A 144,179-nucleotide genomic window follows, 5' to 3' on the forward strand; every position below is an offset into this window, starting at 1 on the left:
ATTTCATAGGATGGTAGAACCCTGTCTCAGAAGGACTGATATCATGAGCCCTGCTACAGGTTTCCTTACCACTCAAACATCAAGGAAAACCAGGAAGGAAAGTAGTGGAAGAAGAACACTGGGGCTTGGAACCAAATGACATAAAGGCTTGGGTCTGAGGCTCTACTACTTACCGTGGGACTTTGGGAAAAATATTTCACTTCTTGTATTTTGTTGTTGTCATGATTTGTAAAGTTCTGATAGTATCTCAGCCTGTTTTTTTCCTTTGAAACTTCTGTTTTTGTAGAGTGGCAATATGGTTATAGAAAAAGAATCTCTTCTTATAAGAAAAGAATCTTGAAGGCTATCCAGGGTTTAAGATGTTGAGAGACAGTGATTCACTTCACCCTAGTTTGTTCCAAGGATACTGCCACACATAGGAAAATTTGCTTCCAAAGTCAACAACATTTTTTTTTAAAATAGATTTAATCTTATTCAAGTTAGAAATGGTCTCTTTCCATCCCAACCATTCTCTCAACATCCCTCCACTTCATAAACACATCCACATCCACTCCCACATACATCAATGCCCATTCTTACAAAATGCAAAATAGAGCTGCTGGAATAGATAGAAAAGTTCAGTGAGTGAGTGAGTGAATGTGTGTATGTACACGAGAGTGCCTGCATGTGTGATTAATTTGTAAAAAGCTTCAGAATCAAATCATTTCACAGTCAGAAGAGGCTAGATTCTAAATCTCTGATTTTGAAGACATTGAGGGTTGGGGGAGAGGGGAGAGAAGGATCAAAATATATTATTGGATTCTGAGGATAGAAATTTTTTCTTTTGTTTACAGTCAGTTAATAATACTGATAAAGCATACTGCAAAGGAAGATGCCACAGTTCCAGGTTGGAACAATAAAAGAAAACATATCAACAAGTAGAGGGACATGTGTGTGGGGGGTATTCATTTTAACAAAGAGAATGAGAATAAAATCAAACACCCAAAATAGTGGCTCCAAGGGAGCTCAATTTTGCTTCCTGACACTAAGAACACTCACTCACATTTATTCTATCCACCAGCTCTGAAAAAAGAAAAAAAAATTTAAGTGAATCAGATTTGTGCATTGAGAAATGCACAGAGAAAACATCAAAAACAACCCACCTCAATGCACACACACTAACAGTGTCACAAATACCAAAAAAGTATGTTCCACCAGGAGGCAATATTCATGTTAGGGTTTATATGCATCTAGGACCAATGATTATGGCATGTTTTTGTCTTGATCATAGGAGATGAGTCTTGATGGTAGCAGAGGACTACTTGACCATCTTACGGACCATGTAGTTGAGGATTCCCCCATTTTGGAAATAAGTGAGCTCCACATCTGTGTCAAGCCTCACAACGGCATGGAAGGCCTTTCCTGTATCCAGCTATGAGAAGTAAAGAAAAAAAGGGTCATTCAAAGAAGTCAAAATGAAAAAATGAAAATAATCAACATAGGGGCAGCTAGGTGGCGCAGTGGATAAAGCACCAGCCCTGGATTTAGGAGGACCCGAGTTCAAATCTGGCCTCAGACACATGACACTTACTAGCTGTGTGACCCTGGGCAAGTCACTTAACCCCCATTGCCCCGCAAAAAAAAAAAAAGAAAAAAGAAAAAAGAAAATAATCAACATGTATTTATCAAGCACCAAATGAAAAAGACAATCGACATGCATTTATTAAGCACGTATGCTATACCAGGCACTATGCTGAGGATATAGATAAAAAGTCCCTGACCTCAAGGAACTCACATTCTATGAAGGGAATATCAGATATACACAGATAAGTAAAAAAAAAACCACAAGTTAAATATAAAATAAACACATAGCTATTGATGGGACCAAGGAAAAGCCTAACAAATCAGGGAGTCAGAAGTTCCCAGGGGCAAAGGTGAAGAAGAACATGCCAGAGATGGCGAGGTAGAATGTTGTGCATAGGAAGCAGCAAGCAAGCTGATTTGGCTGAGGCAAAACATGAAGGGAATTAATATGTAATCTGCCTAGATAGGCTGGAGCCAACTGAATTGTGTAGAAGGGCTTAAATGTCAAAAGGTGACAATGAAGAGCCAGTGATGGTTCTTGAGCAGGGGAGACAGTTTGTCAACAAGTCTTTATTAAATGACTACTGAATACCAGGCTCTATGTGAGGCACTGGGGATACAAAGATGGGCAAAAGATAGTCCTGGCTATCAAGAAGCTCATAGTTTAGTCCTCAGACTTGTGCTTTAAGAATATTTATTTGGTAGCTATATGGAGAATAGGCTAAAGATAAAGTGTATCTCATTGTTATCATTGGTTTAAGTTCCACTTAACCATTCTATGGGACAGATGACCGAAATACATGGTATCCAGAGACTTAGGCAGAGTGGCTGCCTATACCTTCCCACACAGAGTCCTTTGGCTCTGTCTTAATGGGAATAGGCACCATTAATTTGATTAAATTTAAACTCTCTTTCTCTGAGTCTGAGAGAAAAGAACTAGTAGGAGAATCTCAAGGACTGCTTATTCAGAGCAATGGCTGTTGGAAAAATCATGGATAAGGACTCAGCCAATCCTCACTGGGGAGCTTCTTTGCATGACATAAATTAACCATTTTCAGAAGTTATCATAAAAATGCAACATGGAGAGTCCCCTGCATTTCTTCATGAATATTTCATAGTCCTCAATGGCTTTGCCTTAAATAAGGCAAACCAACAATGGGCACTATATGTCTTCAAAGTAAAAAAAAAATGTGTGTGTGTGTGTGTGTGTGTGTGTGTGTGTGTGACTAATGGAATCAAAGAAACTAGAGAATGTGTCTGCTATTCACAGGAAAGCTTTCCCATGCACAAAAACTGTCATCTGTTTAAAAATACACTTTAATGGAATGGAGTATGAAGGTTCTTTTTGTGAAAAGCTTAGTTTGCATTAAATTATCAGCAGCAGTAGGTATTCACCAAGCAGCCACTGTGTACCCTGCCAAAATTTTAAAATCAACTTCACTGGGAAATGATGTACAGCAGCTACAAAAAAGGGCATAAAAGCAGTCAAAGAAAAATAAGGCTTTTAATTAGGACTAATGATGGATCTCAAAAGATCTAAATATTCTTCTTTTTTCTTTCTTCCTGAAAACCCCTTCAATTGGGTTTTCATGGTAAGTGGTATTGAGGAGTGAATTTAGAATATAAGGGCTATGAAACATTCTCTTGGCCTGATGAGAAAGAAAGCCATAGTGGGAACAGTTAGGAGTGGGCATAGGTGAAATGAATTTTTGTGAAGGGAATCCAAAACAATTTCAGAGGGTTAGCACAAAATCCGAGGTATACTACAGGGAATGAATCACAAAATCAATAGGTGGTCTCATATCTCAAATATATAAAGAAGTTTACAAAATCTATAAGAATGAGTCATTCCCCCAATTGGTAAATGGTCAAAGGATGTGAGCAGACAGTTTAAATAAATAAATCAAAATAATTTATAGTAATATGAAAAAATGCTCTAAATCATTATTGATTAGAGAAATGCCAATTAAAACAACCTTGAGATATCATTTTACACCTGTCAGATTGGCTAAAATGATTGAAGGGGAAAGCAACAATGTTGGAGGGGATGTGGAAAAACTGGGACACTAATTCATTGCTGGCAGAATTGTGAATTGATCCGACCATTTTGGAGACCAATTAGGAATTAAGCTCAGTTATTTTTTTTTTGTGAGGCAGTTGGGGTTAAGTGACTTGCCCAGGGTCACACAGGCAGTAAGTGTTAGGTGTCTGAGGCTGGATTTGAACTCAGGTCCTCCTGACTCCAGGGCTGGTGCTCTATCCACTGCACCACCTAGCTGCCCCTAAGCTCAGAGTTATTAAACCATCTATACCTTTGACTCAGCAATACCACTACTAGGTTTATTCCCAAAGCTGATTAGGGAAAAAGGAAAAGAACCTGTATGTTCTAAAATATTTATCCCAGCTCTCTTTGTGGTAGCAAAGAACTAAAAATAGTAAGAATGTCTGTCATGGCTGAACAAGTTGTGGGATATGATTGTGATGGAATAATACTATGCTATAAGAAATAATGAGCTTGATGATTTTAGAAAAACATGGATAGACTTGCACAAAATAATGAAGAGAGAAATGAGCAGACCCAAGAGAATGGTGTATATAGTACAGCGATATTGTTTTAAGAACAACTTTGAATGAATATGTCATTTTGACTATTATAAATACTCAAATTAGCTAAAAAGGAAGATACTATCTGCATCCATAGAAAGAACTGATAAATAGAAGTATGTAAGAATGATTTTACACACACACACACACACACACACACACACACACACACACACACACACACACACACACACACACACTTTTGTGTCTAACTGTAGCCATGTTATAGAGTGGAGGGGAGGAGAGGGAAGATTAAAAAAATAAATTTACATAATAACTTTATTATATATTTCAAAGGAATGGCCATACATATAAGTTGTATATAATAGATCTGCAGTTTCTTGTGCAATAATCTTTCATTATTATTATGCTGTTGTTATGGTAATGCTTGTTTTATTCCACAAATTAAGAATAAAGTAAATAAAAATTTAAAAAACAATAAAAACAGGTATCAGCTCTGCCTCTGATATTATAAAGGCAGAAAAAGAAAAGCAGATTTCAGTGGTGTATCTATGCCTACTCCAAGTCCTTGCTGTAGTTTTAGTTTCTGAGCCCTAAGGATTGAGACTCTACAACTTCCTCCTGAAAGGAAGACTGAGTACCATCCGAAGAACACACAATAGGAAACAGGATAGTGTGGCTTACCTGAATCCGGATATTCATTCGTGGCCTGAGTTTTTCTGGAATGAGGATATTGTAACGTTCCCGCCCTGTGAGTCCAATTGTGCTGGCATTCTCCCCAGGGATATATTCCAGAGGGATGACTCCCATCCCTATGAGATTGCTACGGTGAATTCGTTCATAACTCTCAGCTAGGACAGCTTTGATTCCCTAAAGAGGAAGGAAAAAAGTCTCATATTTCATTTTTTACCTCTGTCAAATACACAAGGACACAGAAAGCTTCTTATAGGAATGAAATACTTAAAAATCATAACACAAAAAAATTTGATTCCTTGTTTTTAATGACTTCATTGTGGGGGTGGGCAATTAGGATTGTGACTTGCCCAGGGTCACACAGCTAGTTAAATGTCTGAGGCCTCATTTGAACTCAGGTCTTCCTAACTTTAGGGCCAGTGTTCTATCCACTGCTCCACCTAGCTGCCCCTCATGATAACTTTCCTACACCTTTATTCTTTTTTTTCCCCTTTTTCTCTTTCTTTTTTTTTTTTGGTGAGGCAACTGGGGTTAAGTGACTTGCCCAGGGTCACACAGCTAGTAAGTGTTAAGTGTCTGAGGTCCTCCTGACTCCAGGGCTGGTGCTCTCTCCACTGTGCCACCTAGCTGCCCCCCCTTTATTCTTTATAGGTTAAGTGTCTGAGACCATTTTTAAACTCAGGTTTTCCTGACTCTTGGCTTAACATTTTATCCACTGTGCCATGTATATGTCAGGACTTAAACCCAGGCTTCTTGCCTCTAATATCTGTTCTCTACTCATTACATCATTTACTTCTTAAAAGTTACAACTTGACTACTCAAAGCCCTGGGGAATCTTTGATTGTTTAAGCAGACATATTCCATCTTACTGAGGGTTTATACTTCCACCACTTTCTTAACTGTCTTATTAATGGAACATGTTTTATAACCTGTTATATACCCTTGTCTCCTCATGTTGGTGTGTGTTAACCAATACAGAGTAGCTGCTTTGTGGCTAGGCTTCAACATTCCATTAGAATCCTTTCAGAAACAGAATTTTACAAATAGTAGGTTTAAAGGTAATTTGAAAAATGCACCCTTAAAGTTAATTCACAAACCAGAAAACTCATCCTGTGCCAAGATAACAACCTAGCACATTATCTTTTTCCTCTTCCAGGCATCTGAACATGAAAGGAATGTAGCTTGTGCAATTCCTTATACTTTGGCCAGGGAAAATGCTGCCCACCAGATTTATTCAATTCAATATGCATTTATTTGTTATGTAATTTCCATGTGCTAGGCATGGTCCTGGTGATACAAAAACAAAAACAGAACTGTTTCTGCCCTCAGGGAGCTCATCTGTTACTAAGTCCTGGGGGTAGGAGGTCTCTGTCTGTCTGTCTATAATACACACACACACACACACACACACACACACACACACACACGCACACACACGCATTAGAATCTTTTCACAGGCAGAATTTTACAAACAGCACAGTAGGTAGGCTGGTCTGGCTGTAGTCCATGAGAAAGGGATTAAGACAAAATAAGTTTGGAAAGACAGGTAATAGTGACAGTGAACATTTTTATGGTACTTAAAGTTGGCAAAGCATTTCATTTATATTATCTCATTTGGTGTTCACAACATCTGTCTGAGGCAGGTGCTATATTGTTTTTGTTTTAGTTTTTGGTGGGGCAATGAGGGTTAAGTGACTTGCCCAAGGTCACACAGCTAGTACATGCCAAGTGTCTGAGGCTGGATTTGAACTCAGGTCCTCCTGAATCCAGGGCCAGTGTTTTATCCACTGCACCACCTAGCTGCCCCCTGTGTTATATTATTCTTATTTTACAGATATGGAAACAGACTTAAGTTCTTCACTTGCCCAGGGTCACAGGGTCAGAGCTGCCAGATTGTGAAGGGCTTTAAATGCCAAAGACAGGACTTTGTATTTTATCCTAGAATCAATGGATAAGCTTCTTCAATAGGGAAGTGATATGCTTACCCTTCTTTGATTAAAGTAAATGTCAGAGTTTTAGTTTTTAAACTTGCTTATGTTGGCCCATACTTAATCCAAACCTGCCATTTTGGGAAGTCTTAGTCTTTACAAGGTTTGTAGAAGAAAAGATCGCGCCTGCCATGATTGTTTAAAGAAGGCTGCTACCCACATAGTTGTCCCATTCTCCTCTGCATGACTTACCAGCAGAAAAGGGCCCTTGGCTGCCCAGTCTCGGGAACTCCCAGATCCATACTCTTTTCCAGCTAGTACTATCAGAGGGATACCTGTCCTCTGGTATCGTTCAGCAGCATCAAACACGTCAAGCTGAAAGAAGAGGGGAAAAAATTTCTGAAAAAAAATCACTCTGGGAAGAGTTACGTACAATCACTTTCAGGGAACCCCCATGAAAATGGTAGGTACAAGAGGCCTGCTACTGAAGCTTGTATGGATATGGACATGGGCATGGACATAGAAGAGGAAAACAGCAGAACCCAACCCAAAGAGGAGTTTAGCAGAAATTCTCAAGTATACCTTTTGTGGACACAAAGTAGTCAAAAACTGTTTTGAAATGATCAAAAGCACCTTTCCTTTTAGTTTTATATGTCGACTATATAATCTTTTTTTTTTAAATTTTTTAATTTTTGGTGAGGCAATTGGGGTTAAGTGACTTGCCCAGGGTCACACAGCTAGTAATTGTTAAGTGTCTGAGGCCGGATTTTGAACTCAGGTCCTCCTGAATCCAGGGCCAGTGCTCTATCCACTGCACTACCTAGCTGCCCCTCAACTATATAATCAAAGCCAAGGGCAGGAAAAAAATACTGACACTCAGGAGTGAGAAAGAGATTGACAGACAAAAGAAAGATTCAAATGTATTTCTCAAGAAGAACATGAAATATTCAGTTTTGAGATTACACAAATGAGCCAAATTTAATCTGGGGATGACTAGACAAGGAAGCAATTCTTACTGGCTTTGAAAATCAGAAAATAAAATCCCTTAAGAGACAGTACTTTTTTATAAAAAAAGAAATTAAATGAAGATGTTTGTCCAAGGTGTCACCTAAGCTTTGCCACATCAGCATTTTGGGAGACTGATAGTCTGTGGTTAACTCATGTAGCATTACAGTAATCCAGGTATGATGCTGTGTTTTCGGATGGAGAGAGAAAATGAGTGCAGGCATCATTATAGAACATTATTATTTCTTGACTGTCAAAATATGATCCTATGATCAAATAAAGCCTGAATCTTTCCAAAGGCTATTTGGAATAATAAAAACAACCTCCCCAACACTTTCAAAGAAGTCTTTATATCCTCTTTGAACATTTTTTTCAATCTTAATATTATTTTTGTCCAGTTACATGTCCAGTTTTCAACATTCATTTTTTTTTTTTTTTGGTGAGGCAACTGGGGTTAAGTGACTTGCCCAGGGTCACGCAGCTAGTAAGTGTCAAGTGGCTGAGGTCGAATTTGAACTCAGGTCCTCCTAACTCCAGGGCTGGTGCTCTATCCAGTGCGCCACCTAGCTGCCCCCCTTAACATTCATTTTTATAAGATTTTGGATTCCAAATTTTTCTCCCTCTTCCCTCCTTCAACATTAAGATTACATACACATTACACACAAATAGTAACATTTCACATATTAAATGCTTTAAAATTTTTTTTAAGTGCTTCTGTAACCTTTCTCCTCTGTTTAATTCTCAGAGACAATCCTCATGAAACAAGTAGTGTGATATATTAATTCAGTCACTCACAATCTAGTGTCACCACCCAGGCTCTTTCATGTACTATGAATTCTAACCACACTGAAGCCAACTCTTAGACCTCTAAGCACACAGGTATTCAATAGGTGGGTACTTAATAAATGTTTTAGTAAATAACTGATGCCTCTCTATCTGGGATACATTATCTGATTCTGATTGTCTGAAAGAAAATAATAGCGCTAAAAATCAAAGATGAGAAATTTGTTATTACAAAGACCTAGAAAAAGAGGTGCCTATCAACTGGGAAATGGCTGAACAAATTATAGTAAACAAATATAACAGAATTTTATCATACCGTAAGAAATAATGAAAGGGACAGTTTAGAGAAACCGTGGGATGACTTTTATGAGCTGATGGAGTGCTGATAATTTTGAGATGATGTAGATATATATTAACTTTCAAAGTTTTACTCACAACTTTGAAATAGTTTTCATGGGGGTAATGAACTAACCCCAATGTACACAGATAAGAGTTAGTTTCTTCCCCATCAAACTCAATAAACTGGGATCTCAAAATCTCCCCCCCCTCATTCTTCATCTCCACTGAGTCTATGCTGCTGAGTGTCCCCAGTTTTAACCCATGGTTATGTGAGTGATTCTTTCTCCACCTCCCATCCCCTTCCCCATGCTGCCTGCCTTCCTTCACCACCCCAAACCCATCCCCATGTCATCTGCCTCTGTATCCCTTTCTCTCCATTTTGTCTCTGTACTTGCTGTGCTGTTTGCCCCTATACCTTCTGTGCCTTATTCAAGTGTGATTGCAATCTCTCTTCCCACTGACATTGTATTCTTTACCAGCAAGTACCCAAAGAACCAGGTGTGCCTGTCCCATTTCACAATTCCATAAATTAATTAAAAATTCATGTGGTCATCTAGCCTGACATCTCAGAGGAAGGCTTTAAAAAGGTCATACAAATTTAATTCCGCAGACACTTATGAAGCACCAACTCTGTGTAAGGCATTGGGCTCACCTCTAGGAAGAAAGATAAAGAAACAATCTGCAGGACTCACAATGAGAAGAGAGCCAGGAAGACCTTGCAATTCCTTTGCCAATTCTATGTTGTTTTATTTTCTGCATTCTAAGAAACAGTCAATTGCTTTCACAGATGGTCAAAGGGATTCATAACATATAAAAAAGGATAAGGATCTGTGCTCTAAAGGCTTTTTGAAGTGCTTCAAGTAGTGGGCTTAGACCAAGTTCTCTACCTAGAAAACTTCAAAAGGCTTCCCATGTGGGTATTTACAATAGATTACACCCACCACTGGTCTGGGGTCAGCCCAAGTATCACTAGTGGGATGGCCACCAAGTAATTAATCTTGAGCCATAAATAATGAAAAAAATAGAAAATGGCCCTTGGTTCCATGTGGGCAGTTCTCTTCTGTTTACACATGAATAATGGCAATAATGTCCATGGGGTCTTCTTGGCAAAGATACTGGCACGATTTGCCATTTTCTTTTTTCCAGTGGATGGAAGGCAAACAGAGGTTAAGTGACATGCCCTGGATCACACAGCTAGTAAGTGTCTAAGACCAGATTTGAACTCAGGCCTTTCTGATTTCAGGTCCAGGGCTCTATCCACTCAATCACCCAGCTGCCACCTCTAAATGACACTAGATGAAATTTTAAAATTTTACAGTTCAATAGAAAAAAGGTTCATAAATTTCTCTGGAGGAATGATATAGCAGATATAGTACCACAGTGTGGTACAGTGGTAAGAGCAATGTCTCTGGAGGCAGGGTCCTGGGTTTCAGTCTCAGCTTTGATACTTACTACCTATTGATTTCATTGGGTGCTAAAAGGCATCCCAGAAAAGCTATTTCATGGAAGGCATTTGGCCACCTTGCCTTGGAGTGTTTACAATGAGGAAAAGCAGACAGATCAGAATTGTAGTTTAGGTGCCAACATCTGTTGCACAGAATGATGTAGAAATATTTTATAGAGAACTTGATCAGATTCTCCAAATAAAATCAAGTGCCATACATACAAAGAACTTTGTAAACGTATTATTCATGACATATAGTGGGGGACTTGTATTAGAAGCTCCTTGGTGAGGAAATGCCCTCTAATAATGACAGCTAACATTTATGGAATACTTTACATTTCACAGTTGTACATAATATCTCATTTGATCTTCACAAAACCCCAATGAAGTAGGTGCTACTATTATCTCAATTTTGGAGATGAGGAAACAGGCCAAGAAAAGTCAAGCAACTTGTCCAAGATCATACACCTGGAGAGTGAGTATCTAGGGCAAGATTCAAACTCAGGCCATCCTGACTCCAAGTCCAAAACTCTGTGCACTCTATTACCTAACTCATCAAAATTGAACTAAAAAAAAAAATAACCACATAAGACACCAAGTATCGTTGTATTATATAGAGAGAGCTGGAGGGGACTCTACAGGATATCTATAGAAGTTCAGGGATTCTTAACATTTTCTGAGTCATAGATCCCTGTGACAATCTGGTGAAACTCATCGACCTCTTCTCAGAATAATGATTTTAAGATGTATAAAATAAAATAGATAGTATTAAAAAAGAAAACAAATTATGCTGACAACTGACAAAGTATTTTTGAAAACAAATTAAAAAAATAAATTTACAAGAATTTTTTTTGTATATTTGAAAGGAATGAAAGGTTGTGCTTAGTAGATTTGCAGTTTCGTGTACAATCATCTTTTCATTGTATTTTGTGGAAATGCTTGTTTTATTCCACAAATATATACTAATATAAGAGAAAAAAAAACAAATTCATAAACTCCAGGTTAAGAACCTCAGGTCTAGTCCAAGCCCCAGGTTAATTGTCTTGACCAAAGAATTGTCAGAGGTAGGATCAGAATTCAGCTCCTTGACTGCCGGTTAGTGCCCTTTTCTCTATGCCACATTGACTACTGAGTATAGTCTGAAAAGCCCTATTTCAAGGCAAGAGGGAAGAGAAGACTTACAATTTCACCAGAAGGCAGATGTAGGGTTTGTGGTGCTTGTTTATTCAAAAATTTGTTTAGCAAGCGAATGTTGGCAAATGTCCCTCGAGCCATGACAGCATCATTGCCTCTTCGGGAACCATAGGAGTTGAACTCTCTGGGAGACAAACTAATATTAAAACAAACAAAAACAGAAAAATTGAGGGAGTTTATTTTACTGAAAGTGAGCAAAAATTTCATTTAATATAAATTGAGAAAAGAAGCAAATAATACCTAGTTATTCCTCTAAATCTATTTGGATTACTAGACCAGGGAAGGCAATTTCAATTGTCTATTTACTTTGTAGGTAGAGATGAGGTAAAGCTCAGAGAAGGAAAGAATGACAAGGCTAGACTACAATATTCTTCTAAGGCAAAGGGTGACCCTATGAACTTATATTGGCAGTTCTCTGAAGAGAATTGTTACACAGAAGACAGTGCTGTTGTGTGAACAATCTCAACTCTGGAACAGGATTGACTGAAGTACCTTAAAAGTGAATTCTCTCTGGCAAGGAGAATTTGCACCATAAAGAAGGGAAAAAAAAAAAAACAGACTAGCTTAAAAGTATAAACCATAAATGAAGGTTTGAGGCAGTGACGAAAATCAGCACATGTCCATAAGCCCACATAAGTAAGATTTAGGACTGTGGACAAGAAGTAAACTTAATGAAGAATGAAATCCAGAGTATTACTACTATATACCTTCAGCCTCTGGACTGACATTAGCTTATTTGGAAGCATTGGCAGGAAAAAGGACCTGGTGAAGATTTTATAGACTGACTTGGAAAGCTATCAAAAAAAAGGCTATTTTATAAGAAACCTAGCCTAACTTTTAGCTTCTTCAGAAGCATGGGAGGCATCATGTTGATTGATGTGTGATTTGCCAAAATGATATTAGATTCTGGAATTCTCATGCCAACTATTTTTTTACTATAAAATTCCCCCCCCCAAAACACGGTCCTCCCGGGTATATGCAACCAGCAATAAAACCGAGCATGGCATAGTAATCAAGCGGACTGTGAACACAAGTAACTATTTCTGAAGATACTGAGAGGGATGTCAATATTAAGCAGATTGTATCTTCTTATCTCTTCTTTTTTTTAAGTAAACATTTTTTATTAAAGTTTAAGTTCTAAACTCTATCTTTCCTTCCTTCCCCTCCCCCTTCCCTGAGGCAGTAACCCAATCAGATATAGGTTATACATATACAATTATGTAAAACATTACTATATTAGTCCTTTGTATTATCCATTCTTTTTTTTTGGGGGGGGGGGCAGGGCAATGAGGATTAAGTGACTTGCCAAGGTCACACAGCCAGTAAGTGTCAAATGTCTGAGGTGATGTTTGAACTCAGGTCCTCCTGAATCAGGGCCTGTGCTTTTTCTACTGCGCCACCTCGTGCCTGGATTATTCATTCTTTAAGGACTGTTCAAGTGCTACTTTCCCACTCAGAAACCTTCCTAAATTTACTAGGTTCTTCTACTCTGAATTCATAGCACTTATTATTCATTTAGCACTTAGACATGTACTGTCTAAAGTCGTCCATATTTTCCCCACAGATATCGTCTCTCTTACTTGGAGACCATGGCAAGTTTCATGCTCTTTGTGTACTTAACATTTTTATGTATCTGTATTCTTTTCCCATTTTTTGATTGTACACTCTGTGCGGACCAGAGAAACCCTAGTTCCTTTGTATTCCTTCAAACTTATAATGTACCATCGTAGGCCTCCACTCACTACTTTACAGTTTAAGCTCACCATTAGTTAGAGTAGAAAATAAGACATCGTGCAGTACAGTTGGATATCCATGAAATGCAATGTTACCACTGACCACTATATTAGGAAGTATGGACACTTACTGGCTCCATCCCCCAATATCTCTTTTGTTATACCATTTATACTGTAACACAGAATTTTAGCAGACAATCCCTGAATGTGCCAAGTTAACTTTGGAATAGCCAGTGATTCTAGTAGATAGATAAAAGCTGAATTTTTTTGTCTTCCATATAGGCTAGGACAGAGATACTATTCATGATCAATACCAAAACAAGATCAGTATTCCCTGGGTTGATCCAGATTTCTAGACCTTTAGTATGGAGAAGCAGCCCATTCAGAGTTCTATTTGACCATGTGGCCAAAAACAAATACTCTGAGAAGAGTCAGCTTCCATAATGGATATAAAATCCAAATATTTTCTACTTATTAAACATGGTTTTTGTGCTACCATAAACTGGACTGTATGCTTTAAATATTTAACATAATTAAGCATAATTGTTCTGATTTCTATCCATCAAAATTACTGGAAAAATTTCCAAAAGAAAAGAATAACATCAAATCTCAACATCTTTTTACTAGGTTACATTTGTTGGTATGAGTTTAGAGATGACTCAAGATGTAAGGCCAGAATTAACAAATGAAATCTACTGATGATAACCCCAAATCGAATTTTATATTTCTCCCTTATAAAAACTTTTTACTAGAGCTGGAGAGAACATCTTGATAATTACATATCTACCTTCTTTCCTTTGGTCATTTCTATGGCAGAAATATAAGCCAACTAAAAAAAAAACCTAAAAGATGGGCAAGAAGAGAAGAAAGGGAGCCAGTTTATTCGAAAAATTGAATTGAGTAAAAAACTCCTGAAAAATGAAGTACTGATAATTTCCAAAGGCTACCCCAGTCATTTATTTGCTCCAACAAGTAAATGCAGTATCTTTTTAATGGGGGCGGGGGTGATAGGGAGGGTAGGGAAGGGGATATACTTGGCAGTAGTAGTATAGTGGAACCCTAAGCTGGGTTTCTGTAAGATTTAAAAGGAAGTAAGTTCCTGATGGGTGGTTCTTCTAAGCAGTCTTTCCTTGACTTATTTCTGGGTAACATAAAGCTGGTTTGGGAGGAATCAGGTCTAGCGGTAGAGGAAAGGAAAAAAGAAATTGGTTCATTGGCTGAGAAGTTTCAGCATTATAGCTACTCCTTAGCTGATAAGATCACAGAATCACTGGATTTCAGAATTAAAAGAGACCAGGCAGTCAAAGAAAGAAGAGTGGATTTCCAAAGCACAAAGTTCCAACAAGTAGGAGATTATCAGTGCGTGGTTAAATTCAGTGAATGAGAAGTGGCATGGTATCAACAAGGGATATTCTCACTTTTATTTAACATCTTTTTCTCCTCATGGTCCCTCCTTCCTTAATTCAAACATACTTACCCTCTGTTGGTTAGGTATCGAGCAGCAGGACTATTTCTTGCAATATTTCCAGCTGGAGAAATATGGTCAGTTGTTACTGAATCTCCCAAATTTAATAAAACATAGGCATTTACTATAGGTTTAAGAGGTGGGGGTTTCAAAGTCTAGAAAAAAACAAAATCACCCAACATTGTGATAAAGTTTTTTTGGACAAGTCATCAGTTACCAATGATAACAGATGTTACAAAACCAACTACAACTACAACTTTGTTGCATCAAAGCACCAAGCCTAATGTTCTGTTCTTCTTTCTTCCCCCTAATGGTTCTCATTAGAGTATGTACTTAAAAGATATGTAAATGGTTAAATCAACTATCTGTATATGGGGCTAGTCACGGGCTCTGTGAAAATGTGTACCTCCAAAAGCATTAGTAGAAGAAAGCAGGTCACAATTTTAAAAAAAGTTACACCACAGCAGAGCTCATGTACAAGGGAAAATAAAGATACTTCTTTTGACTTCTACCAACAGCATTTTTGAAGCATGACTCTGTGCTAGGTAATATCCTAGGCACTGAAGATACAAAGACAAAAAGAAACAGTCTCTGAACTTACGTTCTATGGTAGTGAGGGCAACATGAACACACATTTGCATGTGTGTATATACACATGTGTATGTATGCACACACCTGTGTCTGTGCACATGTGTATATAGGTGATGTATATATACATACACATGTATATATGTGAGTATATGTATGCACACACATATATACCAATTAACTTTTATGGGTGCAGAGGAAGCTATAAGTAGCTGGCTTGGGGTGGGGGAGGGAGAGGAAAAGTCTCAAGTAGAAGGTGGTATTTGAAATGAGTTTTGAAGGAAACTAGGTATTGAGATAAAAATAAAGGCAAAAATACTGCCTAGTCTTAAGGAGTTTACATTCTAATGGGACAGACAACCAATTCCACTACAAAACAGACAGACCAAGTCTGAGACCCATGGACTCCTTTATCCTGTTTATATCTAAGTTGTATTTCACCCATGGTTAGTACTAGCTACTGGCAAGTAGACACAGATGTTAATGATATACAGACAGAGTAAATGTATTAGAACCTAAGAAGAGGAGGTAGCATAAGAAACTTTTGGAAGCAGTTGGGGGTTTTTTTTCGGGGGTGGGGGCAGGGCAAGAAGGGTTAAGTGACTTACCCAAGGTCACACAGCTAGGAAGTGTCAAGCATCAGTCCAAATTTGAACTCAGGTCTTCCTGAATCCAGAGCCAGTGTTTTATCTACTGCACCACCTAGCTGTCCCAGAAGCATTAAAAAAAAAAAAGACATACCAGGAAAAAAAAAAAAGACATACCAGGTTTTCAAAGAAGGGTGGAGATTTAATGTATGTTGACTTGGGGTTCCAGGAATATAGTTTATCTGATGGAGCATATAAGGCATTCCAGCTTTCATTCACTGTCTAAATGAAGAAATGAAATAGACAAAATCACATTCTACTGTTTACGGTTAAGTAACATACAAGTATTAAACATAATCAGACTGATCTGCATGTTCAAGGTAGAAAACAAAAAGAAATTCTATTTACATTAAGATCATTGATTTCTAACACAATATCATGATATTGTACCTTCTTAGTTATATGGGGAATAGGGACAGGGCATATGATTTCATGAGTGTAGGGAGGTCTCAGAGGAGGAAACTCATTCTACAAATGCCTATTGGCACTTTCTCTGTAACAGTCTTAGAGAGCTGCCTGGGACACTGGGAAATGAAGTGGCACTACATGACACTCAAGCGTCACAGCCAGGTTTTCCTGGCTTCAAGGCCAGCGCTCTATCCACTTGACCACACTGCTTCTCTAGTTATACACACATGCAAACAATGATCCAGAGTCTCCTAATGCATAAACCGATTACTCTCAGAAGAGGGTGGGGAATTCCAACATTTCCAGAAACATCACCCTGTGGCTTTTCAGATAACTAGGAAAGTCAAACTGGATTTTTTACACAAGCCATCCTGATTCCCAGACTACTGGAAAAGCTGGGATCACTAAAATTCTCCATCCTAAAATTTTAGAGTGCCAGTTACTTGGGAAGCATACACCTTAATGCAACACTGAGGAACTGGTGGGGACATATACATGGAACAATGTAAGACCTACCCCATTATAACATTACACAGAAAATGTGCAGAATAGCACTTATTACAAAGAGCTGGGCCAGCATCCCCCTTTTAACCCCTTCCCACTCCCAACCTTCGGCCTGATATTTTTGTTAGCCAATCTGCTTACTTCTAGAAGGCCCATCTTACTATTTTTACGTGTCCATTTCAAGTTAAGTAAGATAGCCTTTTCAAAATGCTAATTCAGCCAAATGAAAAAAACAAATCTTCCTATTAGCAAATGTCAGCCTCAGTATTTGTAGAAGATAGTGAAAGGTTAGTTACTTGGGGCAATTTCAGAAGGCTTTACCTCTATTTTCTCATAGACTTCCTTAAACATCCCAGGGATAACATACTGATGTTCCACAAACTGAATCTCATCTCTGGTTGGCCATATGTCCTTCAGAAAAACCTTCTGTCCCATTGCATTTATTCCTGAAAGAAAAAAACTTACTAATGAGAAAACTCAATCAAATACTATTCTAGAAATTGTGTCTACTTAAAATACTTAAAGGAACTTTATCACATGAATAGTGTACCTAGAAATCATACTTCATAATTCATGGTATCCTGAACTCCAAGAGGAAAATAAAAAGGTTGCTTTCTTATTATTTTCAAAAGGGAAATTATCCTCTTTTTACCAACTTAAGAAAATGTAAGCTTCAAGGTTTTACCATGTTTGCTTATATGAATGAGTCCATGTGTGTTTCACTGAGAAGCTAAACACTGATTTCACCCAGCCCCTACTTCAACCTTTTGATATTGCACCCACTTGTAAGTTAACGTTACTCCAAATGTCAAGAAACAATTTGCTTTTCCTTTCAAAACATTTTTCTGCTTATTAAAAAGGTTGGCAGTGCTGAGACAGTGAGTAAAATGTACATTCAGAGTGTGGAAATGTGCCATTGGATGCCTCAAAGCTGCCCTGAAACAGAGGAGGATGCAAAACAAATTGGTATATTGTCTTTGTCCTTCAAGAAACACCTCCCCCGCAGCTTTACATACATTAAACAACTACAAGATACTATAAAAGCAGCAAGAAATCAAACACACAATCGCCCCGCAATATATAGCAATTCAGAAAGAGGAGAGACAATCCCATAGGGAGTGGGGCTGGTATGGAAAGTTAACATTGGGAAAGTGAGTTTAAGAAAGGAGGAAAAAAAATTTTCAATAGGTCGCAAATACATGTTTTGATATCAAACTCTATGGCTAGAGCTTCTTACCCAATGGCTCTTTCTCAAAGTCAATCCTGATGGTCCCAGCAATTGCATATGCTATTACTAATGGAGGAGAAGCTAGATAATTAGCACGAGTATAGGGATGCACACGCCCCTCAAAATTCCTGTTTCCAGAAAGGACACCCACGGCAACAAGATCTCCCTGTGCAAGGATAAAGAAAGGAAGAAAACCCATTTGAAGAGAAAGGAAGTTGTATTTTTAAAATGCTTTCCTGGGTATGGAGAGACTTCTTGAATAATGAATGCCTCATCCATATGATTATTACACTCTACAGCAACAACACAAAACAAAGAATAAACTCTACAGAAAGGGCTGTAGAATCTTCAGTAGGAAGTCTTTCTTCATCTCCCCAGAGGCTAATGCAGTTACTTCTCCCCGCCACCCCTCCCCCAAGAAAACCCACCTACAACTTATTTTGCATTTATCTTTATATGGACATGTTTCTTGCTACCTCTGGAAGAATGTAAGTACTTCAAGGGCACGATTGTTTCACTTTTGTTTTTTTTTATCTCTAGTACTAGCCACAGAGCAGACATTTAAGAAACACCTGATTTCCCAGGAGCCAGTAAAATGGGGACATTTTCTTCCTCTAGCCCATTCATCTTTTTTCCATATCCCACCTTATCCAACACTTCTCAGACTGTGCCCTTTCCCCATGCAACCTCCAACAGGCATTTGTGATCTTCAAACTACAACTTGAACTTTATTTTAAGTATTTATAAGTTATGAAAAGATTGAGGCCAAATTGGTGGATTGTCAGAAGTAATTTCTTGGCCCCTGTTTCCAAAGCTGTAAGAATATGCAAGAGAATCAAGTTGAAGGTTGGATCTATCCAAAATGATTGATGTTCAATATTTCTGAGAGGCAGTGTTTTCATAATAGTGTGCTGATTTGGAATCAGGAAGGTCTGGGTTCGAATCCTGCTTACCATTTACTAGCTGTGTAACCCTGGGCAAGTCACATAACCTAGTTTCCTCCTTAAGACTCAGATTATTCATTGGTAAAACTGGGAAAACAACTGTTGTACTACCTATCTAGGATTATTGTGAGGCTCAAATGAAATAATGATTACAAAGGGCTTTGTAAACTTTAAAGCAAAGTTAGCTCTTCTGCAGAGAAATGGTTTATTATTAACATTTCAAAACAGGGAAAACTATTTCTTCAAAGTGGAAACCACAACCATACCTAAAACAAGTCCATATCTTATATAATTTCACATTCATAACAGTAAATTGCCACTGAGCTCATTTTTCACTAGTGACCTAATTACAAATTTAATCCTCAGTTTCCCTGGATAAGCCCTGGAACCTGATCATGATTCTCATTCATTATTAGGTAGATAAAGCATTTTTCCTTTAAGTTCAATCATAAATTGGTCGGTGAGAAGATCCACATCCAGTTACTAAGAATCTTGTTCTAAGAATGTCAAAGAAGCCTATTTTGGTCTTAAATAAACCTCTTTGTGAACCAGTAGAAAAATGTCATCAAAAATCCATTTAAACATACATTTGTAGTTTGTCAGAGTTGTATGGGACCTTAGGCATCATCTAGTTCATCACCTCCAGTTTACAGAGGAGGAAACTGAGAAGTTAAATAACTTTGCCCAAAGTCAATAGCTAGTTAGTCACATTGTAACCTAAGACTCAGGATTCTTGTCAAGTGCACTTTCTAGTGGAGTTCCTTAGGTAGGTTGCTTCCTGAAAGGAAGGGCACCTTTTACAATTCTTCCTCTCCACTCTGTAGTATCATGTACAGTAGTTGCATGCAGTGCCACACAGGCAGTCAATAAATTCAGAATTAAATGGTGAGAGCCAGATGGTTCTGTAAAGCTCCAAATGATCACATGAAAGAAAATAAGGAAGATCCAAGCAGTCTAAAACATTTGCTGAATGATGATCAAGACTGGCTGAGAGGGGAAAGTACCATATGTAAGGGAAATGAAAAGATTTTTCAGGAAATGAGTGAAGAAATTAGTTCTTCTTTTGGCAAAGAAGCCAAATGGGGCTTTACATTTAGAACCAAGTGCTTATTAGCAACAGAGGATCTTTTATCAATTACTTTTTTCAGATGAAAGGCAGTCTCTGTTAGGGAGAAGGGTTTATGTTGGGTCTTGTTTTATGTGTAACAGGACAGAAGAGGAAATACTTTTGCTGCTTAGACTTGTTATACTCTTCTAAGGGCTCCCATTCTGTACTTATTCCTTTAATTCCTGTTTCTAAGTGACTATTTCCTTTCAAATAGTAACAGCCTACTCTCTGGCCTGCTTCCTAAAACAGGCACAAAACCACCCATATTGCATATAAAGCAAGCAGTGCTATCTGTGAGGTGCTTGGACTAGATGCCCTCTGAGGTTCTTTGTATGACGGAGTACTACCTGTGTAATTGCATCCACCACTGGCTCAGGCAGGGGCCCACTGTTACCAATGCAGGTCATGCAGCCATACCCCACGACATCAAACCTAGGTTTCAGGAAAAATTAAGACTTAAGTAAAAATGCAATCTGCTGTTGATAATAGGATCTAGTCCTATAAACACCATACTTGATAAGTAAATGCATAGTTTATGTTCTGTCAGTAAATAGAGAGGTGTCAATGTATAGTCTGATCAAATACACAGAATACATATTTCTAAATTGTAAAAGAGGTCATGAGTAAATAAAAACATTTGAGCTATATTTTCTTTAAAAATGTAGAGCTAATAGTAAACAGGCAGCTAAGATATGAGTGCTGGACTTGGATTCACAAAGATCTGAATTCAAATCCTTTTTCAGACACTTACTAGTGTGTGACCCTCGATAAGCCACCTAACTTTTTAGTCTTGGTTTCTTCATCTGTAAAATGGTGATAATAATAATAATAAAACCTAACATTTATATAGTAGTTACATCGTGCAAGGCACTGTATTAAGTGCTTGATAATTATTATCTTACTTAATCCTCACAACAACCCTGGGAGGTAGGTGATATTATTACCCCCATTTTACATTTGAGGAAATGGAGGCAAACAGAAATTAAGTTATTTGCCCAGGGTCACACAGCTAGTAAGCATCTAAGGTCACATTTGAACTCAGATCTTCCTGACTCTAGGAACAGTGTCTAGGAACTCTATCCATTGTGCCACCTAGCAGCCAATATGAGGATGATAGAGCTTACCTCAACAGAATCGTGAGGACTTAATGATATTTATATATGTACAATGTTTTAGAAACCTTAAAACACAATGTAAATGTTGGTGATTAGGTATTAAAATGAAAATTTATTTGCTGCTAAGGTAGATGAAGCTGAGTTTGGTTTTTTATTGTTAAGATTCGTTGAATAAAACTATGAGGTATAAGGAAAATGTATGACTTCACATAAAAAACAGTGAGAATAACAACAAAATTTTCTCTTACCCAAGCCTGGACAGATAAGGCATAACTCCACTTTCCCTTAGATAATAGGTGACTACCCCACTTCCAGGGGATAAACTAGTTTTAATGTAAGGTTTCACATTGAGACCAGCTTCAACAGCTTTTTTTGCTAATAATCCTGTGAATAGAAAAACAAAAAGGTTCATGGCTTCTTCATTCATCTGATAAAGAAAGGCTAACAAAAACAGTTTTTTTCCTTTGGGTTCCCTAAGTTATCTGGAGAGAGAGGTTTCTTATCCTACTGCCAGGATAATTTTTCTAATATTTTTTCACTGATTCTTTTTTAAAAAAAAAATCTCACACTCATTTTTTTTTTGGGGGGGGCGAGGCAATTGGGGTTAAGTGACTTGCCCAGGGTCATACAGCTAGTAAGTATCAAGTGTCTGAGGCCGGATTTGAACTCAGGTCCTCCTGACTCCAGGGCTGGTGCTTTATCTATCGCATCACTTAGCTGCCCCTCATTTCTAACATATCCCTTTTTCCCACAGAACCATCTTTTGTCACAAAGATTTTAAAAGAGGAAGGAAACAGCTCAGGAAAACTAACATATCAGAAGTATCCAATAGCCTTTGATACTCCTAGACCCTCACCAATCTGATGAAGGAGTGGAAGTGCAAAAATGTTCTCAACTCTTCCTCACTTCCTAGCTAAGTTATTATCATTATTTATTAACTTTTTATTTCACACTGCCTAGTGCTTCATGCTATTATTTTTCCCATTTACACTGTTGTATTTGTTATGTATACTGTTTTTCTGGTTCTACTTATTTATTTCTACATCAATTCATATAAATCTTTCCTGTCAATTTGTAATAGTCCACTAATTTATATATCACTCTTTATCTATTCCTTAATTCAACAGGGACCTTCCTCCCCTCACCCCACCTCCTTCTTTGCTGCCACGAGAATCGCTACTATGAACACCCCCCCCCCTCTGACTTCCTTAGAGGTTTATGCTTAGCACTGTGGATCTTTGATTCAAAGGGTGTGGACATTTTGGTCACATTTTCAAATAAAATTCCAAATTGCTTTCCAAAATGGTTGGATCAATTTGCAGTACCATCAAGAGTGTATGATTGTGTCTACCTTCCTCCAGCTTCTACATTTCCATCTTTTGTCATCTTTTTCAATTTGCTGGCTATCAAGAGAAAATTTAGAGTAGTTTTGATTTGTAGCAATCTTTTCTATGCTTTCTAATAGTTCATAATTTCTTCGAGAACTATTTATAGTTTTCAACCATGTATCCACTTGGAAATAGCTTTGGGATTTATGTATTTGTGGTAATCATCTCATGTTGTATATGAGATCCTATCAGAAATATATGATGCAAAGACTTTTCCCAGACACTTTCCCCTTCTTATCCTAGCTGCACTGATTTTATTTGTGTAAGAGCTTTCAATTTCATGCAATTGAATTGTTTTTGGTTAACTTTCATTTAAGAATTCTCCCCTTAGCCATGGTTGAGAAAAATATTCCTATACATTTTTCTCTAACTTTTAAAATGTTCTGATATGTTATATTTAAGCGGAACAGAACCTTATCATCTGCTGACTGCCAAAATGTATTTATTAGCTTACTTAGCCACAAGAAAATTTGCACAGAATTAACTTTGAACTATTTATGTCGATAAGAGGGAGACATTACCTTCCCTTATTCCAAAGTGCTACCGGGCTTTAATAATGAATGGTTCTTGGGGCGGCTAGGTGGTGCAGTGGATAAAGCACTGGCCCTGGATTCAGTAGTACCTGAGTTCAAATCCGGCCTCAGACACTTGACACTTACTAGCTGTGTGACCCTGGGCAAGTCACTTAACCCCCATTGCCCCACAAAACAAAACAAAACAAAAAACCAAAAATAATGAATGGTTCTGAGGGGCAGTTAGATGGCACAGTGGATAGAGAACCAGCCCTGGAGTCAGGAGTACCTGAGTTCAAATCCGGCTTCAGACACTTAACACTTACTAGCTGTGTGACCCTGGGCAAGTCACTTAACCCTAATTGCCTCACTAAAACAAACAAACAAATAAATAATGAGTGGTTCTGTAACAGAATTTGTGATTAATGAAGACCCAGATCATCAAAAGACTGGAAGAATTTCTATTATATGGACATCTGATGAGGTCATATAGAGACTCATTTAATTGTCAGGTTTTATTTTATTTTAGGTATGAGTAAATATGTAGTAGGAAGAATTAAGTTTTTGAAAGTATGTAGCTATTTAGTTTCAATTTACTTTTTTTAGGGGGTGGGGGAGAAACAGCATGGTACCAAGGATAGAGAGCTAGCCTTCAAGCTAGACATCCCTGGATCAAGTCCCATACATAATAGCTTGTAACTCTGGGAAAGTCACATAACTTCTCAGTGATCTAGGTATTTCTCTAAGAATATAAATTGCAGAGAAGATGCCAACCTATACTGGTAGAGGTAGTTTCCTCATCTGGGCACTCTCCATGCCAATAAAATCAAAGGTCCTGTACCCATTCCTATATTTAATTTTACCTTTTGCTTTTAGTTAGAGATTAGATTGAAGAGAGAAAATACATGTTATAATATCTTTATTTTAAGAAAGTGACTTTTCATGTACACTAGAATTAGTACCGGATTGAAGATTTCCATCTGACAGATGCTCAACTAAAAACAAGGATTATTTTTATTATCACAATTACCTTTTGGGGGGAGGCATTAGGGGTTAAGTAACTTGCCCAGCGTCACACAGCTAGTAAATGTCTGAGGCTAGATTTGAATTCTGGTGCTCCTGACTTCAGGGCCGATGCTCTATCCACTGAGCTACGTAGCTGGTCATTACTAATTACTAACATAGATTTTACATAATGCTTGTGTGACATACAAGAATATGGATTAAGAAAAATGGAGTTTGAGAAGTTTATGCTTAAGAATGAAGTGAGGCTTGCAAAAAATACTAAAGATAGCAATTTTTTAAAAAGGCTTTTAAAGCTATGGTTAAACAAGAAGAAAAATGAGGAAAACGTGGGCCGTGTTCTTGGGGCGAATGACATTAATGGATGACTCAGAGAAATATCAAGCTACACAATGCTTTTTTTTTGTTCCCATCTTCACTGTCAAGGAAAATACTCTTTAGACTAGAAATGACTGATAAGAGAAATGAAACCAAAAAGAAATGAAGAGATAGAAGACATTAACCAGCTATTCAAAATGAATTCAAATCTCTTGACCTGGAAGAATTACAAACCAGAGTGGTAAAAGAGTCTGAAGATGTGATCGATGAATTATTTTGACTAATGGGAAGATTCATGGAAGAAAAGGTCCTGAAGGCTTGGGAAGGGCAAATTTCTTCCCATTTAAAAAAACAACACAGAACAAGATTGATTTCTCATTGGTAAAATGAAGGGGTCATATGAGATGGTCTCTGAAGTTCCTTCCAGCTTTAAATCTATAATGCCATAAACTCCATTTGGCAGATGAGAAAATTACTTTGAGTTTAGAGAAGTGGAGTAATTTGCTTAAAGTTATGCAACTAGTAAGTGGTGCAACCTAGGTTTGAATCTAGGTTTTCGCCAGGGTGAGGAGACTGAAACTATTACACTGTCTTCAAATCACTCTAGTGTTCTAGTCTTGATAAAAATAGGTTTTCTCCTGATAAAAAGGGCTTAACTGGCATTGGATCAATTCATAGTCCTACTGAAACATCTAAAGAAGGAAAAAAAAGTCCTTCTAGCTTCATCTCATTTATGTTATTTTCTAGAATTAGTTGATTTGAGACTAAATGAATCATTTGGCCTATTTTTTCTTTTTCTTTTTTTAGGGGCAATGAGGGTTAAGTGACTTGCCCAGGGTCACACAGCTAGTGTCAAGTGTCTGAGGCTGGATTTGAACTCAGGGCCTCCTGAATCCAAGGCCAGTGCTTTATCCACTGCGCCACCTAGCTGCCCCTCTCCTATTTTTTCTTAATAATTTTTTTTTTACTTTACTGCCCTTTGTCCTGAAGACTAAAGGGCTTGTTTTTTTCAGTGTAGAAAACAACTGGCAGCTGAATTAGCTTCATATCATCAAAACGGTGCATGTAAATATTAACTGCTTGAACAGTTGTTGCAAAATAGACCAACTTGTTCCCCTCCTGTGACCCTGAATCAGATTTCATGTATTCTTAGTGGCATTCTGTTGCAGCACTGACAAGAAGAGTGACGTCTGCAACACAAACAAAAGGAATAGTTTGTCTGTTTTGAAAAGACCTTTTAGTGCCATAATAAAAAACAAGTTTCATTTGTCGTCCTCCTCCATTGAACACTTCCCTACTTTTTCTTTTATAGTAGCTAAGACCTTGGGTAGAGGAAAGCATGGCATTCTTGAGAGTCAGAAGACCTAGGTTCAAGTCTCAGCTCTGATATTGCCTGGCTGGGAAGCCCTTTACCCCCATCTTAGTTCCCTTACTAGTGGAGTAGAATCAGCAGCAAACCACTTACCTCCTAAAACTGAATGATGTGCATTTTTATCTATCACACACTAAACTCTGGATCTCGAATGCTGTGCTAGCTGGGGAAAGACAGTATACTCTTTGCTTTGTCAACATGACTGTCAAAATATTTTGTATGTGTTAGTATGCACGATGCACAGACAGCACTGTCTTATGGAAATACTGAACTAAGCATCAAAAGACCTGACTTTGTTCTGAATTAAATGTGTTGCCCTGGGCAAGTCACTAAGCTTCTCAAAATTTCAGATATTTATCTGTACAATAGGGTTAGTACTTGCATTATCTATTTCATTGGATCATATTTGAGGAAGAATCAGGTTATATAAAACATTTTATAATACAGATAGAAGCATACTGTTTTACTTGATTTTTTCTGTTGTTTTTTTTTAACCCTTTTTCTGGTCTGTGTTTTCTTTTGCAACATGGCTCATTTGAAAATATAATCTACATGACTGCACATGTATAATCGATATCAAAATACCTGCCTTTCCAAAGAAGGAGGAGGATAGGGAGGGAAAGAGGGAATCTGGAAGTCAAAAATTATTTTTAAAATGTTAAAAATTGGGGGGCAGCTAGGTGGCACAGTGGATAAAGCACCGGCTCTAGATTCAGGAGGACCTGAGTTCAAATCTGGCCTCAGACACCTGACACTTACTAGCTGCGTGACCATGGGCAAGTCACATGCCCTCACTGCCCAGCAAAAAAAAAAAAAAAAGAAATGTTAAAAATTGTTTTTATATGTAAATTGAGGGAAATAAAAACATTTGCTAAAATTTTTTTAAAGTTAAGTATAAGACACAAAATCCAAGCTTTTATTATCACTATTATTATTGCTGTTACAAAATCTCGTATCAGCAATAACAGCTTTAGGCAAGGAGGATAGAGTTTATATTCTCATGTACTAGTAAACTGCTAATCCTTCAGATAAGCATAAAATAAGTTAGCACTAGGAATGGTACAGTGGAATGCTCATTGCACTGGCATATTGGAGATAAAGGGCCAGGGTCCAAGTCTTGCCTGGTGCTTATTACTTGTGCAATCACAGGCAAGTAACAACTGAGCCCCACTTCCCTCCATCTCTAAAATAACAGGGTTGAACTATATGACCTCTATGGTAACTTCCAGGCCAAATCTTTAATCCATGATTGTTTGACCCTAGATCCACTTGTTCTGAATTGGGGCCAGTGAGGGGAGGGAGCAAGAAAAAGAGGAAAACTCATTCTGTATAAATTGGAGATTTCCTGTGCAGAGACAAGTTCTTGCATTTCTACAAGTCAATTCACAGTCATTTACAAGTTTGATTATTCAGTTTGGGGCTTATCCAAGTAATACATTTCCCCTTTCAGCTTGCTGTCCCTTTTTGGAAGGGTAATAACCTTATATAATCCACTTATATAACACTCCATTTTGTAGGTGCAGAAATCACAGCTCCTGGAAGGGTTGGCTGAAAAAAATGGGCAAAAACTGAGGACTTGGGGCTTTCTAGACTCTTCATTTATTTGAGATATGCTCAGTCTCCCAATAGCAAAAATAATGAAGAAATGACCAAATCCATGATCATCATTACATAATAGGGATGTCGAGGTGAATAAAGTATTGAACTTGGAGTCAAGAAGACCTCAGTTGCAGCTGTGTGACCCTGGGCAGCTGTGTGACCCTAGGCAAGTCACTTAACCCCCATTGCCCCGCAAAAAAAAAAAAAAAGAAGACCTCAGTTTTCTCTCTGACAGTTACTACCTGTGTGACATTGGGCAAGTCATTTAACCACTCAGCCTAAGTTTCCTCATCAGTAAAATCAGGATAATGATAGCACTATTCTCATAAGGTTGTTATGAGGATTAAATGAGACAGTATGAGGGCAGCTAGGTGGCGCAGTGGATAAAGCACCGGCCCTGGAGTCAGGAGGACCTGAGTTCAAATCTGGCCTTAGACACTTAACACTTACTAGCTGTATGACCCTGGGCAAGTCATTTTACCCCAATTGCCTCACCAAAAAACCGCCCCAAAACCCAAAACCAAACCCAGTAACAAAAACAGCTGCTATGTGTATATATAGGATATGTATATATGTATGTATTTTCATATGTATCCATATATCACTTTAAAGTTTTCAAGGTGTTGTACATACTGTCTCATTTATTTTTTTGGTGGGGCAATGAGGGTTAAGCGACTTGCCCAGGGTCACACAGCTAGTAAGTGTTAAGTGTCTGAGGCTGGATTTGAACTTGGTTCCTCCTGACTCCAGGGCTGGTGCTCTATCCACTGCGCCACCTAGCTGCCTGTTGTTACTGTTATTTTGATAGAACCACTAATGCAGTTCCTATAGAAGGGTCTGAGCAAAGAGGTCATTTATTATGGTACTCTGAAAACAAGATACATTTCCATAGACATGTATCACTGTGTTCCTCTCTGAGATTTCATATCCTCAATGACTGTAGATATGCCAGCATGGAAAGTTAAATATACAGAGCCAAAGGATTCTGGATACTATAAGGTTTAATTTTCATGTAAATATATCAGAATTAAATATTTTTAAAACTATTTAATATTTTCCCCATTACATGAAGAAACAATTTTTAATATTCATTTTAAAAAAGTTGAGTTCCAAATTTTCTCTTTCCCTCTCTTTCCCCCTCACTGAAAAGGTAAACAATTTGATATTGGTTCTCCATATTCAGTCATGCAAAACAGTTCCATTATTACTCATGCTATGAAAGAAAAAAGACTCCCCCCCAAAAAAAAACCATGGAAAATTAACAGAATTTAATTTGAAATCAGTACAAAATGCAACTTGAGCACCTCCTTCAACTTGTTTTCCTCAGGAGGGCCTTGGAACATAATTGGGCAGCATTTTTCATGTCATTTCCTTCTCTTCACTCACATGGCCCCTGTTGTAGTTCAGACTGAATTTACCTCCCATCATAACTGTTATAACTTTCTAATGTGTTTTTTGGCTTTAAGTCCATCTCTAATCTGTCTTTCACATGGCTACAAAACTGATCTCAGTAAAGCTCAACTCTGACCATGCCATTGCCTCACTCTGTAGAATCTTCAGTGGCTCCCATTGCCGCTATGGTAAAATACAGATTCCTCTGCTTGGCATTTAAAGCCCTTCACAGAGGTATGAGTTGTGTTCAGTTCAGGGTTGCTTCAAGATTTGGGACTCTCTGAAGGAAAGTGTGGGAAGAGAAGGAGGTATTAGATTGATGACCAAACTCAAAGAACAGAGTTCTTGTGCTAACCTCATTGTTATATGCCTGTGAAATCTGACTAGCATACCAGTCCCACACCAGGAAACTGAATCACTTTCATTTGAATTGTCTTAGGAAGATTCTGAAGATCATTTGGCAGGATAAAGCACTGAACATTGAGGTCCTCTCTCAAACTAAATTGCCTGGCATTCAAACTCCACTGCAGAGAGTGCAGATCTGATGGGCTGGCCATGTTGTTCAAATGTCAGACATACATTTGCCTAAAAGATTGTATTCTGGAGAACTCACACAAGGCAAGAACTCTCATGGTGGTCAGAAGAAGTGATGATACAAGGACACTCTCAAGGTCTCTCCTAAGAACTTTGGAATTGATTGCATGACATGAGAAACACTGGCACAGGACTTTCCAGCATGGCCTGTCCTCATCAAAGAGGATGCTGTGCTCTACGAGCAAAGCAGAACTGAAGTAACTCAAATGAAACATGAGATGTGCAAATTTAGAGAATCCACCCCAAATGTTCATATGGACTATTCATGCCTGACCTGTGGCAGGACATTCCAAGCTCATAGTGGTCTGGTCAGTCACAGTCGGACACACAGTATCATAACTCTAACATAGTTATGTCACTTTGGTCCTCTTTGAGGATGAAGGACAATAACCAAGGCCCTTCACAATCTGCCTCCATATACCTTTCTAGACTTACTTCATATTATTTCCTTTCAGCTATTATATACTTCAGATCAACCTACTTACTGCTTTTCAACCTTGGCATTTCATCTCCTCCCATACTTGCTTCTGCCTCTTAGAAACCTTTGAGCTCAAGTACCACCTGACAGATGAGAGACAGGCCTTTCCTCGTCCCCTCAAATTGGTCCTGTTTTAAACCTGCTCAAATTGTCCCATATTTTGTAATCTGCATAAATATATGCAGATATGGATAAATATATCCCAAGGGGAAAAATGGTCTGTTTTGTTTTGTCTTTTTACATTTTTGTCTTTCTACCTCCAGCCTCCTACAGAATAGGTAGGTGCTTTGTAGACTTTGGTTGGACTATGTCAGTTTATTTGATAAAAAGTTTTAACTTTCTTGGTTCTAAAGCTTCACTTGTGGGCTCCTTATGGCAGAAATCCTTTCTGATTTAAATCTTCCAACAAGAACTTGAAGGTACAGCTGCTTTTGCAAGGAACAATTTTGTATTTGACCTTGTTTAAAATACCCTCTATTTCCATGTGCCTTTTAAAAAAAAACCTGTCAGAATTGCTTCTCTACCCTTTAGTTAGTTTAACCACAGAAAATACTCATCATGATCCATCTCAAACTCTCACAAAACTGTGGGTGTTCTATGGCTGAAAAGCCTGAGAATCTTCCACAACTGTGCCCCCCAGGTGACAAACAAATTACAGGTGATAAACAAATGACCCTTCGTTTTCAAGAAGACTCAGAATTGGGGGCAGCTAGGTGGCGCAGTGGATAAAGCATCAGCCTTGGATTCAGGAGTACCTGAGTTCAAATCCAGCCTCAGACACTTGACACTTACTAGCTGTGTGACCCTGGGCAAGTCACTTAACCCCCATTGCCCCGCAAAAAAAAAAAAAAAAAAAAAAGAAAGAAGAAGACTCAGAATGACAGCCAGCCTTCTACAAATCTGCACAGTACTGGGGCAGCTAGGTGGTGCAGTGGATAAAGCACCGGCCCTAGATTCAGAAGGACCTGAGTTCAAATTCGGCCTCAGACATTTGACAATTTACTAGCTATGTGACCCTGGGCAAGTCACTTAATCCTCATTGCCCCACCAAAAAAAAAGAAAAATTTGCACAGTATCCTTGAGCAAAAGAATTTAATAGACTTACCTGCCCCTAACATCACCGAAGGGTTACTAGTGTTGGTGCAGCTGGTGATAGCAGCGATAACGACAGAGCCATGGGTCAGTGTAAATTCAGTATTATCATATATAAAATTCCTGTAATTGGCGTGTTGTTCAGGAGGCACCTGGAATCCTTTAAATCCTTGCTAAAGAGAAGAACAGAAAAATCTACTCTAAATCTAGTAACATTAGAAGTGATACCTACTTTTCTAAGTGTAATGTGACATAAACAAGCATACTTCACTTATGACACAGTGATAATTTAGGCGTTGGTTTGTTTTTACACAGTGATAATTTAAAGAATAATTGAAAAGCAAAGCTTACTAGTTGTATGACCCAGGGCAAGTCACTTAACCCTCACTGCCCCCCAAAACAAAACAAAACAAAACAAAAAAAACCTACTTGTTAACTTATGACCTAGGCAAGTCCCTTAACCTTTTGGTGCTCTAAGCAACTCTCTAAGACTGTAATTAAGACAGAATTAAAAATGTGAAAGAAAGTGGATGTACCTCTTGTAGACAGCCTTCTCAAGGAGTTTAACCACGAAAGGGAGGAGAGAAATGGGATAGAGCATGTGAAGAATTTGAGGATGGGTAAGACAGTGGCATATTTGTAGGCAGCAGGGGAGCTGATGGTAGGACAGGGAAAGATGGTGAGAGAATGGGGCAGATACAGGGGACAATCTTCTGGAGAAAAAGGGATGGAATAGAATCCATTGTGTTCATGGAGAAGCGTTAGCCTTGACAAGGAGAAAAAATATCTTCTTATGTGAGACAGAGGTGAGAGGCAATAGTGGCAGAAGGCATCTGGAAGGTGTGAAATGTGGAGGAAGAGAGAAGGGAAAACTCTTGGTGAATGGCCAGATTTTTTCTCAGAAAATAGGTGGGGGTGGGGAGGTATGGAAGATCTGAAAAGGGTTTGGAAAAGTTCCTGCAGTGAATGGGAGTAAGTCAATTAGGAAGGTATATAAAAGCATTGCCTTGTTGCTGGGAAGGTTTATTGGGGATTGCATAACATTAAACATCCCTTTTGCAGAAAAGGCCAGTATAAAGTTTAAAACCTCCATAACACTAACGATTGCAAAAGTGTTTTAGTCTGAAATAAAGACTAAGAAAAATAATTCCTTTCAATACCCAGTGTCACAATTCCGAAAAAGTATAGGAATCATAATATGGATGCAGGTGTTCTAAATAATATGAATGATCCACTAAAAAGAGTTTGTATTTACATGTCTGTGATAACTGAGTTTGATATTTGATTTCATCATTAGCTATCTATGTTCTTTTCCCCCCTTGTTTTTTCTTGTTAGTTTTGTCTTTTTTGCCTTTTAAAAAAAATATCAAGCATTTTTTCTGCCCTCTGCCCTCCTTTCCTCTCTCCCAACTGGGGGAAATACAAAATCCTTATAATATGTAAGTATAGTCAATCAAAATAAATTCCCACATTGGCTATGTCCAAAAATGTGTGTCATATTCTGCATATTAGTCCATCTCCTTTCTGTTGTGAGGGCATTTTTCATCATCAGCTCTCTGAATATTTCTCCTTTCAAGAGAGATTTTAGTATATTGGACATCAGAAAACATGTGTTTAAGCATCAATTCTTTTTTTGGCTGGGGGGGGCAGGGCAATGAGTGTTAAGTGACTTGCCCAGGGTCACACAGCTAGTAAGTGTCATGTCTGAGGATGAATTTGAACTCAGGTCCTCCTGAATTCAGGGCCGGTGCTTTATCCACTGCGCCACCTAGCTACCCTCTTAAGCATCAATTCTAATACAAACTGGCCATGTGATTCTGGCCTTAATGTGCAGTGCTTTTGACAACTAAAAGTGGAAAAATAGGTACATAATTACACTAGTTGAAGGAGTTTCCTCACTGGAAGTTACCTACACCAATGAAATCAGACATTCTTTAAGAAAGAAACAAACTGGAAGTGAAGGTACATTCATTCACAAGATAAACAATGTCATGTTTTATCACGTATATTAATGCTCTATATGAATTAGATAATCAAAACATATTTACTCTATGTCAGGAACTATACGAGGTGCTAGGGATACAAAGACAAAAATGAAATAGTCCCTGCCCCCAGGGAGCTTATAATCTATGGTAGGGAGGAATTAACTTGAACCTAGGAAATGGAATACTGAGTGTAGGGAGCAGCAAATAGGTCAGCTTATTTGGACCACAGAGTGCTTAAAGGAGAGCAATGATCCGGAATCTTGGACAATTAAAGTGGAGCCAGACTGTGACGGGCTTTCAACACTGAACACAGAAGTTTGTATTTTATCCTAAAGGTAAGAGGAAGCTCGAGTGGTTGCCTATTATCACCAGGATCATAGAACATCTTGTCTTTTAAAGCCCTTCACAAGCTAGTCTTTTTACAATTCACTCCACACACTCCACGTGCTCTGATCCAGTGATACTGACTTTCTCCAGCCTGTAGCCATTTTCACTGGCTGTGCCCTTTGCCTCCCCTGTCTGTCTGTCTCTGGCTTTCTTGGCTTGCTTTAAGTCCCAGGTAAAATCCCACCTTCTATGAGAAGACTTTCCTGATCCTCCTCCAATTTATTTTATATATACCTTGTTTGTCCCCCCCCTCCCCCAATTAGACAGTGAGTTTGAGAGCAAGGACTGTTTTTGCCTTTCTTGTCATGGAGCCTGGCACATAGTAGGTGCTTAATAAATGCTTATTGACCTGACTTCAGCCTCCTAGAGCAAGCAACTGCCATGGTCTGACCTGCGCTTTCAAAATACCAGTTAGTGGTTGCGTGGAGGATGGAGTGGAAAAGAGAGAGACTGGGAATGGAAAACCTAAGCAGGAAGCTATTTCAATATTCAAGGCAAAAGCACGGAGCATGTGAATTAGGGTTGTGGTTGCATGAGAGGAAAGAAGGGCATGGATGTAAGATCTGCTCCAGAAGTAGACATAATAAGACTTGGAAGAGGATTTAGATATGAGGGGTTGAGGGAGTGGTGAAAAACAATGTTGGCTGATGCTGAAAATACGGGTGACTATGGATCATGATACTTTGGACAGAAATAGGGAAATCAGATGAGAGAGAGAATTATTTGTTTTGGACATGGTGATCCAATTTCTGAAATGTTTTCATTGTTGGGGAAAATATTACTGCATGCTTTTGCCAGTAATTGAGCTATTGCCCACTTAATCATCTCCAATTAGAAAAGCAGAACAGAAATTAAAGCATGGTTCAACTGGAAAAGTACTAGGTTTGGAACCAGAGAACTGAGGTGAGATTTCCATCTGTAGCTGTGGAACCTTGGACAAGTGGCCGTCTGTGGACTTGTTTCTTCCCCCTATAAAATGAGGATGATGGACTAGATGACCTCTAAGGTCCCTTTCTAGCTAAAAATCTTTGATCCTCTAATTTGTTGCATCCCAACTACACTGAAACACGCCACCAAGGGGCCCTCTTACCTTGGCTCCCAAGCAGTTCTCAAAGTCTCTTTTCATGTCAGATACTGCTACTTTATCTTGAGGTCTTTTGGGTCCACTGCAGCAGGGTACCACAGCTTTCAAATCTAACTCCACAATCTGCATAAAAGAACTTTAGGATTTAGTATTATACAAACAAAGAAAAAATATTAACTATACAATTGTTTTTTTAAAAAGCAACATCAATCTTGAAAATATTTAAATATGTGATTTCCCAAATTCAGTTCCTGAAGTGATATAGGATGAGGCAGGATACCACATCCTTTCTTGTCAGGGCCTCATACTGTGGCATAAATAGTTTTCTTCTTTTACTTTGGAGAATGGAATAAACCCACTGAAATGATACACAACAGGGGCAGTTAGGTGGTGCAGTGGATAAAGCACTGGCCCTGGATTCAGGAAGACCTGAGTTCAAATTCAACCTCAGACACCTGACACTTACTAGCTATATGACCCTAGGCAAGTCACTTAACCCCTGTTGCCCTGAAAAAAAAAAAAGGATTTGGAGGGTTTGGGGCAGCTAAGTGGTACAGTGGATAAGGACCTGAGTTCAAATCCAGTCTCAGACACTTGACACTTACTAGCTGTTTGACCCTGGGAAAGTCACTTAACCCTTATTGCCCTGCAAAAAAAGAAAGAAAGAAATGATACATAACAACTATCTATCCCTTTTTCTCTTTCTCCTATTCCATCAAGAGTAGCACAAGGGGCAGCTAGGTGGAGCAGTGGATAGAGCACTGGCCCTGGAGTTAGGAGTACCTGAGTTCAAATCTGGCCTCAGACACTTAACACTTACTAGCTGTGTGACCCTGGGCAAGTCACTTAACCCCAATTGCCTCACAAAAAAAAAAAAAAAAGAGTAGCACAAGGTGAAATGAAAGGGATGACTGAAGGCCCTACTGGACTGGACATTTTCCTTGGGTGTCAGGTGATGAAATTTTGGAATTCTGCTCATGGGCGGAGAGATACCATTATTCACCTCACTCTACTGCCAGGATTTCATAGGAAACCAAACAATGTATCCTACTATCAATCCTTGGCTACTGGAAAGGTTTGGTTTTAAACTGGCATACCAGGAGAAGGGCAGGGAACAAAAGAAAAACTGTTTTCTTTATGGATCAATTGAACAGTTATAAACTTTCATCTCTCTTCATCCCCTCTCCTTCTACCCCTTCTCTGTGGCATAATGATGACTTCTCCTTAAGTCTCATCTCTGTTCTAATCACTTTTCCTCAAGGCCTCTTGAAGTTGTTTGCCTTTCCAAGGTGCTCCTGGCAACCCCTTCTCTACCTTTATATTAAGAAAAATTTCTAGGGGCAGCTAGGTGGCGCAGTAGATAGAGCACCAGCCCTGGAGTCAGGAGGACCTGAGTTCAAATTTGACCTCAGACACTTGACACTTACTAGCTGTGTGACCCTGGGCAAGTCACTTAACCCCAATTCTGTCACAACAAACAAACAAAAAATTCCTTCTACTTCCTCCTTGTTTATATGAAATCATCTTTCTCCTTCTTACCACATCTACATGCTTTTTGGCCAGCTTGGTGGTGCAGTGGATAGAGTGTTGGTCCTGGAGTCAGACTCATCTTTGTGAGTTCAAATCTGGCCTTAGACACTCACTAGCTGTGTGACACTGGGCAAATCATTTAACCTTGTTTGACTCAGTTTTGTCATCTGTAAAATGAGCTGGAGAAAGAAATGGCAAACCGCTCCAGTTATCTTTGCCAAAAAAACTCCAAATGGGGTCAGACATGACTGAAACAATTGAACAATAACAAAAAGCAACTTTTTATGTCGTTCTAATTTTACTGAAGACTGTAATGTTTTCTTCTCTTGTCACTGCCCTCAAGAGCTTCAATATTTATCAATTTCTCAACATCTATGACTCCTTTCTCCAAGTTAAACATTACTCCAACATGGTCTTACCTTAAAATTTACAATTTCTGAAATATGCCTCTGAGTTCCAGAACTTTAAAAGTTCTACTCTCTCATTACCAAAGTTCTTATAATTCTATTTCTACTACACTTTTCAAATCTGTCCCAATTTTCTATTCCTACTGTCACTAAGCAAGAACAGGCCCTTATTCCTACCCACCTATGCTACTATAAGAACCTAACAGATCTTCTACATCCATTCCTTCTTTTTCTAATCTATCCTTTTACACTCCTGCCAGAATAATTTTTCTAACTCATAGCAAAAATCCTCAGTGGCTTAGTGCTGTTAACTTCAAAGTTTTCTGCCTGGCCTTCAAGACTAAGGTTTCTAAAAAAGCTCCCCACTACCCCCCACCTCCCCAGGAATAAAGGAAGTATATGAAAACTAATTTTATTATCTTATTAAAATATTCCATAAAGCACAACTTGATTTACAATAGATTAAATGACAAAAATTTTGGTATACCTTTTAAGAAGTGATTTACATCTTATATGCATATGCATAGTAAAACGCTAGAATTTATTTATTCATATTGAATAAGGGATTTGGTTAGGGTTACTGAGGGACTGAAAAAAGTTGAGAATGATAACTGTACAACCTTTCAAGCCTTATCTTATTTCAGGGCCTAGTGAAATGTTTTGACTGGAATGGGTACCTAATAAAAGCTCATAGGATTTGCTGTCACAGGACAGATATGGACATTTTCAAACTCTCCCTTAATTTTCAGTAGATATAGTTTACATGATGTAAAGTCAATTATTCTTTTTTGGTGGGGCAGGGCAATGAGGGTTAAGTGACTTGCCCAGGGTCACACAGCTAGTAAGTATCAAGTGTCTAAGGCCGGATTTGAACTCAGGTCCTCCTGAATCCAGGGCCAGTGCTCTATCTGCTGCACCACCTAGCTGCCCCAAAATCAATGATTTTTTTTTTGTGTGTGTGTGTGTGGAAATGGGGGTTAAGTGACTTGCCCAGGGTCACACAGCTAGTAAGTGTCAAGTGTCTGAGGCCGGATTTGAACTCAGGTACTCCTGAATCCAGGGCCGGTGCTTTATCCACTGTGCCACCTAGCCACCCCCCAAATCAATGATTTTTAAAGAAAGCAATGTTTACATTTTCAAAAGACATGCCACAACTTTCCATGTATATTTCCACTCTATTTCCATTTTATCCAGAGACATTTACAGCTTATTTATGCTTTTGTTTTTAAGCCTCGGCACCCTCTGTTCTCCTGAAGTTTTTCTGTAATCATTGTTTAATGTCTTACACGTTTACCAAGGAGAAAAAGAAATCCTACAAATCAAACTCCTTTAAACTGTAATCAATGGTAATTGTTTTCATACCTGGGTAAAATCTGGGTCTTGAGATGAATCATTGAAGTCTCGGAACATTCCTACGCTTTGAAGATACTTCTGAATATAATAAACTTTTTTTTCATCACGACCTAAAGGGAAATTTTAAGGAATTAAATAAAGGTAACAGACTTGATAAATCCTAGCGAAAGACCAGAAAAGTATGAATGCATCAATAAATATAAAGCTGTAGAAATATGCTAGTTGAATGAATGATTTAATTGCAAGTTCTCTTCAATAAGCCAGTCAATCAACAAGCATTTATTAAGGGTTTGCTGTGTACCGGGTACTGTGCTGAGCCAGAGGATACAAAGACAGGCAAAACATGATCCTTTGCCTTTAAGAAGCCCACACTCATTTGGAAGAGACAACATACATACAACTATGTATGTACATGAAAGAGATATGTGGTATAAATGAGAGGTGATATCATGGGGATAGGGTGGGAGCAATGGTGGCTTGTTGGTGGAGGGAGGAGATAAGGAAAGGCCTCTTTTTGAAGGTGGGATTTCAGCTGAGTCTTGAAAAAAGTTAAAAAGTCAGGAGGTGAGGTTAAGAGGGGGAGTATTCTAGGAATGGGGGAAGGAGGGAAGCCAATGGAAAGGCAGAAATTCCACAGTCTTTTGAAGTCCTGGCTGCACCAAAACAATGTAGGGTATGCCTTATAGAAATTATTATTTTTACTCTAATTTTTGAGGCCAAAGATGTTTTTTGGTAAACATCCTTTCATCACAATATTCACTGATTCCAAATAACTTTCCAAACTTCAGAAAATATTGCTTTTACCTCTTGCCTCCTCAACACTTCAATACTGTTATGCAGTGAACATAAAGAAAAAAAGGAAGGTTCAGTAGTCATGTATTTGTAACAGAAGCAGAGACACAACTAGAAGCACAAGTTTATGATCCAGGGTTCCATGCTTTATCAAGCCAGACATTCACTTTCTAGAAAAAGCTTTCACTTCCCACTTACCTGTTTGGATGAGGTACTTGATACTAACTTCATCCACCGGGAAAAATGCAGCAGTTGCACCATACTCTGGACACATGTTGGCAATAGTGGCTCGGTCAGCAATGGACAGCTGAGCTACCCCTGGTCCAAAGAACTCAACAAATTTGCCCACTACACCAACCTGGCGAAGGTGCTAATAGCAGGAAGGACAAAAACAAACAAAACAAACAAAAACCCTGAGATCACTTGAATCTTCAATTAAATATGTGAAAACACAACAATGCAGGGATGTATCCATGTGCCAGTGGGTAAGACAAGAATAAGATGTACCCTATAAACCAGCTCTGAAAGTAAACACTTGAAATAAAAATAAACTCATACAGTATTTTAAAAGAAATTAAACCAGTCTACACCCTTCCTTGTGAAAATTATTGTGATAGCAAAAATGAATTGAATTCTTTTCTGTTCATTCAGAATAAATTTCTACTTGTTCTGAATGAGTAGTTGACTGGCTTATTTCCAAGGCTTCAAAAAATTATCATGAATATAGTAACATGCTAAAATTAGATCTGAGGGAAAAAAAGAATCAATCCGATTCATTTTAGCATATCTATATAATTCCACAATAAGTGACCAAGACTTTGCCATTCAAAGTCTTTATCCTAACATGTCATAGCAAAATTGGCTGATTCTTTTCATTACATCAGTTTCCTCCTCAATTGTATTTACCTAAGAATAATTTCTACAAAATATTCTTTCTCCAGGATTACATTGTACAAAATGGAAGAGCAATCCACAGATAAGGAATTGCAGTGGCCAGCAGATCAGCCATGGAGTCATTAAGGCTAGGTTTTCCTTTTTTCCCCCACTTTCTATTTATTTTATTTTAAAATTATGGACTAAAACAAGCATTTTCATAACACAGTATAATAAAAAAGATGATTGCACATGGAACTGCAAATCTTCTATGTTTAACTTGCTATTCCTTTCAAATATACAACAAAAATTATCATGTAACCCTCCTCCCCTTTTTTCTCTAGACATTTATTCTATGTATACTCCTATGTATCAGTTTTTTCTCTGGATGCAGATAGTGAATTCTTAATATGTCCTTTCAAGTCCTGTATCTGACATATACTATATGGCCATAGGCCCTCACTCACTCACTATGGCTCTAAGTTACAGCTGAATTATTAGTTTGCTTGGGGCTGGGGGGAGAGAGGGGAGTCTCCACACCAGAAGCTGCTTACATATTTGAAATCACAGGTCCATACCAACCTATTTCCCACTAAAACATTTATAACAAACTCAGAAAATTATTGTTCTCTGTTTCTCTACAAAACTCAGAAATGCCAGTACCTGAAATGTAACTTCAAGCAAGTTTGCTACACTATAGAACTATTCAATATTACAAGACAGTTGGTAGAGAAAGTAGATTTTGAAGCCTTATCTTCCAATAAGCTTAAGTCAAAAATAAGAAAGAAGCATTTAAAAAAACCCCATCAACTTCCAAAACATCCTAAGTCTCCATAATGTATAAAATGAAAGGAATTTATATAATAAACAATCATTATTCCAGGGAAAGTCTTCCAAAGAGTATCTGACTTCTGTTCACGTAAGCAGCCCTGCTCTCCTAAAAAGAAGGACCTCTGAGATCCTTTATTAAAAGCCAAGTGTCTTTTCAATTTTTCAGAATTTGGAATGGAAAATTAAGATGGATACTGCAAAACAACCATGTCAGAACACAAGTAGTATTATAAAAATCATATATTTTTTCCATTTTAATAGTATTTCATTTTTTCCAATTACATGTAAATATAGTTTTGAACATTCAACTTTTGTAAGATTTTGAGTTCCAAATTTTTCTCATTCCCTTCTTTCCTTCCCCTGCAAGACAGTAATCAATCTGATATAGGTTATACTGTACAATTATGTTAAATATATTTCCACATTAGTCATGTTGTGACAGAAAAAATCAGGTATTTTCTTCAGAAATATACCCCAAACTTTTCTGGCAGCTATAATTTTAAAAGAATTATGAAGCAGTGATTATCATGAAATTAATACAGAAATTGATGTGAAATTTAACTGCCCACCCCCAGAATATTCTCCAATTCTATGTATGCATGTACATACATATGTATATGTATGTATATTCAGAGACAGAGAGAAAGAGCACTATTTCTCATTATTACATCCTGAAAATTATAAAATGAAATCACAAAGTTAGTTACCTTGGTGATTGTCAGCACTATATCTGTAGAAGTTACCAGAGGATCAGGATTTCCCTGAAGCTTGTAACCAAACACTTCAGGAAGGACCATGCTGATTGGCTGTCCCAGCATGACAGCTTCTGCTTCTATTCCACCCACACCTGAAATAAATGACTTAGTGTAATTAATACTTAAATAGAATAAGAAGAGAGACAGTCAATTGTTACCACAAAGAAAGTAGATTCTTTAGGGCAAAGCTTCTTAAACTGTGGGTCATGACCCCATATGGGGTGGCATAACTGAATGTGGGGGTTGCAAAAAATTTGGCAATAAATGTTTGATTTGTTTACTGAGTCTATATACCTATATACCTGGGATTGTGTAAAAAATTTCTCCAGTGATAATGGGTTGTGATTGGAAAAATTTTAAGAAGTGCTGCTTTAGGGTATTATTATTATTATTATTTTAGTGAGGCAATTGGGGTTAAGTGACTTGCCCAGGGTCACACAGCTGGTAAGTGTCAAGTGTCTGAGGCCGGATTTGAACTCAGGTACTCCTGACTCCAGGGCCGGTGCTCTATCTACTGTGTCACCTAGCTGCCCCAGGGTATTATTATTTACAGCATCTTCCTGCAGGGGTGCAAAAGCCATTAAGATAGGTATAGGGACTGAACTTATGATTTTATTCACATAGGGAGTTCCTGAATGACAACTCCCTCTACCAATTCAGGTTAACGCCTTATCATCTTAGAGAAATGCACAAAGTATTGACGAGTCTAATGCCTTGTTCAGTCTCCCAGCCAGTAGGTATCAGAAGACCTTGAACCTAGGTCTTGACTTTGGGGCTAGCTCTCATTTCTTTCTTTCTTTTTTTTTTGAGGGGCAATGAGGGTTAAGTGACTTGCCCAGGGTCACACAGCTAGGAAGTATCATGTGTCTGAGGTCACATTTGAACTCAGGTCCTCCTGAGTCCAGGGCCAGTGCTTTATTCACTGCGCCACCTAGCTGCCCCCAGGGCTAGCTCTCTATGGACTACACCATTGCTCCCTCACCATCAGTCAAAATATTGAGAGAAAAGCAAATCCTGGCTTTGGTAAGAACACTATGCTGAAGCCAAGATCCTATGTTCAGTTTGTTTGTGTTATAATTTCCTTGATAATACACAGAGACAGACTACATATCTAAGCTAGATATATTATTGATCAAAAAAGGGACCCAGAGAACCAATGTGAATGAATCAGGACAAGTCCACCCCCACATAATTGGAAAAACATGCCAAAGCTTTTTTTTTTTTTTTAACCTATCAATAAGGCCATTAATGCCTTCATTTTCATTACTGAAAGACAGCTAGCATTATTACCAAGCCCAGGCACTGAGAAGGTTAGTAATTTGCAAAGTATCACATCCATATGGTATGATAGAGTGAGAGTGTAATAAGTATTAGGCTCAGTGCGATCTGGAGATGATAAGCCTGGAATAGGAAGGATCAAGAACTCCTCCTGCTGTTATTATTTTCAAAGCAGTGAGTAGCAGGTAAGAACTTGAAAGTGTACTTACCCCAACCCAGAACACCCAAACCATCGATCATTGTGGTATGTGAATCAGTGCCCACCAGGCTGTCTGGATAGTAGTACCCATCCTCATCAAATACCACTCTCGCCAAGTACTCTAAATTCACCTGGTGGATAATCCCTGAGCCAGGGGGAATAATCCTCATGTTGTAAAAAGCCTGGGAGCCCCACTAAGATAAAAAAGGGAAACAAAACTGAGTATTTGATACACATGTAACACCGCACATGTTGAAAAAGGAAAAAAAACAACAAAATCCAACCAAATTCTGCTCCTACCTTTAAAAATTCAAATCTTTCTCTATTTCTTTCAAATTCCAGGTCTTGGTTCTTCTGAACACTATCTGGCCTGCCAGAGAGAATTAAATGTGTAAATATAAAGGTCTGAGACAATCTTTCACGTGTTCTGTTCACTCCACACATTAGTACATCTAAAGAAGTTTCAAGAGGACATTAGGTGAAACAGTCACTCCAGAGGGAAAAAGAAAAGGTGGTAAGATGTAGAAAAAATAATTATACTGTATGCAGTTCATGTGATTTTTATGATACCCTGAATGCAACAGAAAAGCAATACATATTAACAAAATTTACATGTTCAGACAAATCTAACAATTTTATTCCTGGTGACTCAGGCTTGACACCTGCAGTGGGAATAATGTCATCTGGAAATTATAAAGAACCTTCATTTCTAAATCCTTTTTGGCACCGATTATTCCTAATTAGATGTTGACAGACAGCCATTTTATTTACATTTATGGATGGGAAAACAAGACACAGTGATACTAAGTTATTTGTCCAGTCACAGTCAATTATGGGACTGAATCCCAGGGAAATATTTTTTTGCAGGGAACTGTTATTATTTATCTTTGGGATTTTCCTAGTGACTATCATATAGTGCTCCCTCCCCCAAATTATCAAAGCATTTTAAAATATATTTGTTTTATTTTTTTCTCCTTGTTGTATCTTTCTCCTCTTCTCCCAAGGAAAGAACAAAAGAAGAAAAGGAGGGAGAAGGAAAGGGAGGGAGAAGGAAAGGGAGGGAATGAACAGAGAAAGGGAAAGAAGGAAGGGAGGAAGAAAGGAAAGAAGAGAAGGAAGAAAAGAATGGTAAACTGAGGGTCAGAATGCTCATATTTCATTCCATTTCCAGCTCTTCCACTCACTATTTCTGTGACCATAGGAAAATAAATCACTTGAGGCAGCTAGGTGGCTCAGTGGATAAAGCATGGGGCCTGGATTCAGGAGGACCTGAGTTCAAATCCGGCCTCAGACACTTGACACTTACTAGCTGTGTGACCCTGGGCAAGTCACTTAACCCTCATTGCCCCACCAAAACAAAAGAAAAGGAAAATAAATCACATCACTTCATTTCTCCCTCAGTTAACTCATCTGTAAAATGAGTGGGTTGGATTAAATTATTGCTATGGACCCTTCCAGCTTTAAAGTTCTATAATCTGATGCTGCTTAGCAATACTTCTCTACTCTTTCTGACTCCCTATTTAAAGACCAATAAGGACTTCTCCAAACCTTTCTCTCTCCTCTCAAGTCCTTGAGGCCATCTGACAGAAGCTCCCTCAAATTTTTGGCATCATGCTTTATTTAATCTTTTCTGTCTCAAAAGGTACAGCTATCCCTAATTGCTCTAGCCATAGTATTCCATTTCAGCTCATGCTCTTGATTTGAATCCTTTCTGCCTCTACCAGGCCTTTGCTTGAACAATCATCTTCTCTTTTTATGCAACTTTAATCTTTCCATGGCCACTGGCTTCTTCCCACTTACCTAATCACTTGCTTAGATAAAGTTTCCTTTAGACTTCATCCTTTCTCCTTGGTCCTTTTCATGGCTGAACCAGTACACTTGTTACCAAAAGTTGTCTATGTATAATGGTGCCATTTCAATACCATCTCTTCAGTCTTCAACCACCTGCAATCTGATGTCCATCCCTGCCACACTACTGAAACTACTTTCTCATAGCTCTCTAGTAATTTTCCAGTTATCAAATATAATGGTCTTTTTTCAGTTCTCCTAATACTTGATCTCTTTGTATCATGCAAAACCATTGACCATCATGTCCAGGATCTTTACTTCCTCTTTAATCTTCTGTAAGCGGAGTACAAAGTGCTAAATGAGATCCAAGGAGGGAAAAACTACTTACCAAGCAGTAAGAAGAGAAAGGTGAGATCAAGGAAGGCTTCTTGGAGAATGTGATGTCTGAGCAGGACTTAGCTCATATTACTTTGTATTATAATTGGAAAGAGATCATGGGATAGTGGATAGAATGCTGGACTTAGAATAAGAAATAACTGTGTTAAAATCCCATTATCACATACCTATTAATTGTGTGATCCTGGGCAAGTCACTTAAACTTTCTCATCCTCAATTTCTTCATTGGTAAAATGGGGCTAATAATATCTGTAGCATATTTTACTCATAAGGATCAAATGAGAATCTATATAAAATGCTTCATGAACCTCAGAACACTATGCAAATGTCATTTAGACTATATATAATTATTATTTTAATAGGATCTTTTCTTTTCTTTTAAAAAAACGGGACAATGAGGGTTAAGTGACTTGCCCAAGGTCACACAGCCAGTAAGTGTCAGTGTCTGAGGCCGGATTTGAACTCAGGTCCTCCTGAATCCAGGGCCCGTGCTTTATCCACTGTACCACCTAGCTGCCCTCTATTTTAATATGGTATTAGTGGCTGTGGGCCAGCTAATCTAAATACAGGAAGGCTGAACATCAGAAGGCTGACCATTAGGTGATGAATTCTTTTGTCATGATGACCCAAGGAATAGGGAATGGATCTGTGATTTTCCTGATATAGAGGTCTCCTGTGTGAGGAAGCTCCTTCTACCAATATTAAAGCTCTCTGAATCCTTTCTTCAACTCGAGGTCTTAAAGAATTGCCTAGAGCCTAAGAGATTGAGTGACTTGTCAAGGTCAAATAACCAGTGTGTGTCAGGAGTGGGATCTGAAAACAGGTATTCCTGACTTTGAGGCCAACTCTCTAATCACTCCATAATTACCTCTCATACCAACTCAAGGCACAGAAAATTAAGTGATTCTCAAATCCCATGAAGACCCATTCTGCTTTCCTAATGGTGGAAAAGGTATGTGGTTGGGGTGGGGGTGGAGGAAAGGACAGGAAGAGGATGCTGAGAGTTGCAGTTTTGGGGCCATCCGCAAATATCAATTTAACAATTAGAACTCTGTGAGATCTTTGTCTGATTAACAATGAGTTAATATACTAATGGATCAATTAAACCACATCCATACTGATATTCTCATTATAAATGGAAACAATGCAGTGATGCATCATGGCTAGGGAGCTATCTTCAAAGGCAGAAGACCCAAATTTAAGTCCTACCCCTGACAAATAATGGTGTATGACTGGACAAATCATGACTTCTCAGTACTTCAAGAAAGCCTTTTACACTGTAAGTTGTAGAAAAGAGGCTAACTTGCATTGGTAGAGGAATTTTACTCACCTGGGAGTTCCCCATACTAATGAAATCACAGATCTAGTCCCTATCCTTTTCCATTATAGGTAAAATCAGAAGACATAGGGAAGTTGCCACTAAATAGAAGGATGGCTCACAGGTTCCTCCTAGGGAACTGAGCTGGTTTCATTGTACATGCTGACACAACAGGAAGCATTTCTTAGGATACTTGGTCATCTTGCCCTAAATTCTCATGAATAAAATAAGCAAAAAGATCACCATAAAGATCACTGTAGCTTATACAACCTTTATAAAGGATGAAGAACTTGAGATTTTCTATTAAGAATTTGACAAAAGCCTTCAAAGGAAGTTATGCTTTGATACTCTGTGACTTCAAAGACGACTACATCAGAGAATTCTGAAATATATTTTAGAAAATATGGGTCAGGAATAAGAAAGCCAAAGGCTTGTATACTGCCTGCAGACTTGCCAAGAAATCTCATGTATGAATTCCATGAACATTTTCTTCAGGAAGAAAGCTGGACATCACTAGACAGGATGACTTGAATCATCACAGAAAAGCAGAAGCGACCACATCTTTTCAGAAAATGACTGGTTACCAACATGGAGTTATTTCAGAATCAGATATACATGTGCTATCAGATCACACTACCTAGATAAGGAAAGCTCAACATCAGTACCCACTTAGAAGAAAAGGTCAAGTTGAGAAGACGGTTCATAGTTATAGCAGTGCTCATCTGACTTATTCATCTGTTGTCTCTGATAACTAGACATGAATAAAAATACACTGATTCTAATTATTGCTACTTCTTAAAAGATACTGAATTGGTGTGTAATAGTCACTACAATGGGAAAAAAAAGGTCCCAGAAACCATTTTAGGCAGTAAATAGTCTCTTGACACATGGTGAGATATGGCCACCAGAAATAAAAAAGAAGTCTAAAAATGCAAGCTGATTGAAGATGACTAAAAATTATGAAAAGTATTACCTCAAAAAACAACAAAAACTTTGGAAGGGAAAACGAACCTACAGAAAACTTGATGTGGGACCCACAACAGATCATCCAGAGAACATACATAAAAGAGATTCAAAAAATGAAAATAAATGGATGTTAAGCACAACTGAACCATTAACACTTCTACTGTGATTTATTCTCATTCTCTCTGTCTGTCTGTCTCTTTGTCTCTGTCCCTCTTAACAGTGTTTTAGTATCAGTATTACTGACAGTAGAATCACCAAAATTGAATCTCGCCATTTTGGGAGCATCATGATTTGCTACACGAGTAATCAGAAATAACAATTCAGGTAAATTAAGTAAGAACAATGAAGTTTTTCATGAACAAATACATAGAGAACAAATTCATTTCAGAGATGACAATTTTAAAGGCATGCAGAGATCAATTTTTCAAGATGTTTCAAAAATAAAGGGAGGGGTCTAAAGGAAAAGATGAACCATATTGTTACTGAATAAGGGAACAAGGTAAATATTAGCAACTATGAACCCACATGCTTAATTCTTTAGAAGAAAATCTTTAGGAAAATGCTGCAAGGGTGTTCAGTAAGAGAACAGGATTTTTGTAAGACACTTTTTTTTAATTAAAAAATTTGGGGGGGGGGGTGGGCGGGGCAATGAGGGTGCCCAGGGTCACGCAGCTAGTAAGTGTCAAGTGTCTGAGGCCGGATTTGAACTCAGGTCCTCCTGAATCCAGGGCCAGTGCTTTATCCACTGAGCTACCTAACTGCCCAACACTTTTGTTTTGTTTTGTTTTGTTTTTTAGTGAGGCAATTGGGGTTAAGTGACTTGTCCTCCTGAATCCAGGGCCGGTGCTATATCCACTGCGCCACCTAGCTGCCCCAACACTTTTAAATAATAAACCATATTTTAACAGTCACATGACTAAATATGTCTTTAACAACCCACAGCATTTTTCTTTCCCCATGTACTGGAAAGAAGATGGGTCTTAAGAGTCATATAGCCCAAGTCTCAATCTCACTAGCACTGACAGTTCACTTAATTTGTCTAAGTTTCCATTTCCTCCTTTGCAATCTAAAACAGGAATAATACTTGTGTCATGAACTTCATAGGACTGTGAGAATGGGACTCTGTGAACCTAAAAAATAAGTGCTATATAAATCTGAGATAGGTCCAATTCCTACTTTCTTATGACTTTCCAACCCTTAGTTTCACACAGCTCTTTCCCTTACCATCTTTGTCATAGCCCCATGGATTCTCAGAACCCTCATGAATGTGGTGATCCAGTCAAGTTGGTCTCTGTGCCTTTTGAGTGAAAGTTTCTCATCCCTTCTCTTCTTGGAATTGGAACTCCTACCTTCCATTAAGGCTCAGCTCAGGTAACACAACCTACAAGAATTCTGTCAGAAATCTCACAGCTGTTCTCCCTCACTACTCCCAAGAAGCTTGGCATTGATTCTGCATATAATTTAATTTACTTATTAGTTCTCTCCATGCCACTCCTCCCTACCCCAACACCAGCAGAATCTAAGTGCCTTGAGAGCAGAGGCTTTCAGTTTTGCCTCTATGCTCAGTGCCCAATACATAGTCGCCATTGAATTAAATTGAACCTTGCTCATCTTTTGGATGATATAAAGATTATATGGGGAACGTTTATGTACTTAAGAGAACAAATTGTATTAAACTTGTGCTTGCAACATGTTCACAAATTAAGCAGTGTAGGTTGTTGCTCTGATGTGCTAATTCTAGATAGTTTAAGCCCATATAATAAAATAGTACTACTAGTAAACAGAACCAAGAAAACAATATACTCAATGGCCATAGTGAAGTTAATGGAAAGAACAACAATGACAAGGAAACAATGCTATGGAACTTTAATGACCATGGACACTCAGAAAAGTTGAAAAAACACATCTTCCTCACTTCTTTGCAGACGTGGGGGGGACTGTGGATGTGGATTATTGTAAAGAATGTTAAATCATTGCTGAACTGCTTTTTCTTCCCTCTTTTAAAAAAGTTTCTTGTTACAAGGGAAGGTGGAATCTATTTGGAAATAAGGGGTATATAAAAAGGGAAGATATTAATATAAATTGTACTGATATTTAAAAAAATAGAACTCTGCTAGCCAGTAGTTGGCTATCTGGTACTCTAGACAAAAGCACAAAGGAAGAAATGCCTCCTAGCCTCTGGTATCCCTTGAGGCTTTTAACAATGCCCTCAAGACAAATTTCCTAAGGAATACACTAAAACATAAGATCAATGAGACAATGCATTCTCTTTCATAAGTGACTTATTTAGTTCTCCTAGTGCCAAACCCTAAAAAGGTTTTTTCTTAAGGTGGAGTGGCTTTGGAATATATAAACTAAGATAAAAATAAAATCAAATTTCCATCTTGCTTTAAGATTTGCAAAACACCCCAAAACAACTCTCAGTGAGGGAAATAGTTCACATATTATTATCCTCCTCATTTGACAAATGGGGAAAGCAAGGCTCAAAGATGTTAAGTGAATTGCGCATGTTTAGATAGCTATTTGTGTCCAAGTCAGAATTATAACCAAGGTCTCCCGATTCTAAGTTAATCAATTTTTCCACTATACCACAACTATCTCCTTATTGCAGGTTCTGCTATACATTCCTAAAGACAGGTGTTATTAGTGTTCATTTGTATCACTCAGAGTAGATAAAATCTTGGTGGAAAAATCTCACCACCCCCTCCAGTTTCTTTTTTTTGCCAGTTAAATTCAGGAGATGGAAAGTTGGCAAAAGCCCCATAGTACATAATTCCTTGAGACAGTTGGGACACATTCCATTGAATGACCTACAAAAATGAAGGATCAGATCTAGAGGTCAGATTTAAAGAAAAACAACAAAAAACTTGTACAATCAATCTGTTCTCTAATTTCACGAAGAAGCTCTATTTCCTAGATTTCAACATCAATCTGAAATCAAAGTTCATGCCTGGGCTTTGTTTTTGTTCTTAGCAATGTTTTACTACTTTAATGTAAATTAAAAAGGTCAACAAGGAAAAGAGAGCAATGAGGAAGGAAGGGAGTTCAAGGTCTGCTTGCAGGGAGAGAGGGGTGCGGAATCTTAGCTAAAAAAAAGGCTATGCTATCAACTTATTAACTGGGCAAAAAGCAAGAAGTAATCAAGCAAATTCATTTCTTCAGCACCTGTTATTTGCCAGACACAGAGGATATAGAGAAAAAAAAGTAAAAAATCTCTGTTTTCTCAGAGCTTACATTCCATTGAAGGACACAACTTGTGCCTATGTAATAACATACAGAATAAATACAAAATGAATGCAAGGTAGTTCAACATAATCTGCATTAGTGATAACTTTTAAATATATACACAGGAAAAACTGGGATGCTAATCCACTGTTGGTGGAATTTGTGAACTGATCCAACCATTCTGGAGAGCAGTGTGGAACTATGTCCAAAAGGCTATAGATAGAGCTGTGCATGCCCTTTGACCCAGTAATACCACTGCTAGCCTGATATGCCAAAGACATCCCCCAAAAAGGGGAAAGGACCGATTTGCACAAAACTATTTACAGCAGCTCTTTTTGTGGTGGCTAAGAATTGGAAATCAAAGGGATGCCCATCAACTGGGGAATGGCTAAACAAGCTGTGGTATATGATGGTGATTGAAAATTATTGTGCTATAAGAAATGACAAGCAGGGAGCAGCGAGGTGGCACAGTGGATAAAGCACCGGCCCTGGATTCAGGAGGACCTGAGTTCAAATCTGGCCTCAGATACTTGACACTTACTAGATGTGTGACCCTGGGTTAGTTACTTAACACTCATTGCCCTGAAAAAAAAGAAAAAGAAAAAAAGAAATGGCAAGCAGGATGGTTAAAAAAAAAATCTGGACTTACATGAACTGACATATGTGAGCAGAACCAGGAGAACATTGTACACAGTAATAGCAATATTGTCTGATGAAGATCCATGAATGACTTAGCTGTTCTCAGCAATACAATAATCCAAGACAATTCCAAAGGACTAATGATGACACATACTATCCACCTCCAGAGAAAGAACTGATATTGATTGAACACAGACTGAAGCATATTTTTCACTTTCTTTCATTTTTTCCCTTTCATTTAAGTCTTTTTATATGGAAATGTTTTACATAATTAATTGTACATGTATAACCTATATCTGATTGCTTACCACCTCAGGGGGTGGGGAGAGGAGGAAGGGAGGGATAGAATGTGGAACTGAAAACTTTAAATAAAAATGTTCAAAATTTAAAAATATACACACACAAACACATACATTCACACAACACAAGCACACACACACACTCTTGACTTAAGTTTTACTCTGATGTCACAGAATATTGTGTAGATGACTCAAGACCCTCTAAGGGCATGACAGTGGAGTCCAGCTTTTATTAGGTCCTATAGGCATCAAGCTTGTAGGACTAGCCAACTTGTTACCAGGATGGCTACAAGGGAATTTTTTTAATCCACTGTAATTTTCCAAAGCCAACTACTAAAGATGTAGCAGAGTTGTAATTAAGTATGGGGAAAACCCAGCATCAAATACTAACATCTTATATTATACACATGAACACATATATACACACAGCATGCAAAGATGAATATATACATATTTGCTCGGGTAGTCCATGTCAATGAAGGATGGTTTTTGTTTTCTAACGCACTGTTTTATATTTAGATCACGGGAGAGAAAACAGGTACCATAAGATTTTATTTCAAGATGAAAGTAGTTTGCACATTCCATGTTTACTACTTTTATTTTAGCATAGAGACTTTTAAAAATACTAACGATGAGGATGAAATAGAAAGCTTTTTCTCTGGCATTCTAAGGTTTGCCAAAGTTCTTTTACAAATATTGCCTCCTTTTATCCTCAAAACAACAGCCTGAGAAGGTAAGTGGTGTTATTATTCCCATTTTACAGTTGAGGAAAATGAAGCTAACAATTTAAGTGACTTGACTAGGATCACATAGATAGTAAGGCCTGAAAGTCTTCAGGTCCAGGTCCAGCACTCTAGCAACGTACCACCTCTTCCTCAATATTATAACAAGAAAGAGATTTTTCTATTTTTAAAGTTAAGTCACTTTTGAGGAAGTCAGCAAATTCAACCAAGTGGAACTAATTTCCAAAAAAAAGGAATAGTGGTCCATCTCAATCAAATGTGTCTGAATGACTAAGAGGGAAAGAAGAACTGGCAAGCCAAGTCATCAATTCAGTGAATTCACTATTCATAGGATATTTAGGGAGAGAGGTCCTGAATACTTCTGTCTCACTACAGAATAAATCTGAGGACTCAAAATCAGGATTCACAGGGTGTCATAAAGGAAAATAATAGGAAATTAAAGGAAGAAGCGACCTAGGACTTCATCTAGTCCACTCCCTGTTGTGTTACAGGTGAGGCAGCCAAGGTGAAGCCAAAAAGGAGAAATCTTTTACCCAAGATTCACCCAGTTAGGCAGAGGTAAAGATGAAACCTGGGTTTCATTACACCTGACCCAGTTGCCTCACTCTCTTTAGAAGTTATTGTGTAAAAAGCAGAAAATCAGATATTTCTCTTACCTTCTGTTGAAATCAACCTGGATGGAATGATCAATTACTAGATCAGCAGGACAGATGGGGTTTATTTTCTCTGGGTTTCCGCCTAACTTTTTCACAGCATCACGCATTGCAGCAAAATCAACCACAGCAGGCACACCCCTAGGAGGAAAAAGTTAAGTTAAGCAAAAACAATTTTTAAAGACATCCATTTTCAGGATTGGGGGTGGGGGAGTGGAGAAGGAAGAATTAAAACAACAATGCAAATTTTATTTGTTTCCTTTCACTGAAAATACTGGCAATTACCTGAAGTGGGGTGAGGGACTCACTGGATGCTTTTGAAAAATGAGGGCATTAAAATTCATTTCTCTGAGTAGAAATCACATGTCAGTAAGTAATCAAATAGTAAGGTTAATAAATGTGAAGAATTTCTTTATATGATTGTGAAAGGAAAGTGTAATTATGGTTATGTTATTAACACAGGCAGTATACTGAATCATTACAATATAAAGAGAATCTATCAAGAAGAACATCAACCAACATTTAGAAAGCACCTACTATGTGTCAGGAACTGTAGCTACAAAAGCCCCAAAATAAAACACTCTTTGCCCTGAAGGGAATTGGGGAAATGTGTGTGTGTTTGTATGTGTGTATATGATGTATATATACATACTCACACACACATATATATATACACACAGATACACATAGATACAAATTATTATTGTTGTTGTTATTTTTTTTTGGTGAGGCAATTGGGGTTAAGTGACTTGCCCAGGGTCACACAGCTAGTAAGTGTTAAGTGTCTGAGGCCGGATTTGAACTCAGGTCCTCCTGACTCCAGGGCCTGTTTTTTGTTATTATTGGTAATTTAAGTTGCTAGGAGCACAGTGGCTTGGAGACAGAAAGATTGCTCTTCCCAAGTTTAAATTTGGCTTCAGACACTTAACTAGCTATACAATGGGGAAGTCACGTAAACATCTTTGCCTCAGTTTCCTCATCTGTAAAATGAGATGAAGAAGAAATGGCAAACCACTCCAGTATCTATGCCCGAAAAAAACCCCAAACAGGGTCACAAAGAGTTGGAAGAAAAACAATTCAGCACCTTTTACCTTTCTTTAATTCTTTTATTACCTCGATTATTTCAGTAAATGATATAAAGGCTGATTGGTGATCCAGATCACACCTCAAATTTTATAAAGAAGGGGGCAGCTAGGTGGCACAGTGGATAAAGCACTGGCTTGGATTCAGCAGTACCTGAGTTCAAATCCGGCCTCAGACACATGACACTTACTATCTGTATGACCCTGGGCAAGTCACTTAACCCCCATTGCCCCACAAAAAAAAATTCATAAAGAACTTTAATAGAAGAGATGCAATTCAGAAAAATGGGTTGTAAAGTAATTTTTTAGGGAATTCTCTCCATTTCCATGATAAAAAATCTCAGAAGTCTACTTTTGTAAACAGTTATGGTCTTTGGAAGGAATGAAATCACATTTTTAAAGTGGTGGAGCCTTCCCCTCCTCTACAAAATGAGAGTTCTAGTCATACAGGAGAAAAAGACAGGCAGAAAAGAGGCTGTTGTTGGGAAATGACTGGCTCAATCACTAATGTGGAAATGTAGTCCTACGAGAAAGACTGGGAATAGGATTTGAGAAGGGACTAAATGACAGTTACTAGATTAGAAATGTGCATTCTATTTTATGAATCACTACATTACTTAACGAGAGAGAGAGAGAGAGAGAAAGAGAGAGAGAGAAGCTCACTTTGAAAGGGGAGAAGGAATAGTCTGAGCTAAGTCTCCTCAGTGTAATTTTTTCCTACCTGCCTCTAAAAGATTCATAACAGTAAATACCTTTTTCCCCCACAGAATATCAAATTGAAAGATCCTGAAAATCATCTAGTTTAATTCATAACTGACTAGAGATTCCCTCTTTAATAAACCAGAAGTTGCCATTTAAAGACTTCCAGTGATGGGAAAAAATCCACTACCTCCTGAGGCAGACCATAATGATTTTTGAAAGCTCCAATTGTCTGGAAATTTATTCTTATATCAAGCCTAAAACTAACTCCTTGCTACTTCTACCCACTGCTTCATGGCTGCGTCCACTGTGGCCCAAAAAAAAATGAAATCTAATCCTTCTTCCCCATGAGTTCCACATAGGGGCCCACCAAGTACTTGGAAGATACTTTTAATGTTACCACTAATAAGACTCCAGGCTAAATAACCTTCAATCTATCCATTTATAGCATGGGCTCCAATTCTGTCACCTTACTGGTTACTCTTCTCTGGAAGACTTCCAGTTTCTCAATGTTCTTCCTAAAATGTTCACCTTATCTGAACAAAATATTCCAAATGTAGTACAATAGCAATACTCTTGTTCTGGACATTATGCCTCTATCAACATAGCCAAAGACTGCATTAGCTTTTGGACCTCCCTTGTCACACTGTTGAGTCATATAGATGGCATTCTCTTAAAACTCCCTAGTAAGTGTGAAGAATGTCTTTATATGATTGTGAAATGACTGTAATTATGGTTATGCTATTAACACAGCATATATGCTCAATTATTACAACATAAAGAGAATCTATCAAAGGAACATCAACCAACAAAAATTTTAAAAGCACCTACTATGTGCTGGGGCTACACAAGCGCTGCCCCCGCCCCCCCAAAAAAAGCAAACTCTTGCTCTCAAGGAATTGGGGAAACAATGTGTATAAGATGCATGCACATGTAATGTATAAACACACACATGTATACATACATAAACATAGATATAAATTATTATTGTTTGTATTTTTTTCAAAACGGGAACTATTATCTAACCATATTTTTCTCTCTTGTGAAATTGATTTTCAATAATTTCTTAACATCATAACTTTCGACCTCTCCTTATCCATTGGTTTCTTTCTAGCTAGCTTCAAACATGCCCCGATATGTCCCATTCTTAGCTATACTTCCCATCTTTATACCACTTGCAACTTGATAAACATGCCTAATATACCTGTACTGATAAAAATATTAAAGAGTACAGGGGCAATGATAAGATTCCTCTCTGTTACTACTGCTACATAACTAAAGACTTCCCTCCAAGATGACATCAAATACATTACTGATGATTCATTCAGCTTATTTTGAATGTCTCACTATCCTATCATCTAGCCTATATTTCTTTACATTTTGTCCAGATAGCACAAAAGATTTAGTCAAACGCTTTTTTCTCACCTAATGAAGATGTTAATGTAAACTTCAAGGACTTTGTGGAAAGAGGTGCTAAGATTGAAGAAGCAGAGAAGCAAGGCAATTCAATTCAACAAACACTGGCAAAATAATATGAATATTTTAGACTTACGTAAAGTCCTGCAGAATAACTCGGGCAGGCTTAAATGGTACTTCGATATTCTTATGTTGTGTCAAATTCCAATTTAAAATGTTTTCAACATCCATTTTCTTCACTAAGAAGTCATCACAGTTCCGGATGGCTGCCTCTAGGAGAACTCTGATAGAAAATGGTAAACGTCCTAGGGAAAAAAGAAAAAAAAATCCCACCACATAATTATGACTTTCCTTTGAAAGGATGATGTGGACAGACTTGCTAAGAGTATCAGGTTATTGTGCACCAGAATAAGATATTTACATCAAATCTATCAACCACCAAGATTAAACTGAAGACATGCCTTGTCGTCATGAAAGGTTTCAGCAAGGGTTCAGCTCAGTCAACTTCCTTGGATTTCTGTTGGCGGAGAAAGTTTTACTAAGTCATCATTTAGAGACAGCCTGTTGTAGAGGACAGACTGCCTCCTAACTTGAAATTAGGAAAGACCAGAGTCCTTAGGAGTTGACTGAATAGTCACTTTACCTCTCTGAACTTGATCAACTGCTTGGGACTGATCCTAGAAGTCAGTCCTGGTTGATGGTTCATTGCAAGGGCACTCTTTGTCAATGGAAGACGTTTCCTATCAAAATCATTATCCTTCCCATACTCACAAAACGATAGAAAGTATTCTGAAGAGAAAACTGACAGCTCAATTCAAGAAACATTTTGGCCTAGACCTGTGATTTCACTGGTATAGGGAATTTCTCAGTGTGGGAATTTCCCTCTTCAATGCAGAGCTACAAATATTCTGCAACTTATTAAGTCTTAGAGAGTAGCCTGAGTCACTAAGAGGTCGAGTGATCTGCCCAGGATAACATATCCAGTGTAAGAGGCATAACTTGAACCCAGGTCATCCTGGATCCAGAGCTGGTTCTCTATCCAACAACTATAGGTTATCTCAGAAATGTTTATTTAAAAAAAAAACCCACAAAACTCTAATATTATTATAATTAAGGGCAAGGTATGAACCTATTTATGCTTTAAAAGGAAAATAAAATCCTCAATATTGTGCAGAATGATCACTTATACTAGATAGGAAGACCTAATGAAATTAATGATACTAATAAGAAATATTTTGTTTTTATTTATATATAAAATTTTAAACAGGAAAAAACTGTATAGTATTGTCTGGAGATATTATTATTATTATTATTATTATCCTCTTTTATAATGAATATATAAAGGGGACTTGCCTAGGTGGGGCAATTAAGTGGTTTATCCAAGTACAGTTATGTGTTTACTGGAAGTGCTTTAAAAAAAATATTCATTTTCTTGGCTTTCAATCCTGATCTCTGCTATCAAAGAGGATGTTTCATTTCTATCCCCTCCCTCCCATTTCTTGTGTTCTCCTCCCTTGAGACAGCATAACTTTAAAAATTAACTATGAAAACAAGATACCCCCCCTTTTTTTTTGACCAAAGGTACATTCAGTTTTGCTTACTTACCATATCTTGAATCCTCCAACTTATTCATATTGAAGAACTTTTTTTCTGGTTCCCTGGGATCCAAGGGCTCAGCAATGTGCATAAAAGGGTTGCTCATGATTACAGATAGTTAAGTGTCCCTGCAAGGGAGAAAGAAAGACGTTAGGGAGGATCAAAGTTCCATTTGTAAAACCTTTCATTTCATTCAACCTCTCAGTTATAACCCAATTATAATGATGTCACTTTTTACTTTAACTATGTAATATAAATTCACTCAAAAATTGCTTACTTGTTATTCTTTCAAAACTGAGAAATCTGGGATGCCAGTGCAAACCCAGAACTACTTTACCTTCTGGACAACTGCCTCATTTAAAATATATTACCAGTCCTAGAGGAAAACAGGCCTTTCTCATTTACTGTTTGCCCTATATATGCCAATAAAACCGGTGTGCCTACGTAACATAACAGCTTTATTTAGAGTAATAATACACAATAATAACATGATCTAGAATAGAACAGGCCATGAATATTGTGGCATTTAATAAACATTTGTTGAACTGAATAGAATAAAAATTACTGGGCTGGGAGTCAGAGCTAGGGATTTCGACACTACTTCTGACATTAGCTTGTCCTACCCATCAGATTGTAACTCACTGATAGCAGAGACTGTCTTCAGCCTCTTTTTGCATCTCAGTGCTTAAGGCTTGGTATGTAGTATGGTGCCTTAAAAATGTTTATTGATTGTGATCTCAGGCAAATCAATTTTATCTCTCTGTTTCCTAGTCGTCTTTAGGGTAAAATGAAGACATCCTAACTGCTCTACCTTTTTTTTCCCCTCAGGGTTGGGGGAGGATCAGACTTGTGATTTTACTGGTATGAGGAACTCCCTTTACCAGTGTAGATAAATATCTGCTCTGCAACATTTAGTGTAGGCAAAATGATTGGGTGAGAGATCTCCAAACTTTTTAAACTGCACATTCCAATCAGTGAACAATAACAACATAAACTATTTGAAGTATGCATCCCACCATTGGTAATATTTAAAAAATTATACAAAGTACTATTATATTAATAATTACAGCATTATGAAACATTTTGAAGTGTAATTTTAAAAGAAAAGTATTTCATCCTGAGTCCATAGAAAGCCACGACTGGAGTTTGTTGGGCAGGGGAGGAACAGAATCAAATCTGAATTTAAGGAAAACCACTTTGGCAGCTATGTGGAGAATAATAAATTGATGAAGGCAGGAATCTGAGGCAGAAAGCCCATTGAAGAGGCTATTATAAGTATCCAGGTCAGAAATGATGGCGATTTGAACTAGACTGGTGGCTGTGAGAGAAGAAAAAAAGGCGACAGATGTGAGAGATGGGATTAGAAATGAGCTTTGGTAACTCACTGGATGTGTGGAAGAGAGAGAATGAGTCAAAGATGACACACAGTTTATAAACCCGAGTCACTAGAAGGATGATGGAGCCTCTAACAAGAATAAGCAAGCTTGGAAAGGGAATAATCTAAAGGAAACATACTATATAAGATGATCTGCAATTCTCTTGAAACCCTTCCATCCAGTCCAGCTTGTGTGACACATTCTTTCCTGCCCAAAACAAAATGGGAGGAGACCAGCCTCTACTCACCAGTCTCTGTGTTGGAGCACAGAGCCTGTCCTTTGTGGGACATCAGGTGATCTGGGGGGAAAATCACAGTCCTGGGGTACATTTGGGGAGGCATGACATTTTCCATATGGTATCTATGTAGCTGTTGCTATAGGTGCCTGGGAGCAGTTACATCACAACAGCCTCTAGCAGATGCCTCTGAGGAAGGAAATTGGAGGTGAGGGAGATTGGCAGTTTGCACAGTAGGGCAGAGGGACTGATTTGGGAAGTGTTGGGTGAGGGGTGTAATGGCAAGTGTGGTTATTTTAGACACAAGCCTCCTTATATGTGGGCCTGCTAGTATAAGACTTGTATTTCCATCCTCTAGATTGGCTGACTGCAAAGTCCTTGGGGTCAGGTCATTTCCTTGTGGGTTAGGGCCAAAGACCTCACTCCATCAAAGGACCTGTTGGCCCTGATTTTGGGGACACAGGAGACTGAGTGATTAACTGACTTGCTTAGGGTCACACCAGTATGAGTCAAGGCGTGGGTTAAATCCAGGTCTTCCTGAGTCAGAGGCCAGCTCTCTTCTCTACTCTATCAAATAGTCTGTATTTAGTTACCTCAGTAATGTTCTATGATGGGGAATGGTAGCTGCTATAGATTGAAACACAAAAACCACTGTGTAAATGTATCATTTTAACTAAGAGCTTGAGAGACCCAGAAAAAAGAAAACACCCATGCCCATTTTCAGATCTACTTTTTTTTTTCCTCCTTTGGAAAGGTAATAGACAACTGTTAGCCAAAGAATGGTAGAAAACAGGTGTGCTTAACACATGCATATTCTGACCCAGCCAATGTGTTTATCTGTTTTGAATAATTGTATTTATTTATTTATAAGGAATAGTTCTTAGTGGAAAGAGTTCTTAGTAGAGGGAGAAGAGCATTAGGAAATGGCAATAATTTTTAAGAAAGAAAGAAAATAAAAGGAAATATCTTGGAAGACAGCTGGTGGTACTGTGAATAAAGCACTGGGCTTGGAGTCAGGAAGACCCAAGTTCAAATCCCACCTCAGATACTTATTAGCTCTGTGACCCTGGACAAGTCACTTAAGTTGTTTGCCTCAGTTGCTTCAATACAATGTGGGGTAATAATAGTATCTACCTTGCAGGATTGTTGTGAGGATCAAATGAGATCGTATTTAGTACAATGCTATATAAATGCTAGCTATTATTATCAAGATTATCTTAAAATGGTATGAGGAACCTACAACAGTTAAAAATCCATGTTTCTCAGACTGGCAGATAAGAATGCATAGGAAGCGGGGAAAAAATTAGGGGTCCCATGAAAAGTTTGACAGTACTGATATTTTCTCCTCTAAAATGTCAGATGTAAAATTATGTGTGCAAAAATTCATTATGTGGCAATTCTGGGGACATTAAGACAGGCTCAATTTCCTATTTTACAAGGATTTTCCAGAACCCCCATTTATCCTTTGAGTATCCCACATTCTCAGATTTCCTGGACTTTTATGAGTTCCAACATTTGTTTCAACCCCCAAATTGGTCAAAGACCAAATTAGATTGGGAAACATTGCTATAAACACATTGTTCAAATCTAATCAAAATGCTGAGATAAAGTGAGGAGCAGACCAACTCCAAGGTCAAAGTAACAGACTGTATTGTTCTCTAAACCAAGAGATTTACAGAAACAACAAATTTCTGTGAAGATATTTAGAGGAAAGAGTTAAATAAAAGACAACAAAGTTATATTTGATTTGTTTCTAGTACAACCACCAGACACAAGCTGGCTTTGTTGTGATACAGTGGCAGTGGTTGTTTGGTCTGTATTGAAAAAAAAAACCAGCCTTGGGAAGTATCAGCCTATGATTGGAACAATTTCAGTGACTATGCAGCTTGAAAGATCACGGGGAACATCTGAACAATTGGCAAGATCCTCTACAGGCAATATGAAGCCTATGAAGTCATCCAGTCCAGCCCATACTCAGAGAAATCCATTTACAAAACATCTGTCAAATGATAATCATCCTCCACCCAGGGGAATACCTGTGAGAGGATATCTACTTCCTCAGGCATCCCATTCAACTAGTGCAGGACTGCTTAAACTTTTTCCACTCAACCCCTTTTCACCCAAGACATTTTTACAGAGACCCAGATATATAAAATAAGTAAACATAATCTTTTACTGGTGCCAAGTTTTTTGTGACCCCCCACCATGGGGTCATGACCCACAATTTAAGAAGCTTTGAATTAGTGAACAGCTCTAATTAGTAAGTTCTTTACTTTCAGTGGAAATTTGTATTATTAACAGACCTGAAGTCAAACCCTAAAGGAGTCCCTCTCACCCCAAGTCTAACCTTATAAAATGACGATTAGTCAGTATGTTTTATAGCTAGCTTCTCTCCACAGAAATGGTTTACAGAGATAATCACATCCCCTCCCCCACCCCTCCCAAATACACAGATGCTAAGTAATTTTGACACCACATGGAATTTACCGAAGGGCCCTGTGATAGTCACTGAGTACCTACCATGCTTATCCAATTCTTGGAAGTCAACAAAGCAATTCTCAGGGATGGAAAATGGGATCCTTCTACAATTATCCCCCCTTTGGGTTAATCTCACAGTATTTATTTGTCCATTCATTGATGACTGTGCTTAGGCATTTGAAAAAAAGTATATCCGCCTGCATCACTTAGTTCCTTCATATAGACAAAGCCAATCAATGCTTGTAAATGCAACAGCAGTAGATAAATGCTATTATCACCACCCACTACTACCACCAAGAGCAAAAACTGAGCTTTTGTTTCTCATTTGATAATATAAAAAGAATGCTGGGTATGAAGTCAGAAGATCTGGGTTCAAATCTTGAATCTACCACAATTTGTGTAACCCTGAGCAAGTCAATTCACCTCCTTGAGATCCAGTTTTCTCATATAAAAATGAAGGGGTTAGACTGGATGATCTCTAAAGTTCCTTCCAGCTCTAACAAGGCTATTATCAACTGCCTATCCTCCAAGGGAAAAATAAAAATATAAATAAAAAAATTGAAAAGCAATAAACAAAAAATAAATAAATAAATGAAATGAAAATGAAAACAGTTGTGGCTAAAGAGATAAAGATACCTAAAAAAAAAATCGCCATGTGCTTAAAGGAGAGTGACTGCTATAATTTTATTTCAGTGATTAAAACACCGTAAACAAGTGACCCTTTATCACAAAGCAAATGATGTATACACATATGTATGCACAGGAGGTGTTGTTTAACCATTTTTCAGTTTTGTCTGACTCTTTGTGACACCCCCCCCCTTTTTTTTTTTGCAAAGATACTGAAGTAGTTTACCATTTTCTTCTCCAACTCATTTTACAGATGAGGAACAAGAGGCCCAGAGTCACAAAGGCTAATAGTGTCTGAGCCCAATTTGAACTCAGGAAGTCTTCCTGACTCCAGGCCCATCACTGTGCCACCTAGTTCCCCTATGTATACAAGTGCCCTGAGGCAAAGACAGGTAGTATATGCCAGGTGAGACAAGCCACTGTCACCACCTTGCCTCAGACCCCAATGGAGGCAGCCCAGGATCCTGAACTCAAAAGCCCCAGGAATAGAACTCCTCCCTACCCACAAATCCTTGGCCTTGCTTCTAGCCCAACCCCTTAGCAGCCTATGGAGAAGAAACTTAACAACCTGTTTCCTTAGCAGTCATAGTTGGTAGGACTGGCCTGAAAGAGAGTTCATACCACCAAATCCTGGCACTGTCAAATAGTCCAGTATTTGAAAGGGGATATGATTTTTATCTGTGGACATAATATTACAGAAGATGCATGACCGTTATTCTGCTGTTGTACCCTGAAGAAAATAGGGCCTTTTTATATGACTCACAAGTGAAACCTTCTATATGGTGTTCTCTCCTCTTATTGTATCCCCAGTGCTTAGCACTGTGCTTTGCACATGGCAAATAGTTTAATAAATACTCATTCAGTTATTCATTCATTCATCATTCCTCTGCTGCCCTATCCTGTCTGCACAATAGCAAGCTACTACATAGCTACCCATCCTGAAAGACCAGAGAAACAACTTCTAAAATGTTATGATCCATATCTTTACAGGCACATTTCCAGCACTGAAACAATATGATGGCTCCAGTTTTAGAAAGTGAGTTCCAAAAAGCATTATTATATAAAGGTTAAGTTCCCAATCTAACACCTGACTTACAAATTATCTTTAGCATGAATAGGTGGGTGGGAATTTTGAGTAGAAAGCCTTCTTTACTTCAAGGGACCAACTCAAAACAAGCAGGAAAGATTTTACTTTTGGGAGACACACTTTCTTCTATGCAGATGTAGATAATTAAGGTCAAAAGGCATTATCTCCAACAGGGTCCCCAAGGGTGAAGGCTGGTTTTGGCAGGGCCCAGACAAGGCCATCTCTAAGTCCTATTCAAGGTCTGAAAACTGTACCCTGTGTGCGTTCCCCAGTCTTTGAGCCTTCACTGTAAAAAAGGTGACTTGAGTGATAATGAAAGAAAAGTAAGAGGATTTGGGTTCAAAAGCTGACCCTGCCACTTATTCTCTTGTGTGCCCCTGGGCAAGTAATTTTGCATTTTTGGGACAGTTTCTCCATCCACAAAATGAATAGGTTGGGTTATGTTACCACTACGGTGTGTCCCCTTCCAGCTCTAAAGAACTATCATGAAATAAATACCTATGTAATAAGTGGTAGGGGCAGCTAGATGGCACAGTGGATAGAGCACCGGCCCTGGAGTCAGGAGTGCCTGAGTTCAAATCCGGCCTCAGACACTTAACACTTACTAGCTGTGTGACCCTGGGAAAGTCACTTAACCCCAATTGCCTCACTAAAAAAAAATGTAATAAGGGGTAAACAATTTTCTGACATCTGAAAAAGTCATTCATAAAAATAATTTAAAGTGCACCTTGTCCCTGGTTTCTACTATGCCCAAAGGGTACTAGGACTGCATTTTACCATAGAACGTTTTAAGTGATATTGGTTGAACCAATAGCAGTCATTTGTGAGATGGCTGGGTTGAGTGTTCAATCTGTAATCATGGTTAGCAGTGTTCTAACCAAAGGTGCTAGCCAGTGACTGAGAAACCTCCCCGCTGGGCACTTAGCACACCCACAGGCACAGCCACACTCACACTGTTGCAGTGAAGAGGTAAGATAAGAGAGCTTGAGGTATTTAGCTTTATCAGAAAAGCGCAAGACAAACACAAAAGCCTAAGGAATGAATTCTGGATGAGGTTGAGTTAACAGGACAGTCTTTTCAGCTTTCCCTTTCCCCAATTCCTAGAATCTTTAAGCACAAGGAAATTAAACCTAAAACAAAAATATCTGGTCTACATAGGCCATCTTAATCTCACACACAAGGTAGGGTCATATGATTATATTATCTATATGAATGGTGGAAAATTGTACTAATTCACCCACTTTAGGTAAAAGACATCGTCTTTCTCCAACTGAGATCTAATCTCTGACTACAAATTCTCTTTCAGGCAAATATTCTGGCATATTTACATTTATGATAACTACTAAAAAATTACACACTTTAAGAAAAAGACTTGGGACATAAGGAAGGAATATAGGCATTAGACTAGAACAGAATACAAAAATCAACAATCAACATCAAAAAAATAGTCAGAAGAAGTTGGGAATGGGTCTGACAACATGATAATAAAGTATGATCCTGCGTGTCAAAGAAAGCTTTTATCAAAAGATAATTGACTGGGCAGCTAGGTGGCACAGTGGATACGGCACTGGCCCTGGATTCAGGAGTACCTGGGTTCAGATCCCGCCTCAGACACTTGACACTTACTGGCTGTGTGACCCTGGGCAAGTCGCTTAACCCCCATTGCCCCGCAAAAAACCAAACCAAACCAAAACAAAAACAAAAGATAATTGACTGGGGGAACTTTAGAATTCCCCCACATTGCCTAGGAGAAACATGAGACAAGATTTATTCTCTCCTAAAAAGAACAAGCGTCTGTACTGAATAAAATTTAGAAATAGTATATGGGAATACCATGGCTAATCTTCACTCATGTAACAGAGAGATCTGGATAGGTTTCAGTGAGAGCAAACATTAAAAACTAGAAATCATTGACAGGGAATAAAAGTTTAAAGTTCCCCCCAAAACAGTACCATACAGCCTATATATAGAAAGTAGACTCTATTGGTTAGAAAAGCTAAGGGGGCTAAACAGGGAAAGATTGTAGGGCCCATTAATGGAGCTAGATGTGGGGCCCAGGCACCCAGGCTCTGGCTGCCATTGAGGAGATATGAGCATACAGTGGTGAATGCTGTCTCAGAGGGGCTGGGCCTCATTGGTTGTGGTCCTCATAGGAGAGGGGAGGGCCCTGATTTTGGTTCCACAACAGAGAGAAGAGTTCAAGTTCAAAACCTCAGGAGGTACCGTAGGTAGCAAGAACGTCTGAAATGGCAGGAGTGCTTAGGACCCTGGTTGTGAGCCACAGCTCAGGGATGGAGAGGAGTACCTGTGGTCATTTATAGATCAAGGAATGAGCTGGAGGGGCAGCCACCACACCTGGCCTTGGATTATAGAACATTGGAAGAATAAAAAAAGCAAAGACCCCCAAATACAGCTCAGAAAACAACAGCTCAAAAAACTTGAAGTCTGAGACATTATTCCCTCACACCTCAGGAGTACAGCCTGACCCTAACACAAAGCTAACAGCTAAAAAACAGGTTGGTTTTGTTTTTGTTTTCTGTTTTTTTGGTGAGGCAATTGGGGTTAAGTGACTTGCCCAGGGTCACACAGCTAGTAAGTTGTCAAGTGTCTGAGGCCGAATTTGAACTCAGGTCCTCCTTACTCCAGGGCTGGTGCTCTATCCACTGTGCCACCTAGCTGCCAGAAAACAGGTTGTTTTTAAAAAGTGTAAACAGCATAGAAAAAACCCAATCATAATTAGTTACTATGGGGATAGAGATCAGGGTTCAAACTCAGAAGACAACAATGAAGTCAAACATCTACTTGTAAATCTTCAAAGAAAAATGTAAAATGTCCAGAAGCCCAAAGAGAATCCTTGGAGGAGCTTAAAAAGAACTTTAAAAAAATCAACTGAGAAGTTGAGGAAAAGTTAGGAAAAAATAAGAGTAATGCAAGCAAAATCAAGACAATTATGAAAAGAAAGTCAACCAATTAGAAAAAGAGATCCAAAAACTTAAGGGAGAAAATAATTCCTTAAAAATTAGAACTGGGGAAGGATAAGCCAATGACTTAATGAGACATCAAGGAACAAAATCAAAAGAATGAAAAAAGAAGAGGAGAATGTGAAATATTTCATTGGAAAAACAACTGACCTGGAAAACAGATTGAGGGGAGATAATATAACAGTTGTTAGACTACCTGAAAGGTAAGATAAAAAAAAAAAGTCTAGATGCTATGCTTCAAGAAATTAAGGAAAACTGCCCCTAAGTTTTAGAACTAGAAGGTAAAACAGAAATAGAAAAAAATCCACCAATCACTGCCTGAAAGAGATCTTATAATGAAACACTCACAGTAACATTATAGATAAATTTCAAAGCTCCCATATCAAGGAGAAAATATTACAATAAGCTGGAAAGAAACGATTTAAATACTGTGGAGCTACAGTCAGCATAACACAAAATTTAGCATTCTGCATTAAAAGACCAAAGGGATGGAATACAATATTCTGAAGAGCAAAAGAGCTGGGTTTGCAACCAAGAATACCCAACAAAGCAGAGTGCAATCCTGTAAAGGGAAAAAATATTTAATGAATTAAAAGACATTTAGGTATTCCTGAGGAAAAGGCCAGAACTGAACAGAAAATTATAAGAATCAGGAGAAATATTACAAGGTAACTTGAAAAACTAATTATAAGGTATTTAATGTTAAGCTGTTTATTTCTTATATGGGAAAATGTTATTTTATAAGTCTTGAGAATGTTATTATTGGAGTAGTACAGTAGAGTATACATAGATAAAAAGGTTGAGATTGAGTTGATTATTATGGGATGATCCTAAAAAAATAAAATTGATAAGGTGAAATGGAGGAAATTCTCTCATACAAAAGAGGAGTGAATGGAAAAGCTGTTACAGTGGAGGAGATAAAGGGATGAAGTGCAGGTAGTGCATCAGAACTGGGATAAAGAAGGGATAACATACATCTAGAAGAATATAAAAATATTATTAACTTTCAGAGAAATAGGAGGGTAAGGGGATAGGATAAAGAAGGAACTCTTAGAAGGGTCTGGAGATTAGGAAGGCAGTGGTCAGAAGCAAATTAGGATTCTAAGGCGAGATGGGGGTAGGAGGGAGGGAGGGAGTAAGAGGGAGAGAGAAACAATAAACAAAATGGAGGGAAACATACAACTAGTAATTATAACTTTGAATGTGAATGGGATGAACTTACCCATAAAACAAAAGCAGATAGTAAAATCTATCAAAACTAGAACCTGATGATATGTTGTTTAAAAGAAACACATTTAAAAATGAGAAACACACATAGAGTAAAAATAAAGGGCTAGGGGCAGCTAGGTGGCACAGTGGATAGAGCACCGGCCCTGGATTCAGGAGGACCTGACTTCAAATCTGGCCTCAGACACTTAACACTTACTAGCTGTGTGACCCTGGGCAAGTCACTTAACCCCAATTGCCTCACCAAAAGCCAAAAGCCAAAAAAAAAAAGGGCTGGAGTATTATTCTTCAGCTAATGTAAAAAATATCATGATCTCAAAGTTAAAGCTAAAATCAATTTAATTAAAAGAGATAAACAGGGAAACTACATAACGTTAAAAGGTACCATAAATGAAGTAATATCAATAACTAAGCATGTGCACCAAATGCAAATGACTCATATTCTTAAAAATTTGACAAAGTTCTTTAAAAATTTGAGATATAAGGCCTTTATCCATGAAACTGTCTATAACAATTTCTCCCCCAAATTTTCTGCTTTCCTTCTAATCATGGCTACACTGGTGTTATTTGTACAAAACCTTTTTAATTAAATGTAATCAAAGTTATACATTTTACATCTCACAATGCTCTCTATCTCTTTTTATTTATCAATTCTTCTCCTACCATAACTCTGATAGGTAATATGTTCTTGATATAAATCCCACTTGGTCACAATATATATAATCTTTGTGATATACTGTTGTAGTCTTCTAGCTAATATTTTATTTAGAATTTTTGTATAAATATTCATTAGTGGAATTAGCCTATAATTTTCTGTTTTTACACTTTCTGGTTTGGGTATCAGTACCATATGTGTTTCATAAAAGGAGTTTGGTAGGACTCCTTCTTTGCCTACTATTCCAAATAATTTAATATTGGAATTATCTGATCTTTAAATGTTTGGAAGAATTCACTTATAAATTCATCTGGTCTTGATGTTCCATTTTCTTCTAATTTACTTATGACATCTCCCTTTTATGTCTAGGACATGAATCCATTTTCACCTTGCCTTGGCAAATAAGATAGGATATTGGTCTACACCTAGTTTCTGCCAGATTGCTTTACAGTTTTCCTAACAATTTTTATCAAACAGTGAACTCCTATCCAAAAGCTTAAAACACAAGGTTACTACAATCATTTACTACTGCATATTGTTTATGTACTTTATTTGATTTCTTAACTAGTACCAGATAGTTTTGATAATTACTACCTTATAATCATACAGTTTAAAATCTGGTACGGCTAGACCTCTTTCCTTTACATTTTGCCATTAATTACTTGGACATTTTTGACCTTTTGTTCTTCCAAATGAATTTCATTATTTTTTATAGCTCAATAAAAATATTTTTTGGATAATTTGATTGGCATGGCACTGAATAAGTAGATTGATTTAGGTAGAATTATTTTTCTTTTGTTGATATGGCCCACTCATGATCAATTATTATTTCTCCCAACTATTTAAATCTAACTTTATTTGAATGAAAAGTGTTTTATAATTACGTTCATATAGTACCTGAGTTTGTGTTGGCAGGTTTACTCCTGACCTTCTCCCTCTATTTGTTCGGGTTTTTTATCAACTTGTTCTCTAAAGTACAGAGTTCAGCGTACATTGTGTTGAAGATACACATTATGAAGGCCTGAATAAAGATCTCTTCCTTACAGGAAGCCAGTGATTTATAATTAACACCTGGCTTCCTGACAAATGAGTTATCTCACAAAGAAGATGAGGGTAATATTTGTCCATCCAAGTCCCTGGGTGTGGAAAAAAATTTATGTATTTCATTGTTTAGATAAAAACAATGAGACAAAATAACCTAGAAGTAGCAGTAGTCCTGCAGGACCAGTACAGAGCTAAACTGGTTCCTTTGCAAGGAGAAAGGGGAATGGAAGCCAAAGTCATCCTGGTGGGGAAACCAATGAGAGAACAGCAAAGCTTGTTTAAAATGTCTTACCAAGGGGGCAGCTAGGTGGCGCAGTGGATAGAGCACTGGCCCTGGATTCAGGAGGACCTGAGTTCAAATCCGGCCTTAGACACTTAACACTTACTAGCTGTATGACCCTGGGCAAGTCACTTAATCCCAATTGCCTCACCAAAAAACCAAAAACAAACAAAAAAAAGAATGTCTTGCCAAGAATATTTTGCAATGACACTGATCAGTGCAGCACTTCCAGGGATGTTGGGAAAGGGAATAGATCTGTAATGCTCAAATGCCACATAGGAGATTAGAAAGTATTTTTCTGCACTGTCAGTGTACTTAAATGCCAGGATAATAAAGGGCAGTTGGAGAGAGCTACAGAAAAAAAAATTACCTTTGCAGTGTACTTTATTCCTTTCAAGATCTAACATTCATCCATGCCAATATTTACTGAGTAGGCCCTTTGTGCAAGGGACTGTTAGGCACTATGGACATGGGATCTAATAGGAGAAGGGAAGGCATAGGACCAAATAATCTTATTCATAAGGCAGTAAGAGAAAACATCTATTAAGCATCAACTATGTACGGGACTGAGGTACAAAGAAAAAACTGAATAGTTTCTGTTCTCAAGGAACATGTGGTAAATCCTATGGAGGTTTGTTGATAATCAGTATCACACCTTCCTTGGGATTAGAGGAATTCAAAGAAGACTTCACAAAGAAGGTGGCCTTTGAACTGGACCTTTGCACAATAGGTTCATAGTTTGAAATAAAGGTGAGAGAAAGACATTCTAGTTTGGGCAAATTTATTAGCAAAGGAACACATAGGACATATTCAGCAAATAACCACTGGTCCTGCTGGATACAGCTTAGAATAGTCATAGCGGGGTCAGCTAGGTAGTACAGTAGATAAAGTGTCAGGCTTGCAGTCAGGAAGACTTATCTTCTGAGTTCAAATCTGGCCTCAGACACTTGCTAGCTGTGTGACCCTGGGCAAGTCACTTAACCCTGTTTGCCTCAGTTTCCTCATCTGTAAAATATAGTAGAGAAGGAAATGGCAAACCACTCTAGTATCTTTGCCAAGAAACCCCAAACAGGGTCACGAAGAGTCAGGCACAGCTGAAATGAGTGAACACCAAAATTCATAGCTAGAAATGTAATTTGGAGTAAGAACATTCAAAGAGGGTCTCACAACCATTATTGATTCTGTGCTTCAGAGGCACCAGAGAGAACCTGTGCCAAAGGGAACCCACATCCACTTAAGATCCTAAGCAAATCCATTAGAGATGCTGAGTCCCCATGTACCAAAGATGGTACAGAAAACCTATTTGGGGGACTCGGAAATTGACAGCTGTGCACTTGTGGCTACCTGTAAGCATTTCTTTTGGACATACCTCATTCTGGTACTTTAGGATGAAGCTCTAGGACTATATGTGAGTTCAGTCTGACCTAGGGGCCCTGAACATCAGTATTTTTTGACCAAGAAACCAGGATAAATTTCTATGTGTTCCCTACCTCCCCATCTCGTCAGTGTTTGGAATGACAAGCCATGGAACCTGATGAGAGCACCCTCTCTACTCAGTCATCATAGGACCACTGAAAGTGAGTACCTGATCATCTCACACTTCCCCCTTCCTGTGACTGGCACATTGCCCCACTTTCTATTCTTCTTATATTTGCTATTTGGAGCCTCATCTGCTGAAGTGAAAATCCTTCTCCTCCTTGATACCTCTTCACAAATATCTTAGTTCTCTCTCTCCACAATCCATATCCTCTGCCATCCCTTTCATTGTGCCGTCTGGAACTCTGCCTCTATTTACAATACTCTTGTTTATCTTTATCTCATCTCACACTGCATTTTTTTTCTCCAGAAGACACCCCCCCTCCAGTACTAGGTTCCTTCTCTCAGACATACTGTGCGACAAAGAGAAGTAAGCACACTCCTCATCCTTTTCTAGATTCTTCCTTTGTCACATCCCCCAACACCCCTTCCTGCTTTGAGAATAGGTTCACTTCATCCATTTAGATCATAAACAAGTTACCAGGTTGTTTGCCTGCTCTTCTTAATTTTCAACCTCTACCCTGATATGCAGAGACTAGCATACATTTTGATATATTCTAGGATACTCTGACCTCTCAGTTCTGTCTACCTCCCCAACTCCCCTAAGATGGATCTTTAATCCACCTCTACTACCCACAGGTTCTTAGATCTTACTTCCTTTTGCCTTTGGGAACTTAATTCCCTGATCATTCTCTCCTGCCCCACCTTCAAACTATCTTATTCATTATCTCCTTTGCTGCCCACAAACATTGCCAGGCCCCCATCATTCCTTTTCTGGGGGAGGGGCAGGGCAATGGGGGTTAAGTGACTTGCCCAGGGTCACACAGTTAATAAGTGCCAAGTGTCTGAGGCCAGATTTGAACTCAGGTACTCCTGAATCCAGGGCTGGTGCTTTATCCACTGCGCCACCTAGCTGCCCCCCCCACCCCATCATTCTTGAAAAGAAATCTCCACTTGACCGTACCATCTTCTTAAGCCATTTTCCCCCTCTTCCTTGAACTCTTTTTGTGTGTGGACATAGAGGTTTGCAGGATACACATGTCTCTTCCCTAGAAGCTCATTTCCCTAGAGAAGTCCTATTCCTATCACTCGGGGCCTCTTGGCTGACTTTTTGTGCAGTTCTGGGATGGAATACGTCATTTTAGTTTTTCACTGGATTTCTTTATTATTCATTTTTTATTATTATTCAGTCTGGTGAGAACCTCTGGGTTTTGCTGGAGTAGGTATTGAAGAGTTAGGAAGGCTTACTCTAGAGTTCAAGCAGTCACCTCAGCTGGAAGTCAAGGAAAAAAATCCTAATTAGTCCCCCAAATCTTAAAGTTTATTCTAAAATAGAATGGATTAAGGGGATATGAAATTCCTTGTTCCTAGACAAGCAGCTCCAAACAGTAACTGAACAGACCAAGTGTTGGGGATGCTGCAGACTGCATGCATGCTTTAGGTATAGGTTAGATGACCTCTAAGGTCTCAACAAACTCTGAGCTTTTATAATTCTAGGAATTCAACCTGAACATCTCTACTATCCACTTAAATAATGTCTCAGATCTGTGAATTTATTTAAATCCTTTCTTAAGGTCATGTCTACTTAAGTCCTAAAGTATCACAGAACATAAAAACTGGAAGGTGTCTTGGAGATCATTAATCTTTCTACTTATTTTGCAGTTGAGGAAACTGAGGGGCAGTGACTTAGGTGTCTTGGTCAAAGTGACAAAACTAGTTGACAGTAGAGCTGTAACTGGAGTTCAGGTCTTATGAGATCTGGTCTAGTGTTTTCACTGTTTGAAATGAGATTTAAGTTGTAAGAATGCTTGCAACAGTTTTTTGGTCCAAAATCCTTTTGTTTTATTTTGAATTTTTTTTTTTAAGTGAGGCAATTGGGGTTAAGTGACTTGCCCAGGGTCACACAGCTAGTAAGTGTTAAGTGTCTGAGGCCGGATTTGAACTCAGGTACTCCTGACTCCAGGGCTGGTGCTTTATCCACTGCTGGCGCCCCAAAATCCTTTTGATAAAATCATTTGCTTCAATCAATTACCAAGCATTTACTAAGCACATGCTATGTGCCAGGTACTTTTCAAGGTGCTAGAGAAATAAAAATGAAAGTCAAGATGCTTACATTCTATTGGAGAAGACAACATATGCATATACATACAGAATAAATATAAAGCAATTGTGTTGGAGGAAGTGCTGGCAGCTGTGGGGGCCAGGAAAGACTTCATGCAGAAGGTGGTATATAATTTGAGCCTTAAAAGAAACTAGTTGTCTCTACATGTAACTGGAAAATAATAAAATACTTTTATAATTTAAAAAAAAAGAAACTAGGTGGTAGACAATATAAAATATTTGGGAGTCTACTTGCCAAGACAAACCGAGGAACTCTATGAACATAATTACATAACACTTTTCACACAAATAAAATCAGATCTAAATAATAGGAAAAATATCAATTGCTCATGGATAGGGTGAACTAATATAATAAAAATGACAATTCTGCCTAAGTTAATTTACTTATTCAGTGACATACCAATCAGACTACCTAAAAATTATTTTACAGAGATAGAAAAAATAATAACAATTCATCTGGAAGAACAAAAGGTCAAGACTATCAAAGGAACTATTGAAAAAAAATGCACAGGAAGGTGGCCTAGTTGTACCAAATCTGAAGCTTTACTCTAAAATGGCAGTCATCAAAACTATTTGGTACTGGCTAAGAAAAAGACTGGTGGATCAATGGAATAGGTTAGTCACAGGAGACACAGTAGTAAATGACTTTAGTAATGTACTATTTGATAAACCCAAAGACTCCAGCTTCTGGGATAGGAACTCAGTATTCGACAAAAACTGCAGGGAAAACTGGAAGATAGTATGGCAGAAACTAGATGTAGACCAACATCTTACACCTTATACTAAAATAAGGTCAAAATGGGTACATAATTTAGACATAAAAGGTGATACCACAGGTAATTTAGGAGAGGAAGGAATAGTTTACCTCTCAGATTTATGGAAAGGAGAACAGTTTATGAGCAAACAAGACATAGAGAATATTATGAAATGCAAAAATGGATGATTTTGATTACATTAAATTAAAAAGGTTTTGTACAAACAGAAGCAATGTATGCAAAATTAGAAGGGAGGCAGAAAGCTGAGAAACAACTTTTATAGCCAGCATTTCTGATAAAGGCCTCATTTCTAAAATATATAGGGAACTAAATCAAATTTATAAGAACCCAAGTCATTCCCCAATTAAGAAATGGTCAAATGATATGGACAAGCAGTTTTCTGATGAAGAAATCAAAGCTATCTATTGCCATATGAAAAAATGCTCTAAATCACTATTGATTAGAGAAATGCAAATTAAAATAACTCTAAGGTACCACCTGACACCTATCAGATTGGCTAATGTGACAAGAAAGGAAAATAATAAATGTTGGAGAAACTGTGGAAAAATTGGAACACTAATGCGTTGTTGGTGGAGTTGTGAACTGATCCAACCATTCTGGAGAGCAGTTTGGAACTATGCCCAAAGGGCTATAAAGCTGTGTATACCCTCTGACCCAGCAATACCGCTATTAGGTTTTTTTCCCAAAGAGATCATAAAAAAGGGAAAAGGACCCACACGTACAAAAATATTTAAAGTTGCTCTTGTTGTGGTGGCAAGGAATTGGAAACTGAAGGAATGCCCATCAACTGGGGAATGACTGAACAAATTCTGGTATATGAATGTAATGGAATTCTACTGTGCTGCGAGAAACAATGAGCAGGAGAAGTTCAGAGAAACCTGGAAGGACTTGCATGAACTGATGATGAGTGAGATGAGCAGAACCAAGAGAACATTGTACACAATATCAACAACATTGAGTGTTGATCCACTGTGATAGACTTGACTCTTCTCAGCAATACAATGGTCCAAGATAGTTCCAAAGGACTCATGATGGAAAATACTCTCCAAATCCAGAAAAAAAGAACTGTGGCATCTATATGCAGATTGAACCATACTATTTCTATTTTTTGTTTTTCTTTTTTGAGGTTTTTCCCTATTGCTCTGATTCTTCTTTCACAGCATGACTAAAGTAGAAATATGATTAATGTGATTATACATATATAACATATATCAGATTGTCTTGGGGAGGGGGGAAGGAGAGGAGGGAGGGAGAAAAAATTGAAACTAGCAATCTTATAAAAACAAATGTGGAAAACTATCTCTACATGTAACTAGAAAATAATAAAATATTTTTATGAGGAAAAAGAAAGAAACTAGGTGTCCTAAGAAGCAGAGTTGAGAAGTACATTATGGACATGAGTCAAAGCCAGAAAAAAAGGCATGTAAATAAGGAGATGGAATGTCCTGTATGAGGAACAGTGAAACAATCACTTTAGTTGGCTGTACTGTAGAATATATGATGGGTAGTAATATATAATAAGGATGTAAAAGTTGGGTGGGCTAGCAGACTGTGCAGGGTTTTAAGAGCCAGAGTTTATATTTAGTCTTAAAAGAATTAGGGAGGGGCAGCTAGGTGGTACAGTAGATAGAGCACTGGCCCTGGATTCAGGAGGACCTGAGTTCAAATCCAGTCTCAGACACTTAACACTTACTAGCCATGTGACCCTAGGCAAGTCACTTAACTCTCATTGCCCTGCAAAAAAACAAACAAAAAAAAGTATTAGGGAATCACTGAAATTTATTGAGTAAGAAGTAGAACTGTAAGTTTTAAGTTGTATTTTAAGTTTTAATATGTTAGAACTTAGTGCAAAAGAACTATATTAATCTGAATCAATTTCTTCAGAGTTTAATAAGCCTTTCATTATATCTTATGTCACTTTTCATTCCAAACTAAAAAAAAAAAAAATCTATATATTCACTGGGAGAAGTTAGAGAAGGCAAGGAAGGGTAAAGACAGTAATTGCTTTGAAAGTGTTCATTCTTTCTGGGAGTTTTATAAATAATAAATCAATTTTCTAGATAACTGGTAAATTAGGGAAGCCAGATGATGAGGAAGGAGCGAATTCCTGGCATGTAGCACAGGCAGAGAAAATGCCCAGAGTTGGGAGATGGAGTATCTTATTCAAGGAACAGCAAAGAGACATGGGAATGAATAAGGTATAAGAAGAATGGAAAGGTAGGATGGGCTAGGTTATGAAAGGTTTTGAATGCCTACAAGGGGATTTTATATTTGATCCTGAAGTAAATAGATTGTCATTACAGTTTACTGAATGGGGGATATAACAGGGGTGACGTGGTCAGACCTGTGCCTTAGAAGATTAATTTGATAATGGCGTGGAGAATGAGTACTTGATGTTATTATCCAGTGAAGAATCACATCATTGAACAATTCAACAAATATTTATTTATTAAGTGCCTATTGCACATGGGATACTGTGTTAGGTGCTGGGGGATAGTCAACCCAGACTTAGCAGCATGATAACAAGAGTAATGATCTTTGCATAGTACTTTAAAATATGCAACATGCTTCGAACCTCACAAAAACCTGTGAAAAAGCTAAGACAGGTATTATTGCATTCATTTTAAAGATAAGAAAATGGAAGTTTAGAGACATTTAATGATTCTTGTGCTCCCTTGTTGTTGTTGTTCATTTGTATAAGACTCTATGTGACCCTACAGACTTTGTCCATGGGCTTTTCTTGGCAAACATAATGTAGTAGTTTGCCATTTCCTTCTCCAGTGTATCCCCATTTTATAGCTGAGGATCTGAGGCAAATAGGGGTTAAGGGACTTGCCCAGGGTCACCCGGCTAGTGTCTGAGAGCAGATTTAAAGTCAGATCTTCCTGACTCCAGGCCTGGCATGCGATCCACTGTACCGCCTCGCTGCCCTCCCTAGTTTCCTTCAGGTTCCAGCTAAAATTCCATTTTCTGCAAGAAGTGTTTTTCCCATTCTTAATAATACAAGGCACTTAATAAGTGCTTGCAGACTTAACTTAACCTGCCTATGACTTGTATAGTTAGTAAGTGCCAGAGGTAAAATCTGAATCCAAGCTTCCTGACTTCAAGTCCAACACCCATTACTATATCAAGGGTTCTTCAACTGTTCTTGAGTCACATAATCCTGTGGCAGTCTGGTGAAGCCTATGGACCCCATCTCAGAATAAGTCTGTTGCCTACATTTAAAACAGAAGAAAATGCCAAATTTCAGTTAGAAGTTAGTGAAACTAAAAATAGAATATTTCTCCTCATCTAACATTCATAGACTCCCTGAAATCTATCCATGTGCCCCAGGTTAAGAACTCCTAAATGAAGCTATGATATCTCTGAAGAGAGGAAGAGTATTTCCAGTCATTTTTACACAGTAAGTTCTGTCCTGGATGATACAGAAAGAAGTTCTTTTGTTTCTTTGTTCCAGTACATCAAACTTCTAGCTCAATTGCCTTTTGTCTCTGCTAATGCACCATTTTGGCCAACCACTTGACTTCACATAGCTATGAAAAGAATGTCTCCTGAATGACTATCATTTTCCTAGATCATCTCAAGTTACTTCTTCAAATTATAGGGCACCCTCCTAAACGTTGCTGTCACCTTAAATCTCCATACTTACTTCTATCCTAGCAATGATGTAGCTGTCAGAAATGAAACTCAAGTCTGACCAATAGTGTCAGTGTGACCAATAGTGTAATCGTGAGATTAGTCCGATATTTGTTTTTTTTTTAATTTTAATTTATTTTTATTTTTAAAAAATTTATGTTGAATTGAATTTTATTTTATTTTTTGTGGGGCAATGAGGGTTAAGTGACTTGCCCAGGGTCACACAGCCAGTAAGCGTCTGAGGCTGGATTTGAACTCAGATCCTCCTGAATCCAGGGCCAGTGCTTTATCCCCTGTGCCACCTAGCTGCCCCCAAAATTTTAATTTATTTTTGCTCAACTCTTTAATACCAAATTAATTTCAAGTAGATAACTTTGGATCTGAGTTCATTATCATGGTAGTGAATCTTTGAGTTATTTTCAGTTCTTATTCTAGTTTTATTTAACTGCTGGAAGCCAATTTAGCAATAAAGGCTGTTACTTCTATTTTCAAAGCTATGTTCAACAACAGGTAGGATTCCCTCCCCCCCTCCAAAACCCCCCTATTTTCTTGATTATCTGTCCACTTCAAAATTTAAAATCCTCTCTATAACAGCAATGGCACTATTCCTCTGGTACACAAAACAAAGATAAATTTGTTTTAAAATTTTCATCAGCATCTAATTATTTTCAGCTAAAAGTTTTATGTTATTAGCACAGTGCTATGGACATGGCAGAGCAATCATGAAAACAACCGAAGGTTATACAATAGCTGTATGGCTATACAGCAATGTGGAGTTAGGTCCTGTTTGTTCTTCACTACTGGTTCATTTTTCCGTATTAATGTCTCTGTATTATCTATAACAACCTATTTTTCCTGAATGCCCATAATGTGCAAAGCACTCAGCATTACAGCCACTGAAAGAATACACAGTACCTAAAATCTAAAAAGATGACCTCTGCCAAATGAAGATATTATTTTTTTTCCTTAGTCCCCAAAACCACTTCTTTTCTTGCGTTTGTTCCTTTTGACTTACTAAATGAGAAGAGGAAATAAGAGAAAGTTGCTAAGAATTAGAAACAGGACAGTAGGAATGACAGCTCACGTTTCTTTACGTGGTGCATTAAAAACCCAGGAATAAAAGAAAGATGGAGATGACAGACAAAATAGTAAATGGGAAGAAGTCACTTTCTGCTCTTTACTGAACTGGATTTCTGGGTATCTTCAATAATTTTATTTTTCTTTAAAGCAAAGGAGAGTGAGTCTGGAGATGTAGCAGTGGCTGTTTTATTCAGCAAGGACCCCTAGCACATGTCTGAGGTTCTCAGTATCAGTAAAACCAACAAAATTTAGTTAACAAAATGAAGCTTCTATTTGTAGACGTTTAGATGCATATCATAGTTGCCTTTAAATCGCTCAACAGAATTTACAAAGATATTATTGAAGTCTTGAATCCAACTCTTCCTCTTTATCTACACAGCCACCTCTCTGGTTCAAGCCCATATCACCTCTGGACTGAACTACTGCAACAGAGATCTAGTTGGGTGTACTGCCTCAAACATCTCTTCACTCCAACCAATGAAACAATCAATATTTATTAAGTACCTACTATGTGCCAGTCACAGTATACTTCGATTCATCCTCTACAAGTTGACAGAATGATCTTTCTGAGAGCACATATCTAAGCATGTCACTACCCTATTCAAATTCTGGATTCTCTCTATTGATTCTGGGATCAAATAATATTTCATATTTATCTTATCCCTTAAAATTTATATTTTAGTACAAGTTTTAATATAATTTATCAAATATTATTATTTCAGAAAGATACTTTTTTTTGTCAAGATTTATTTCATATCAGGATTGGTAGTTTCCTCCTAAAAGTTTTATATTTTCTGAATCAGGTTTTATTATTACAACTTCATAAGTCCTTATTATATTCAATGGATACATTATCTCATCAGCATATAATAATATATGAATGCTATTAAGCTAGCATTCATATAGAACTTTGTGATTTGCAAAGCACTGTACGTTTTCTCATTTTATTTTCACAATGACTCTGTGAAGTAGGTTCTATTATTAACCCCATTTTACAGATAGAGAAACTGAGGCAGAGAGTCGTTAAGTGATAGTGTCTGAGACTGAATTTAAATGTCGTAATTCCACTGGTACTGATCCATTTCAGAACTATTGTTTTCTTTCTAGCTTCATCTCTAAGTGCTTATCAGGGTGATATGACTTAATTGGTAATCACACCAAGCTATCTCATTTTTACCTCAACTTATTTTTGCTCTTTCTTCTGTCCTCCTAATAGAATGCTTTGCAAATAGGCTTTTATTCTAAACCAAGGTTGTCCTCAACAGCTACCTTTCTCTACCTGGCAAAGAGAAAAAAATGTCTGTTGGTTGACAGTTTCAAGATGGACCCGGTCTTCCCACTGTGATAACTTTTGTATTTGTTAAACTTATTTAACAAAGGATGAGAATCAGAATTAATGTCTTTACCTTTATCTACTTCCTATTTTCTAGCATCAATACTTTGTTTTAAAAGGTTGGGTAGGAGTTAATGAAATTTCAAGCAGTATCTTCTTTTCATCTTTATTCCTTTTTCTAATATGGCATTAACTTTGACTTTTGCTCTAAACAGGCCAATGATATTAATGTACTGTCTTTAAATAACCTATATGCCTCTGGTCTTTTATTTCTTAATGTCATATCACTTCTTGCAATATATTTTCCTTAAAATCTCTTAACTACATCAACCATAAGTATGTCAACCTTGAGACTGAAGTCTTCAGCTATTAATATGAAAAAAATAACTTGCATTTACAAGGAACTTTAAAAAACTTCGAAGCTTTTTACATAAATTACCCTAGTAGAGCTTTACAATAACCATGAGGAAAGTGCTTACATGTATTATTACCTCCATTTTACTGAAGAGAAAATTAAGGCAGAGACATTAAATGAGTTATCCATGGTCACAAAGCTAATAAATGTTTAATTTATAGAATTCTGTCAAGTTCTTGTATGTCCTCTCTGATCTTTTACAACTACCTTTCTGAATTTTTAAAATTAGGTTTATCATAAAGAATAAATATAAGGTCAAATGACAAAGTATTCTAGAAGATATTTCTTGTCCTTGGACACGATGAAACCAACTCTGCCAACTCATATATCTGGCATCTGTCACTTATTAACTGTGTGACCCTGGATAAGTCACATAACCTCTGTCTGCCTGAGTTTCTTTCCTCTTTTGTAAAATGGGGATAATAATAACTACCTCCCAAGGCTGTTGTTAGAATCAAATGAGATGATATTTGTACTTTACGAACCTCAAAATGCTATGTAAATGCTAGCTAGTATTCACGGAGTTGTACATGGTCTAAAATCTGGCATTCTTCATATCTTTGTTATGTTATAAGAAAACAGAAAAGTATCCATAGCTTATTTTCTATTTCAACATCAAAAATAAGTTTAAAGTGTTAAAATCCTATAATTAAAAAAACCAAAAAGTCTGCTTTCCACTTTAAAATCCATTATGATAATTGAAAGCCATTTTCAGTATGATACCAGTGTTTTGTTTTCTTCTTAAACACCACAAATTATGAGGAAAAGCTTTCATAATGCTGGTGTCTAGGAGCTCCAAAGGATATGGCTCCCTCAGTAAGTGCCTACACAATACTTTGGGACCTAAACATATGCATACTTTCACATACAAAAGTGACTATATTGTCTTGTCAAGCAACTATGTATACCTGTTGAGCAATCACCTACTCTTTAGTAATCGTGTTAAAAGCTAGATACAGTTCCCTCTTCTCTCAGGGTAATAAGCTAGTCTGGGTAAGGGTTATGTTGCAGTTGAGTCCTTTCAGTCAATCCAACTCTTCGTGACCCCATTTGGAGGTTCTGTTGGCAAAGACATTGGAGTGATTTGCTACTTCTTTCTCTATCTCAATTTATAGGTGAGAAAACTGAGGCAAAGAAAGTGACTTGCCCAGGATGACACAGCTAGTAAGTGTCTGAGGTGGGATTTGAACTCATGAACATGAATCTACTTGATTCCAAGCCCAGTGCTCTATCCACTGCACCACCTAGCTGCCCAGGGTTATAATCAGGGTCAATGACAATGATGGTGATGATAATAATAATTACAGGGATAAGGACTAGATTGAAGATTTCATTACATTGGAATTCCAATGTAAGGAAACTCCTACCCAATGCAGATCAAAGCTCCTCTTCAACTTTGTCTTCAAGAGTTGTCAAGGGCACTGAAAGATTAAGTGATCTGCCCAGAGTCACACAATCAGAGTATCAGAGGCAGAACATGAACCCTGGCCTTCTTGACTCTGAGAGGCCAGTCCTTTATCTACCAAAATATGCTGTCATTACTAACAACTCACATGTACATACTGTTTCAAGGTCTCTCTTTGGAAAAAGAAATCTAACTAGTTCCTTTGGAGATAGAAGCTACAGACCTTGGCTCTGTTTACATTACTCTGAGGTAGAGAAACCGTAGAATCTAGTGCCTAGAACAAAGGAAGACTCCACCTAGAATACCATAAATTGAAAAAGCTATGGTATTTTGGTGAGAATTTGCAAACATCTGACTGTTTAATGAATGTTGTTCCAGGTGGTTTCCTTTGGAAATCCCAGTGTCTTCTCTGCTTTCAATCTGAAGACTCAAATCACATTAGGAAAGGTTAAACCCTCATGTGCAGTGAGTCTCACCTACTACCTGTCCCAATTGGACAGCCAATTTGCATACAATTCATGAATCACCCTTGAAGGAACAAGCAAATTTTAACAAGATTATCACTGTCTTGGTTTAACTATGTTCCAGATACTGGGCTAAGCACTGGGGATCAAAAGAAAGGCAAAACATAGTCTTTGCTTTCAAGGAGCTCAGTCTAATGGGGAAGTTCCAAAAATTTAGATATACTTCTCTATCTTTTCCTATTTGAAATGGATGGAACTATACCAAACCAACCAACTGGACACTTTGTTAACCTCAGAGCTTGACCTCCCCTTTGAAAACTATGTACTATATTCCTAGATAAATGATAACCAGGATCCCAAATCAGAAAGACTTCCTTTTCTCCTCATGCGGAGGAAAGCTGTTTACTTTTATGCCAAATAAAACACTTTTACTATTCCCCCCTCCCAAATTGTGCAACTAAGCTTTATGAATAATGGCAAATGGAACGTTTATAGTTGTTGGAAAATATCCAAGGGAAAAGAGCCGGTGATGGTGGTAGGTGTATAATATCCTCAAATGGAAAGCAGTATTATAATAAACAATAGTCACAACATTCAACTCTTCTAGACCTCAGGAGGTAGACTATCTTGGACATCAGAAGGTCACACAAAAAGGGGCAGAAAGGAACTAAGCTGAGTAAAGTTTTACCCTGTAAATGAATGTATATAGATACTACCTCGAAATTATGCAGGAAGGCAAGGGTGCACAGATATTTCATTACATGCAGCAGTAGATACATAATTTTTTTTCTTTCTTCTTTTTTTAATGGGGCAATGAGGGTTAAGTGACGTGCCCAAGGTCACACAGCTAATGTCAAGTATCTGAGGCTGGATTTGGGCTCAGGTCCTCCTGAATCCAAGGCCAGTATTTTATCCACTGCGCCACCTAGCTGCCCCCAGCAGTAGATACATCATGAAAGGAATGGAGACTTGGAAAATATATTTCAACTCGACTTTCAAATATTCAAAATTTAGGATTAAAATGACAATGGAGTTGGAGAAAGGAAGACAAAGCACACAAGCCTCCATAGCCTTTTGGGGGAAAATATGAACTTTACTCTCAAAGGGGAAAGCCATCAATGAAGCAATTTCAAAATTTCAGACAATGGAGTTGAGAGGAAAGGAAGGCAAAGTGCACATGCTTTCTTAGCCCATTTGAAAAGTTTTTTGAATTGTTTGATCTCTGCTCTAATAAAATCCTAACTCATTCCCTATATTCCCTCAGATGTTTTCCTGTAAATCTAAATATTCCATGTGTTATCATTCATTGAGCTTAGCTTCACAATTGGGGAAAATGGGAGGGGGGAGAAAAAAAGATTTATTTGGCATAAAAGTAAACAACTTTCCTCAGCTTGAGGGAAAAAGGAAGTCTTTCTAAGTTGGGATCCTGGTTATCATTTATCTAGGAATATAGTACATAGTTTTCAAAGAAGAGGTCAAGCTTTGAGGTTAACAATGTCCGGCTGGTTTGGGGTAGTGCATTAAGTTCAAATAGGAAAAAATACAAAACCACCAGGCACCCTCAATGAAATAAAAATTCCAAGCATTTCCTAGGTTGAAGCAATTTTTGGATAATTTCCCCCATCTCTGAGATTTATTTTTCTGGCAGTGGGAGGGTATGAAATGACTTTTGGGTTACTATTATTCAATGAAGACACCTTTCCATTTTTTGAACCTGACCCCAATTTGCCATAATTTTGTTCCTGTCTAGGTTTTGTTATTATGTAGAAGTCTGTGGGAACAGGGCTCATGTGACCAATCCTCCCACCAAGAAGCCCCGCACTCCTCCTCCCTCCCTGTTTTAAGTGTCTGAACGAAAGGAAATTCACCAAACAGGAATGACATTATGGGAGGGGAGAGTTCAGGCAAAAAATATTAGGGAAGCGAGAAATGAAGAAGTTCAATTCACTAAATCTGCAAATTCCACTGGTGCTTTTGAATAACAGACAAAAACTAAAGTGATTTCGCCCTCTCCCGTTTAAAAAAAGGCAACAACACAAACCTAAGCATACTAAGGAAAAATTAAGTATCAACAAATCTTACAGTGAAAAAACGTAAAACGTATAAACATTATCGCCTGCGGGATTAGAAAATTCAGCAAGGGCAACAAATTAGTCCAGCAAAGGTGGGGCGCGATCAGAAAGCGGGGTTCTAGTCAGCACCCTCCAACAGCAGAGTCGCAAATAGATAAAGACCCCGTTAGGTGGGAAGGAGATGAGCTGGCAGGCCATTGTAGCACCGGAACAGCAGGTTCCCGGGCCCCTCCAATTCCCCTCCCCCTCTCTGCAAGGCCCTTCCAAAGCCCTAGACCCTCCCCAGCTGCAGACAGCCAGCCCAGCCCCCCTCGGTGACAGCCCAAATAGCTCTCTCTCCGAGAAAAAAAAAAAAAAAGGAGCCTTGGGGGAGCCCGCTCAGCGCCCGGTAGCGGAGGCCTGGGGAGAGCCACGCTGCCAGTCCCCGGCCCCGCGAAGAGCGCGCTCGGCTCTCCGTGGAGCAGGTACCTACGTACTGCCCGAGCCCGGGGCGGGCGAGAGGGAAGCGGGCAACTCACCAGGGGACAGCGCGGCTGGGGTTCGCCTAAGCGGAGCGGCGTGGCGCGAGGGGCGGCCGGCGAGGAGAAGTAGGGAGGAGACGCCGCGGGCAGCGAGAAGCTCGGGCAGTGAGCGGCGGCTCCCCTTGGGCTCCTCCTCCGTAGCCGCTGCTGCTGCTGCTGCTGCTGCTGTCTCTGCGACCGAGGCGGCAGCCGCGGCTTCGGGCCGAAGAGGAGAAAGGAAAAGAGGGGAGGGAGCTCAGCCGATCCCCACGGCAGTATGCTCACGCGGAAAGGAGGGGGCGGGGGAGTCAGCTGCTTCCACTTGGGCCCACCCGCTTCTCCCTCCTCCCTCCGACCCTCCTCTCTCCCTCCCCCTCTGCTCTCTCCTCTCTCCTCCCTCCTCCCTCCTCCCTCCTCCCTCCGCTCTCCTCCTCCCCCCCTCCCAGCCCCCAGCCTCAGCCCGCGCCCTGACCCTGCCCACTGGCTCCAGCTCTGGCGTGGGTCTCCAGACCCCACCCCGTGGCCAAAGTTTTCCAACCACCCACGGTGGGGGATTTTTTTTTTTTTAAAGGGCATCTCTAAACCGGAAGGCGAAGGGTAAATAACGTATTAGAGAATATAAAAGGCTTCTCGTCTCTCGTCCCATCTCTGGCCCTCGGGCGGACGTCCTGGTTGGGACCCGCTAAAAGAGTGGCCGCGGCAGGCTTGGAACCCCTTTACCCGGTTTGTTAGCAAGTGGGTCAAAGGGCACCATGGGCAAGTGGTCTCTGGGACGAAACACGACTAAACCACTTGACTCTGGCCCCCATAACGTAGTCGAACACTGGCTTTAGCCGAAGTGAGATCGGCTCCGGCATTTGGGATCACCCCCCCCCTCCAACCCCCCCAAATCCTGGTGTTGGGCAAACGCAGCTTGAGCCTTTGTAACTCTTGAATCCCTTCTAGCAAGCAATTAAGTTCAATTCCATAAAAATTTATTAAGCATCTACTACGTGCTAGACGTTGGCTATATAGATGGCCCCTGACCTGGAGGAGCTTACATTCTCTAGGGGGGTGGGGTGCACATATAAAATTAAATCTTAAGTGATTTCTGAGGGCAAGACACTCCAATAATTTGGACAGAAGGTAGAGAGGTGAGGAGGGCGTGCCTTCCAGGCATGAGGGAGAGCCCGTGCAAAGGCATGGAGGCTGGTGATGAAATGCTCTGTGTACTGAGCAGCAAGCTGGCCGGTTTGACTTTCTTAAGACAGTGTTTGAAGGAGAGTATTGTGCAATTAGCCTGGAAAAGTTAGACCATTGTGAAGGTCTTTAAAAGACTAATAGAAGATGGGGCTTTTTTTGTTTTACTTTATTTTTAAATTCTAGGACCTCATATTCTACCAGAAGGCAGAATTTTTTTTTTTGTTATGGTTTAGTGATCTTTTTTTTTAGTATAATTCCAAATTATTTTCCAGAAGGATTTTCCAGTAGTCTAGCTCTGATTCTGACAAGACAAAGAAAGGGGATGCTACTCTTTATAGCCTGTACAATGGAATTGATATACTACTTTAGATGAGACTTTGAAGCAAGCGATAGAAGCCAGGAGGCTAAGAAGAAGAGGGAGAATTCCAGGCGAGACAGATAGTGAGTGAAAAGCCCAGTCAGGAGGAGAGTGAGGAACTGCAAGGAAGTTAAGATCTATTTACATTATTATTCACTGAAGGCTGGAGCTATCTATCACAATCTGTAGTTAAGGCTCTCGTAACTTTGTTACTTAACCCTTTCATTTTTATTAGCTTCTGTTGGCTTCCTTGTAACTGACTAACAGTAAAGATCCCTAAGGAAGAGTTGTGTGTTCAAGAGACCACTGGGTATTAGGGGGAAACTGTTTTCATTCCTTAGGAAAGCTGGCTGAGAGGACTCCTGGAAGAAAAGTTGTTTGTAGTGATTTCTCAGAGAGACCTTTGAGACCCACAGGTAGAAGAAAGTGGGCCACAGAGACTTGATCCCAGGGCCAAGAAATTGGGAGGGGGGGTACTTAGCATTGGCAGCACCTCCCATTTTCTTCTCTCTTTGTTCTTTTCTGCCTTTAACCTACAAATGTTACAACATCTACCAAATTTTTGAATTATCTGCCCTTGGCAATGATATAGTAGGGCTTTAAAACTCTAGGAAGAAACTAGTTTGAAACTACTTTCTAAATCCTTAGAAACAGAAGTCCCCTTTTAAGTGGTTTCCTTTTGCCTTCCATTGTCCAAAAAAGTCTGGTTGCTGCGCTATACTTTAAAACAATGGATGAATGTAATATCTCCTCCTCTAGGGAAAAAAAAAATCACTGGACAAGGTCAGCTCCATTTCCTGAACCAATCAATTCAGCATGCATTTGTTGAGCACCAGCCACATCTACAACCCTTTGCTAGTGATAGGTTTTTTTTTTAATTAAAAATCCTTGTTCCTGAGGTGCTCAGATTCTATTGGATCAATGAATTGTTTTCTGCTCTGACCTGAAAACGGTACTGTGATACTGAAATACGTCATAGATTACAACCTGTCTGCAGCTTCTCATAATGTTTCATTCTTGCCTGTGTCCAAAGATCATCCACATAGGATGTCCCCAGCATAGTAGAGGCCTTCCACTATGGGGTTTGGGGTTTTTTTTTTTTTGCATTTTTGGGGCAACAGAGCAAACAGGATGTACATCTATTATCTTTTCCAATCTCCATAATTAATAGTAACAATAAGAGTTTACGTAGCACTTTTAAGTTTTGCAAAATGCTTTAGATGGGGTGCTGTATAATTTTACAGATGAGGAAACTGAAACTGAGAATTGGTAAGCAACTTGCCCAGGGTCCACAGCTAATAACTGTTAGGGTCAGGATTCAAATTCATGGCCTCCCGACTCCAAGTTTAGTCATCTATCCATTATCCATAGAGCCTCTATGACTAGCCCACTTCCTTTTCTAATCATGTATCTCTTGGATGTTCTTCCCTATGCCACTTCTTGTGTGGATGTCATCATTTGAAATATGCTACAGCCTCCATAGGTGTATCATATTTCTCTCCATTATGCTTTAGATCACTTGACTTTGGAGACTGGTACCACAAGAGTCACATCCTTGGGAGAACTGCTATTAATAAGATGGTTATAATGAATACATCCTATTTCTATCCATTTTTGGATTTGGACCAGGCTTGTGATGTCATTGAACATTCTTGGTGAGGAAATTCCTTCCATTGTACATTGCTGCCCTGTAACAGCTATTATTAGAGAGCTGACAAGAACACTAGGAAGATAAGTGACCTACTCAAGGTCACACAGCCAGTATATGTTAAGTGTTGGGCATGAACCTAATTCTCTCTGGCTTAAAGATAAACTCTTTATTTACTGAACCCTTGGATTACCAAATAATGTTTTGTTTGGTGGGGACTGTTTGGAGGTATTGTCATTCATTTTTGCCCTTCCTTTTTTTTAATTAGGAAAAAAAGTGAAATGCTAGTATGAAAAGAACTTGTTTTGGATTATAAGTGAGAAAAATAAGTGTATGTGAGAGAAATGCTGATATTTTTTAAAGTGATGCTTACATTTTTATTTCAATTCTTTAAAAGGAAATATTGCAGGTAAATACATTTTACACTATGAATGACATCACAAAACAAGTTTAATTGTTTTTTCTCAAATGAAAATGAACTAGGATATGAGGGATGTATTCTGTAAACTTTATAAAGCTGTATTAAGGGTTTGGCTTTCTCCCTACTCTATTTGTGATACGTTGCTGCCACCTCGTGGTTATATTATGTATTTCTTCAGTCCTTTTCCATTGTGTCTAACTTAATGACTTGACCCCTTTGTGGGGGTTTCTTCGCAAAGATAATGGAGTGATTTGCCATGTCCTTCTCCACCTCATTTTACAGATGAGGAAACTGAGGAAAATAAGATTAAGTGACTTGCCCAGGTTCACACAGCTAGTAAATCTTTGAGGTCAGATTTGAACTAAAGTCTTTCTGACTGCAGGCCTGGCACTCTCTAGCTTCCCCATTATACGTAGTAGTATGTACCAAAATAGTGATGGAATGAGAGAATTACAAAACCAAATATTTAGAGCTGGAAGGGACCTTTGAGGCTGTCTGTTCTGATACCCTCATTTTTACAGATGATGAAACTGAGACTCAGAGTTTAAATAATTTGTCAAAAAGTCACACAATGACATTAATTCTGGAGCTAGGACTAAAGCAAGGTCTCCTAGCTCTCAGACCTATTTTTGTTTGTTTGTTTACACTGCAGTTGGAATTTCAGGAAGAACCCGAAATTTGATTTATGAATCACTGTGAGTGTTATTTCAAAGTTCTTGGAGAAGTATCACAGGACTGGAAAAGGACAACTATTGTCCACATTTTCAAAAAGGGGAAGAGAATAAAGTCTGCAAACAACGCATCATTTAGCTTGACTTGGATGACAAGAATTCTAGAATAGATTATTAAACAGATGACTAGTACACATTTAGATGTAAAATGCACGGGACAGGGGCTGGGATGCCTCTTATGCTAAGGAAGTCCTAGCTCTGGCCTCATATGAACTGAGTCCTTTTTTTGGGAGAACCTGTTCTCCAAAGATAGGGAATCAGCTTTTTCTTCTACTCTCTGACTCATTTTATCCATACCCCAGAGTTCTAGGGAAAATCTCTTAATGCATAGTTTTGGCTCATGCATATGGTCTCCCCAAAAGGGATTAACAGACCTCATTCAAGAGAGGTAAAGTTGGTCAAAGATCAAACACAGTCAAAATAATAATATAGCTAGTATTCTGTATAGCACTTTTGAAATTTACAAAGTGCTTTACAAATATTATTTCATTTCATCCTCACAATAGCACAGTGAATTATTGCCCATATTTTTACAGAAAAAGAAATTGAGGCAAACAGAAGTGATGTATCTTGCCTAGGTGTTACATTATCTAATAAGTGTCAGAGTCAGCTTTTGAATTCAGGTCTTTCTCACTCCAAGTCCACCACTGTGCCACCTAGCCACCTCTAAATATAAGAAAATTATCATTATTGGTCATTTTAGCATCAGTTAAGCATCTCTGAGAACTCAAGTTAAAGGACAAAATAGGCATAAGTAACTTTTAGGTATAGACTATTTCCAGTATTACAGAAGTTAGATCCCATCATTATAATCTTATACAAAATTTCACCGTAAGTGGTTGGTTTCCTTCTGTTTTCATCTGACCCCTACCTCCAAGCACCTGTAGTTCACTATATTTCCACTTTCTCAATTTGCTTACCCATCCCACCCCCAATACCTTTATTAACTTGCCATTAATAAGTATTGCCAGGCCTTTCTACCAGGCCCCATATTTTCACAATTAATCTCATACCCTTGAGTTAGCAAAGGACAGAGTATCTGAGCAACACTATTTTTAGAGAGCAAAATTTTACCTGGCATGGGAGAACTTTCTTTTTCACAACCACAGGTATTGACGTGGTGCTTAGGATGACCAGATAAGAGGACAGACATATCAAAGAATCAAGGGACTATTAAAGTTTAGCTTGGCCAACTAGATATCAGGAAAGACACACCTAAGAAGTAAGAGATAAAATTCTATATAGCAGGATAGTCAATAAGGAGTGGATACTACCTGACTGGAGCCAAGAGACAGAGATAAGTCCAGAGGGCAGGACCTTCATTCATAAAAAGTAATCCCCCTCGAAGCATCCAGGCTTTCCCTACCCCACTCCCAAAAGAAACTTTCCATTTTCAAGTGGTCACCCCATCTATCCTCTATAAAAGCTTTTGCTTTCTTTCTGTCCTGGGAGGAAGATGTTTCTAAACCACCTTACCTTCTCCCTGGGGGTAAATTACCCTTCCTGTCACTTTCTCTAGCTCCAAATAAAAGACCATTTAAATTCTAATTGGACTGTGTGTGAGAATGTAATTCTTTATAAAGGAATACAAGGACCCCCACACCTTTCCCCATGACAGTATTAATAAAAATAATATGTGACTGCATAACACTTTAAAGTTTTCAGAATGATTTATATACATTATCCCATTTAAGTATCACAGCAACCCTATGAGGCTAGATATTATAGGCTTTTTTATCCCCATTTTACAGATGATAAAACTAAGGCTTAAGGAGATGAAATATCTTAAGCATGGCATGGTTATAGCTTGTAAGTGCTAGGGGCAGGACTAGAACTCATCTCTTCTGGGTCCCAAGTCCAGAATTCTATCCATTGGGCTTTGTTGCTGCTTTATTAATTCAACTGATGAATTCATTATCGCTTTTAAGAGGGAAAGCAGACTCCTAACCTCCCGAATTCCTGATCTGCTTTTTCTAGAACACACCACATGATGTATTGAGCCTGTACCCTGACCACTTTTAGGAGATTGTGATTCAAAATTGAAAGGACTTGTTATTATGGTATGATGCAACAAACCCTTATTGGTCCTTTGTCCCTTTTCCTTCCCCATGACAGCAAAGGGCGCTTAGATGTTATCAGTTAAAACAGAGATACAGTATCTGCCTTACTCTCTTCCTTTGATCTTTCCAGATAAGAACTAGCTCTTCCTCAATAGATTTTTTTATGTGAGAGTAGGGAAGGGGTGGCTTCTTTTCCCCCTCCCTGGTAGCTAAAGCAGGGGCTCCTTTAGGTGAGTTGGGCCTGGGCCTTCACCTGCTGGATACCTTTTCGGCTTTATCTTTATTTTCCTGAGCATAGGTGACTGAGCAGTGATCTTGAGATGGAGACTTCCAGTCTCAGAGGCAGTCTTTTGAGTTCTAGAGCTTTAGAGTTTTTTGCTTTCTCAGTCAATGTTGGCCAGTATTAGGAAAGAGCATGAGTTAGTTCATCCCCTGCCTGGCTTGCCTGAAGACTTAGACTTGGAGGGAATTGTTTGGATAGTGCAGAAGACAAAGTAAAATATGGAATAGCTATTCAGCAGTCCTCCCAACTGCTACAGATTCTGAAATTTAAGACTCATTCTTCTGGAAGAGTACAATAGTAGCTGTGTTACTTTTGCTACTTATTATTTTTTTTCTGTCAATGCTTGCTTGTGGTTATTGTGTGAATTAAGTATTTGTGTATATGCGTAGAATAATTAAATTGTTGCCCTGAGTTTGATCTACACCATATGTAGAGTACCTTTTAAAGTAGATATAAAAGTTCAAATCCGGACTCAGATACTTGATACTTACTAGCTGTGTCACCCTGGACAAGTCACTTAACCCTCATTGCCTTAAAAAAAATAGATATAAGTCAAACCTAAGCTTTAAGCAATTTCCCTTGGACCTCTAGAGCATCTGTGCCTTTCTCTCTCCTCACACAACCACAATCCTAGTTCAAACTCTAACCACTCCTTGCTGGACTGCTGAAGTGGTGCTCATGTCTCTCCGTCCTCTGATCCATCTTCCACATGGTTTCCCAAGAGATTTTCCTAAGTCACAGGTCTGACTATTTCATTCCCTTCCTCAGTAAACTTCTTTTTTTTTGGTGGGGCAATGAGGGTTAAGTGACTTGCCCAGGGTCACACAACTAGTAAGTGTCAAGTGCCTGAGTCTGGATTTGAACTCAGGTCCTCATGAATCCAGGGCTGGTGCTTTATCCACTGCGCCACCTAGCTGCCAGGAGGGTAAAAAGCCAGAGAGTTTGAGGAATAGCCTAACCCCTTTCTTTAGAGGGCCAGCTTCCCCCAGGAATGAATCTAGTGAGTGTGTGGGTATGGAGGGGTCTAGAGCAAGAGGGGCTCCTTAGTGGAAAGGGAGAAGGTGAACTTGTCTTAGTTCTGGGCCCAGCAGGCATTTTTTTTTTGTTTACTTACAATTTTATTTTCCCCCCAATTATATGTAAAAACAATTTTAACATCCATTTTTAAAACTTTGTGTTCCAAATTCTCTTTGTTCCTCCCTCCCCCTCAAGAATGCAAGCAATTCAATATAAGTTATACATGTGTAGTCATGTAAAACATTTCCATATTAGTCAGGTTGTAAAAGAAAACAGACAAAAAAATCTTAAGAAAAAGAAACTAAAAAACAATTCTTCAATCTGAGTTCAGATACCATTGGTTCTTTCTCTGGAGATGGATCACACCTTTCATAAGTACTTCAGAGTTGTCTTGGATCATTGTATTTGCTGAGAATAGCTGTCATTCACAGCTGATCATCTTATAATATTGCTGTTACTTTGTATATAGTACACCACTTCGCATCAGCTCACATAAGTCTTTCTAGGTTTTTCTGAGAATATCCCTAGCAGGCATTTGTATTGTTGAGTATCAAAATAGTTTTTTTCTTTTTTCTTTCTTTCTTTCTTTCTTTCTTTCTTTCTTTCTTTCTTTTTTTTTTTTGGTGAGGAAATTGGGGTTAAGTGACTTGCCCAGGGTCACACAGCTAGTAAGTGTTGAGTGTCTGAGGCCGGATTTGAACTCAGGTCCTCCTGAATCCAGGGCTGGTGCTCTATCCACTGCACCACCTAGCTGCCCCTCAAAATAGTTTTACTGGGCAGGCAGTCCAAGTTTTTTTTGGTTTTGTTTTGTTTTGAACCCTAATTTTACAGTTTAGGAACCTAAAGTTCAGAAAAATTCAATAACTTGCTCATGGTCACACAACTAGTTAGTGCTAGGAACCAGACATGAACCCAGGTTTTTTGGATTCTAAGGCTACCATTCTGTTAGGATGTGTTGATTCTTTTTTTTTTTTTTTTTTTGCAGGGCAATGGGGGTTAAGTGACTTGCCCAGGGTCACACAGCTAGTAAGAGCCAAGTGTCTGAGGCCGTATTTGAACTCAGGTACTCCTGAATCCAGGGCCAGTGCTTAATCCACTGCGCCACCTAGCCGCCCCCTGTGTTGATTCTTTATAAATGTATCAGTTTAGTTTATTATCACTGTTAAGAGAAGTGGGCAATTTAAACCCAAGGACCAGATAAGACTCACTTTTTTTGGGGGGGTAGGCAGAACTCATTGTAATAAACCCTTCATAAAGTTGAGAGGAATCAGGAAGATGTCAGGTCTGTGAAGATAATGGTATATCCTCAGTACACCAGTATTAAACATTGCCTGGATCATAATTTTGTCCAGGATTAGCTTTGCTCTTTCTATCTCCTGACACCCATTTAGAATAACGCTATAAACTTTCTTGAGAGCCAGGAAAATAAATTTTTTTAATGTGTTTGTACAATATTTATCATGTAGGCAGATTTTCCTAGAATGTGAGTTACTCCATGGGAATACGTTGGATTTTTTTTAGTTTGCTTTGTTTCTAACTCTCATGCAGTCTGTCAGGTCACTAAAGTACAATTTGGTCATTAAATACTTAAATATCAAATAGAATGCTATTCAGTAAATTAAAACTCAGTGGTACACTTGACCTAAAAAAAAAACAAACTTTATCTAGGGATGTGATCACATGCCTAAATTCTACTAATGATTTTGGCTGACTTGGTCAGATTTGTCCACTTAAATTCTGAAGTTCACTTGGGAAAATCTGACCTAATGATTATTTGCTATGAAGCCTTTCTCACTCTGACCCCAATCCCCTGCCAGTTCTAGCTGTCAGTGCTCACTTCCTATTGAAATTTCTTGTATTTACTGATCTGTATCCATGTTACATCATCTTCAAAAGAATATAAGATCCTGGAGGGCAGGGACTGTTTTTATTTAAGTTTTTATATTTCCATTTCCTAGCATAGTGCCTTGTCCATATTAGAAGCATAGTAAATGTGAAATGAATGCATGAATGACAAGGAATCAAGAGACTTTTGTTTCTAAGTCCTTCTCTTCTATCACTCATAGAGTCAGAGACAAATCATTTCAGTTCCCTCAACTGTGTAATGATTGTATTTGACAAATATTTATTGAGCACTTACTCTCTATGGCACCATACTAGAAAATGAAGATTGGAAAGAAGTTTAAAATTGTAAGCTAGCTCCCTGTCCTGAGGAAGTTTATAGTGTAGTTGAGAAATACTAGCACAAAGAGACAAGAGGTTGGCCAACATCATTCATTCATCTAGCATTCATCAAGTACCTACAATATTTAAAATAATACTAATCAATAATATGATTATGATAATAATAACAATAGCCAACATTTATATTGTTTACAATTCAGTTGTTTTCAGCCATATTTGACTTTTAGTGACTGACCCCTTTTGGGGGTTTTGTTGGCAAAGATGTTGGAGTTGTTTGCCATTTTCTTCTCCATCTCATTTTACAGACGAGGAAACTGAGGTAAAGAGGGCGAAGTGATTTCCCAGGGTCACACAGCTAGTAAGTGTCTGAGGGCAGATTTGAATTCATGAAGATGAATCTTCCTGATTTCAAGCCCAGTGCTCCATCCACTGTGCCACCTAACTGCCTAGTTTACTTTGCAAATATTATCTTATTTCATTCTCTCTACAACCCTGGGAAGTAGGTGCTATTATTATTCCCATTTTTAAGATGAGGAAGCTAAGGTTGTGAGAAGTTAAGTGACTTGTTAATGGTCAGACTGTAAGTGTCTGAGGCAGGATATCCACTGGTCCAACTTGCTGCCCCAAAACATAATACAAAGAACGCAAAGGAAGAAAACAAAACCCTTGACTTCTAATAATAATCTGGTTGAAGGTTATGACAACAGGGTGACACAGCTAGTGAGTGTGTGAGGTAGGATTTGAATTCAGGTATTCTTGATTTCAGACCAGGTGTTTATTTTTACCGTGTACCTTAGCACTGTGTTGGATGCTGTGGGAATAGCACATGTAAAATGTTTTCTTTTTCTTGTTCTTTTTTTGTTTTGTTTTGTTTTTGCATGGCAATGAGGGTTAAGTGACTTGCCCAGGGTCACACAGCTAGTAAGTGTCGAGTGTCTGAGGCCAGATTTGAACTCAGGTCCTCTGGAATCCAGGGCCAGTGCTTTATCCACTGTGCCCCCTAGCTGCCCCCATAATGTTTTATTTTCAAAGTGAGCATTTATATCTTGGAAATTGGCAAATTGCTACAGCATAGGGGCTTGATTTATTGGTTTTTTTTTTCTTTTGGTTGTCTAGATTTATGAAAGTGATGAAGAAAATGTTAACAGTATAGAGATTAAACTTAAAAGTGTATTGTGGTACATACATTTTCTCCCCTTCCCCATCCCCTGCCAAAGAACTTGTTGTTAAACATTATCTATCATACTGCTGTCTATAATCCGCATAAATAAAAGCTCTTTGTGGTCCTCAACAATGTTTAAGAGTGTAAAGGAGTCTCGAGACCAAAACTTTTGAGAACTTCTCTAAGACTATAAACTGCAAAATAGTTGCTGCTCTGCTTTTGTACATGGTGCTTCCTTAGAGGGAGCTACCTGGACCGAAAAAATCATAGGTCAAAAATAAAAGACATGTCTGAGGCACTGTGCATGGCACTAAGGATACAACCATAAAAATGATATTGCCTCTGCTATCATGCAGAAAACATTTTATTATGGAGCTACTACATAAACACATATAAATAAATGCAATCTAAGGTTGGAACAATGCAGTTTAAGGAATGCAGCTTAAGATAAGCTGGAGGAGGGTAAGCAGAATGCTCAAAGGTCATGAATCTCTTTTATATAAAGAGCTGCAGAATGAATTGGGTATGTTTAGCTTGCAAAAGAAAAGATGGGGGTAGGGGAAAGAAATAGGTTTCTTCAAGTATGGAGTGGATGTCATGTGGAAGAGAAATTGTTGTCATTCAGTTATTTCAGTTTCATCTGACTCTTTGTGACCCCATTTGGGGTTTTCTTGGCAAAGACACTTCAGTGGTTTGCCATTTCCTTCTCCATGTCATTTTACAAATGAGGAAATTGAGGCAAATAAGGTTAAGTGACTTGATCAGGGTCACACAGCTAATAAGTCTCTGAGGTCAGATTTGAACTCAGGAAGATGAGTCTTCCTGATTCCAGGCTTGGTGCTTTATCCACTGTGCCTCCTAGCTGTCCCAGAAGAGACATTAGGTTTATTCTGTTTCATGCTTGTGGAAAGAACCTGGAATGCTAATGGATAGATGTTATACAGATGTTAAGTTATGTTTGATGTATTTTACTTACGATACAGACATGTCTAGTTCTAAGCTCCTAAGGGTTACAATAGGTTTCTCCAGTGGAGTGTACGATATTTTAGCTATTTATATCAATCTAACATCGATAGGAAGCCTCTGGATTGATATGGTTTCAATGTTAGTTTATGACAGTTGGTATTATAGTTAAGTATTTTTGCCTGTAAATATTATTATTAAAAGCTAATAATAATAACTCGTTATTTAATTTAAAATAGATCCTTCTATTTAGAAATGTATAATTTGATAATTTCATCAATTTAAGTTATGGACATGGTTTCTAGTTAGATTTCTAATTAATACAGAGGGTTTCTCCAGTTAGGTTATAGTTAGCTACTGCCAACCTGAAATAAAGACTACTAGCATCTTTAATGGAGGCTCCAAAACACTAGAGTACTCAAGTGGGGCCTTGGTGGGCAAGGTTAAATGCACTTCAACAAGGCAGGGGTCCCTAGGGAAATACAGCCTCAGAAAACTGTTATTTAAGTTGTTTTGCATAAGAACCACAAGTCCTCAGAGAAGGCCAGGGGAGGCTGGGGAATAGTAACAACCGGTCAGAACAAGAGTTCCTTTCTATTTTTTAGCTTGTTGAGAGACTTCTGCTTTTAACTGGTTTCTATTACTCTAAGGCATTTTGCTGCTGTGGGCTCAGGCAAGGTAAATTCATAGTTAGCTGCATTCGATACTACCTAATAGTAACAGTGGGTCTCTAGCTATTTTCCCAGGACTCTAGCTATTTTTATCAATGTAATACCAATAAAAACCTTCCTCTAACTGAATTTAGTGCCTTGTCAATTTATAATTGTGCCAATGGGGGTTGCATAGAAGAATACAGAGCTTCCTTGCTTGTTTCTGGCTGGCTATGGTGACTCAGCACTTGGACACTTGGGGGATGACTAAGTCTGTGGCTCCTTCTAGCCATGTGGTGGCTTAGTACTAAACAAACTTAGTGCTTTGGTAGACTATAGAAAACTCTGGATGATCCTTTGTGCTTCTTTATACTGTTAACAGCAGCATGGGGATGGTTGCCATGTCAGTTGAAAAAGAGAGACACCTTTTGGTTCATTGTTCCTTTGGAATTTGGTCTCTTTTTCCCTTTGAGGTAAAAGGGAAAAGTAGTTTGCCCTGTCCTTCATCCTAGCTACTACTAGCTATGATCACATGGCAACTAAAGCCCATGTCCTGCCTAAGACAATGCAAGCCTGGATTTTGGGCTGTCTCTTCTGTGTTTATTCTTTCCTAATCTTAGATAAATGAATGTCAGTTCTAAAATAGATGAGTCCAGACTTGGAAGTCACCTTGTGAATGGGTCCTTGGGTTGGAGTTAGCTAGAAGCAAGGGGAGGAGTACCTGGCAATGTCTCCAGCTCTTTTGGAGCAGATGACCACCATCAAGAGGACGATCTCAAGCTCTGACCCAGCCTGCTTGGAGATATCTACTGTGAGAAGGACAGGGCAGAGTTGGGGCAAAATGTAAAACCTCTACTCAGTAGTCCAACAAAATACCCTATAGTTTAGATGAGGTATCAAACCACTAGAAAACTTAACTGAAGTTATTACTGCCATTTATTTAAGTTTGTTTTTGTCAAATACACTTAGGAGTATTTTGTTCTTAGTGTTTCTTTGTGAGTAGGAAATAAATATCTATCCCATACCTGATTCATATTGTTCAGAGAACCCTAGTCAAAACCTAAACCCTAGCCTTAAGGAATTTTCCCTTTGCAGTGGGATGGAGAATGTAATAAGGCACAGTATGTGAGAAAGGGAAGCCCAACACCGTTCACGAAGCTTGTTCCAGAGTGAAAAAATCAATAATTATCTGCTTTTTATATCCCTGAAACTTTTGCTCCTGAGTCAATATGTTGTTTTCTTGTGTTTATAGATTTTTTCTCATGATAGAAGCTGTGAATGCTTTTTATAAATTAAACAAACACATAATTAACAGATATTTGGAGGGATCACCTATATATCTCATATTTTGGTAGTAAATATGTGATTTCCCCCCAGAAAACATGAGATCAAAGTTGCATTTGAGAGGAAACTAAGAAATGTGTTTCTAGTGATTCATCTACTGTGGTGAAGCATTTGAACCAATTATTAGAATCTTATTTGGTCTTCTCATTTCCCAGTTTTCCAGAGAACCTCCAAGTTCCCTCCCAGCTCAAATCTCTGAAAAGTTGCAGATAAAGCTCCATGCTCATCATTTTGTTTGGAGCAATCATATATGGCCAACTCATTGAGTGACTTCCCCGAACTTTTACCTAGGGCAGAATAAAATAATTGAACAGAGATATTACCTTCATTTCTAGGCCAATGCTAATTTTTGGGCTTAATAAACCTGTGTTCATTGTTATTCTTTAATTTTCAAGTGTTAACAGCTTTTCTATTCATGTGATGATTTAACTTTTATATATTCCAATCAAAGATTTCAAAACTTAAATGAGATAAGGCTTGTAAGAGACTATACTATTCCTTTATTCTTTCCACCGCACATGTGGCGGTGTAATAAAAAGCAAAACATTTAGCTTGTGACCATATTAGCAAATATAATGCATATAATGATGCAGAGCCCTCTTATTATTTTTAAGTCTTTCTTGATGCCCCAGTGTACTCATTGGAAAATAGGAAAAGTAATATTTTTCTCAAAAAAAGGTGACACAAGGTCAGAAAAGTAGGGATATGTCAGGAATTGTGTATAGTGTCCTCCTCCTTGAGGGATTAGATACATCAAAGAAAAAATTATTTTCAGAAAAATTTTGCATGATCACAAAAAAATTTGAAACCATGGGTTTTTTTATATTTTATAGATTTTCTCTGTACCTTCAGCTTGCTTGGTCCCTGAAGTCTTGGTACCTTTAAAATTTCTCTTCACATTCTCTACTTAGGTCAGCTAGATGATATAGTGGATAAAGTACCTGGCCTGGCATCAAGAAGACCTGCATTCAAATCTGGCCTCATATACTTACTACTTGTGTGATCCTGGGCAAGTTTATATATATATAAAAAAAATCTCTATTTGCCTCAGTTTCTTCACTTGTAAATTAGGGATAATGCCAGCACTTACCTGGCAGAGTTACTGTGAGGATAAAATGAGCTAATAATAAAGTGTTAGCTATTCTTCTTCTTTTTCTGAGCATTTAATTTCCCAATTTCCCATAAATTTCTGCAGTACCTTTGCATGGGGCTGCTTGTCTTTACTAGGAAGACAGTGAAAAAGATGACTGTCTCTTTGGTCCATCCAGGACAAGAATGAAGACCATTCTCACCAATCAGTATATTGATATTCCCCAAAATATTGATATCATTTTGAATGGTGGCAGTTATTATGAAGTGCCTCAGAGGAATCTTGCACAGGGATTTCAACAATATAAATGTTAAGCTAAGTCTCGGTGGAAAGGAGAGAAAAATGATGTGTTGGCAAGTGAGGAGGAAGCCTAAAGGAACTTGCAATTGTTCACATAATCTGCTGTCACATGCTAAAACCATTAACTTGGGGTTTTGGTACTAAATGTGGTCTATGTATGTTCACTTCCCTATCAGCATTGTTAGTTAAGGAAATCTTTCACTTGTTGAAAACAAAAATTTCTTGAGTGAATATCTACCCCCCCCCTTGACAGTACATGAAACAAGGTGTTGCTTGTGTCATTTCTGAGGTCCCAAAAGATGAGTTTTTTCTTGAAGGAAATGATTTGAATTTATATCAAACTAAGCTGCTATGATGGAACAGGTCACAACAGTTTTGAAAAAAAAAAAAGGGATACCAGAATAATTTTGGACATCTTTCTGAGAAAGGAACTGTGCTATAGTCTGATGAATAAATTTTAAAGTGTGGCCAAAACCAAACAAACAAATAAACAAACAAACGAATAAATAATTTTTTTTTTTTGCAGGGCAATGGGGGTTAAGTGACTTGCCCAGGGTCACACAGCTAGTAAGTGTCAAGTGTCTGAGGCCGGATTTGAACTCAGGTACTCCTGAATCCAGGGCTGGTGCTTTATCCACTGCGCCACCTAGCCACCCCCTTGAATAAATAAATTAATACATGCATAAATAAACAAATGAATAAATAAATGAATAGATAAAAAGTTAAATAAATAAATAAAAAGTTAGATGAATGAATGAATAAATAAATAAAAGTGTATTCAGATGCTGAAGACAGTGTCTTAAAGACAATATTCAGCTATTATATATTAAAAATTTTATTTTTAATATTGATTTTTGAAAAATATTTTGAGTTCCAAATTCTTTCCCTCATTTCCACCATTCCCCCACCCATTGAGAAAGCAAGCAATATATCAATTATACATATGAACCTGTGTAAAACATTTCCATATTAGTCATGTTGCCAAAAAAAGCACAATAAAAGTCAAGAACATAAAAAAAGGGGAAAAGTATGTTTCAATCAGTTCCCTCTCAGAAAGTGGATACCATTTTTCATTATGGGTCCTTTGGAATTGTCCTGTATCATTGTCTTGATCAGAGGAGCTAAGTATTTCACAGTTCATCGTCACTACAACATTGCAGTTACTGTGTGCAATGATTGCCTGTATTCATCTGCTAAAAAAAAAAAAAATGTGTTCCAAAGGAAAAAAAGGAAAGAAAAGAAAATTAAAAAGTTAAAAAGATATGAACTTTTGGTTTTAATTTGTGCTTTATTTATAAAATTAAAGAGTTGTACTTGATCCATAAATATACCCATACATTGCAATCTTACTTTGGAAAGGGACTTTGGGGATCACTTTGGGGAGGTCCATTTTCTCATCTCTTTTCCAGGGTTACCAAGCTTGATCATTATGACATAACATAATGCTTTCAGTTTCATTATCATTATTCTTTCCATTACATTGTTGTAGTCATTGTGTATATTATTTTCCCGGTTCTGCTTACTTCAGTCTGCATATGTCTTGATCTGTCATCTCATGTTTCTCTGAATTCTTCATATTCATTACACCTTATGGCACATCAACATTCTATAATATTCATGTACTATGATTGCTTTAGACATCCCCAATCAATGTATACCTTTCTTCTAAGGAGCCTGAAGCTCAATGCGAATGTAAAATAATCTCCTCTTTCAGCCTTTTTCATCATTTAAAAACCAAATTTGTCATTTCATTGGTGTAGAGAACTATACCAATGAAACTTCCTGTGCCAATGCAGATCAGCACCTTCTCTGTCATTTGGTTTTAGAGGATTTTCTAGGGGCAGTGGGAAGATAAGTACCTTAGTCACACAGCCAGTAAGGAGCAGAAATGGACCGTGAAGTTAAGTCTTTCTGATGCTTCCTCTTTTCTTCACCACACTCCAGAAATGTAGGGATAATTCCTTTAGTGGGGATAAGGCTGCTGAGGTCCTGCTGTGCTGCAAAAATTGGCAACAAAATGGGATTCAAACCAATAGTTCGATAGAAGACAACAGGGAGATCATGGAAAAGGGAAAAGGACCCACATGTACAAAAATCTTTATAGCTGCTCTTTTTGTTGTGGCAAGGAATTGGAAATTGAGGGGTTGCCTGTCAATTGGGGAATGGTTGAACAAGTTGTGGTATATGAATGTAATGGAATACTATTGTACTGTAAGAAATGACAAGCAGGAGGATTTCAGAGAAACCTGGAAGGACTTGCATGAACTAATGATGAGTGAGATGAGCAGAACCAGGAGAACATTGTACACAGTATCAACAACATTATGTGTTGATCAACTGTGATAGACTTAATTCTTTTCAGCAATACCATGGTCCAAGATAGTTCCAAAGGACTCATGATGGAAAATGCTCTCCAAATCCAGAAGAAAAAACAAAAACCAAAAAACTGTGGAATCTAGATGCATATTGAACCATACTATTTCTACTGGGTTTTTTGGTTTGTTTTTCTTTTGGGGGGTTTTTCCTTTTTGCTCTGATTCTTCTCTCATAACTACTGCAGAAATATGTTTAATGTGATTATATATATATATATATATATATATATATATATAACCTATATCAGATTACTTGCTGTCTTGGGGAGGGGGGAGGAAGGAGAAGGAGGGAGAAAAATGTGAAACTAGAAATCTTATAAAAACAAATGTTGAAAACTATCTCTAAATGTAACTGGGAAATAATAAAATTTTTATATGGGGGAAAAAAGAAGACAACAGGGAAAGGGTATATGGGTGTCATCCTCTGTGACTGCATTCTACTTTTGCAGGTATTATAATAAGACCATGTATTTAATAACTGCAGACCCTGCTGAAGCTTGGGCTATAATGCAGGCAGGTTGTCATGGACCACAAGGCCTCAAGACTTCAGCAGCCTGTATACTTACTAGGCACATTGGGAATGGGGTATAAGCCTCATGGAACTTTTCTTCCAGTAACTTCATTGCTGGTCAAGCTTGTATATGGGTTGGAATATAGTTCAGAGGATGCTGCCAACTATACTAAGCCTAACTAGCTGCTGGAAGGAGAGGCGATACCTTTCTTTGAAGCTGATATTCAGGAAACACAAATACAGCCTTACTGTTTGGCATACTTGTAACTCTGTGTATATGTATTGAGAGAGGGTGTTGATATAGTTTTTATTATTGTTGTTGAGTTGTTTTTCTGTTGTGTCTGACTCTTCATATCCTCATTTGTTTTTTTCTTGGCAAAGATATGGTAGTGGTTTGCCTTTTCCTTCTTCAGGTCATTTTACACATGAGGAACTTGAGGCAACAGAATTAAGTGACTTGCCCAGGGTCACACAGTTAGTAACTATATGAGGCCAGATTTGAACTTGGCAAGGTGAATTTTCCTGACTCCAGGGTCTTTCCACTGCACCACCTAGTTGCCCATAGTTTTTGTACTAGGTATTATAATATAGCAATTGATGTATTATATAGAAACCATGCATCTAGGTGGCCAAATACTATGTACACTTTTGGTACAAAGTCCTCAATTAAGCCAACTGTACACTTTACACTTTGCTCTACATTTTCTCTGTGATATTCTTCATTTTGCCAGTGAGGCCTTTACTACAAGTGGATTTATTGGGGAAAGGTAGAGCCTGTACAGAGGTCTTTATCCACCAAGGCTAATGACATAGAGATAAAATTATGACTCAGAGAACACCCCATTGAAGGAATCACAGACTGATTACTGGATGGAAACTCAGAGATCTTTAGAGCTGGAAAGAGCCTTAAGAGTCTATCTAGTCCGACCCTTTCATTTTATACTTGAGGAAACTGAGATCCAGGGAAGTTAAATGACTTGTCCAACATTACACAAGTAATAAGCATTAACAGGAGGATTTGAACCTAGTTCCTCTGACTTCAGACCATTGCTCTTTTCATTGTATCATAAGGAAATCATCTAATCTAACCCCCTTCATTTTACAAATGAGGAAACTGAGGTCAATAGAAGTGAAATAACTTGTCCAATGTTTCAGAAGTAGTAGAGACAGGATAGAAAGTCAAGTCCCCCTACACTTCTGACACATATTATCCTGACTGTGAGCTTGTTGGGTAGTTGAAATGCAAGCCTTTTACTAATAAAAATGTTTTTACTTTGTTAAAAATTGTTTGATATTAAGACTTGTGAAAACAAGTGATTTTTTTTTTCTTTTTAAGTGAGGCAGTTGGGGTTAAGTGACTTGCCCAGGGTCACACAGCTAGTAAATGTTAAGTGTCTGCGGCCAGATTTGAACTCAGGTACTCCTGACTCCAGGGACGGTGCTCTATCCACTGCGCCACCTAGCCGCCCCAACAAAAGTGATTTTTAAATGACTTCCCACTCCATTAAGGAGTTTGGAATGTTTGAAATCAAATATATGACTAGTTTAATGGAAACAAAATTGGTTCATAAACCACTGTGATTTAAATATTGAAGAAACGACAACTTTGAAAATAGCAATAATTAAAACACATTGGAAATAGTAATTTGGGGATGCTGGAAAAATTAAACACAATTAGAAGTCTAGTAATTAAATAATTGATTGCTATTTGGATCAAAATGATGAAAGAGCATGCCATATACATAAAAAAATTAGAAAATCAGTTTTAATCCATATTCAAAACTATAAATGCCTATTCATAAAAATTTGGGTCTTAACCACTCCTAGCTAACTGTATTAAAACTTGTTTAACTAAAAAAAACAACCCCAAAACAAAAACAAACAAACAAAAAAAGGAACTTGTTTAATGACTAGGTCCTGGGACTGCCATTTGTAAGATCTTGCTAGAATCTTTTTTTTTTTTTTTTGAGGCAGTTGGATTAAGTGACTTGCCCAGGGTCACACAGCTAGTAAGTGTCTGAAGATGGATTTGAACTCATGTCCTGATTCCAGGGCTAGTGCTCTAATGGAATCTTTAGCCTGAGAATAATTAAGAATTCTTAACTGATGATACCAATAGTCTTATTTAACCTGGAGAGGGCTGGGGCTGGGGGAGAATAAACAAAACACATTTTTTTAAAAAAGCTAAGTGTATGAAGTGACTCCTTAGTCAAAACTTTATTGCAGATACTAAAATGTTTATAGGTTGAATGAAGGGTTTTGTCTTGCTTGACTACTCATGTGATACAAGGGTTTTATTCAGTTTGGGGGGGAGGGGGGCAAAATGGGGTTGCCAAAATGAAAAATAAAAGTAAGAAAAGATGGTCATTGAAGCATTTTTTTTTTGCTTTTTTTTTTTTTTTTTTTTTAGTGAGGCAGTTGGGGTTAAGTGACTTGCCCAGGGTCACACAGCTAGTTAAGTGTTAAGTGTCTGAGGCCAGATTTGAACTCAGGTACTCCTGACTCCAGGGCCAGTGCTCTATCCACTGCACCACCTAGCTGCCCCATTGAAGCATTTTTAAAAGGATAGAAGAGAACAGTATAAGGGTCATTATGAAGCACAGACAAGCAGGACAGCTTTGGAAATATGGTGAATTTATTATATACTTAAAGAGAAAAGCAAGCTGTTGATAATACAGCTTCTTAACTTCATCTATAATTCTACCTTTTCCTGTTCTGCTTTGTATCGGGAAATATTCATTTCTTTGGCATTGCTTAAGTTTAACAAAAAGAAGTTTGTAGGCTGCACAGCAACCTTAATTTTGAACTTTATTAGGGTGTGAACATCACCTGCCTTGAGTGATTATTCAAAGAACATTTTTCTAATGGAGATTAATTTAATATCAGGACTAAACCTGGTTGTACCAGAACTATTGGAGATGAAATTATGTGGGACCAGGGGTCAGAGTTTTAGCTGTAAAACATTAATTCTAGACTTCTGTAATAGTAAGTTGAGAACCAAGTTGCTAACCCTGATTAATTTTGGTGTGTGTGTATGTGGTTGGTGGGTGGGTGAGAAGTAGAGGTGGGGGGAGGAAAAATTAACCTGAAGAAAGAGGGGAAAAATAAAGATTTATTTTGGTTCATTACTGTCTCATTTTTTAATGGTTCATTTTTATGTTGTGTTAAGACATTTCATCTTTTACACCACTATCACCTCTCAGTAATGCCCTCATTCAATTCCAAAAAACACCCCTCCATACCCTGCAACAAAGAAAATTAAATAAGCATAACAAATCATCATAGTCACCTCTTATGAGGGTATATGAAATGCTCCACATATGTGGTCCACTCTCTGGAGATAGATTAATCTTTTCATTTAATCTGAATTCTGATATCTTTAAATAGTGATTTAATGGACATTTTTATAGTCATTGGGCATTGTGTCCTCACAATATGAATAATAACTCCTCTTTACACAAATGCTAATATTCCCTGGGAGGGTTAAAACTATCAGTTTTCTCTATCTTGGAGTGAATATTTTTAATGAGATATTTTCTAGAATCAATCTGATATCATCCCTTTGAAGGTTTTGATGGGACATGGAAAGGAGAAGTGGGAGCTGGTGGGGGGGGGAGCGGTTCAGCTCTAAGTGTTCTGCTAAAGGGTGATTTTTGGAAAAAGTGGGGGATAGGCAAAGGATTGCCTGCAACCAGACACTATAACAGAACATCTAGGAGGTATGATGAGGATGAAAAAAGGATGGGGGAAGCCATCAAAGCAAATTTTGCCTGTTTTTACATTTCATTTAGGTCCATGGTGGCAGCTGTTTCCTAGGGACGCTGTTGGAGGTCACATTTTGTTTTCTGTAGTAGGTTTCTGATGCTTGTGTTAAATTCCTTGTAGACAGGGAGATACTCACTGGGAAAATTACCTTACTCAGTATAATCAGTACCCTTTAAACCAATTCCCTCATGATTAGGCTTACATTACCCTTCAGGGTTCCAGAAGGACATCTCGAGAGGGTTTATGTATCTTTTTTTTTTATGTATAAGGTTATATATCTTTTTTATTTTGAACACCATTGGCTCAAGCTTCTACCAGCTGCGTTCTCCACCCCACCCCCACCCCGGTCAGTGTTAGGGGCCAATAACTAGCACCCTAGTTCCATTTAACCAACACTTTTTGGCTTTTTACAAAGGGATATTTGCTTCCAAGATAATGGCAAGAACACGTACAATTTCCCCAACACCTCAGGGGCAAAATCTCCCCTACCTTATTTTAGTCTTTGGGGGACATTCCTTCCTAACATTGGTCCTAACAAGTTCATGTCCAGATGTGGCATTATTTCATAGTTATTTGTGCTGGGCTGGGGCCTTGAAGGTCACTACCTGAAGATTATTCCTTGTTACTTGAGGCATCAATGCTAAATTAGCTGTAAAACCCAGCCTGACTTCTGACTCTGAGTCCTCTGGCTGCCTCTCCTATAGTCAGTGACTACAGTATTTTTACCAAAATCAGAAATGTTACAGGGGAAATAGGTTGGGTGTTGGGGGAGGGGGTTGGGGTTCTTAGGTATTCCTTTTTAAATAATTACAACCTCTTGCACACAAATCCAATCAGAATAAAATAATCTTTTATTTGGGTGCTAGAGAAAGGAAACCATGAGACAAGTCTCAAGGGGAAGTAGATCCAGAGATATGGTTCCCCGAGATAACTATCTCCTTGAGCAGGAGAAAGGCAAATACGTTTATAGAGGACCGCTGGTGGAGGGACTGGATGGGGTGATCATCTGACTGTGGAAAGTTCCCTTATTGGGGGTGATCACCCGAGGGAGGGCCGTCCCCCACTGGTGGTGGCTAGAGGTAATTGGATTAGAGGCAGCTCCAGTCGATTTCTCCAGCTATCTTTGTCCCCCTGATGCTGCCACACCAATGGGTTTATCTCCCCAAGGGGTGGAGGAGACTGGAATGAAGTGTGGTGGTCCTAGAGTTGACTCAGTCCCTATGGGTGCTGCTTATCTCTTTAGGTATGTCTGTCCTTTGTTTTAGCTTCTCAAGAAGGTTCCCTGAGTTCCCACAGAAAACTTCTGAGGTACCCCAGGCCCATAACACTATTATGTATGTTGTTTTCCGGTTTCTATTTATTTCACTTTATGACTATTCATCTATGTTTTCCTATGTTTCTGTATATTCACCATATCTTATAGCACAGTACATTTCCTTTATTTTTAGTTTTCAACTATAAGATTTATAAGATTTCTAGTTCCAAAATTTTCTCCCTCCTTTCCTTCCCTTCCCCCTTCTCAAGACAGCAAGCAATCTATATATGTACAATCACATTAAACATTTCTGTATTAGTCATGTTGTGAAAGAAGAATCAGAACAAAAGGGGCAAAAACCTTAAAAAAAAAAACTGGGGCAGCTAGGTGGTGCAGTGGATAGAGCACTGGCCCTGGAGTCAGGAGGACTTGAGTTCAAATCTGGCCTCAGACACTTAACACTTACTAGCTGTGTGACCCTAGGCAAGTCACTTAACCCCAATTACCTCACCCCCCCCCCAAAAAAAAGTAGAAACAGTATGGTTCAATCTGCATCCAGTTTCCACAATTCTTTTTTCTGGATGTGGAGAGTATTTTCTATCATGAGTCCTTTTGAATTATCTTGAATCATTGTATTGCTGAGAAGAGTTAAGTCTATCACAGTTGATCATCACACAATGTTGTTGATACCATGTACAATGTTCTCCTGGTCTTGCTCATTTCACTCCATCAATTCATGTAAGTCTTTCCAGGTTTTTCTGAAATTCGCCTGCTTATCATTTCTTATAGCACAATAGCATTCCATTACATTCATATGCCACAACTTGTTTAGCATTTCCCCAATTGATGGGCATCCCCTCAATTTCCAATTCTTTGCCACCACAAAAAGAGCAGTTATAAATATTTTTGTACATATAGGTCCTTTTCCCTTTTTTATGATCTTTTTGGGATAAAGACCTAATAGTGGTATTGCTGGGTCAAGGGGTATGCACAGCTTTATAGCCCTTTTGGCATAGTTCCAAATTGCTCTCCAGAATGGTTGGATCAGTTCACAACTCCACCAACAATACATTAGTGTTTCAATTTTTCCACAGCTCTCCCACATTTATTATTTTCCTTTTTTGTCATATCAGCCAGCCTGATAGGTGTGAGGTGGTACCTCAAAGTTGTTTTAATTTGCATTTCTCTAATCAATACTGATTTAGAGCATTTTTTCATATGACAATAGATAGCTTTGATTTTTCTTCTGAAAACTGCCAGCACAGTACATTTCTGTACATAATTTGTCTAGACATTCCTCAATTGATGGATGTACTTTATTTCCAGTTTTTTTCTTCTCCCTTCCCTCTCCTCCCCTTACCCCTTTCCTTCCTTCTTTTCTCTCTTTCATTCTCTGTTTCTCTCTTTCCTTCTTCCTTCTCTTTTTTCCTTTAAATGTCTTACTGTCATGAAACAAAGCTTGTATCATTTTAGTATTTAAAAGATGAGGTTTTGCTTTCATGGGAAACTTTGGATCATTAAAGGAGGTTTGAAACTTCCCAAAGATAATCTTGCCCATTATCCTGTTAAACTCTGGGTCCAACTTGTAGTTCATCTATACTGCTTGTTTCGGAGATAAACACTGAGGGACAATCTCTTCAGGTTCTCCATCCAAACACATGCTGTAATATTGGTAATAAAAATTCTTCATATGGATGGTCAGGCCAAATTCCATTGAGTGCTTACAGATTCTTGACCAGGAGGCATTGTACAGTTCTGGACACTGAGGGATTCAGGACCAATATTATCCACAAATAATCCCTCTTCATTTTGAATTCTGAACTGAATCTTTTTCAGTGATGGAAAATGCCTTTGGTGAGCATGCGTTGCTAATTTTATGATACTTATGATTAGAGTGCCATTGAACATGGGTATTTCAGTTGTTATATATTATGGGGCAACATTTTTCCCTACTGAATTAAGTTCATTTAAATAATCAACAAACAATAAACATAGAGAGATTTTATAGTTTTTACAACTTTGTCATTTGTGAAATGGTAAAGATGTGGTTCTTTGTTAGTAAGTCAGTCAGTCAACAAACATTAATCAATTATTACATGTCAGACACTGCAATTAGTGCTGGGGATAAAAGGAAAAGCAAAACAAAATAAAACCCAGTCCCTGTTCTCAAAGAGCTTACACTTGAATGGTGGGAAAACCCTAGTTTCATAAAAAATATGTAGACAGTAAATGGTAAGTAATCTGAAAGAGGAAATCACCAGCAGCTAGGGGGAATCAAGAAGATAGGATTTGACCTGAGACTTTAAGGAAGCTCAGAAACTAAGAGGCAGAGGTAAAGAGTCAGGGTGCTCCAGGCATGAGGAACTGTTGATGCAAAAGCAAGGATATGGGAAATAGAGTATCATGTTTAAGAAACAGCATAGAGGGGCAGCTAGATGGCGCAGTGGATAGAGCACTGGCTCTGGAGTCAGGAGTACCTGAGTTCAAATCCGACCTCAGACACATAACACTTACTAGCTGTGTGACCCTGGGCAAGTCACTTAACCCCAATTGCCTCACTAAAAAAAAAGAAAGAAAGAAAGAAACAGCATAGGCCCGTGTAGCTGGAATGTAGAATTCATTGGGGACAAGAGGAAGGAGGGAGTAAAGTGTAATAATACTATAAAAATAGGAAAGGCCCAGCTACCAAGAGCTTTACATACCAAACTCAGAACTTTATAGTTGATCTTGGAAGTAAGATGGAGTGATGACAGACAGTTCATCGAATAGAGGGAGTGATGTGGTCAAATCTGTGCTTTAAAAAAATCACTTTGGCAGATGAATTGAATATGGAATGGAAATGGGAAAGAGACTTAAGGCAGGGATACTAATTAGGGGACTATTGAAAAAATAGTCTATGAGAGAGTTAATCAGGGCTTTAACTGTAGTGGCAGCTCTGTGAATATAGAAAAGGGGACGTATGAGAGAGATGCCATGAAGGTAGAAATGACAAGATTTGTTGATAGACTTGGATATGTGAGGTGAGTCAAGGATGACACAAAGAAAGGTTGCAGGGGCAGCTAGGTGGCACAGTGGATAAAGCACCAGCCCTGGATTCAGGAGGACCTGAATTCAAATCCGGCCTCAGACACTTGACACTTACTAACTGTGTGACCCTGGGCAAGTCACTTAAGCCTCATTGCCCCCCCCAAAAAAAGGGGAAAAAAAAGAAAGGTTGCAAACCTAGGTGACTGGGAGGATGGTGGTGACTTCAGTAATAAGAAAGGCAGAGAGAGGGGAGGGTTTGAAGGAAAAGTAATGATTTCTTTTTGGACATGTTGAGTTTGAGGTACCCTAAGGAGAGAGGATATACCTGGATGGCTCAGTGAATGACTCAGTGGGTCTGGAGTCAGGAAAGTTTGAGTTCAAATTCATACTTATTTAGCTATGTGACCCTTGGCAAGACACTTAACCTCTGTTTGCTTCAATTCACTGGAGAAGGAAATGGCAAATCACTCCAGTATCTTTGTCAAGAAAACTCCATGGACAAATATGGTCCATGGGGTCATGGAGAGTTGGACATGACTCAACAACAGTAACAGGAGACATAGTTTGAGATCTCCAAAAAGCAGTGGGTGATGCATGACTATAGTTGGGTTACTCGTTAACACTCTAGTAAAAAATGTTTGAAATGATCTTACCTCTAGAACTGCACTGACTAAGGGAAGACAGGAGTATTGAAGTGAAGACTGAGGTTGGCATGGGGGATGAGAGTAGGGCAAAGGTTTGCCAGGAGTGGGGTATGGAGAAATATCCTCTCAGCTGTTTACTTTGGACAAGTTATTAACCTCTCCATGCCTCAGGTGCTCAGTTTTCCATTTGTTTCCTTGTTACTAATGTGTAAAGTTTAAATTCTCTTTAAGCCCAGGCTTAATTAGTTAGAATATTATTCCAATTTATGACAGTAAAACAAATAATCATGCAACACAGAAAAAAGGGCAATCATACCATTTTATGTGGAAAGTGATTTATTGGGAGGAGTTGAGAGTGATTTTCAGATATAATGGACATGAGTATGGACTCTGCAAGGAAACAATGTCCCCACACCACTCTGGAAAAACTCCCTTGGGAAATTAGAACTTAACTCTTTTGCAAGGGCATGTTAATGGAAGTCAGAGGCAGATGGATGTGTTATATGTTAACCAGACTTCCCTGGTTAATTTTGCAATCAATCAATAAGCATTTATTAAACACCTGCCATGTGCCAGGCATTGTGAGAGGTGTTTTGGATGCAAAGACAAAAGTTTGATCAGTTCTTGCCCTTTAAGGAATTTAGAGACAAGCAAGGGGAGATGACATGCACATATAGAAGTATATACAAAAATGGATACAGGGTGATTTGGGGAGGAACAGCTGGAGGGATTGGGAAAGACGTTATGTAGGTGGTGGTGCTCATTATCCCAGACAGCATCTAAAAAAGTTATTTCCTAAAGGAGCTAAGGCCTTTGCTAATTGCTACTAGAGAGTAGCAAAACAGGAACAAAACCTTTTATTTTTCATCTTATTTTTATTGATATCTTTTTTATATTGCTTTTATTTCTAAATGTCTCCTCTTTCCTCCTCTCCCCTTGAGCTATCCCTTTTAATAAAGATAAAAAAATAGACAAGCAGTTAAGTGAAACTTACCAAAAAACTATCCTAATGTAACATTATATGCAATATTTCACACCTATAACTCTGAAAAGAGGGGAGAGAAAGCTACATTTTCCTAACTCTTTTCCAGGAAAACCTTTCTCATTTTAATTTCACAGCATTCCACTTTATGGTTGTGGTTCCTGTGGGTGGTGTTCTTTCTACTTACATTGTTGCAGTGATTGTGAATACATTTTCTATTTTTTAAAAAAATGGTATGTCTAATCAGCTTTATGATAGAAAAAATACTAAGGTATCAAGTATAACAAACATAAACTGTAATTTTTCCTATCCTTCATGGATATAATTGTTATAAGTGAGCACATATCATTTCTATTTTTTTATTTGTACTGTTTTCATCTTGCCATATTTATGGATCATCCCCATGTTTGTTATTCTTAATGGAAATAAAAATAATCCATTCAATTACTATAACTTTGGCTGATTATTGTTTTGTTGTTTAGTAATTTCAATTGTGTCTGACACTTTGGGACCACATTTGGAGTTTTCTTTTTCGTTCTTTTTTTTTTTTTTTTGGTGAGGCAACTGGGGTTAAGTGACTTGTCCAGGGTCACACAGCTAGTAAGTGTCAAGTGTCTGAGGCCAGATTTGAACTCATTTCCTCCTGAATCCAGGGTTGGTACTTTATCTACTGCACCACCTAGCTGCCCCATAGAGTTTTCTTGGCAAAGATACTAGAGAAGTTTTCCATTTCCTTCTCTGGCTCATTTTCCAGGTGAGGAAACTGAGACAAACAGGGTCAAGTGACTTTCCCAAGGTCACACAGCAAATAAGTATTTGAGCCCAGTGTCCCTGACTGCAGGCCTGGCACTCTATCCACTCTGCCACCTAGCTGCTGTATTGTGTGATTAGCCATCCATCAAACACTGGCATTTAAGTTGGTTCTTTCTTTTTGCTATCATATTTATGTTTGAATCTGTAAACACTTACTCATTATGATAGAACATCAGAAATGATGATCCCACACTTGATGTTACTAACTTAGTCTGTATAGTCAATTTATTGGCTTGTCCCATAGAATTTTGACCTCTCATCTGATAAATCAGGTCCCATGGAAACCAGTCTGTTATTTGGGCCATCCATCTATTTATTGTCTGTCTCCCCTGCTGCATGACTGTGCCAAGCATCTTTTTGCATGATAGACTATCTATAGATACGTCTGTCATCCCTGACCTTCTTCAGAGTTCCTTATTTGTCAGACAGTCTAGAGAGGTTTTGTACAACTTTTACTCTTAATGTGCTCTTCTAGAGCATTATGATGGGTAAACATTTTGTAGGAGCACCGTAAATTTTTTGCCCCAATATTTATTGGTCCTTCCTTAGTGAGCTGGCATGTGGCTGTAGCTGAAACGAGTCCAGACGGTTTTGCCTTTTTTTGATCTGTTGTCTATTCACATTGTAACATTGTGTGATAGTGTGCATATATTCTACTACTCTCCATGCCATGTACGTGTATGTATGTCTATATATATACGAGTATATATATAGACATGTATGCATATGTATACACAATACTGTATGCATATATTTCATGATATGTTTGTACATATAAGCATATACGGGTGTATATATAATAAATTCTCAATATATGCAGTGGTTATATTCTATAAAGTTACCTTGTTAGGGTTAGGTTTCTGTGGGAATCTGGTCACAACATTAGCACTTTAGCACTTTCTGGACTGGGCCTTAAAGTACAGAATGGGGAATTTCCTTTTTCTTTTTCTGAATGTACCATATTGTTGATTCGTTGACATTGATCTTGTGACCAACAGAACTATAATTCATGCCTGAACAATGTTTATCTAACATGTGTATTTTCTCCATAAGGCACATGAAAGCCTTTTTGAGTTTAGGAATACTACACAGCACTTCAGCACTATGCTTGGGGGTCATTTTAAACAGTGAAATCTCCAACAAAAGGTGCAAAAATGCAAAAAAAACCCAACTTGGTGCTAAACAGACCTCAGAAAAGATACTTTTTTACTAAGAGCTGAAACAGGGCGGCAGAGCATTCCCTTGTTTGACCTCAGCTGGGAATGTGTGTGGGTTACTCAAAATTTTCCACAGCTCATTCATGCATGTCTGTAAATGATAGTGAAAGAGATAGAGCATTGATTTTGGGGTTACAGATCAATTTTAGTGAGTAGGCAAATTCACAAATGTGGAATCTGTGACTAATGAGGATCGACGGCATATATTCACAGGCATATGAATATAGTAGTAGTAGTAGGCTTCTGCCAGTAGTGGACGACCATGGATCAGCGACTTGAAGAGCCACAGACCACAGATACAGGAGCCGCAGCTCCTGCTGCAACGAGGACATTGGAAAACTGCGCTCTCTGTTGCTGGTTGGTTCCTGTGTCTATTCATTTTTCTTCCTCCCGAGTCTGGAGGCCCACCTCCATTTATACATTTATTCATACACATGCATATATATGTACATGTATATCATACACATATAAATATATATATATATACACACTTTGCTTTGCAAAAAGTGCTTTTTAAAAACTAGTTTTGTTTTTATCAAGGTTGACCTCTAAGCTGATTAATTTAGGTACCTTATAATTGCTGTGAGTATTCATGGAATCATTGTTATGATAAACTTACCTTCAACAAAAAATAAAGAATGAAATATACAAAATAAGGGACAAGAGATTACATCTTATCCCTAGGCCTTAACTAATGAATCTCTAAGCTTATACTAATACCAATGAAATAATAACTAATACAGGCAAAGAACCTACAACTCATCAGACACCACTGGAGTGTCTCACATGAAAATCAAAACCCAGACTCAATCAACTATTAATAAAGATATTTACTCAAGTCTTAGAGCAAGAATAGTAGAGTTAACACTCCCTTATACCTTAGACCTGAATCATACATTCTTCAATATTTTTTTTTTTTGGCGGGGCAGCGAAGGTCACACAGCGTGGCAAGTGTTTGAGGCTGGATTTGAACTCAGGTCTTCTGAATCCAGGGCCAGTGCTTTATCTACTGTGCCACCTAGCTGCTCTGTGAATCATACAAGGATACACTGTCTGCATGTTAGAAGAGTGAGCAAACTTTAAGTACCCTGATAATGAGGTACATGCATTTGGAGCATATATGGCCAAGGTAACTAACAACTCAGTACAATAGGGCCTTTATGTCCTGTCTCTCTTTGAAGAATACTCTCGAAGTTCATTCATAGCTGAGACTGGAGTCTGAGCTGGGTTGTTTGGCTGAGCCATAGTGTCTCTGCAAAGCAAGTTGCTCTAAGTTTGCTCATCTCAGCTGAAAGGGTTGTTGCCTGATAACAGGGAGACTCAGTTTATATATAAAACATACATGCATACACACACACACACACGAGAGTTCTCAGCTTTGAATTGATTCTCACTGAGAAATGTGGAGACTGTGGAGCTAATTTTAAAGTGTGGGTGGACAACAATATACTGACTAATATTATGACTAGTGTCAAATTGGATGCTGCCTTCCTGAGATGTATAGCAGCACCAGCTAAATATTAGTTCAATATCCATTAAAGAAAAGAGCTACCAACTTTAGCTACATACTTGAAAAATTTAAGTACCAGCAAATTGTTAGAACTTGTTTTCATTGTCCTTTTATTTCTGGAAGGAGACATTTAAATCATGATGCTTATCCTAACGATGACTGACTATTTGGCCTGATATCTACAGGCCAGGAACCAGGAAGCTATTATAGTTGCAAAGGAGTTATGGGATATTTCTCTGTGTATATGGCTTCCCAGACAGAATTCACTTTGACCAAGGTAGAGAAAGCAAACTTCTTTTTTTTTTTAATAATAAACATTTTTATTTAAAGTTCTATCCCTCATTCCCTCCTTCCTATCCTCTTTCCCTGAGGAAGTAAATAATCAGATATAGGTTATACATGTGTAATTATGTAAAACATTACTACATTAGTCATTTTGTACAAGAAAACTCAAATAAAATTTTAAAATGAAAGAAATAAAGTGAAAAATAGCATGCTTCAGTTTGTGATAAATCAATATCAGTTTTTTCTTTGGAGGTGAGTGGTAGTTTCATCATTATTCTTTTGGGATTGTCTTGGATCATTGCATTGATGACAATAGTTAAGTTTATTCACAATTATTCATCGAACAATATTACTGTCACTCTGCACAAGGTTCTCCTGGTTCTGCTCACTTCACAATACCATCAGTTCATAAAAGTCTTTCCAGGCCTTTCTGAAATCATTCTACTTGTCATTTTTTATGGCACAATAATATTCCATTACAATCATAAACCACAGCTTGTTTAGCCATTCCCTAGTTGATAGGCATTCCTTTGATTTCCAATTATTAGATGCCCACAAAAACAGCTGCTATAAATATTTTTTGTACAAATAGGACTTTTTCTCTTTTTTGGGATGTCTTTGGGATATAAATCTAACAGTGGAATTGCTGGATCAAAGAGTATATGCAGTTTTATAGCCCTTTGGGAATAGTTCCAAATTGCTCTCTAGAATGGTTGGATAAATTCAAAATTCCACCAACAGTTGATTAGTGCCCCAGTTTTCCCACTCCAACAGCCAACGTTTTCCTTTTTTTGTTATATTAGCCACTCTGATAGATGGGAGGTGGTACCTCAGAGTCGTTTTAGTTTGCATTTCTCTGATGAATAGTAATTTAGAGAATTTTTTCATATTACTATAGTTTTGAATTCTTTGATGACTTGTATTTTTATAAATTTGACTCAGTTCTCTATGTATTTGAGAAATGAGGCCTTTAAAAGTGATACATGTTATAAGAATTCTTTCCCAGTTTTCTGCTTTCCTTATAAATTTTGTTACATTGGTTTTGTTTATGCAAAAGCTTTTAAATTTTATGTAATCAAAATGATCTATTTTACATTTTGTAATGCCCTCCATATCTTCTTTGGTACTAAATTCTTTTCCTGTCCATAAATCTGACAGATAAACTATTCCATGCTCTCTTAATTTGCTTATGTTATCACTCTTTATGTGTAAATTATGTGTCCATTTTTTACCTTATTTTAGTATATGGTGTGAGATGTTGGTCTATATCTAGTTTCTACCATACAGTTTTCCAGTTTCCCCAGCAGTTTTTGTCAAATCATTAGTTTTTTTTTTGTTTGTTTGTTTTTTTTTTTAGTGAGGCAATGGGGGTTAAGTGACTTGCCCAGGGTCACACAGCTAGTAAGTGTTAAGGGTCTGAGGCCGGATTTGAACTCAGGTACTCCTGAATCCAGGGCCGGTTCTCTATCCACTGCGCCATCTAGCTGCCCCCAAAATCATTAGTTTTTGTTCTAAAATCTTGGACCTTTGGGTTTATCATATACTAGATGACTATAGTCATTTACTATAGTGTAATTCATACCCATTCTAATTCATTGATCCATCACTCTATTTCTCAACCAGTACCAGATTGTTTTGGTAATTACCACTTTATAATATAGAGATCTGATACTGCTAGACCACCTTATTTCACACTTTTCATTGATTCTCATGATATTCTTGAGCTTTTGTTTTTCCAGATGAATTTTGTTATTATTTTTTTAGCTCTATAAAATATTTTTAGATAGTTTGGTATGGGACTACACAAATAGATTAGTTTAGGTAGGATTATCATTTTTATTATACTGGCTTAGTCTATCTATGAGCAATTGATATTTTTCCAATTGTTTAGATCTGACTTTATTTGTGTGAAAAGTGTTTTATAGTTGTGTTCATATAGTTCCTTGGCTTGTCTTGGCAAGTAGATTCTCAAATATTTTATATAGTCTACAGTTATTTTAAATGAAATTTCTCTTTCTATTTGTTGTTGCTGGACTTTGTTGGTAATATATAGAAATGCTGATGATTTATGTGAGTTTATTTTATATCCTACAACTTTGCTAAAATTGTTAAAAATTTCAAGTAGTTTTAAAGTTGATTCTCTAGGATTTTCTAAGTATAACATTATATCATCTGCAAAGAGTGATAGTTTTGTCTCTTCATTACCTATTCTAATTCCTTTGATTTTTTTGTTTCTTATTGCTATAGCTAACATTTCAAGTACAATATTAAATAATGGAGGTGATAATGGGCATACTTGCTTGACCTCTGATTGTACTGGGAAGGCTTCTAGCTTATCCCCATTACTGATAATGCTCACTAATGGTTTTAGGTAGATATTCCTCATAATTTTAAGGTAAGCTCCATTTATTCCTATGCTTTCTACTGTGTTTTTTGTTTTGTTTTGTTTTGTTTTGTTTTTTGCGGGGCAGTGAGGGTTAAGTGACTTGCCCAGGTCACACAGCTAGTAAGTGTCAAGTGTCTGAGACCAGATTTGAACTCAGGTCCTCCTGAATCCAAGGTCAGTGCTTTATCCACTGCTCCACCTAGCTGCCCCTTCTACTGTTTTTAATAGGAATGGGTGCTGTATTTTGTCAAAGGCTTTTTCTACATCTATTGAGATAATCATATGATTTCTGTTTTTTTTATTGATATAATCAATTATGCTGATAGTTTTTCTAATATTGAACCAACCCTGTATTCCTGGTATAAATCCCACCTGGGATTTATGATCCTTGTGATGTATTCTTGTGATATCTTTGCTAGCATTTTATTTAAAATTTTTGTATCAATATTCATTAGGGAAATCTGTCTATAATTTTCTTTCTCTGTTTTGGCTCTTTCTGGTTTAGGTATCAGGGCCATATTTGTCTCATAAAAGGAATTTGGTAGGACTCCTTGACTTATTTTCCCAAATAGTTTATATGGTATTGAAATAAATTGTTCTTTAAATGTTTGGTAGAATTCACTTGTGAATCCATGTGGTCCTGGGAATTTTTTATTAGGAAATTCATTGATGGCTTGTTCAATTTCTTTTCCCAAAATTGGGTTATTTAAGTATTTTATTTCTTCTTCTGTCAAATCTGGGTAATTTACATTTTTCTAGATATTCATCCATGTCATTTAGACTGTCAAATTTATTGGCATATAATTGGACAAAATAGTTCCTGACAATTGTCTTAACTCCCTCTTCATTGGTAGTGAGTTCACCCCTTTCATTTTTGATACTAGTAATATGGGTTTCTTCTTTCCTTTTTTCGGATCAGATTAATAGTTTATCTATTTTATTTATTTTTTTCATAAAATGAACTTCTGGTTTATTAGTTCAATGGTTCTTTCTTTCAATTTTATTAATCTTTCCTTTTATTTTCAGGATTTCCAATTTTGTGTTTAATTGGGGATTTTTAATTTGTTCACTTTCTAGATTGTTTTAGTTGCATGCCCCATTCATTGATCTGATTTTTATTTTTTTTTTTTTGTATAAGCAGGTAGGGATATAAATTTTTTCCCTATGGCTGATCCCATAAATTTTGATATGTTGTTTCATTGTCATTTTTTTAATGAAAATATCAATTGTTTCCATGATTTAGAGAAAACAAACATTTTAAGGAGATATTTGGCTTTAGCAGGAATCAAGAAATATAGAATCATACTTTATCACTTTCAGGAAGAATCATAGCCCAAGTATTTTGATCAAACCTGGCTAAATATTCTAGAGACCTTGAAATTCAAGCAGAAATCTCAGAAGCATCAACATGTGGCAGTTCTGGTACATGCAGACAATGCCACTAGGAATGATAACCTAGCCTTTATCTCACACCTGCTAATGTTTGTTAAAGAGCCATGTTTGCCTAATTGACTTGTTCTTTAGAGTTGAAGAAGATGGAGAGACTCCTAACCAGCATGTATCTCAGTTAAGCGATAGATGAAGGAAGCTTATCATCAGGCCATGCCTTTACTTCAGGAAAGTTCTGATAAAAGCAAATGATTGTACAATGTATACAGGTGGCAGAGTTTTGCTAAGAAACTTTGGTGTAGAGAAGATATAAAAGCAGACCAAATGGAAAGACTTTCTACCGAGTCATGTAGAAAGTTGGGTGACTTGTCACTTTCCAAAATAATACCAGAGAATGGTCAGTACTCAAAATAAACAATGCATGAGAACCATCTATTGCTTATTAGGGAGTTAATTAAATGTCCTTATGAGCTGATAGAAGGTAATAATGTAAAGTTAGTTAAATGGATTTTGAAAAGAGCTCATTCACTTGTTGCAAAGAAACTTACAGAACCAGGTCATGGCTTAGAATGATTTTTTTTCTTAATAGTATTTTTTTTTCCAGTTACATGTAATGATAGTTTTCAACATTTTTTTTAAGTGAGGCAATTGGGGTTAAGTGACTTGCCCAGGGTCACACAACTAGTAAGTGTTAGGTGTCTGAGCCCGGGTTTGAACTCAGGTCCTCCTGACTCCAGGGCCAGTGCTCTATCCACTGAGCCACCTAGCTGCCCCTCAACATTTTTTATAACATTTTTGCATTCTAATTTTTTCTCCTTCCTTCCTTCCCTCCCCAGGCCCCAGGACGGAAAGAAATCTGATATAGGTTATATATGTATAATCACATTAAACATAGAAGATGATTTTGATGAGGGTTGAATTGCGTATTGCTACTCCCCAGAAAGTAAACGAACTCAACCAAATGTATCATAGCCATGTGTGGAGCTTATGTTCAGAAAATGAGGAAGGGCCAAACACAGATTCAGAGTTGCAAGAGACCTTAGTTTTCCTTGAGTCTAATGCTCTCATTTTGCAGATGAGGAAACTGAGGCTGAGGCTATATATAACTTGTCTAGGATCACACAGTTAGTGAAGTAGGAACCCAACTCTTTCTGACTCCAAGTCTAACATTCTATCCACCTCATCATGTTACCTTTTCAACTCAATATACCAGTTGTAGAGGCTTCTATGGAAATAAGGGAAGGCTATTCCCTCACTGACCTTCCTGAGCTTAGAGAATCATCCTTACACCTTAAGGTCAGCAGGAAGAAGAGTCCTCAAGGGTGGAGACTGCCCACAGTCCAGTATGTCCACAGAATTCAATCTGAGTAATCAATTTAAAATGTCATTGTGGCTGATCAGAAACATTCAGAGGACACCTATGCCTGCTCTGAAGTGGGAGAAGGAGAGGACCCTTCCATAAAATATCCCTAAGGGGAGTGCTAAGACTTGTTCTACATGACTTCAGAGGACAGATATAAATGGGTGAAACTTATAGGAAGGTTGATTATAATGTTTTTTTGTGGGGCAATGGGGGTTAAGTGACTTGACCAGGGTCACACAGCTAGTAAGTGTCAAGTGTCTGAGGCCGGATTTGAACTCAGGTACTCCTGAATCCAGGGCTGGTGCTTTATCCACTGCACCACCTAGCTGCCCCCATAATTAAAAAAAAAATTATTTCTACCCAGTTACATGGGTAGACAATTTTAACAATTTTAACATGTAAAACAATTTAAAAAAATTGAGTTCCAAATTTTCTCTTGTTCTTCCTCACAGCCCCCCTGAGATAGTAAGCAATTTGATATAGGTTATGCATATTCAATCAAACAAAATATATTACCATGTTACTCATGTTGTGAAAGAACACATAGACCCAAAAGGAAAAAAACAGGAAAAAATGCAGAAAGTAAAAAATAGTATGATTTGATGTGCATTCCGATCTTTCTCTTAATGTGGATATATTTTTTTCATTATGAGTCCTTTGGAATTGTCTTGGATCATTATATTGCTGAGAAGAGCTAAGCCATTCACAGTTCATTATCATACAGTATTATTCTTACTGTGTACAATGTTCTGGTTCTGCTCATTCCACTTTGCATCAGTTCATACTTTCCAGATTTTTCTGAAATCTGCCTGTTCATCATTTTTTATAGCATTATATTATAGCATTCCATTATAATCACACACCACAATTTGATCCCAAATGGATCGTAGCTTTTTTTTTTTTTTTTGGTGGGGCAATGAGGATTAAGTGACTTGCCTAGTGTCAAGTGTCTGAGGTGGGATTTGAGCTCAGGTCCTCCTGAATCCAGGGCCAGTGCTTTATCCTGTGCACCACCTAGCTGCCCCCATGGATCATAGCTTTTTTTCTGATAAAAGTATTTTATTTTTTTCCAGTTACATGTAAAGATAGTTCTCAACATTTGTTTATACAAGCTTTCCAATTTCAGATTTTTCTCCCTCCCTCCCCTCCCTCCCCTCCCTCCCCCCTTCCCTAGACAGCAGGTAATCTGATATAGGTTTTATATATGTATATGTATATGTATATGTATATGTATATGTATATGTATATGTATATGTATATGTATATGTATATGTGTGTATATATATATAATACCATTAAATTTATTTTCACATTAGTCCTGTTATAAGAGAAGAATCAGAGCAATGAGGAAAAACCTCAAAATAGAAAAACAACAGCACCAAAAACAAAAGAAATAGTATGGTTCAATCAGCATCTATACTCTACAGTTCTTGTTTTTCCCTGGATTTGGAGATCCCCTTCCATCATGAGTCCCCCTGGAATTCTCCTGTACCATTGCATTAGTGAGAAGAATCTAGTCCATCACAGTAGATCAACACACAATGTTGATGATACTGTGTACAATGTTCTTCTGATTCTGCTCATCTCACTCATCATCAGTTCATGCAAGTCCTTCCAAGTTTCTCTGAATTCCTCCTGCTCATTGTTTCTTACAGCACAATAGAATTCCATTACATTCATATACCACAACTTGTTCAGCCATTCCCCAATTGATGGGCAACCCTTCAATTTCCAATTCCTTGCCACCACAAAAAGAACAGCTATAAATATTTTTGTACATGTGGGTCTTTTTCCCTTTTTTATGATCTCTTTGGGAAAAAGACCCCAAAGTGGTATTTCTGGGTCAAAGGGTATGCACAGCTGTATAGCCCTTTGGTCATAATTCCAGATCGCTCTCCAGAATGGTTGGATCAGTTCACAGTTCCACCAACAATGCATTAGTGTCCCAATTTTCCCACAGCTTCTCCAACATTTATTATTTTCCTCTTTGTCATATTAGCCGATCTGATAGGTGTCAGGTGGTACCTCAGAGTTGTTTTAATTTCCATCTCTCTAATCAATAGTGATTTAGAGCATTTTTTCATATGGGAATAGATAGCTTTGATTTCTTCATCAGAAAACTGCCTGTTCATGTCCTTTGACCATTTCTCAATTGGGGAATGACTTAGATTCATATAAATTTGATTTAATTCCCTATATATTTTAGAAATGAGACCTTTATCAGAAGTACTGGCCATAAAAATTGTTTCCCAGCTTTCTGCATCCCTTCTAATTTTGGATGCATTGCTTCTGTTTGTACAAAACCTTTTTAATTTAATGTAATCAAAATCATCCATTTTGTATCTCATAGTATTCTCTATCTCTTGTTTGGTCATAAACTGTTCTCCTTTCCAAAGATCTGAAAGGTAGACTATTCCTTCCTCTCCTAATTTACCTATGGTATCACCTCTTATGTCTAAATCATGTATCCATTTTGACCTTATTTTAGTATAAGGTGTAAGATGTTGGTCTATGCCTAATTTCTGCCATACTATCTTCCACTTTTCCCAGCAGTTTTTGTCAAATACTGAATTCCTATCCCAGAAGCTGGAGTCTTTTTAAAGAAAAATTTCCTAACAATCTAAGTTGTCCATCATTAAAATGAACTGCCTTGGATTTTAGTAACAAAAGTTGCCATTTGAATAATTTGTACAGTTGGCCACCATCAAGGAACTGTCTATAGTGTAATTATTCCACAGAGAACCTAAATTGTCACTGAAAGTCTTTAAACAGAGACCAGATGACTCTTCTTCAGGAATGTAGCCTAGAAGATTCATGTTTCAGACAGAGGTTAGCCTAAAAGCCCTATTATTTAAAAGCCTGTATTCTGACAAGTGGAAATATTAGCACATAACATAATTAAGAGGGGGCAATGTGGCATAGTGGAAAGACTGATGGATTTGGTGTTAGGAGTGACACACACCTGATTTCTGCCTTTGAGACTTAAAAGCTATGTGACCATGACTAAGTAACTTAATTTACCTCATATGTAAAATGGGGGCAGTAGCATTAAGGTTCCTGTGAGGATCAAATGAGATAATGTGCATCAGGTAGCTTATAATCATTAAATCATGACATAAATATCAACTGCTTTTCATTTGGAAAGTGACAGATGTCAAGGAAGATTGCTTGCCTAAGTGTACATTCAATACTGCTGATGTCCTATCTCTGATGTTACCAGTGCGCACCTGCCTTGACAAGTCCCTACATGGCTTAGCAACCACATTTAGCTGCTGCCTATGGAGTCTGCCAGTTTCACACTGAGAATCTGGCTTGTGTGTAGTAATGATGGGACACCTTTATCTTCTTTTCATCCTTTCAGGGGGTATTTTTGCACTCAAGGGAGTTTGGAAGGAAAGAGTTTACTAGTATGATTTATGGCTTATTGGTTTTCAGTGAAAAGATTATGAGTCTGACATCTTTGGAAAGAATGATTCAAATGTGCTGAGATAATGTAATCATTCCGTTCCCCCCCCCCCCAAGGCTGATTGATGGATGGAAAGTCACAGCTCTCAGAACTGGCTGTCATAATACAAACTCCAGTATTACATTTGTAGACATTTTAAGGTAGCCTTGCAAATAAGTTTCTTAAGTCATCAGACTTATACAATGCTATTTGGCCCACAAAATTTGTATTTCTTCTACCTACATTTACTGTCCTAGTTACATAAAACTAGAGATGACCTCTTATAATAACCCTCCTCACACCACCACTGAAGGGAGGAAGGGAAAGGGGCAGTTCCCACAAACTTTACCTTGAAAACCCATCACAGGTTTAGCAGTGTGCATGCGTATGTGACTTAATGAAATTTTACACACACACACACATATATATATGTACATATACAGATGTATATATGTATAGACATATACATATTATATTGGAAGCCAATTTGGGTTATCTAATAATTCTACCATAAGCAGTCCCTTGATAGTGGGCAGGTATACATGTTATTTAATGTCTGCTCTTATCCCATTTAGGCAAGACATTCTTTGTGCCCTTATTCCCTCCCTCCCCCAATTCTTCCAGGACACACTTTAATTTCTTTTTTCTTTTTTGTTATTTCTAGGCTTATTCCATAAGTATCTTTTTGCAACACACACACCTGAGTCTCTGAAAACAAAGATGTTTCAGTATGCTCTAACTGGCATCAGAGGACCTGAGTTCTGTGAGAATTGGAGTGCCACCACCCTGCTGAGAAAGACCTTGCAGGGAAGCTCTGCACTGAGGAGAAAGCATGAGGTGACCTTTCTGGGGTTTCGAAGGTCAGATAGGCATCCAGAAGTTGTGCCTGCCACCTGTGAGTCATGTCAATCAAAATTACAGCTTGGAGCTGTGTGTGTGTGGACAGCCCTGCTTCTTGTTTCAGAGGGGGCTTCTGGGAAAAAACAGCTAAGGATCTGGGTCTTTTCGTTTAGGAACCGGCTGTTGGCAGCAGGAACACACACTCTCTCTCTTAGATAGCTAGATGAAGGTTGTTTTTCCTCTCTCTCTCTCTCTCTCTCTCTCTCTCTCTCTCTCTCTCTCTCTCTTTGCTAACCCCTAACATCCTTTAATAAATGCTAAATGCCCAAAGACTGGTGCTAAAGCTTTTCTAATTTAAGGCGAACACTCATTAGATTTCAAACATCATAGCTAGAATTGTAGGCTTTACAGTTCAAATCTCAGATGCCAGGATACAATCCCAGAGAAGCTTTGGACTTGGAACTTAGTGGGATTTTGCTATGTAGGAAATGAGTTAAGCTATGAATCTGATTCCCTTACCTCCCTAAAGACTGAGAGGGACATACGGAGGATCATAGTTCCCCTTCTTCTGGGTGTTAGGATGGGTAAATGTTTGTTCTTGTTATACATTTGAAGTAAAATTTCTTTCTAAAATCTAGTCTGATTGTTAAGTGATTAAATGAAGTTAGGGTGTTGGGGAGTCCTCAAATTAGGGGAAATTCATAGAAGCTAGATTTAGTGCAGACTAGATACTATGTACTATGGAATATTAGGCTAATATGAGGTACTAGCCTAGTACTAGATACCAGGTAGGTGATGACAAATGTTTAACAACTGGCTTTCCAGAAACAAACAAACAAATAAACAAATAAATATATATACAACATACTTTAAAATTTAATCTGAATTATTCACATTTTTCCCTCACTTTTTTCATTCTAGACCATCAACAAAGCAATAAATCAGGCCTGCTTTTGTAGTATTTACCAATTTCCAATGTATAAATGCTCACACTGAAAATTAAACAATTGTCTCTCATCATCTTGCACAAGCTGGCTCTTGTATACCCCTTAGGTAAAATGTAACATACATGACCTTCAGGCAGTGGGGGCCAATAATTAATTATTGACAACATCTCATGAAGACCTATAGTTGAGATGTAAACATCTCTCTTACTATTGTTAAATTGAGTTCAACATAATTAGATTCCTTGATAAACTGGATCAGACTTTCAAGTGTTCTGCTCCTGTTCTTTTATAGCTTGGTTGGTCTTTCTTGAGAAAGTGGGGGAAAGTAATCCAGGAAGTGGGAATAAGAAATTCAAAGCTTGTTAGTCTAGTGGTAATGCCATTAATTTCACTTAAGTTATGTTGGCCACTGAAATCAGAAAGGAGGATGTGCTTAATTATTCCTAGGGAAAACTATTCCAAGACCTATTGGAAAAATCTCAACAGAGTTCACAGAGGCACTAGTGCTCTGGAGAAATTGTTTGCAAGACTTTTTTTGTAGTATTAACTCTTGCCATTAGATGGAGCAATTGATCCACTGAATGTGACTATCACAGCTGGATACTGACAATATTGGGAAATTCAGCTTTGTTATAAGGCTGAAAACAGATTTCCCTAATAATAAAAAGATAAAGCATGAAAACTAGGTTACTTAGAAGTTTTAACAGCCAATCACATGAACAGTAGACATAAATGTTCGCAATTTCATTTTCCCCTCTTTCTGTTTTTAGAGTTGTTACCTTTCAAAACCAAACAAATATAAACCAAGATATATTTGTAAATAAAAACAAAACTAGTTGGTTTGTAGGCTGGGAGGTAGACCTGGAGAATGATGTTTCCCCCTGGTTTTCGGTGGTAAAAGACAATCTCATCTAGCTATGTGGCACAGAGGATAGAATGTTGGGATGAGTCAAGAAGACCTGAATTCAAATATGGCCACAGACATTTACTATGTGACCCTGGGCAAGTCACTTAAACCTAATCTGCCTCAGTTTTCTCAGCTATAAAATGAGAATTATAACACTACCTTCTTGTTAGGGTTGTTGTGAGGTTCAAATGAGATAATATTTATGGAGCATTTAGCACAGTGCCTGACATGTAGTAGGTGCTATACAAATGCTTATTCCCTTCCCCCACTTTACTCAGTTTTCACAACTGTAGGAATTCTATTTCCTCTCTCCCCACCCCTGTATTTGGGATTTTTCTAGAGAGGGATTAGTTCTAGCTTCCTGTTAGGTCTTGGAGACATACATAGAAATATCAGAGCTGGCAGTATATTTCTGGTCATAAGCTGTGTCATGGGGAAAACTGGGTAAGGGGTAAGGGTAAGGGATAGGGATAGGGATAGGACGGTAGGGATTTGGGGTCCTTAGGAATTTCTCTTTAAAGAACTGCACCCTCTTGCACACAAAAGCCATTAGAATAAGATGGTAGTTTATTTAGAGGAAGGGGAAGGGAAGGGAAACCATGAAAGAAGTCCTTGGATTTCTCATGGGGAGAAAGGCATGGCACAGAGAGAGTGGCTCTGAGATACCAATTACCTCAAGCAGGAGACTGTCAGGTACTTTTATAGAGGACTGATGGGGGTGATCTGACTGTGGAAAGTTCCTTTAGTGAGGGAGGACCATCCCCCACTGGTGGTGGCTGGAGGTGGAGGGTAAGGGGTGGCTGAAGATCTCTTACAAGCCATCTCCTCAGGACACAAAGGAAGCAGCCCCAGCTAATCTTATTGCCCCAGAGTTGAGGGAGAGTAGAATGAAGGGTAGAGGCCCATAACAGCTGCCTGTTAGCGATATATATTCTCTTCTCCAATCCCATATGCTTAGTTCTATCAGAGAATTTGGTGGGGACTGTCTGCAGTTATGCAAGACATTGTGGTTTATGGGATAGAAATGTTATGGGCCCAGAGCACCCCAGAAGTTCTCTGGGGTACATCAAAGAACCTTCTCCTTGAGAAACTAATCCAAAGAACAGACACACCTAAAGAGATAAGTGGAATGGGATTGAATGCTATCTATCTAAACCCAGATTTTCTTTTATGGGTCTTGGTTTGTACACATGTAATTTTAGTGCCATCATTTCAGTAGTGACTTTCTAAAGAATTGTTTCCTAAATATTAAAATCAGTGACTTTTGAATGTTTGGAAATGCCTTAAGTTGGGGGCAACCTACCTCACCCCACTCCTCAATCCAATCATAACTTATTTTAGCTATTCATCTTTTTGGACATTACACTTCCAATTATATCACACATTATCAGTTATCCTACATCTAATACTCCATTATAGCTAAGCAACCTCTACCAAAGAGAAGTAGTGAAATCCAGGACATTTCTAGTATGACATTGTGTCAAGGCATAGTGTGGTAACACAGTTATTGATAGTGTCCTAATCAAATATATGAATGGGATCAATGACTTTGGCATTTACTCTGAAAGTCTATGCCCTGGAAGGGAGTTATGTTTCCTTTTATTATCTTCTATAAATAATTCTTGGAGAAATTACTGACCATAATGCAGCTAGAAATGGGTCCTTTTACCAAGTATTCTGTCAGAAAGCAACTTCTATGTACTCTCTGGCTTTCAGTCAGCAAATGTATTCTCTTAATGCATCACTTCCCTTAAGAAGTATTTATTTGAGTGTCTCTTGCTGTGTTAAGAGGTCTGGAATATTGCCACCCCCTCAGCTATAGGAAGTTTACATTTAGAAGATTTTTACAATCTACTTCCTTTTACAGCCAGCAAGAACAATTTAAAATCTAGTCTTAAACCGTTTACTTGTTTGTCCCTTTCTCAAATCATCAATTCTTCTTTTGATTTTTCTGTAATTTTTTCTGAAATCCTACATATTCAACTTAAAGGACAATATAAATTTTTTTGGGGGGGTGGCTAAGGATTTAACAGCTGGGAGGAAGGAAAAGCTTTGTGTAGAAGGTGGACTTTGAACAGAGCTTTGAAGAAAAAAAGGAATTCTCAAGTTTGTAGTCTGTGGATCAATCCTTCATTAAACTAATGGATAATCTTTAGAACTGGTAGTTTGGAGACGTGGAAATCAGAACAAGACTGATGAAAGAAAGTTGGAGTTCTAATCCTGTCTCTTGCCTCTCACTAGCTGTGTGACCTCCAGCAAGTCATGTCACTTTTCTGCATTTCTGCTCATCTGTAAAATGATTGGATTGGACTAAATAAGTGCTGAGGCCCTTTTGAGCTCTAAATTCTATTTCAGTTTCCTAGTAATTCCTCCCATCACTTTTGTACACAGACATGATGCCAAGGAAATGCCTGTTCCAACCAATCAGACTCATCTGGTACTGTCCTTGAAATGGATGTTGATTGCTGGATTCCAGCAGAAATTCTCTGGGGTTTTCCCTCTTTACTAAGTCTGTCTTTCATTTGAAAATTGATAAGGGATTTTAAAAAATTGCTAGTGGCAGAGAGCTCTTTAAAAGCAACCTCTTATTCCTATCAATAGTTACTCTCTGTGGGTCTTCTGAGTCATAGCTGCATAGGTGCATGTTCATTCATTAGACCCTCATTCTGTGTAGGGGTGGGGGAGAGGGGCAAGAAACAGGTTGTGTATAAGGTTATAGGGAATCTAACCAATCTGGACAACAACATTCAATGTCAGTGCAGTTAAAGTTAACTGGATGACTGGATTCTGGGTCCATGCCTTGCATCATCTAGAAAATTGCTCATGAAATCCTGACTCCTGAATCTGTGTTGCTGGTGAAAAAGTGAAATAATCTAGCTCATTTTTAAAAGATAGTGAGTTAGGCTTGCACGTAAGCACTCTGGGAGTACCTTATCTTTTGTCAGGAAATGAAGTAGATCTGACTCCAGATGGTGCCTGTAGGATACACGGTAATCTTTCTGCACACATTTATATTTGCATTCGTAAGGTATAATGTACCGTGAAGCAAAATGCTGACTGAGAGCCTTGAGGAAAGACCCTTTTAGTATAATACCACTGAATTGCTTTTAGTTGTATCCTGAACAAGTGAGAACTGGTAGTCATTGAGGAAATTTGTAGACAGATTTAAAGGGAGAGGAAGGGCTTTAAAACTCAGTCAGGGGAAGGTATTTGGCTAGAGAAGGAAGTAGAGTCAGTCAAGTGGAAGTCAATCTCCCCTTTCCCTGCCCCTTCCTTAAACTTCACTCTGTAATGTGATTTGTCAGTTCCATGTCATCAGCTTCTTCTGTGTAAACCTCTAGAACCTGCAGAAGCAGAATAAAAGAGGGGAAGGGCACACTGTGTGTGGCACTCTAAGATCTGAGGAAGATGGAGTCAAGAATCAATTTAAATAACAGATTCAGGTTGGGGATGAGAAGGAAGGTGATACTATTTACAACAGGAATTTTTTAAAAAGGAGATTGAAAAGGATTTTTGCAAATAAATGATCAGTCTATTGATATTTCTGTGTCTTTTCTCATGTTATTAGCCCTTTCCTTCTCTAATTCTAATAATTCATCCCTCTATTTATGCTGGTGCAATCCTTCCTAACCATCCCTCAAGACACAATGCAAATATTTGGGGTGGGGGAGGGAATTTCCCTGAAGGAGTTGAAACAAGTTTGAATCTGAGGGAAAGATGGTAATTTTTACAAAACTAGTCGAAGATGCTGTCAAAAAAGAAGGTATTCTATGGCTGATTGTTAGGAGTTTATCCTCTGAAGATTGTGCCTTTGGGGCTGAGCTCTTTCTCCTTTACTTTCTCCCAGTATCTGACCCATTTAGTGGGTCTTAGTATAACCCATGGTTAGGATACAAAACTTCTTTATTACAGAATAAGGAAATTTCAGCTGTTGTACATGTTATATATGTACACTACTAGTTACACAAGAGGTAATTTGACTTTGATGATTAAACCATGTCCTATGCCAAGCTTCCTCCAGATTCCAGGCAAGAACATAGAGAACCTACAGAACATCTTGTTGTTTTTCTGTATATAAGCAAACTGGGCAGCTAGGTGGCACAGTGGATAAAGCACAGGCCCTGGATTCAGGAGGACCTGAGTTCAAATCTGGCCTCAGACACTTGACACTAGTTGTGTGACCCTGAGCAAGTCACTTAACCCTCATTGCCCCACAAAAACAAAAAACCAATATATATGATCAAACTATAGGAGGTGGACAGTGAATGATTGGATAGTGGATCTTAGTCCTTTTCATTCTATTAGGCCCTTTCTAATGAACAACAAGGCTGGGCTTCCACTACTACCTCCTTTCCATGGCCCTTCATCTTGATACTATGCCCTAGATCTCAATTGGGCTGTTGTGTAAGTTTCAGCTATGCTTGAACTATCTGAGAATGCCTTCTCTCCCTTAGTGTTGTCACTCCTATGCTCTCTCTCTCTCTCTCTTTTTTTTAGTGAGGCAATTGGGGTTAAGTGACTTGCCCAGGGTCACACAGCTAGTAAGTGTTAAGTGTCTGAGGCCAGGCCGGTGCTCTATCCACTGCGACACCTAGCTGCCCCACTCCTGTGCTCTCTTAATGCACTCTGCAGCTGGGGAGCAGTTCACCTGTCATGAAGTAGCCAGAAAGTCTTAATACCTTCTGTCACTTGATTGTCACTCAATATGGCAGCCTGAGCTTCCTGATTAGACTCTTTAAATCACATCTATAACCTTGCCTGTGATTTTTTTTTCAAATTAAAAACCAAATTGGACCTTTCTTTGGTCCTACAATCATAGGGTCATAGATGGCAGCTCAAAAACCAGAAGTCCTTATCTATGGTCTCTCTGGGTAAAGATTTGTGAAGTTGCTGTCCAAATGCCCCATGGTTATGGTGCTCTTCCCCCAGGGCTGCTTTGGAGATTTCTCTGCTGCCACTCAAGGAAAGTATCACCAACTGCTTGTTATCAACTAATTAATGGATTACATTTTGTAAAATTGTTATCAATTCTCCTTCATGTTTGGGGCCAAGGTGGAGAAAGTATGTCCTGGGTTACTAGGGCATGTCTTTTCATAGTACCTACCTGGGGTACTTGCTCTCCATTTTGTGTCCATAACTATGAAGCACATTTGCTTAGTTTTAGGATTTCTGGCCATACGACCATAGATCTAGAGATGGAAGGTACATTAGAGACTTTCTAGTCCAACCCTTTCATGCAATAAATCAGGTTGAGTGACTTGCTCAAGATCACACAGATAGTAAGCATCAGAAGTAATATTTGAACCCAAGTCCTCCCAATCCAAAGCTGGTTTTCTACCCTGGAGGTTTCACTGTACTACCCTACCACTCCCCAGAGTAGGCAGAATTTTAGAATGGATATCAACAGATTCTGGCCTCTCTGGTCCCTTCCAGCTCCAGAGATTCTCATTCTTTGTGACTTATGAAGTTGTATGGGGTCATTGGCTACATTATTGTTTCTACTGTTAGCACTTCCCTGTTTCTTTTCCTAATGATCTTTTATACAGATATCCAGCCAACAGGCTAAAGCCATAGAAAGATAAGTTGCTCACCTCTTAGGTTACTTTGGCAAGGTGAGTACCCTGCCTTCCAAGAAGTTGAAGGCTAGAAAACAGTGCAGATGCTGCTCTGACACTCTGTTCCACTTCCACCCTTCAATGAAACCAGCTACTCCTGGGAGATAGGAGACATGATATACCTGACTAATGTCTAGGTCGAAGACCTTACCTCAAAGTCCCTAAACTGGAATAGAGAATACCCTTATCAAAAGCTATCCCCTTTGGCATTTTAGGGGGTAAGTTAATATCTGTTCAAGGCCCTAACATGCAAGCTGGGCCAGGCAAAATCATAACCAATATAAATTTCAGCACATCTGAAGACATATTTCTAGACCCCCAAAGTTAGATGTTGCTTTAATAAATCTGTCATTTTGGCAAAAGTAGTTCCCCCAAGCCTGTTCAGTTGTATATGAGCCAGAGCCATTGTACCTAGCACACTGGGCATTAAGCAGTGGCAGTCTGGGCCACATTTTTGGTCATCATTAGGGCCCTTGTCACTTTGGACTTGGGGCTACTTGTTTGTTTCATTTGCCCAGCCAACTGTAGTTCTCCTAGATTCAAACATATATTTTTCAAATGACAACAAAAGTAAGAAAAAGGAAACCTCCAATAATAGGAGCTGACCCTGCATAGTGATACAAAGCTTACAAAGTACTTTTCATCATATTGAGTCCTCATAATCACTCCATGAGGTCAGCACTACCTGTGATATTATACTATATTTGTAGATGAAAACACTGAGGCCCAGAAACTGAGATGAAGCGTTCATTCATAGACACATGGTTAATAAGTGGCAAATCCAGGAATCAAATCTATCTTAGAGGCAGCCAGGTGGAGAAAAAAATAGAGTTCTGGGCCTGAAGTCAAATCCAGCCTCAGATACTTACTACTTGTGACCCTGGACAAATCACTTAGCCTCTGTCAGCCTGTTTCTTCAGCTGCAAAATAGGGATAATGATAGCTCTTATCTCTCACAGTTGTTTTGAGGATCAGATAAAAATATTTTTCTAAAGGACTTAGCACAATGCCTGGCACATAGTAGGTCCTTAATGTTTGTTTCCTTCCTTCTGACTCAGAATCTAGTGCCCTTGTTAGTATTCTATAGCTGTTTCTATCTTTTCATTTTCAGAATTTTGCATAGCACCTAGAGCATATCAGGAACTTTAAAAATGTTTGTTGGCTGGATTTACAAGTATTGTTATATTCTATTGAGCTGCTGAACATTGCTGGAGGAAATCTTGTAACCAAGTAGATCAGATCCATGAGAAACTTCCTATTCTTGGAATTCAACTGGGCCCTCACTGCTTCATGGTGACCTTATGTTAAACAGATTGGCTCCCTATCACAGTCCATTTAATGGCTGTTCCTGACCTTCCTCTTTTTCCTAAAACTTCCCTCTATCTTTGATTTCCATCTCAGATAATGAGGTGGATACTTCACTATTATTATTCCTCATTATTATCAATGAGGTAGTCACCACATTATTATCATTCCTCCTTGACAAAGCTAACCCTTCACTCATGTTCTTATCTCCATTCATTAATCCTCTGTCTCATCTTTAATCTCTTCCTACCTATGGCTCTTTTCCTGGTATCTTCAAACATGTTCAGGCCTCCTTTCTATATAAGTGAAAAATATTACTCTTATGATCCAAATTCATATCATGATCTTTTCCAAAGACTGTTGTCCTCAAGAGATCATATCTGTTCAAATTAGCACATAAATGGAATTTTCAAGGGAAATGACCTATGAGAGAGGCTCCTTAAAAGTAACATGAAAATTTACTAACCTTAGTCTACATTGCAAATGAATTACTAGAAGATGAACTAGGAGTGCCTATGTCAAATGATAGGGGGTAGGGTGGGATCATCATAAATCTATTCTTAGATTCTTTCTTTGTCTTAGCTCCACATTTTGGTGCACCATTTGGATTTACTCTCCTTATATATGATCATTATTTGACAATATTGTCTTCCCTTCTTCTTTGCTGTTCTCAGGAATATTCTTCCTATCCCATGCCTGTCCTGTGCCTTATTTCTAGTGGCTGTACTCTCCTCCTCCCCACTTCCAAGGAGAGAATTAGGTAATCTGATAGATTTATTGTAGTAGTGAGCTAGTGGAAAGAGGCTGTAGGAGCTCCTCAGGGCCCTTTCTCCATTTCTTAAGCTATACATATTCATTATTACAAAGCCCTTCTGGAGAAGATAAATAATGTCCTTTTAATCTTTCTAGTTTATTGTTTTTTTACTAGTATAAACAAAACAAATTAATAACTATGTATAAACCAGTATGGATGAGTTTGGTGTAAAATCTCTATGGCAACAAAGGGAAATATATATGATATGTATTCACACATAATAAGAATGCATTATACATATTCATATATATGTGTATGTTTATATATACATACACATATTCATATGGATATATATATATCCATACATATATAACTCATATATAACAGGCACTTTTAGCTTTTTAATTGTGTCATGGAACTGTTTAGCAGTCTGGTAAAGCCTATAGCATTTGAATTGTGGTTCTGGGGAAAACTTTTCAGAGTCATTTGGACAACAAGGAGATCAGTCGATACTTAAAAAGTAACTAATTCAGGTTATTCACTGATAAGTCAAATACAGAAGCTGAAGCTCAAATGCTTTGACCACATAATGAGAAGACAGAATTCAATAGAAAAGGCCCTAACGTTGGGAAAGATTGAAGGCAAAAGGAAAAAGAGATGGCAGAGGATGAGGTGGATAGTGTCATGGAAATAGTAAATATGAACTTGGACAGACTTCAGGAGATAGTAGAGGATAGAAGGGACTGGCATGCTATGGTCCATAGAGTCAAGAAGAATCAGGTACAACTGACTGACTGAACACAACAACAAAGCCTGTAAATCCCTTCGCAGAATAATATTTTTAAATTAATAAAATAAAATGCAGAGGATTACGAAGGAAAATAATTCTATTGAAATAAGTTATTAAAATATTTTTTAGAGCTTCATGGATCTCAGTTTAAGAACTCCTGCCATCCATCCATGCATCCATCTAATCTACCTACATACCTATTTCTATCTCTCATCTGTTTCTCAATTATAGCTCTTTAAAACATTCTATTTCGTTAAACCAAAAAGTTTATACCAAAAAACTTTTTTCCTTAAAACATTCCTGAGTCCTGATTGAATCCAAACTCCTCATCTTATAGATAAAAAGCTAAAGGCTTAAGTGATTTATCCAAGTTCTATTAGACCTTGGATATAGAAAAAGGCAGATCTGGGTCAATTCCAAGGGTCTTTTCACTATAACATTAAGCGTCTCTAAATTTTTCTAATTTAGATTAAATCCTATTGTTTTCTCTTCCTTGATTCCTATAAAAAATGAAAGTTAAAATATACATTTATTAATCACATAGAGTGTTTAGAACAGTCTGTTATGCATTAGAGTGATGAAAAGAAGTAGTCCTTCCTTGCCCTTAAGAATCTCACACTCCAACTGTAGGAAATGACACCAGTAGTGCATATAACCCTAGCTCAAAGCATATTATGATACTTTTAGGATCCTAACTCAGACAGTTACTAGCTGTGTGTCCCCAGACAAGTCATTAAACCTCTTTGTGCCTTAGATTATTTATCTGTAGAGACAGTAATAGCACCTACCTCACAGTATTGTGAGGATCAAATGAGTTAACATGTTAAGTACTTTGCACACCTCAAGTCCTAATACATGCTAGCTGCTATTATGATGATGACGATAAGCTTTTATTTCTCTGATGAGTGATCATTCCATTGATGTTGATTGCAACATACCCATGCCTATTCATTCTATGTAACTCTTACCCGTGTCCTCTAAATCTTCTATAGGGAATATGCCCAACAATAAATCATAGGGTATTAAAGTTAGAAGGAAGCTCAGAGGTCATCTAACCCAACATACAGAAGAACAGAAATCTTCTCCACAACCTTCCCCCAAAGTGGTCATTTTAACTTCTATCTGAATATACCAAGTAATGAAGAACTCACTAGAGTATAATACCTAGGCTGCCAATTTGTTATCTCTCACTCTTGCTGCATGACTGGTCTGCCTCTCCTTACAGTCAAATGCATTAAAAAATAAATTTATATTGATAACTTTTGTTTTTCTATCACCTATCTTTGACAATATATTCCTCCTTTTCTTAGAGAGTCATTGCTTAACAAGAACATTCTGGTTTCACACTTCCTCCTCCCTGCTCCCAACAGAGAATGTTGCAACCTTCATATTCCCTTGGAGCATCCTTGGCCAGAGCACTGTCTGGTTTCATGTCTGTTTGCTTGTGCTAGTGTTGACAGAATCTTCATCCTAATGCAGGGAGGTTTCTGGCTTTTTAAAGAATTATTGCATTTTTGTTTATGTAAAGAGCTACTCTGAATAAGGGCAATGAGATGGCTAAGTGGATAGATAGAGTGCCAGGCCTGGAGTTAGGAAGAGCTCAGTTCAAATCTGGCCTTAGAGACTTACTAGATATATGACCCTGGGCAAGTCATTTAACCCTGTTTTTCCTCAGTTTCCTAACCTGTAAAATGAACTGGAGAAGGAAATGTCAAATCACTCTGGCATCTTTGCCAAGAAAACTCCAAATGGGGTCCTGAAGAATCATACATGACTATAAATGACTAGATATAACAAGAAAACCGAATAATGCCACTGTTATTTCTCCTTGAATTTCTTGATCATTAATCAATCTGATTCCTTCTTTAGAATTTTGCTAGAGTAAGAAAAGGCAGAAAAGGTAAGTTCATCTATGACCTTTCATATCATCTTAACAAGAAGACTCTATGGGTTGCCTTTTATGTTGTTTAGATATCTTCTCTTTGAAATAAGTTGAAAAATCAATCCCTTTAAAATTGGATTACATACAGCAAGGGTTGCATCTGTGTATATTTGGTTAGATGGGTCTTTTCTTTCTAACTTCATTTTAAATAATATTTTACTTCCCTGTATAGCATGTTAGGTACCAATATATTCAAGTTTAAATGTGGCAATCCCAGTGCTATTGATGATAAGAATAGATTCATTATAAAAACACTGGAAAATCTGTTCTATTTTGTATCTCTTTGTTGTTATCTTTCCAATTTTATCTATGGGGAAAGGAGGAGATTGGGATAGTGGTAGATAAAATATTCCTGAGTTGCTTTACTGCTTGTAATCACTAAGTTACTGCTGGGTCTACTCCCAAGATGATCAATGACTAAAAGTCGGGGGAAGCAAGCATGTTTTGCTTTTACCTATAATATATGAAGACAGGCAGAAACAAAAGCTTGTTCTTTTACCCTGTCTCAGCTTTGCCCTTCTAAAACAAAATGTAACAAAAGAAAAGAGGGGAACTCGAGATGATCACATCAGGTAGCCTCAATCTTCTTGGTGAAGTAGGGAAATTAGACTTTTTTGTTGTTAATGTGCAGGATGGGAGAGGAGCTTGGAGTGAGAGGAGAAAGGAAAGGTTTGGACTAGATGATTGTCCCTTTCAACTCTGAAATTCTGGGCTTCTGAAGATCTGCTATGGGGAATGATTTAAAGAATCCATAAAGAATTGAGATGGTTGAGCAATAGCAAGGACCAGGATGAGACTTAGGACATTAATTTCTTTTCTTTAAAAACAAAACCAAACTTTTAAACTCTTTATTTTTAGTTCCTACTCTTGCTTACTTATCCATTACCTGGCTTCATTGTCTTCTTGTCAATCATTCATTATCATTTTTAAAAAAATTATTCATTTTAAACTTAAATACAAAATGAGAAAAGGAAAATAATAACATTTCCATGTACATGGCAGAACATAAGAGAGGATTCAATATAAAATAATAACTTTCCATTTCAAGCTATTTCCTTTTTTTGAAAACCTATGTAATAAATACTGCACATTGTTTTCAAAGTTACCCTACTTTTCTATGTATCCTAGGTTTTCTTTTGTTCTCTGCTTGCACTTTTTTATTTTATTTTTTTCTCCATCCCTCCCCACCCTGCCTTAGAGAAGGCTACAGTTAAATGTAAATATATATATATATATATATACATACATACCTATAAACATATATATATACATACGCATATACATACATATAAGACCATACTATTCATATTTCTATTTGTCATCTGTTTTTCTGGAAGTGGATAGCATTTTCCTTCATAGGTCCATGTCATTTCATGTTTTTCTAAATCAACGAACTCACCATTTCTTATACCACAGTAGTATTCCATAAATCATGATAACATCAACAATGCTAATATTTACATTTACTTTTGAAATCACTGCTGTATCTGCTAAACAGAGATATGCTCTTATTCACGCATGTTTTGGGGAAGTACATTTTCACAACAGGAGAGTTACAGGATCATAGGATCATAGATTTCAACATAGAAGGGATCTTAGAGGTAGTTTAGTCCAACCCTTTCATTTTACAGATGAGGAAACTGAGGTGACTTGATTAAGGTCACATGAGCAATAAATAGAAGAGCCAAGATTAGAAGCTAGCTCCTTTGACTCCTAAGGTTCCACACATTGTAAAGTCCCATCATAGGCTCATAGGTTTAGAGCCAGAAAGGACATTAGGTAGCAAGTCAAACCCTCCCATTTAATGGAGAAGGGAATTGAAAGCCAAAGAAGTCAAGTGACTTATCTAGGCAGGTATCTAGGCAAACTAGTACCAAAAAATTAGTATTTGGTGTGGGATTCAAACCTAAGTCTTCCTGACTCCCAAACTAGCTTTCCATCCACTATACCATGCTGCCTCTTAAGTAGTCAGTCAGCAAGAATTTATTAAGCAATTAATATATGCTAGGTATTGTGCTGAATGCTGGGAACACAATGAAAGGCAAATACATGGTCCCTCAAGGACACATTCTAAGGGAGAGACAATGTACAAATAAGTTTATGCACTAGACATGATTCAGCATCAGTGGAAGATAATCTCCAAGGAAAGGCACTAACAGTGAAGCTGGTGGAGATTAGGGAGCAGAGAGAACTGAGAGAATCTTTCTATAGGAAAGTAGGATTTGAGCTGAACTTTAGGGAGGTCAGGAAAACCAGGAAGCACAGTTGAGGAGGGAGAGCATTTTAAGCAGTAGCCACATGAGGAATTCTGCCATGTTGGAGACTGCTAGGCTCAGAGGAGTTCTAGATCCAACATGGTTCCTTTTAAGAGAAATGAAAGAAGAAACTGGAGCATGGAGAGCAAATTGGGGGGGGCTGCCTTCTTTCACTTGATTCATAAACATGTCAGCAGTTCTGTTAAGAATTGGCTGTCAGTTGAGGCAATCTTCTGAAGCTGGCTCAGTGGAGCAGCTGCTTGTGGATGGGAAACTGTTGGTATCCAACTGGCTGTACATATGAACCACCTGGGGATTTCTGGAAATGTCTGAAAACATTTATCAGTGATCCCACGATTCCCGAGAGCTCCATTTGGATATGGAAAGTGTAGCAATGTGTTTTCACTATTTCCTTAGGCATGCCAATTAATGCCCTGACTTGGCGCAGTGGGGGATTTGAGTAGCCCTTGTGTAGGCAGGGGTCTGGGGTGGTGGTGGTGAAGGGCTAGGAAAATTGATGGGACCACAGTAATTTAGAGTGAGAGAGTTCAAGTGGAAGTTGAGGAAAGAGTTAAGTGCTTGCTCTGTCTGTGGGCAGCTCTCCACTACACCTTAGGTATTCATTTCAGTTGTATCTTTTTGATTTGGCTTTTTTAAGAAAAGAGAGCAGGAATGCAGTCCCCTCCATGCTGCCAGAGGCTGAGTATGTACTACAGATTTCATGTACAAGAGCTTGTTGACAAAAAAGATTGAATTGTTCTGGTACAAATAAAATGTAAGCATTTCCATTATAAGAGCACAAAACTGGTTTATTTTCTCATGAGAGTGGCAAGGTACCCAAATCCTTTCTGTGCTTGGTTCAGGAAACATTCAGGTATGAATTCTTCAGTTTCTGTGTGAGTAACACCCACTGAAGTGATTGAGCACTGGATAGCAATATTCCAAGGTGGTACATGAGAGTTCCAGTCTCTTGGGAAACCATACTTTGGGAAATTCTGAGGAAAGCACTCAGGAGAGAAGATCAGGATCTATTAGATCAAGGATTTGACCTTTTTTGTTTGTTCATTTTTTAAATATACCGGACCCTTTTGGCAATCTGATGAAGCCTGCGGACCCCTTCTTAGAATAATGTTTTGAAATGCATAAAATAAAATACATAGGATTACAAAGGAAAGCAATTCTATTGAAATAGAGTTATCTAAATATATTTAAAATAAAAAGAAGTTCCCACATGCCAAGTTAAGAAATTTGCTATTAGACTGTAACCTTCATATGAGTATAGATTGTGTCTAAATTTTATAGCTTCTTATCACAGGGGCTCTGAAAACAAAATAAGTTAAATTTTTTTTTCAAATTAAGATATACTTCCTCTCCTTCCTCTCATTGAAAAAGCAAGAAAAAATAATGTTACAAACATGTATAGTCAAGCAAAGCAAATTCCCACATAAACATTGTGTTTTTAATCCATATTTTTAATAAAATAAAATCAAAATTAAGTATGTAACTGTGCATTGCTGTGGATATATGTCTGCTGGTCATTACTTCTGCCATGCATGAAATCCTTTGATCTTTGGCATCATAACTTTCCTAAGTCAGAAACTGAAATTTAATACCAATGAACAATTAATATAAATGGTTGTTTTCATCTTAATTATCCAAGGTTCCTTTTTTTCTAGTTTGTGGATTGTCCAGGCCTTTTACAGTCTTTTCCTGTTGGCCATCACATAACTCAGTGATACCACTACCAAGAAGTTGGACATAGGGAAAGATAAAATTGTCAAAAGTTTGATCAATTACTTTGTCTCTTTGTAAATAGTTCTGCTAATAAGACTAAGAGATTTAACTTAATGGATAAAATAAAAATTTTGGAAATATTTTGAGTACCATTATTTGTTCTACCATGAATCTTGTCTTTGTTCTTTACTACCTATATGTCCTTGGGCAAATTACTTAATATCTGTGGCCTCAGTTTCCTTATCTAGAAAATGAAGGAATTAGACTAACTGTTCTTTAAAGGTTCTTTCCAAGTCTAAATTTTTATTATCTTATGATATATATATATGTATATAATTATTCTTGTAGTTTATTCAGAGATGTATAAATGCAGTCCATTTATACTTTGAGTGGGTCTACTATGTCAGATTTCTGTGTTAAATATTTCTCATTGGTTCTGATTTCTTTCTTTTAGGCTGCCAAAGCTTAAATTTCACAGGAAGTCAGTCACTCTCTTTTTCCAATTCCATTACTTCAGCCAAAGTTAAACTGCTTTCCACTGCAGGTCTTCTCTCTTCATCACTTAGTTCTTGGTCTTTCCCTAAATGCTATGTCCAGTTTTTAGGATGTGGAGATGGGTCAGGGATTCATTTAATTTAAAGGAGATTCAGACAGTTTGGCTTAGGAACTGAGCTGTATGACTTTTAAGTACACCAGGAAATGCATACACATCCTCTTCCTCTTTTTATTCTCTGGCTCTCATTTCAGACTCTGTCTTTGGAGTCCCACTTCTTACTCATTGCATAAATTGGCAGATCCTAATCAATCATTGGATCAGGCCTGACCACCTAGAAGGGCAGGTGACTGTTTTCATTCCTTCAGGTCTAACTTGAAACTGAGATGAAATGTAATTGGAAAGCAACTGGCTTCTTATCTTGTTTTTATACAATTAGATAGCCATCTAATTGGAAGGAACTATTGTAGCATCTTAAGCTGAGCAAGCTTTCTGATTTCTGGACAAGTTTCCACCTACCTTATCACATTTTCATTGCTTTTCTTTCTCAGAGAAAGAGTTATTCATATAATGGACCCTAATTGAAACTGTCTCCAGAAGATGAATCATTTTTTGGTGACTTTATAGAAGGTGGTTTCTTCGGAGAAAACAGCAGCAGCAGCAACAACAAAACAACAACTATTCATATACAAAGCTAACTGTACATTAGCTGTTGTACCTTGACTATAAATGTTACATTTGTGTCCTTTCCTTCCAACACTCTCATTTTCACTCAGGCAATTTTAATGGCTTCCTAACTGGTCTACATGCTTCCTATCTTTCCTTTCTTCATAAGATTGTAAATTTAGAGCTTGAAGGGACTCTGGAGGTTGTCTAGTTCAACCCTATCACTTTACAGATGGGGAACTAAAACCAAGGGAAGTTAAATGATTTGGTCAATATCGAATTCAAGCCTCAGTCTTCTGACTCCAAAGCTAGTAAGTATCCTTTCCATTGCTATGGATCCTCTATGGATCTATGGATTTTCTGTGGATCCAGAGAAAGATAGAAATGTCTATATTTCTATCGTTCCAAATTCTGCCTTTATTATTTATATGTGGCTGACAAAAAAATTCCTGGACCTTTAGCTGCCCTACATTTCCTAATGCATGTGTCTGACCCTCTTGCTTGCATGATCAGAAATCTCCAAGTAATTCCCCTTTGTGTATAGAATGAAATAAACAAATAAATGAACAAACAAAAAATTAATAGGTAGATAAGTAAGTGAATAAATGAGTGAATAACTAAATAAATAGGTGAATAGATAAAAATAAAAAATAAAATACAATGTCCTTATCCTGGCATTTAAGGTTCTTTATAATCTGGAACCAGTTGACCTTTCTGACTTTGTTTCATTACTCTTTGCATACATTATGTTCCAACTCCTTTGGGCTATGAGCTATACTTTGATTTGGGGGTTTATTTTCTCACTTCTATGGATTTTTTTAGGCCATTGATGGAACTACTCTCACCACATCTTGTCCTGTTGAAACTTCTCTTAATTCAAGTCTTCCCTCAGATACCACTTCAGTTTGGTACAAGGGAAAATGCACT

The 144,179-nt window shown here is 38.0% G+C and overlaps 1 protein-coding gene across 1 annotated transcript; it reads right to left on the reverse strand.

Annotated features, from left to right (window-relative positions):
• Nucleotides 1-1,202: 1,202 nt before the first annotated feature.
• On the reverse strand, nt 1,203-84,984 carry ACO1 (aconitase 1). The gene is made up of 21 exons (XM_043977628.1): nt 84,663-84,984; nt 57,326-57,444; nt 55,857-56,025; nt 52,527-52,664; nt 42,797-42,866; nt 42,507-42,690; nt 40,972-41,111; nt 38,759-38,930; nt 37,778-37,878; nt 34,485-34,601; nt 31,036-31,195; nt 21,503-21,638; nt 20,487-20,571; nt 18,097-18,253; nt 17,181-17,305; nt 16,065-16,169; nt 14,725-14,867; nt 11,503-11,650; nt 7,002-7,124; nt 4,813-4,998; nt 1,203-1,411 (listed from the first exon to the last, which is right to left on the reverse strand). Exons 2-21 carry the CDS (start codon nt 57,420-57,422, stop codon nt 1,298-1,300), a joined length of 2,670 nt encoding a protein of 889 aa, XP_043833563.1. The 5' UTR covers nt 57,423-57,444; nt 84,663-84,984; the 3' UTR covers nt 1,203-1,297.
• Nucleotides 84,985-144,179: the final 59,195 nt, after the last annotated feature.

The sequence above is a fragment of the Dromiciops gliroides genome, chromosome 1 (genome assembly GCF_019393635.1).
Source record: "Dromiciops gliroides isolate mDroGli1 chromosome 1, mDroGli1.pri, whole genome shotgun sequence".
Classification (NCBI taxonomy): Eukaryota; Metazoa; Chordata; class Mammalia; order Microbiotheria; family Microbiotheriidae; genus Dromiciops; species Dromiciops gliroides.

What these genes read in the sequence shown, in the direction of transcription:
- ACO1 (XM_043977628.1), bottom strand. Translation starts at nt 57,422, where the DNA reads ATGAGCAACCCTTTTATGCACATTGCTGAGCCCTTGGATCCCAGGGAA. An exon ending in AAAGATTTGAATTTTTAAAG is followed by an intron (nt 42,691 to 42,796) that starts GTAGGAGCAGAA and finishes TTTTTATCTTAG; the next exon opens with TGGGGCTCCCAGGCTTTTTA. An exon ending in ATCTGCCTTCTGGTGAAATT is followed by an intron (nt 7,125 to 11,502) that starts GTAAGTCTTCTC and finishes CTCTTCTTTCAG; the next exon opens with CTTGACGTGTTTGATGCTGC.